The 132,810-nt window shown below is 34.3% G+C and overlaps 7 protein-coding genes across 7 annotated transcripts; 2 read left to right on the plus strand and 5 right to left on the minus strand.

Annotated features, from left to right (window-relative positions):
- Positions 1–12,077: 12,077 nt before the first annotated feature.
- LOC138323380 (TATA-binding protein-associated factor 172-like) lies at positions 12,078–16,593 on the minus strand. Its single transcript, XM_069268006.1, has 5 exons — positions 16,479–16,593; positions 15,849–15,891; positions 15,536–15,665; positions 15,152–15,243; positions 12,078–14,553 (listed from the first exon to the last, which is right to left on the minus strand). Exons 1-5 carry the CDS (start codon positions 16,591–16,593, stop codon positions 14,280–14,282), a joined length of 654 nt encoding a protein of 217 aa, XP_069124107.1. The 3' UTR covers positions 12,078–14,279.
- Positions 16,594–32,650: 16,057 nt separating this feature from the next.
- On the plus strand, positions 32,651–35,924 carry LOC138310360 (uncharacterized). Its single transcript, XM_069251555.1, has 2 exons — positions 32,651–33,185; positions 34,880–35,924. Exon 1 carries the CDS (start codon positions 32,717–32,719, stop codon positions 33,086–33,088), a length of 372 nt encoding a protein of 123 aa, XP_069107656.1. The 5' UTR covers positions 32,651–32,716; the 3' UTR covers positions 33,089–33,185; positions 34,880–35,924.
- Positions 35,925–41,455: 5,531 nt separating this feature from the next.
- On the minus strand, positions 41,456–46,997 carry LOC138325027 (uncharacterized). Its single transcript, XM_069270381.1, has 2 exons — positions 46,706–46,997; positions 41,456–42,838 (listed from the first exon to the last, which is right to left on the minus strand). The coding sequence occupies exon 2, from the start codon at positions 42,831–42,833 to the stop codon at positions 41,601–41,603; it is 1,233 nt and encodes a 410-aa protein (XP_069126482.1). The 5' UTR covers positions 42,834–42,838; positions 46,706–46,997; the 3' UTR covers positions 41,456–41,600.
- A 13,882-nt stretch (positions 46,998–60,879) lies between these two features.
- LOC138325031 (protein GDAP2 homolog) lies at positions 60,880–76,871 on the minus strand. The gene is made up of 12 exons (XM_069270390.1): positions 76,313–76,871; positions 74,798–74,946; positions 73,935–74,088; positions 73,412–73,500; positions 72,107–72,183; positions 71,536–71,698; positions 70,755–70,935; positions 70,174–70,327; positions 69,525–69,664; positions 69,020–69,074; positions 68,508–68,651; positions 60,880–65,493 (listed from the first exon to the last, which is right to left on the minus strand). Exons 1-12 carry the CDS (start codon positions 76,504–76,506, stop codon positions 65,440–65,442), a joined length of 1,554 nt encoding a protein of 517 aa, XP_069126491.1. The 5' UTR covers positions 76,507–76,871; the 3' UTR covers positions 60,880–65,439.
- A 2,983-nt stretch (positions 76,872–79,854) lies between these two features.
- Positions 79,855–96,222, minus strand: LOC138325040 (WD and tetratricopeptide repeats protein 1-like). The gene is made up of 14 exons (XM_069270399.1): positions 95,831–96,222; positions 94,990–95,073; positions 94,738–94,784; positions 94,271–94,382; positions 93,587–93,774; positions 91,874–92,104; positions 89,395–89,483; positions 88,673–88,873; positions 88,239–88,401; positions 84,272–84,454; positions 83,547–83,785; positions 83,087–83,264; positions 82,429–82,621; positions 79,855–81,981 (listed from the first exon to the last, which is right to left on the minus strand). Exons 1-14 carry the CDS (start codon positions 95,879–95,881, stop codon positions 81,790–81,792), a joined length of 2,151 nt encoding a protein of 716 aa, XP_069126500.1. The 5' UTR covers positions 95,882–96,222; the 3' UTR covers positions 79,855–81,789.
- Positions 96,223–96,622: 400 nt separating this feature from the next.
- On the plus strand, positions 96,623–105,051 carry LOC138325065 (TIP41-like protein). The gene is made up of 8 exons (XM_069270448.1): positions 96,623–96,674; positions 97,626–97,754; positions 99,323–99,502; positions 99,953–100,055; positions 100,266–100,397; positions 102,028–102,123; positions 102,604–102,666; positions 102,948–105,051. Exons 2-8 carry the CDS (start codon positions 97,633–97,635, stop codon positions 103,074–103,076), a joined length of 825 nt encoding a protein of 274 aa, XP_069126549.1. The 5' UTR covers positions 96,623–96,674; positions 97,626–97,632; the 3' UTR covers positions 103,077–105,051.
- Positions 105,052–108,262: 3,211 nt separating this feature from the next.
- On the minus strand, positions 108,263–121,597 carry LOC138325060 (uncharacterized). Its single transcript, XM_069270435.1, has 5 exons — positions 121,231–121,597; positions 120,174–120,319; positions 119,228–119,420; positions 115,938–116,057; positions 108,263–109,040 (listed from the first exon to the last, which is right to left on the minus strand). Exons 1-5 carry the CDS (start codon positions 121,454–121,456, stop codon positions 108,625–108,627), a joined length of 1,101 nt encoding a protein of 366 aa, XP_069126536.1. The 5' UTR covers positions 121,457–121,597; the 3' UTR covers positions 108,263–108,624.
- Between the last annotated feature and the right edge of the window lie 11,213 nt (positions 121,598–132,810).

Raw genomic sequence — 132,810 nt, forward strand, 5'->3', positions numbered from 1 at the left:
ATTTAAGTTTTATAACCGATCGAGACTGCTAAAATTGCATTACATTTTTTTATATATAAATAAATTCAGATACATGTAAACCATTGAAAAACATACAAAATGTAGTTGGTTTCCAATGACGTCTAAAATTTCGGAAGTATTTACAAAATGGAATCCTACACTTAATTAACAAATGGACAAGTAAATCAGAATATAGCATAGCGGAATTTGAGGTGATTAAATAATTATCAGGTAGCTCAATATGTAATTCATATGATTTATATTTTTCAAGAAAAGCAATGAGAAAACTCTACAATATGGAGACGATGAGAATACCTTTTGGGATTACTCTGTACAAGAAATGTATGACAATGTTGGACGTCTATAACTAGAGGCAAACAGTGGATACATTGGATTAATCACGGGTGTAACATTTACTAGTAAACATAACTTTAATTACAGGTGGACAATTACTAGTAAACATAACTTTAATTACAGGTGGACAATTACTAGTAAACATAACGTTAATTACAGGTGGACAATTACTAGTAAACATAACGTTAATTACAGGTGGACAATTACTAGTAAACATAACTTTAATTACAGGTGGACAATTACTAGTAAACATAACGTTAATTACAGGTGGACAATTACTAGTAAACATAACGTTAATTACAGGTGGACAATTACTAGTAAACATAACGTTAATTACAGGTGGACATTACTAGTAAACATAACGTTAATTACAGGATGGACATTACTAGTAAACATAACTTAATTACAGGTGGACAATTACTAGTAAACATAACTTTAATTACAGGTGGACAATTACTAGTAAACATAACGTTAATTACAGGTGGACAATTACTAGTAAAAATAACGTTAGAAACAGGTGGACAATTACTAGTAAACATAACTTTAATTACAGGTGGACAATTACCCCTAGTAAACATAACGTTAATTACAGGTAGGACAATTACTAGTAAACATAACGTTAATTACAGATGGACATTACTAGTAAACATAACGTTAATTACAGGTGGACAATTACTAGTAAAACATAACGTTAATTACAGGTGGACAATTACTAGTAAACATAACGTTAATTACAGGTGGAAATTACTAGTAAACATAACGTTTATTACAGGTGGACAACAGTTACTAGTAAACATAACGTTAATTACAGGTGGACAATTACATTGCTAAACCATCAGAGATATCATCTAAACATACGACTTAATTACAGGTGGACAAGACTTACTGTTTCGGGGCATATTCTCCCTGTCCTGTGATTAAATACGACATTAACCACTTGGACAATTTTGGGTAATCTGGACAAACCGATTGAAGTTGTTGATTCTACATAACGTTTTTGCACAATTTTCACTTTTTTTCGACAAAGCCATTTTCCATAGAGGTTCTGAGATTTGTTCGGAATACAGACAGGACAATGGACCGTCCGTAAACTGTTTGACAATTGAAGGTGGCCCATCTTACAGTATTGAGTAAGGCCTCGTGTGTGTACAGGTGGGACGAAGAAACATTGTGTTTCATTAGGTTTCGACTTTTCCATAACTGGTTACCTAAATACCTAAATTGAATAACGTATCGTAACTTTATATACATTCTATTTTTGCGCTAAATACTATCAAATCTTCCACAAAAAGCATTTTATGTAAGGTTAAAACAGTAAATACATAGTCTTGTGTAAAAATTACTGTATGGACAATTACACATGTCCTTTTCTTTGTCTTGGTTGGTCCATTAATTACAGGGATACCACGAAACTCCAATACTGAACGTTGAAATCCAGCTAACTTGAAATTAAGGCTACAATTTTGATAAAAAATAACTATTGTTTGTAGACATTAGCTTGTAATTTTGTTAAAAGTGCTTTTTGTTAATATTCCAACAAACGTTAATATAAAGGGTTTTCGGCATGATTATCCGAACAATCTGGGTACAAATCTTAATACGTTAGCGTAATGAAGAGCCTGGTTTTACAATTACTTTTTCTGATCAAAATGGCACAGTTAGTTGATTGACAGGCCATCTGTATACGAGGTGACACTAATTACTAAAAAACAAAAGTAATGCACACTGTTTTTTGGGACAATTTTATCACTGTAAACCTAAACGTTAAATTACAGGTTAAAGAGGATAAATATTGTCTAGACAATAATACGGATGCCTGTATTACAAGGTTAACAATTTCCATAGAATACCTATCATTTGTAAATATGCATAACGTACACAACTTTAGGAGGGCAGTATTACTATTTATATTTATTATAAACAATTACACGTTGTTTTGCAAAACAGCACAATAAGAAACAATTTCAATAATACGGTGATAAAATGACAAACAAACATACCGTGGAATTACAGTTGTGGATATATAATGATTCGTTTAACATAACTTTAAAACAGTTGGGGGTACATATTACATGAGTAAACATGCTTTGAATTTATATATAATGGATTAATTACTTGTAAAAGCTATAACGTTTTTCTCAGGTGACATTGTTGGCCCGTACCCTGGAGGCATCAGCCAGAAACAGTCCATAGATTTGGAACTCCGCTGTTCCTCATTTCAGTGACCTTTACTAGTTACCTGAGTTTATACGTGACCTTTGAATTCAGGGCTAGGACAATCCCAGCAAGGTCAGTAAACATAACGGTCCGTAATTATCCCAAGTGGACAAAAGTCTACTAGTAAACTATAAACATTTTAAAAAATATTAACAGGTAAACAAACACAACTTATGGACAAGTAAAATAACATTTTCAACTTTGGTATGCCTTCTGACATCAGAATCAATTACTCAGGTGCAGTCCAAATAACGTTAAATTAAAGCACGTCTCAATTTTCATACAATAAGTGACTAAAATACCTGGTGTTAATGACAGGTGGAAACGTCAATTACTAGAGAGTCAATAGTGCCGTTAATTACAGGTTTCAGATCTACTAGTAAACATTTCCTTTTCTCCACTTGCAGTAGGTTTGGATTGAAAATTTGCTTTGTCAAACATTTTAAATTAATACCAGGTGGGACTTAATAAAAAAATAGTGACAAAGAAATCACTGGTGGACAATTACAATAGTAAACATACTAAATTAAAGTACAGGTGGAGACAAAAAGTTTTTATTCTAAAATCATATTATCTTTAATTACAGGATCAAAACATATAAGTTTTTTAATTAATTTTACATATCTTTGTTTGACTATTCACAAACGTGTTAGTAAACATTGTACTTAATGTACATGGCAACATGGAGCAATATACTATATAAAACACAATGTATTAAATATTAATTACAGGTGATCTGTCTCCACAGTTACCATAGTAAAACATAACCCCCTAATTGTATGGACAATACTAGTAAACATAACTGTTACATCTTGTAACTCACATGTACACACGTATTACTAGTAAATCATAACATCAGAGATAGATCATAATAAACATACAGACTTACATTGACAGTAACGAAGGATTATTTGTGAGACTTACTGTATCGGGGCATTATTCTCCCTGTCCTGTGATTATTATTCGATTCATTGTGACAGTACACTTTTTCGCAGGCAATTACTTTGGGTCCTTTGGACCAACCGATGGTTGTGATTTTCGATCACATAACGTTTCGCACACTTTTCACATTTTTCGACAAAGCCGTTTCCATGATTCTGATATTTTGTCCTCGGGAAACTACCAGACAGACGATGGAGGCCGTCCGTCATATTGTGACTGATGACATACTGAAGGTGGCCCATCTCTATCAGTTTAGTAAGGCCTCGTGTGTGTAGGTGGGACTCGAAGAGACATTGTGTTTTCAAACCAAGTCCGGTAGCCGGTTTCTGAAACGTAGGTTTCGATTTTCCAGCTTTCAAAATAGGTTACCTATAAAATACTTTAGATTGAATAAATCATATCGTAAAGGATTTTACATTGTATTTTTGCGCTAAATATCAAATCTTCCATAAAAAGTATTTACATCAGTAGTGAATGTAAATTAAAAAGGCAGTAAAGAGGCCAGGTGTGCTAAATTAAGTTTTTAAGTAATGGAAATCCTTTTCTTTGTCTCGGTATTTCCATTTTCCATGGATACCAGTTTGAAAAGTGAATCGTTAATACCGGAGTGCTGACGTTAGCTGCAATATTGTAGCTCAAAAGACTTTTAACATTGAGGCTACAGATGATGATAATAGCATCATAATCATTACTTTGGAGCATAAGTAATGTTTTATAAAACGTTTGTTTGTTTTTTATCGTACTTTTTGATTTGATATTCCAACAAAAGTTTAACCACATAAAATATCAAATTCTCCTTGATTAAACCATTCTTTAAAACCTTTACGCTAATACGCATAATGTAAGCTATTGAAGAGCTGGTTTATAATCAGATTGTGATTTATCAAAATTTGAACCTACAAAAACAAGATGACAGTTAGTTGAGTGACAGGGCCTGTATAGAGACACCGCTAATTACAAAAAAAACAAAAATAAAATAAATGTACACTGTACTCTTTTATACGCTCTGACAATTTATCTCTGAGAACCTCTCAAAAAATAAAAAACTGTGTGCCCGAGTGAATTAAAGAGGATAAATAAGTTGATAGACAATAAATACGGATGCCTGTATTAAATCGAAAGGTATAGTAGGCCGGGTAATATTTGTAAAAAAATGTTCATGTCAACACAACTTTAGCGAGGGCAGGTATACATGTATATTTATTATATTAAAGTGACAAACAAGTGTCTTTTGTAAAGTGAACGTTGTTGCAACAGCATTTTAACAATAAGAAACATTCAATATATATCGGTGCACAATCAATGTTAATGATACCTGTGAAGATGTTGGGGGTATATATAATGATTATTTACAATGCATACCATGTGAAGATGTTGGGGTATATATAATAATTATTTACAATGATACCCTGTGAAGATGTTGGGGTTATATATAATGATTATTTACAATGAAAACCATCCGAAGAATTTTATTATACGATTATTTACCCTGTAAAAAGCTATAGGGTATTTTAAACTCCTAGCTCTCCTTTGATCATGTTGGCTATCCTGGAGGCATCAGCCAGAACACAGTCCATAGATTGGTGGAATTCCAAGTCTTATCTCTTCAGCCTCCAGGAACTAGTGACCTTTCCTTAGTTACAGAGTTCCGTGACCTTTGAACTGTGGGCTAGGTCACTCCAATGTCTCCCAGAATATTACAGGTCATGTGGAACACGCCCACTTTACGTCATTCATCCAAGTGGCCAGAAAGTCTGAGTCATGTATAAAAATTAATACATCATTTAAAACTTCAATATTATTTTCAAATATTTGACATTGTCATATTTCAAATTTGTATGCCTTCTGACATCAGAATAAAAACAACAACAGTGCAGTCCAAAAAATATTGCGAAAGACACGTTCTAGAATTGTTTTTTATACATATGTGACTAAAAGATACCTGGTGTTGCCTTGACAGTGTAAGCCCCTAACGTCGGCCCTTCCATCTTTAGAGTCAATAGTGCCCCCGAGTTTACAGGATTTTTGGGTCCGATCCACACTTATATGAGCCAGCATTTCCTTCTTCTCCACTTGCAGTAGCCATTCGTGATACTTCGAAAATTCTTGCGTTGTCAAAGCTTTACTTTTCAACCGAGCTTTTAAATATATACCAACCATGTGCAATTAATTCAAAAAAAACGTGTAAAGAAATCACTAAAGGTAAATAATTCACAATATGTTTACTAAATTTATGTATTTTGACAAGATTTTGAGCACAAAGTTTTATTCTAAATGCATCATTATCTTTCAAGCTTAAAGATCAAAAATATAAGTGAACTTAATTTTAGGTACATATTCTTTGTTTGACTTATTCAATACGTGTTTTGCTATATATTGTATTCTGTTTATGTAGCATGACTGGCAACATGTAGCTACAGTGTATATATATATATTCACACACACATGTAATTAAATGCCTACGTAACACAATGTGATCTGTCTACAGTACACCATTAGCTAGATATAACCCCCTTGCACCTATTCACGTATATGTACAGTATCATATTGTACACTAACTGTACATCTGTAACTACATGTAAAACGTACTACACTTGAAAATAAATTAATACATACATATGTACATGTATAATCAACATGCCCTAATTTCAAACATATCAAATTGCTGTCAATGTATAACGATCGATTTTTGGGCCTCAGTTATGAAGATCAGTAGGTATTGATATAAACAATATGTCATGTATATATATGTTATTATATATTTATTACCTGTACAGTTATAGTGTGTTTACTTCAAAAATAGATCAATTACTTACTGTATTAATTTCGGACAACCAGCTGAACGCAAGTTTTTCGAAAGTGAAGTCGGTGTAGAAAGGACAGTAGTATTTGTCTATTTGTAATCTCGTTAAGTTGTGTTCTGATTACGGGTATGTATCTACATCGTATGTCATAACTAAAAGTCAGGTGATGACGTCTTAGGTGACGGTTTCTGAATCATATTGTTGTTTTGCAACGCAAAGCGAAAACTAGATTGTAAAAACCAAGTCTGGGTCTGTTCAACGTTTGTATAGTAGATAGACTTGCTAAAGTCCCAGTTTGCTTCAATAAGCAATAAAATCGAAAGGCATGCAAGAACAAGATGTATATATACAAATGACTTTTTGGCTTTGAATATACAAAAACCAAAGGAGATTTTATACAGTGTATGATGTCTAAGGATAAAAAAAACAATTACGTACTAACACAATATAATGTACATCAGTAGTGATCACATGTAGAAAATGATGAAAAGCAAAGGCAAAAGAAGCTGCCAGGTGCACACAATCTTTACTAAATGACAGCCTGTTTTTAAGTAATTTGGAAATGACCGTTTTCTCATTGTGACCCATTCTATTAAAAAACAGAATGGATAAGTTTGGGGGATTTTAGTGAATACGTTAAGGAGTGCGTTGTTCGGTTAGCTGCAATATTGTAGCTCAAAAGACTTTTAGACAGAAAATTGTGTCGTCTTACACTTGAGCTACAATTGGTGCCTATTATTGCTACCGATGGAGCAAAGTAATGATTACACAAACCATTATAAAAGCAATGTTTGCATTTCAATATCGTAACTTGTTTGATATCGGCTGACCTACTAGGCAATAAAACTGAACCACATAAAATATCAAGGTATTCTCCTAGAGGGATTATTTTTTTTTACATAATACTATATGAAATGGTCTATTCTGAAGGGAATTTATGTGACGGCAAGTCCACAAATTGTGAATTTGACAATCTTTGAGCGGTACGGATTAATAAAGCACGTCTATGTTATTAAGAATGGTAGTTATGTTTGTTAGGACATATAGGTAGCAACATTAAGGAATCTGTAGAGATAATGACGCTCATCAGTATACTTAAAGTTCTATCACCGTTGTAACTCTAGAAATGGTCAAAGCGAATGGACATTAGAAATGGTAATGACAGACGAGTTATAGTTATATAACAGCAGTTAAATATGGAAACAACAAAACTCGAGAGCCGACCACTAAGACAAATTAATTGTCCACAGGTATACTGTATCATAACAATATGTAACTATAAGCGCACCGATTCCAATCTTTTATCTTTATAATTACACTTCAAATATCTTTGCATTATTTGCATTCAATAAAGGGTTAACGTTCTTACAAACGGGCCTGCAGATAGGGTGTTAGAATTGTACATGATTGTAAAAGGCGACTAAATTGGGAAATAATCTTTCCTCTTTTTTTTATAGATGCCAAAACACATTTGTCTATCATCACCAACATTTCTCTATTTTTCATTAGTGGTAACGGTAGAGTAGATGGTCAGGAAGGCAAAAGTATATCTGTTACAGGGAATGTGGGTACATACATGTATGTATTTATGAACAGTTGTTTTCTTGGACAATCTGAATTTCAATATTAAAGCACGTAGAATAGCACGTACAGTACGTGTAGTAACAAGAAGCTGGTTTTAATCAGATTGACTAGATTTTGAGAAATAGTCTTTCCTTTTCTTATTGAACAATGCATATGACATCGTCGGTCACCGATGGGAGTCAGAGCACATTTTCTATAATCACCAACATTTCCCTATTCTCCATAAGTGATAACGGTAGAGTTGGTCAGACAGGCAAAAGCATACCTGTTACAGAGAAAGGCAGTACATTATGAACAGTTGTTTGCTAGGACGGGCTGAATCTCTCCGTACGACGCACAATGTCTGAGGTACGTGTGAGTTTCTTTCAATGCTGATCTTATTGTAAGCATAATCTTACACGGACTTTGACTTCCAACTCTTTTGCTTTAATGCCCTGAAAGTTGACATTACCAAGATGAATTCGAGCTTTGATATTAATTCTGCAATGGTTGTGTCTATAGATATCAATGGTTGTTCCTATGGAGATCAATGGTTGTGTCTATAGAGATCAATGGTTGTGTCTATGGAGATTAATGGTTGTGTCTATAGAGATCAATGGCTGTGCTTATAGAGATCAATGGTTGTTCCAATAGAGATCAATGGTTGTTCCTATGGCGATCAATGGTTGTTCCTATAGAGATCAATGGTTGTGTCTATAGAGATCAATGGTTGTGCTTATAGAGATCAATGGTTGTTCCAATAGAGATCAATGGTTGTTCCTATGGCGATCAATGGTTGTTCCTATAGAGATCAATGGTTGTGTCTATAGAGATCAATGGTTGTGCTTATATAGATCAATGGTTGTTCCTATGGAGATCAATGGTTGTGTTTATAGAGATCAATGGTTGTTCCAATAGAGATCAATGGTTGTTCCTATAGAGATCAATGGTTGTGTCTATAGAGATCAATGGTTGTGCTTATAGAGATCAATGGTTGTGTCTATAGAGATCAATGGTTGTTCCAATAGAGATCAATGGTTGTTCCTATAGAGATCAATGGTTGTGTCTATAGAGATCAATGGTTGTGTCTATAGAGATCAATGCTCTATAGAGATCAATGGTTGTTCCAATAGAGATCAATGGTTGTTCCTATGGAGATCAATGGTTGTTCCTATAGAGATCAATGGTTGTTCCTATGAGAGATCAATGGTTGTGTCTATGGAGATTAATGGTTGTGTCTATAGAGATCAATGGTTGTTCCTATGGAGATCAATGGTTGTGTCTATGAACAAACACAAACTGGATGTTGTCCTTATTCTAATGAATCAAATTATTGTCTACATATGACATAGCAAGCCTGTGTGCACAATGTCCCAATGATAATCTGAACCTGATATCGGTAAACAAAACAAGTTTATTGACAACAAAAGATATTTGATCTGTTGTCTTGGCATGGTTAGGTAAACAGACTCTTTCATTGATGGTTGTTCCTATAGAGATCAGTGGTTGTGCCTATAGAGATCAATGGTTGTGCCTATTGAGATCAATGGTTGTTCCTATTGAGATCAATGGTTGTTCATATCGATGTCAATAGTTGTGTCTAAAGAGATCAATGGTTGTGTCTATGGAGATCAATGGTTGTGCCTATAGAGATCAATGGTTGTTCATATTGATGTCAATGGATGTGCCTATGGAGATCAATGGTTGTTCCTATAGAGATCAATGGTTGTGTCTATAGAGATCAATGGTTGTGTCTATGGAGATCAATGGTTGTGCCTATAGAGATCAATGGTTGTTCATGTTCAATGGATGTGCCTATAGAGATCAATGGCTGTGTCTATAGAGATCAATGGTTGTGTCTATGGAGATCAATGGTTGTTCCTATGGAGATCAATGGTTGTTCATATTGATGTCAATGGATGTGCCTATAGAGATCAATGGCTCTGTCCTATAGAGCTCAATGGTTGTGTCTATGGAGATCAATGGTTGTTCCTATGGAGATCAATGGTTGTTCCTATAGAGATCAATGGCTGTGTCTATAGAGATCAATGGATGTGCCTATAGAGATCAATGGTTTGTTCCTATGGAGATCAATGGATGTGCCTATAGAGATCAATGGTTGTGTCTATAGAGATCAATGGATGTGCCTATAGAGATCAATGGTTGTTCCTATAGAGATCAATGGCTGTGTCTATAGAGATCAATGGATGTGCCTATAGAGATCAATGGTTGTTCCTATGGAGATCAATGGATGTGCCTATAGAGATCAATGGTTGTGCCTATAGAGATCAATGGATGTGTCTATAGAGATCAATGGATGTGTCTATAGAGACCAATGGTTGTTCCTATGGAGATCAATGGATGTGCCTATAGAGATCAATGGATGTGCCTATAGAGATCAATGGTTGTGCCTATAGAGATCAATGGATGTGCCTATAGAGATCAATGGTTGTGCCTATAGAGATCAATGGATGTGCCTATAGAGATCAATGGTTGTGTCTATAGAGACCAATGGTTGTGTCTATGGAGATCAATGGTTGTTCCTATGGAGATCAATGGTTGTTCATATTGATGTCAATGGTTGTGCCTATAGAGATCAATGGTTGTGCCTATAGAGATCAATGGTTGTTCCTATGGAGATCAATGGTTGTTCCTATAGAGATCAATGGTTGTGCCTATAGAGATCAATGGTTGTGTCTATAGAGATCAATGGTTGTGCCTATAGAGATCAATGGTTGTTCCTATGGAGATCAATGGATGTGCCTATAGAGATCAATGGTTGTGTCTATAGAGACCAATGGATGTGCCTAGAGATCAATGGTTGTTCCTATAGAGATCAATGGCTGTGTCTATAGAGATCAATGGATGTGCCTATAGAGATCAATGGTTGTTCCTATGGAGATCAATGGATGTGCCTATAGAGATCAATGGATGTTGCCTATAGAGATCAATGGATGTGCCTATAGAGATCAATGGATGTGTCTATAGAGACCAATGGTTGTTCCTATGGAGATCAATGGATGTGCCTATAGAGATCAATGGATGTGCCTATAGAGATCAATGGATGTGCCTATAGAGATCAATGGATGTGTCTATAGAGACCAATGGTTGTTCCTATAGAGATCAATGGATGTGCCTATAGAGATCAATGGATGTGCCTATAGAGATCAATGGTTGTGCCTATAGAGATCAATGGATGTGCCTATAGAGATCAATGGTTGTGCCTATAGAGATCAATGGTTGTGTCTATAGAGATCAATGGTTGTTCCTATAGAGATCAATGGTTGTTCATATAGAGGTCAATGGTTGTTCATATTGATGTCAATGGATGTGTCTATAGAGACCAATGGTTATTCCTATGGAGATCAATGGTTGTTCCTATAGAGATCAATGGTTGTTCATATTGATGTCAATGTTGTGCCTATAGAGATCAATGGTTTGTGCCTATAGAGATCAATGGTTGTGCTATAGAGATCAATGGTTGTTCATATTGATGTCAATGGATGTGCCTATAGAGATCAGTGGTTGTGTCTATAGAGATCAATGGTTGTAAACACGGAGGTTGTGAATATCAGACTATGATCTGTAGGTTATGTTTAACCTGAAATTAATGAGCATTTGCACTGTATACTGGCTCGTGCCTCTGACTAATTAAAATGTCATTTAAAGAGCTAAGAATTAACACAAACTGGATGTTGTCCTTATTCTAATGAATCAAATTATTGTCTACATATGACATAGCAAGCCTGTGTGCACAATGTTCCAATGATAATCTGAACCTGATATCGGTAAACAAAACAAGTTTATTGACAACAAAAGATATTTGATCTGTTGTCTTGGCATGGTTAGGTAAACAGACTCTTTCATTGATTAATATAATGGAGTTATTATTCATACATTCATAATAAACAAACTATAAACAACAAATCAAGACTACATCCTTCATACACAGGTACATTCTAGAACACCAATCTTCCTCACATCATTAACATTTGCTCTATATCAAAGTTCACAGGATGTTCTGTGTCAAAGGTCATATGATCACCATTCTTGTACTATAAAAGGTCACATGATCAACATTCATTCAATATATCAAGGTCACATGATCTACACGATGCATATCCTAGTTCCTATGGTGATGTCCTCTCAATATCAATGGTCACATGATCATCATTCTCTCAATATCAATGGTCAATATCAATGGTCACATGATCATCTTTCTCTCAATATCAAGGATAACACGATCATCATTCTTGCAATATCAATGATCACATGATCATCATTCTCTCAATATCAAGGATAACACGATCACCATTCTCTCAATATCAAGGATAACACGATCACCATTCTCTCAATATCAAGGATAACACGATCATCATTCTCTCAATAGCAATGATCATATGATCATCATTCTATCAATATCAAGGAAAACAAGATCATCATTCTCATAATATCAATGATCACATGATCATAATTATCTAAATATCAATGATCACATGACCATCATTATCTAAATATCAAGGATCACATGATCATTATTCTCTCAATATCAATGATCACATGATCATCATTCTCTCAATAGCGATGATCACACTATCAATGATCTCTCAAGACCATTTGTTATACAAATACCATGTTTTTCTATATGTTACGTCTTAAACACACAACTACAAGTCTCACAATTGAGTACACACTCCTGATACATTGAGTAAATGCCATGTATTTGAGTACACACACAATACATTGAGTAAATGCCATACATTTGAGTACACGTCCTAAGATATACAAGTGACACTGTCTCTGTCTCGCCTTTCAGCCTTTTACTTTTACATGGATATACAATCTTCACATACACTCACTAATCTCACTGACATTTCCTAAATCTAAAATTCAAGCTTGTCTGGTTTGCCAAGATATTTAATGAATGATTTGACCTTTGAATTATATCATTACAAAGATTAAAAGTTGCACTTATATGAAGAAAACAATAACCACCTAGAACAGGTCATCGAATGTGTGAAGGGATGTAACTGATGAGAAAATTTTCATTCAAGATCTCAGGAAACAAATTCGAATAAGGACAAACAGTAATTACCATAAACCAACTTCCTTTTGTGTATGATTTATTTTCCTGAAATTTTATCTATGCGTAATCGATATCTTTCACAATTCTTGCATAATCAAATTGAAAAGTAGTTCCATTCAATTTTTAATCAGCAAAATTTAATCTCTGCAAAAATGTTTTGAAATGAAAATCGTGCAATTTCGTCCAGCCGCAGAAGAAGTTTGTTTTTAGTATATTATAGCACTAGATATAAAGAAGGAGTCTGGAGCTGGTTGGCTATCTAGTAAATGATTCAAGGAACTGATATACAAGTGAAACAACAAGAATTTGTCGTGATGCCCATGAGCCTACAGCTATATTACAATAACTTACCTAGCTACTACAATCTTCATCAAATCATAGTTTTAATTTAAATGATTAATGAGTAAGATTTATTTCCACCCATTTCATACTAATAATGAAACATTTGATGTTTGAATCATTAAAAGACTAGAAGCTTGAAGGAAGTCACTCTGAAGAACTAATGAAATATGACCACTTTGACAATAGAACTTACTAGTTATTGTGATACTTAGACAATAGAACTAACTAGTCATTGTGATACTTTGATAATAGAACTTTACATCTAATACTAAAGACACTTTGATATTTTGATAATAGAACTTACTACAGACATGATATTTTGATAATAAATCCTACTAGTCATTGTGATACTTTGATAATAGAACTTACTACGGTCATTGTAAATTGTTTACCTTCAATGTTTGAACAGTGAACAATAGAAGGAAAATTAACAATGGATTTCAAATTTGTTCGATGATTGTGAAGTTGATGAAAATTAATTAGAGTGAAGTATCAATTATACATTAAATTTGAAGATGAGTAATGATTTGTCAATAGCACTTAAATACTGTGAATAGCACTCAAAAATATTGTGAATATATGTAGCACTAGAAGAATGTTTTTATGCAATCACTTCGTTCAGTTATAATACCAAGGCCTCTACCAGAAATGGTCAACAGCCTGGCCCATAGTAATGTGAAATCCCTTGTTTTTGGCAATGAAGGTAAAAAGAACATGAAAGATAACTGATAAAACCATTCTTCAACACGTTAAAATATCTTCAGCTTGAATACTCTAATATTTGGCAATCGTTGCTTTCTTTAAACCAAAGTTTCTCTATAACACTCAAAACAAATTCTGAAATTAATCTCTATACTGGTCTCTTGGACAAACATACTACGACATACACCTGATCCAAAGATAGTCTCTTATCAGTGGCTAAACAATGGTTTGTGCGTTTGTGACAGAAAACAAAAACATATTAGCCATTCTCACGTGGCTAAGGAGTTGAGAAAGTTCTTCATGTCATACTCCGAGTCATACTGGTCCTCGTCCCAGAGGTCACCAAGGTTCTCTAACATGGAGGAAACAGTTTCCTTCTTGGAAGAACCAGATTCTGATTGGTTAGAACCTGCTGAACTTTGACCCTTCTTCTCATCATCCAATGAAAATAGGTCTAACAACTGGTCTGTGCCCATGGTCTGAAGACTGGAATTCTCTTGGCTGATCACAGTGTTGGCAATGGTCATTTTAAATTTCTGCAATCTGTGTCAATATAGAGGAAGTGACTAAGACATTGTTTAGATAGTCTATATACAACCAGAATGAAAATTGTATTGCTATGATTATCGATTTATTGCCTATACAGTCATTAACTCAGGATTAAAAAAATTGCTTATCAAGGGTAAAATGTAACTGTGTTACCATGCCACCACCTATCACAAGCAGTATTTAAAGTGCATGGTCACTTTGATAAAATCTTGACAGAATCCCTTCAGCTAAAAGAAACCCTAAGAAATCCCCTCGTAGCTTCAATCTAATGAAAATTAGACCTGCAATTCCACTCCACTACGATGCTCTATGTTATGCTCCAATACAAGCTCTATCAACTCCCTGTTTGGGGTCACCTCAACATGACCCCTATGGTTAGCCAATCAGCATGTCACATATGAAATCTTCTGTGAGGTTAAATGTCTGGAAATGTCTCAAAATGTTCAATTCTAGGCCAGGTGTCATGCTAAGTAGACCTCAAAACATGGGGTTGTTAGATCTTGTATTGGAGTGTATCACAGGAGCATCGTAGTAGATAAGATTGTCATAGCTTGACATTTCCTAGGTAGATGAAATATCTTATCATTCTTACCCCATGATCTTTTCCTCCAGTGTTCCTCTTGTCACCAGACGATAAACATTGACCACCTTCTTCTGTCCAATCCTGTGTGCCCTGTCCATCGCCTGTGGATTCAAATGATAGTAAATAGAATCATCTAAAATTACAAAATTAGTCAGAGCTACCTGCTTTGAAAGTATTCAACAGCACTTAAGCTAGTTAACATGTGGCTAATGTTCCTCTGGAAAGGGGTTCAAAAGTCTTCATATTTTGCCCCTAAACTTAATAATGTAGGCCAGAAAACAGACAAACACAAATATCCTCCACACGTTTAACAGAACATGACAGGGCACTGACTTTTTCTCAGTGAACTTTGGTTATTTTCATGTTCTTCAATATATATCTTGGCTTTCCTACCTGTAAGTCTTTCATTGGATTCCAGTCATGCTCCACAAATATCACAGTGTCTGCACCTGTCAGATTAAGGCCAAGACCACCAACATGTGTGGTCAACAGGAGAAGGTCTATAGATGGGTCATTGTTGAATCTACAACACACATAAAAGCCAAATAGTCAAATGATCAGGGGAGGTTGGTGTAATCCTTTCAAGACTTTCAATTATTTTCAGTTTAATTTTACATTTGGCGACTTAACAGAAGATAGCAAACAACAGGCCATGATAAAATTATTTCAAATAGTGTATGAATATGAATACTAGTATAGGCCTTACCTGTTGACAATATTATATGCCGTGATCCGTGAATGCTTCCATACTATTGCATAAGGGCGTCAATTTTCTTGCGAAACATTTAAATAAGGTCATGAGATTTTTAAGTAGTCTTCAAAACATGCTTCCATCGGTCATGTCGACTATATTCACGGACTCGCGCACGCGCTCCAAACAGACGCGTGCTCTCCGTGCGTTTTGTAATGTGGCATGTGTGTTCGATAATGAAAAAGTAAAAAAAAGTGGTGGCTGGGATCAGATGTTCATGCACACAGGTATGTGGTTTATTCTTTACATAGAGTCAAACCGTGAGGCATATTGATCCCTCATTTGATACCATAAATGTACAATGTTACACATTACTTCATTTTGGGTTATATGGATATATATAACAAATATGCTTATGACACGGAGTTACGATTATGGTGGCTAAATAAGCATATTCAATCTAAAATGAGCTGAAAATATGTATACACGGGATTACCAGAGTCTCAGGTGGCCTACATATGTTGGACGGATAACAAATTCATGGTGCTACATAAGTGGAGGGACGGAGTACCAAGTCTATGTGGCTTACATATGTGGATACGGGTAACCAATCAATGTGCAACAAATGTGGATGGACGTGAGTACCAAGTCTAGTGCTACTATTGAATGACGGCAGTACCAGATTCAATGTACTACTTTTTGATGACGGCAGTACCAGATCAAATGTACGACATATAGTGATGGACGAGTACCAAGTCATGGTGCTACATTTGGAGGACGGATTACCAGAGTTCTATGGTAGCTACATATGATACGGAGTACCAGAGTCTATGTGGCTTACACTGTATGACGGGAGTACCAGAGTCTATGTGCTACATTGGAGTCACGATGGCTGAGCTGAAAGACTGGGGTAAGGTTGTGGTAAAATTACGCTAAACACCAATTCTAGATGAATCTCATTATTGTGTAATTCCATTTGTTGACACTCTCTACGAAATCTACTATGTATATCATTCTTATGAACAATTGAAATTCTGTAGAGAATTGGTAAATTTGTTGGCGACGTAACTCGGTGGTTTATCCGACTGACGAGTTATTTTTAAAAACACTGTTGAAACGACATCACTCGTAACCTAACGTTCAGTGTTTGTGCAGGTATGTCACTCAACATATCACAGGAACAGGCGCATGTGTTTGTTAGTACGTTAGCTCAAACGGACAAATAAAAGTAAAGGAAAAAAAGGGGAGTAGCCCTGGAATCGCCTATTGATATTGAGTCGAAAAGGTCCTTCAGATTTTCCCCACCCCACCTCCAATATACATGCAGGGGCAGTCACCTTGTTGTCGGTCACCGTCCAGTAGCATCTTATGTCTGATCCAGCTTTTTTGCACATCAGCAGATGATGTTTACTCCAGACTTTTTATCTAAGTTCGCCGAAATGTTGGCACCGTCATTAGCAACCTTGGTCTCGAGTTTTTTTGCTTGACTCAATGAAACCCCATATCGAACAGGCAGTCAGCCATGCTATTTCAAATAACCATACGATCAACGAGGTGGTCGATTCTAAAGTCAACGAGATCATCGCTCCGATGAAACTGGAAGTCCAACGCCAAGCCGCAGAGATCGCAGATCTTCGCAAATCCGTATTTGCTCTCCAAGTTGATCTTGATGAACAACAGCAATATACCAGGAGAGGGGCTTTGAAGTTTCATAACGTGCGGATTGATAAGCCCGTGAATGAATTTGATACTTACCAGGCAGTGATTGATATCTGTAACAAACTAGGTGTGCCTCTCACTAAAGCCGATCTATCTAGAACCCACACAATTGGTAAGATACGAAACAATAAAGTTACTATTATCGCACGCTTTGTACGTTACACCGACAGACAGGCCGTGTTCAAGGTAAAATCTGATCTGAAATCCCTCTATAAAGATGAAAAAATCTTTATCATTTTGAATGCCTCACTCCATATCGACAAGGTATCGTAGCCGAACTTGGGAGAATGTGGAAAGACCAAAATCATTGAGTCCCACTGGACAATGGATGGTCGTATTTTCGCTAAAGTGTCGAAAACCTCCCCGAAGATCCTCATTTCGTCTTACGAGTCTGTGAACGCGATCAGGACAAATTCGCGGGTTTCTATGTCGCATCTATCCTCTGAAACCAGGTACCATGCTGATACTACTGGAACTCAGTCTGCTCCATCTGCCACTTTGTCCTCTGCGTCAGCCGGAGGACGTGTCGTATCGGATTAAGTGTCTTTCTAAGTGCACATTTATGGTACATTTTGATGCTGCATATTCGTTATTCTTGCCATAATGTGTCGTCTCGTGTATTAAACACACTTATAATATATTAGTGAATCATATGTGTATATACTGCTATGTTCATGATTATTCCGTCATCTTTTTTTTTATTTTATTTTTTTTTTTTATTTTTTTTTTATTTTTTTTTTTTTTTTTTGCAAATGTAATCTTTACAGCCCTATAACATGCGACTAAAACAAAAAGTTAAATTTGTATGTATTTTCATCTGTTCTTCGATTCTTTGGCCTTTTTCAAAATGAGCTTACAATATCCGTGGGTTAACCACCTACTCTGGTAGTTGAGCCTTACATTATTCATGTACTATTGGAGACTTTTCCTCACGTTGCATTCTTGTCGACACATGTCCGCTGCATGGCCACGGATCCTAACGAACTGTCTATTTTTGGTGGTCAGAAGGTGGATTTGTGAACGGAATGCAGCCTTTGGCACTGTCTCGTATCGTTTTAATTGTCAAATCTGTTGATATTCGGTTTTTTTTTTTCATATAATTGAACGAATAAGCTTGCATTGAACCTGTTTTAAACTACTTTGAATTAATAGATCAAGGTTATTTCCATTTTGTTTCCCTTGTCCCTTTACGTTCTACATTCTCTTAACATTAGCGAAATTGATTTTGTGAGACTCGCAAATGCACGTTTACAGGTATGAACGAGTACGTGGCATGCGCACGTGTGTAGTTGAAGTTGTTGATGTTATGATAGTCTATCCGACTATATATATTGCACAACAACGCTCGCACCTCGTCGAAGACACGATCACATTCATCTTGATTGTACGTGTGCGCACACGTACGCGTATTATTATGGGCTATTATGGCTTGTACGTTATACCGAAACAGTTTTTGGCCATACATTCACGTCATTTTTTCATTGGAATACGGGCGTATCATGTCCAATAAATACTCAGTTTCGTACTTGATAAGTCAATTAGTTCCATTTGGTTTTTGATAGCCCCAGTTTAATTGGTATTTTTTATTGATATAGTAAATCAAACTGTATGCGTTGTCTTCTAATAATCCTTCTCTCCCCCCCCTATTACAATTTGTTATTAATATAGTAAGTAAACTGGGTATATTTCACCACTGTCCAGTACGACCATATATATATATGTATGTATTTACGCTCAACTATATTACCCTTTACTCATTATGAATTGTTATAATACAATGTGAACTGGTTATATTGTACCGCTGTCCAGTACGACCAGATACACATGTATTTATGCTCAACTACATGACATGGATTCTAATAATCCTTTCTTTATTATAAATTGTTTCAATATAAAGTCAATTGGGTATATTGCACCACTGCTCAGTACGTCCATATATACTGTGTCTCAGATGCTGCATAGGTACTATGTCTGTGGAACTTTCCTATTCTTTGTGTCTCCCTTGATGTATGTTAACCACACTGTGTCCTTAGTACATTTCAGGGGTCATGTGGTTGCATTTAGTGCCTTGATATTTAATTATAAGTAAACTGAATATACCATACCACTGTACCGTATGTTCAATTACGGTGTACATGTATATATGTAGATGAATTACAATATAATATTCACTTGTATATATTTTATAATCATAAATAAATAAGTCAGCTGAATAAATCGTACCTGTACTCTGCATATATACATGAATCTATGTTCACTACACGAAGTTGGATTCCAACTCAACTTAGCTTTATATCTATATCATCCTTTTCTATTTTATTGATCTATAAGTAAACCAAATATATCGTACCACTGTACCGCACGACCTTATATACATGTATCTATGCTTAGTCCATGTATGTGAATTTCAACTCAATATAGTTATATATTTATTTATATTATATCATATATGCATGTATCTGTGTTTATAACATGAATGAAGGATTCAAATATATGTCCATATAATTTATATATTTACCCACCACACCTTGCTTCTATCCAATCAGAGATTATCCATGTTTCACCACTCAAGAGTTCCATTTCTTCTACTTCTTGTAACCTGTCCGTGCTATGTACTCTGCCTTGTTTTTCAAATGTTTCCCTTTCGTTTCACTTTACTTCCTTTTCTCTTCTGTCTTTACGATTCAACCCACCTTACAAGATGCGCAATCATATTACCGCTGGTAGACCTCCTATTCACATTAAACGTCTTTATTTTTCAACCCCATGACAGGTAACGATGTATGTGCATGGAGGGCTGCCATCGGATGTTTCTATTGTAAAATATCTTGCATATCAATCACCTTTGTTTTTAAGAAAAATCTTCCGAATATTTTCAAAAATGTTTCTTTCCAAACTCATTTGTGTCCATTTAATATATGTTTTTGCTTCTGCAGTTGTCCCACTTCATTCTTAATCCATATAATTCGTTAGCAATTATTTTACTAATAGCTGGGGATATTCATCCAAATCCAGGTCCTGACTCTGATAGCAGTTTATCTGTTAGTGCTCTGAGTATCCTAAATTTGAATATCCGCAGTCTGCGGAATAAAGTGAATTATTTTGAATTCATTGGTAGACGATATTGATATTTTATGTGTTACGGAAACACATCTTGATGACTCTATTCCAAATTCTGACATCCGAATAGATGGTTTCTCTGAACCTTTTCGAAAGGATAGAAATATGTTTGGTGGCGGTGTCGCTATGTATATCTCAGAATCCCTTTTCGCCAAGCGAAGACTCGACCTTGAATCTGATAACACTGAATTAATATGGTTACAGGTTAAAATGCAAAAATATTCTCTATCTAATTTGCAACTTATACAGACCCCCTAGTAATGATAGTACTGACCTGTGGCAGCATCTGCGATATTCGATTGATGCTGCATTTGAAGAAACTTCATATGTAATTATCACAGGCGATTTAAATGTTGATTTTTCTGTAAATGTCAGAGGTGATTTAGGTTATATTCTGACAAATTATAATTTATTAAATGTAATTACCGAGTCTACCAGGCAGTCTGCTACGTCTTCCACACTTCTTGACCCTGTTATAGTTAGTGATTTGGTTGATGTCATTTTTTCTGATGTTGTAAATATTGAGCGAGCAGTTAGTGACCATGATGCAGCATTTGTAATAATTAAAATTCCAGTAAAAGTTAACCACTTTTATAAAAGAAAGGGTGTGGCAGTACGAGCCATGCTAATGTTGAGGAACTAAAGACCATATTAAGCAGTATCCCGTGGTTTGATATTTTGAACAATATGGCCAAAATGTTAATCAAATGTGTAGTTTTTTTACTGAAACATTTCTTGATGCTATAAGTAAATGTATTCCTTGCAGAGAAATTCTGGTCAGAGATACAGACAAACCGTGGATGAATAGCCTCCTCAGACTCTATATGAGAAAAAGAGATAGACTTAAAAAAAATATTTTTTAACCATAGGACAGATCGAAATAGGAGTAATTATAAGCATATGAGAAATAAAGTGAATAACATGATAAAAAGGGCAAAAGAAATTTTCTACGATAATATCGGATACAGTGAATAGATAATAACAATAACAATCCCAAGATATATTGGAAACTTCTTAGAAAATATACTTAAAGGACAGAAGAACACAGAGATATCCCCGTTATTGGACTGTACCACTAACGAAATGATATATGATAACGACAGTAAATGTGAATCTTTTAAATAATTATTTTAGCTCTGTTTCCACAACTTACCGGCAAATGAATTAGATAAAGATTTACCATTATTTGATAGTCGTACTGGCTCTGTTTTATCCGAAATAAATATTGCTCCCAGTGAAATCTTAGACATCTTAGATATATTAAATGTTAAAAAAGCGTCAGGCCCTGACGGTATAAGTCATTAAAATGTTGAGTTGTGTTGGCCTCAAATGAAGTTGTGTGTGCCTCTGTCTATGATATTTAATTTTTCCCTTTCGTCTGGTGTATATCCTGACGCATGGAAAATTGCTCATGTTATGCCTATTTTTAAATCTAATGACCCCAGCATTGTGTCTAATTACAGACCAATATCTCTTCTAAGCTGTATAGGTAAATTATTTGAGCGTGTAGTATATAAATACATCTATAATTTCATGATTGATAATGACTTAATCTATAAATACCAGGCAGGATTTTTATCCATGCATTCTACCTCACATCAGCTTATTGAAATCTACCACTCAATAATTACCTCCTTAGAAAAGTATGAACATTCCATTTTAATATTTTGTGATTTTTCGAAGGCTTTCGACAGGGTATGGCATAAGGGTCTCATACATAAGCTGAACAATTACGGTATATCAGGTCAACTTCTTCGATGGATAAGTAACTACTTGAGTAACAGAAAACAAGCGGTTTTTGTAAAACAATCATTATCTTCTTTTAAAACAATACTTGCTGGTGTTCCTCAAGGTTCTGTACTTGGACCCTTGTTTTTCCTGATATACATAAATGATATCTGTTGTAATCTTGCTTCTCTAACTAGGCTTTTTGCAGACGATACATTCACTCTCTTACTCATCCTCGAACTTACTTCTAATCGAGAACGAAGCACAATCGGACTTAAGGAAACTAGAAATTTGGTCGAAAGATTGGTTGATGAAATTCAATCCCATTAAAAACAGAGGCTCTAGTCATATCTAATCGTCAGTTACCGTATAACCCGTCCCTTACTTTTGATGACACTCCCATTCATTTTACTAATAATCACAAACACCTCGGTGTTATTATAACTAACGACTGTAAGTGGAATATCCATATAGAATATATCACAAGTAAAGTAACTAAATACATAGCAACCCTACGCAAACTTAAACTAATTCTAAAAAGAAATAACTTGGAAAAACTGTATCTCACTTATATAAGACCTTTGCTTGAGTATGCGTGTGCAAGAAGTATGGGACAAACTGCGGAGTAAATAATTCTTTAAAACTTGAAAATATTCAGTTAGAAGCGGCAAGGATTGTTACAGGGCTTCCAGTTTTTACTAAAACTGAGTTTTTATACCGCGAAACCGGTTGGCTGCCACTTTCTAAGAGACGAGAAGCTCGTAAACTTTCGATGTTATATTCAATAGTCCATGGTATGGCACCAAGTTTCCTCATAGATATATTGCCTGATGATGTTGGTAATTTAACCCCTTATAACTTACGAAATGCATATCAAATAAGAGAACACTACTATCGGTTACAATTATCTCAAAGTTCATTTTTTCCCTCTACTATACATCTTTGGAATGTTTTAGACCATAACATTAGAAATTCTCCTTCCATAAATTCTTTTAAACTCAATATGATGAAATCCCTGAAAACAAATTCAAACTTTAATTTTCCTTTTGCAACATATGGACCAAGAAAACTTAATATCCTCCATTGTCGTCTAAGAAACCGAGCAAGTTCCCTAAAATATGACCTTTTTAGAGCAAATCTTACCGATTCTGCATATTGTCAGTGTGGACATCCCTGTGAGGACAGCTATCACTTCTTTATTGTTTGCCCTTTGTATGCCAATCATCGAGCACTTCTCAACACTGATTTATCGTGGTACGAAGGCGCCATTAACATTGATATTCTATGCAAAGGTGATCTTAACATTTCAATCATTAATTAACATGAAAATTGCAAAAGCCCTATAAAAGCTGTACAAGCAATTCCTGGTAAGAACGGGTAGATTTGATTGATCGACTCTCTCTCTCTCTCTTCATCTCTCTTTTTCTCTCTTTCTATCTCTCTCTCTTTCACACTCTCTCACTCCCCCCTCTCTCTTTCGCTCTCTCTTACTTATTTCCTATATCATTACAAGTTGTCAAGATTTTTTTTCCCCATTTTTCATCGCTTGTTTTATATATTATAATGGTATCACACGAATACTAATAGTAGGGACTAATCTCTATCTTTCTCCCTCTCTCTTACTAGTTTAATGTTCTTGGTGTTTTATGTGAATTCATACTATTTTGTTTCCATGTAATCACGTGACTATTCATTTATGTATGTTTATATTTTCTATATTTCAGGAGAAGTCGCATATAAGTTGGTAAAACTTAATGACTTATCCTTTTGTCATTTAAACTAAAAAATGTCAATAAAATATGTTTAAAACTAACTTTACACCATACCCCCATTGAAAAAGCTTGAAGCTATTCTAATTCTAGTTAAAAATATGAAATAAATAATTAATTGCATCCCGAACAATTCCGTTGGCACTATATCCTCTATGAAATTTTCGTCGAATCTTATACGTGGTGAATCATTTATTACTGGGATAAAAAGTTTCCTCAAATCACTAGATTCGATATGTTACATTTGCCTCGGTTTCGGGAAAATTATATGTTTGCTAGAATGGGCAACTAGCAAACTCCGTTTTGTATTAGGCCCTGGTTGTGATTTTTCTGAATGGCATTTTTCTAGTGGTTTTATTTTCATAATTACTTAAAATGATGCTACATTACATCCTTTGTTGTCAAAGTTCATTGTAGTATTTGTTTTCATGATGCACTCACAATGAGGCTCATAAATAATATGAGTGACCAATAATGTATTTTTCCATGTTGTATTTTAAAATCAAATGTTTTTGCAATCTAGTTTGACAAATCGAGAAATTACTGATTAGTAGCCAAAATATTCAATTTTATGGAATGATTTTTGCTGTACATTTTTTACAAATTTGTGGTTCGAAATGAAAGCCATCATTTATGGGGTTTCATAATGAGTTGTCTCATATGTTTATGGATGTTATATTTTAGTTATTTGTTTTCCATGATGGTTCTGAAAATAATCATACGAGTTTGGAATCATTCAGAGGAGCCTCAAAGCCAGGGATGCATGTATGTTTTGCCAAAATCGTACCACAAAATTTCTGCCAAATCTAAACTTTGAAAAAAAGCATTTTATTGGTATTAATGACTTGTTGTAGAAATTTTAGCCCATACAGCGCTGAGGGTGAATAACGTTAATAGTTCGATTCAGCTAACTGGGGTATTGGGTCCATGAGCTACGATAGAATGGGTTTTTGTTTATACCTCTTGTATTTAGTGATGAAAAGGTAGTGCTCAAATTTACATTAAATGTAAAAAATTTGAACGACAAAGCAGGTTTTTATTATTGGACGAAGTATATCTATTATTCGTTTTGATACATTTTTAACATTAATTATAGTTCCAGATTTACAGAAAGCGAATATTATCATTCGTTACCAGTAAAAATATTTTTTCAGATTGATTTATGTATTTGATACGCGGCATCATTAAAGATAGAGGATATGTGGTGAGAGAATATTATGCACTTGCTATAGAATCTTGGTCCATACCGAAATATTGCATAATAGGCGTGATAATAATTTTCTTGAAACATTTAAATATTCATGTAGATTTTTAAATGTCTTCCAATGACATTAACTTCAGTATATAACTGATTGATTGTCAACGTGGCCACTGTGGTCTCGGTCATGTATCTATATCATTATATCCGAATATACGCACGGAATGTTTTGCGCACGCGCTCCATGAACAGTTTCGCAGTAACGCAATTTTGTTGGAATCGTCGTTGGTATGATTGTGAATAATAGATTCTTCAGTATTAAAAGTGATCCAATTGGAAGGAACCATCAACAGGAACTACGCTGTATTATAACTATAATAGATTGTTACATGTTCTACTTCCATTTGGTTAAAAAGTGACCATTGGCCTGGGATCAGCGTGTTACGCACATTTATGAGGTTTTGGAGATATAATAATTCTTTACATATTTATGTACATTTAACTTTTTTTAGAGTCAAATGCCGTTAGGCATATTGATCAATCACATGTTTATTAGTCCATGAATATGTACAATGTTGAACATACTTCATTCTAAGGTCGATAAATGGACTTATAATATACAATTATGTGATATCTGTAAACGGAAGTTGTTATATCGATAATTGTAGGATATACGCTACATGACAAGGGACATCCAACTCAATAGGTTAAATGGATGATTTGTTACATTCTGGTGTGATTGGACCCGAAAATGGGGAAATTGGATGTGTATATTTGAAGTCTTGTTAATTTTGTTTCAAAACGTGCCAGTAGAGTTGAAAATGATTTAGCGCATAAATTAATGAAAACCGGGATTACATACTTTTTATAAAACAAATGGGGTGGAATATTTAAGAATTTTTTTTTTTCATAAAATCGAGATTTGGCAAATTTGTAAATTACCTAGGAGTTTTTTTCTAGATCAATAGTCACGCATCTAGAGTGAAAAAATAGCGATAATTCCCAAAGCCATCTTACTTTCAATATGTTTTCCACCATGCGTGAAAAGCTAAAAAAACGATGGTCTTTATAGTCAAACGCAATATTTTAATCCAAATTTACCGGTTTTGCTTTATTGTGCCCTTTAAAGGCCCTTTAACAAAACAAATTGTGAAATTTGAAATTTCGTAGCCAGTTACTGGGATCTCAGATTTTCTCTCCTGGGGATTTTCTCCTGGGGGGGGATCAAATTTAGTATGTTTTATATAGGATAAACTTTTTCGAAATGAGCATTATTTGCTCAATTTTCATAGGAAATGAGTCAAACTTGGTTAGAATTATTACCCTGAGATATAGCATTTTAAAACATATCCATATATGTCCTTGTTGACCCCCAGGGACCAGTGGGGCAGGGCCAAACGCGGTCAAAATGACTAAGAATTAAAAAAAACATCTTCTTTTGATTTCATAGATTTAATGGAACAAATACTCTTCATAGATTAAAAAGTCAAATTTATAAAACCACTGACTGACTTCAAGGTCCTGATTGGGCCAATATATATGTAGTGTTTTTTGTGTCTTTGTTTCATTTCTGAATCCGAACTCAGGTGACCGCCAAGGCCCATGGGCCCTCTTGTTTGATAAAAACCCACATACATGTAAGAGGAAATGAGTTAGTCTAGGGCTTATAGTACATAATTATGTAGTTGCATGAGTACCAAAACACTGTAATTACTATAATTAAAATTTATTTTTGAGTACATATTATTATAATCATTAATGCATGTGTATTTTTAAAATATCAATCTTCTATATGGTTCTTTACTGTAGTTAGGACCAAGTTTGAAATTATGGGACAATCAAAGCATGACAGTGGTCCTCAGTGATGGATGTGAAATTGATGACACAGTTGCATTATTTAGTAAATAATGAAAGCTTGAAAAAAACTTGCCGTCCTCAACAAATGGTGAGATATTTTGAGTTTCACTAAAGCAAACCATTATAAGTTGTCACAGAATAATCAATTTGAGCATGAACTAATACAAATAGACTATAACATAAAAATATTTAAAGATTGTATTTTGGGACCATTCAGTCAACAAGATCTATGATAGGCAGCCATCTTGGATTTTGATAGTCAAAGTTTTTTACCGCTATTTCTGAACAAATCTGTCTCAAATTTATAGACTGTATCAATTGGTCCCCAAGCTTTAAGGGCCTTAAGTGTGCAGATTGCGCAACTTAGTTTTTCAACTATCAAAATTCAAGATGGCCGACAGACAGCCATCTTGAAATTTTGATAGTTGAAATTCGTTACCGCTATTTTCATGAAAGTACTGAAGGGATCTGTGACAGGCCCCAGGCAGCCCATCATGGATTTTGATAACATTTGAAGTATGTTTACCGCTATTTCTCAGAAAGGATATAGCTGCAATTTTATATGCAGGCTCCCCATGGATCCTATTTGTACATATTGTATTTTGGGAATGATTGTGGATTAAAGACCTCTCTGGGATCTCTTGTTTGATGCATATCTAGTGATGATCAATATAACTTTTGGGGGAAAGCATGCACTGTTAGCATATGTGGTAGTTAAAAGAAATAATAAAACAATCATTCCATTTATTAACCTATTACAATAATTGAATTCAGGACTAAGTCTTTGGTTTAAAAATTATTTTCTTGGTCAATGATTATCAATTTGTTAAGGTCCAAATGATGTTATACCCTCTAGTAGAAAACCTCCTATGCCCTTAATGTCATTATTTTAGATCCATCAAGGCAATATAACACTATATGGACTGAATCAAAGTCCATATTCTTTATATTGGATATGTGATTTTGCCAAAAGGAGTATCTGATTAGCATGTTAATTTACAAGAAGAACAATGACCAAAGCAAGCCTGCATCCTGAAGAACTCAACATTTGGGCATTGATTGAGTTCACAAATGGAATATTGACTCTGTGTTATTATTATTCTATGAGAATAGTAGAAAATCAGCATATTTCTAATATTATCCAAAAGCTATCATTGCATAATACCTTTTATATAAATGTTCCTTATTTTTCAGCTACCTGTACCAGTCCATCTTCAAATGAAAATGCTATTGGATTTAGTTAAGAAGATTCGAAACAAAAGGACGAGCCTGAATACGCAGGTAGTTAGATGTCAGATAGTTTGAAAAAATCACAATAAATCTATTCTATTAAATTCAGTTATTAAAATGTGTTATTAGTTCTACTGCTTCTTCACGTGGATTATAATGATCAAAATGCTATTTTCACTTGCTTACTTTGACATAAAAACTGTCCAGTAATGTCTAATGTGGTAAAAAAATATTTATTTTAGTCAAAATCTGATCTATTTCTTTCAAATAATCATTATATACATGTATAATATTCAGAGTTTATATGACATTTTTTGATAACCCACGCCCTTTATCAGGTCAAGACCATGATCCGCAGGCCCAAGGGCTGATATCAGGTCAAGATCTGAGTGATAAAGGTGCAATAACATCAAATTGTCATTATCACAACCATTTTATTCACACAATTTATGTCATGGTGCGGCTTTCGTCGTCAGTCCGTCCGTCAACATTTCCTTTAAATCATTACTAGTCATACTTATTTATGATAGAGTTTTACAAGGCTTTTAACCAAATTTGGTCAGAAAACATCCTTGGGGGAAGGGAATCCGAGTTCCGGGTATAAATTTTGGCTCTGACCCCTGAGGGGCAGGAGGGGTGGGCCCAATAGGGAAAACAGAGATAAAACTCATTTTAAATCGCTAATAGTCATAAAGTTCTGCATGAATTGTAACCAAATTTGGCCTGAAAACATCCTTGGGGGAAGGGGAATAGAGTTTGTATAATGTTTGGCTGTGATCCCCCGGGAGCAGGTGGGGTGGGTCCCAATAGGGAAATAGAGGTAAATCCTTTAAATCGCTATTAGTCTTAAAGTTATGCATGGAATTATGAACCAAAAACCAGGTGAGCAATACAGGCCCTCTGGGCCTGACTTGTTGAGCATTATTTGCTCAATTTTCATAGGAATTGATTCAAACATGGTTATAATCATAACCCAGAGATAGCATTTTAATATACCATTAATATCCTTATTTGTCTTGTCTGACACCAAGGGGCCTAAGGGATGGGGCTAGACGGGGTCAAAATGACTGAAATTTTGAAAATCTTCTTTAAATTTGCATTATTGCATATATGTGAAAGAAAAAAAATACAATTTGTGGCCATTTTGGCACTATATAAAAAGATTTGCTCACATATAGTCCTAACCAACTTCAAGAGCCGGATGGGTGCAAGGGTCCAATATAGCGTTTACACTTTCTTAAATTCTGTAACCGAACTCAGGTGACTGTTAAGGCCTATGAGTCTCTTGTTTTATTTACAGAGTAGAACCACTATTTCACAAGCAAAAGAGAGAACGTGTAAGATAAACATTGGATGGATGGCATTTCATAACAATAGATTACACCCAAGTTCGGGCAATGTCAGGAGGTGGGACCAGACAGTAGATTTCCCCCTCACTGCTGATTACAACAGCATAATGGAAAAAGCTAAAGAATTGTGTTTTTTTTTTCCTTAATGGTAAGATCAAAATATCTAGGTAAATGGATTTTTTTTAGTTGAAAACGGTGACAAACTGAAAAAAGGATTGATTTGAATGAAATGTTATGTAACGTTAGTTATGAAATATTATGTACATATAATGTGAATTTGAGTTTTGGGAAGATAGGTAACTAAGCTTTTTCACTTGTTAAAAACAAACTTATTGATAAATGAATTGTTATTGGATTTGCGAGTAACCTGTCTTTGATATGCCTTCTTATTTAACCAATTATACAACGGAGTGAAGTAAATGTACTCCTATAGAAGGTGAAATTAGATTTCAATAAGATTTGCTAGCATAGATATCCACACATCAAAAATGTGTGGTTTGTTATATATGGAAGAGTAAAACTGTTGATGTTTCCTTTGTTTGGGCTGTAGTTCCTCTACCAAAATTTCCTGTTACAATCATACATGTAGATCTGTATGAAAATATCACATTTCGAGATATTAAAACTACTTTAAATTATTTAGGATTTATGCTTCTTTTTTACGGCAATACTTCTTGATTGATGTTCTCTTCACAAGCTTTCAGCACGAAGGATTTGGGGTTGTATTGCTGTGCAACTGATAAGTCAAGGTTAAGGTTTACTGTAAATCTGTAAAGCTTTTTTTGGGTTCAGCAAGGCATTGGGCCAGGTATTGTTTATGATGTGATTATTGAATAATCAACCACAAGAATTTCCATCTATATATAAGCTATAAATAAGATTCCCATCAATATATATTTATTGTTTGGCTATATAAAAATTTCTTCTGCTTTATAGGTACTTCCAAGAAAGGCACGTGGGGGAGTTTTTCTTTCGCCATTGCTTGGGTGATTTTAAACAAAACCTGATACCTTCAGCCATGTTTCTACTAAAGGGGACTACGTAAGGCTGAATTGTCTAACAACCAAAGCCAAGACTTCTTACCTTATGTCAAAGCCAAAGGTGAGTTTGTAACTGTTAATTATGAATCTTTTTTTGGTTCACAGTAGTAAATTCATGCATTTCAAATGTCTAAAACAAATTCACATGACTCAGTGAAAATCGTCATATGCGCCATCCGTCGTCTGTAAACTTATGAAGTAAGACCAGTGGGATTAAGCTGAAATTCACTTAAAATGAACCTGACATTATCCCAACCAAGTCATGTGTATTTGTTATTTTTAGGTTAGTAAGAAATCCAAGATGGCCACCACAGCTGCCATCTTAAAAACACATTTTGAACTTCTTCTCAAGTTTTGCAAATGCAATTTGGCTGAAAGTTGCCTGAAATGATTCTGACATGATCTTGACCAAGCGTTGTTATTTTTCGAGTTGCCCAGTAAGAAATTCAAGATGGCCACCACAGCTGCCCATCTTGAAAACACATTTTGAACATCTTCTAAAGTTACACATTTGCGATATAGCTGAAACTTGCCAGAAAATATCTGACATGGTCATGACCAAGTGTTGCTCCTTACCTGGTCAATCTGAAAACCAAAATGGCCACTATGACCGCCATATTGAAAACACATTTTGAACTTCATAAGTTATACCAGTGCAATTTACCTGAAACTTACCTGAAATTATCCTGACTTGGTCCTGAAGAAGTGCTATATTTTTGGTTGATCTGAAATCCAAGATGTGGGCAACCTTCAATCCTTTCTGATAAATAGATGTAACAAACTTTAAATATTAAAAGGCAAGATGGCTGCCATCTTGAAAATACATTTTGGACTACTTCTCAAATCCAAGATGGGAGCCAAAGTCCGCATCTTGAAAAACTGCATTTAATTCTTTTTCTATTCAACTGATGCCATTCCTTCTATTCGTAAACAATTATGTTGATGCCAATTCTCAGAAAATGCTAAAGGGAACTAACTTCATGTATACGTTCCCCTGGGTATTTCGTGGTGCATATTGTATTTTGGGACTGATTTGAGTGGGATATCCAACATACATTCATTCATTTAGGATTTTGATAGTTGAAGAGTACTGCTATTGCTCAGAAATTGTCAAAGGGATCTGTCTTAAGACAAGATTGCTGACATATGACCATCTTGGATTTTGACAGTGAAGGGAAAGAAGGAAATGAAGAGAAGTTCCCTCTTTGCTTTGACCAACATAGATAATTTGATGGTGGGTGCCAAGATCCCTCTGTGATATCTTGATTTTACTGCTCTTGCCCAAAAATTGCAAATAGATATTTCTCAAACATTCTCAAATATCATCTTGGTCATCAAAGGTTTGCAAAGTGCTTTTTATGAATGATCAGGAAACAATATGGCTGATAAACCAGCAGGGATTTCTCTGACGCAAGTTGTCTGCGTCTTTGATGTTTAAAATAACAAGCAACAATTAGCATTTTGATATAATTCAAAAGAAGTCTTTGGCATTTCTGATATATCAGTAAACCATAAGGTTCTTTCAAAAACTAAGTCATGAATAATCTACAAAAGGCAACTTATGCAACTTTGTTTCAAATCATAATTATGGATGTAAATAAGTTCTTAATATTGATGATATTTCGTATTACCTGGTGCAGGTGAGCAATACAACCCCTATGGGATTCTTGTTATATACATGTAATCACAACATAACATACTGGATAGATTCATTGAGATGATAATTTCTTTAGATTTGGACTCTTTTGTTTCTTTCAGGAGGAGGAGGAGGACTGGGGAGCTCCCAGACCTAGACCTTAATGTCCCAAGTCCCAATGTAAGCTTGATAAGTGTACCATCATCACCTGAACTACCAGATTTGTTACATGTAAACATGGATGATCTAGAGATTCCTGTGGATATATGGGATATTAATGTCAATGCTGGTATAGCTGTCACTAATGCTACAAATGCTACTGTTGGTACAAATGCTACAAACGCTACTGCTGGTACAGATGCTACAAATGCTACTACTGGTACAGATGCTACAAACGCTACTGCTGGTACAGATGCTACAAACGCTACTGCTGGTACAGATGCTACAAACGCTACTGCTGGTACAGATGCTACAAACGCTACTACTGGTACAGATGCTACAAACGCTACTGCTGGTACAGATGCTACAAACGCTACTGCTGGTACAGATGCTAACAAACGCTACTGCTGGTACAGATGCTACAAACGCTACTGCTGGTACAGATGCTAAAAACGCTACTGCTGGTACAGATGCTACTGCTGGCGAAATGGATGTCACTGTTTGTGATACAGATCATTCCTATGTTTCACCACATAGTTCACCAGTGGTAATTATAAGTTTTATATTATTAGTCTGTCACACTATGTCTGCTTTTGATAGCACATGTAATTACGAGTAATTTTCACCTTAAAACTATCTTATTATGGTGATAATACATAGTAACCAAATATGCAATTTTGGGTCACCTGAAACAAAGTCTCAAGTAACCTATTCTGATCGCCTTTTGTCCGTCGTCGTGCGATTTGTCTCGTGTGTCGGTAAACAATTTACATTTTTTACTTCTCAAAAACCTCTGAAGAAAATTCAATGAAATTTTGCACAAATCTTCTTAGGCATAAGGCCAATCAAAATTAAGAATTATGTGTGCCCTACGCCCCAGGGGGTTGCGGGAGGGGCAAAAAAGGATATAATTAACTGAAATTATTTGTTTATTCACAGATGTGCTAGAATCAAATACTCTTTATAGATAGAGGTGTTTTAAGGCCCTTTACCAAAATGGTGAATTTCATAGCCCTGGGGTATCAGATTTTTCACTGGGGAGGGGGGTCAAATTTACTCTTGTTCATATCGTATTGAGCATTTTTGAGCATTATTTATTCAATTTCCATACAAAATGATTCAAACTTAATTAAAATTATTTGCTAGAGATGGCATTTTAAAATCATAGTAAAATGTCCAGGCCGGACCCATGGGTCTGAGGGGCAGGGTCAAAAGGGGCCAAAATGACAAAATGTTCAAACAATCTTTGGAATCAAATACTCTATGCAGCTTAGCATTATTTGCTCAATTTCCATAGGAAATGAATCAAACTAGGTTATAATTATTATCATGAGATAACATTTTAATATACCTTTAGTATACAATTGGTCTCGGCTGACCCGATTAATTTTTGTTTTTTTAATATTTTTAGCACCCAATCTGATGATGGTGGGCTATTCAAATCGCCTTTCGTAAGTGGTCCGTGGTCCGTCCGTCTTTCCCGTCTGTCCGTTAACAATTCTTGTTATCGCTATTTCTCAAAAAGTACTGAAGGAATCTTTTTCAAATTTTATAGATAGGTTCCCCTAGAGCCCTAGTTGTGCATATTGCATTTTAAGACCGATTGGTCAACAAGTTGGCCGCCAGTCAGCCATCTTGGATTTTGATAGTTAAAGTTTGTTACCACTATTTCTCAGAAAGTACTGAATTAAGGTATCTGTCTCAAATTCCATTTGTAGGTTCCCCTAGGACATTTGTTGTGCATATTGCATTTTGGACCAATCGGTCAACAAGATGGCCGACCGGACGCCATCTTGGATTTTAATATTTAAAGTTTGTTACTGCTATATATTTCAGAAAGTACTGAAAAGATCTGTCCCAAATTGCATATGTAGTATGCAGTTAAAATTTGAAAAGCAGAGAAAATATCCCTCTTTCCATTTTCAACATAGATCATTCTTTGGTGGGCGCCAATGCAAGATCCCTCTGGGATCTCTTGTAATTCCATCACAAGGATATATACTATATTTATTTTTCTACATATATGTACAAAATATATATATATATATATATAGGTGACAGTGCCAACTATAATTTTGACTTTAATGTACTGTAAGGTCTTCTCCACGAATTTAAGTGCCAATGAAATTGTAAAAGTTTATAATCCACGAAAATTTTGCCCAAAGAAAATAAATGATTCATTATAGAGGTTTGCATAGTAATATGTACACAATAATCATGAATTTGTCATTCATTTTTCAGATTGTGAATATGCCAAAGATTCCAACCTGCCAAATTTGTGCCGACAGATACTGTGATTCATTCTTGAGCTGCGGTCACATCATATGCTATGTGTGTGCAATAGAACTTGATGAAAGAGATAAAAAATGCCATATTTGTAGAAATCCATTTACAACAATATCCAAATTATACTACTAAATGAAGGTCCCCCCCAAGATTGGATCATAATGGTATTGTTCTTCATTGTTAATCGACCAAGCATTCACCCATTGAGAAAACTGTTCCATCATCCATGAAAACAAGAAGAATATTGCCTACAAATTTGGATCTGAAACCTGCTTTTTATTGATTGTTCTCTGACAACGAATATTTTAATCTGTTTCTCTACAGGAAGTTTGAAGGATTAGATGTGCCATCATCATTATGTCTTTCAGATCTAAATTAGCTGATAGATATGCATGAGTATACATTGATGCAGCTTTGTTTATGCATGGATGCACAAAGTATTTCCAGTTCAACTTAAGTATTACGCAAGTGAAGTTTAAGTGTTTAACATGGATGTCATTAAGAATAGATTTAAGCCAAGTTCAATATACGTAGTAACACCTCAATTTATATCTTTTGTGAAAAACATATCACCACATTATATCCACTTCTTCAAAATTTGAAAAAAGAAAAATTACTTTTGAAATTATGCTCAGTGACCTTTAATGCTGCCATGGTCAAAAAAATAAAAAATCACCAGAGACTCAACTATGGATTTGAGGGGGAGGACTTTGCATTTTCCTTTTGGAGGGGAAGTTAATTGTATGTAGTTTAACTCATTCCTGCCTGAAATTTCTTAATGGATTAAGAAGAGCCTAAATGTGTCTTCAACAGTGAACGAGTTAAAGATGCTCCACCGCTGACAAATGGTATTTTTTCGCTATCAAAAACAGGAGCAGACGATTTAGTATTTTTCTTCAGTTACAAAAGTTACTTACTTTACACCATTACCAACATTGAAAAGTTTGAGCTTCTAATTTTACTTTAAGTTAAAAATATGAAAAATAATTAATTGCATCCCGAAAAAATTCCGTGGCACTATATCCTATGTGGAATGAAGTACTGATTGCGCATGCACCAAAAGCTAAATAAAGTATTTTTATATATTTTTTGTGTTAATTAGACATATATATACACGATTAAACACCTATTATTGTTCAAATGATGTATATCATTTATGCTCTGTCGGCGGTGGAGCATCTTTAAGTAATTAAGGAAATTAAACTTTGGAGAATATCATTTTCAGTTTCCAATTGGGAATCACCCAAAGTTGGCACAAATTAATGTGGATGGATGAACAGGGCCAAAAATTAAAGTGACAGATATTTCAAAACTTAATCAAAGTCAAAGTTATTTGGAATCTCATACTGCTCGTGATTTTAAGGGTATTTAGATAGTTGATCAAAATTATATATATATGTGTTACCATTTCCTCCTAAATAGGAGGTCAATATTGCTGCTTTATATTAGATATAGTTGGAAGACACAACTTTTTGGCTTTACAGTTTGTAAATATACATAATCACTAGTCATAAACAAGAAGGTTTACATTTTACTTTTGTGTTTTGCACTGTTGGACCTCTATTAGCTGATGACTGGGCTAAACCGAAATTGAAGATCAAATAGGTTTTTAAAAAATGTTCTTTTCCAATTAAAGTCTAATAAAACATAAAGAAAAAACTTCACTATCTCTCACAATTTCAAAAATCATTTCTAAATTTAGCTATATCCCAAGATATTGCTTTCAGAAACATTACACGATTCAGGTGACCATTTTAGTCCCTGGGTCTGTTAGGTATCGCTATATCCCCTTAATATAAGCATAAAACAAATACATTTTTCTGTAGCTGGAGAGATATGCAAATAATATTCATATGTTTTTCATATGGTTCTAAAAAGTGTGCATAAGACCTTACAGTTACAAGTGTAAGACTTTTGATGCAGTTGAATGTTGTAAATTGCTGCTCCACCTTCATTCTTTTAATTTTCTTTTTTTTTAAGAACAAAAAATGTACATTTTATCATGTATCTTGTTGTCTTCACTTTTTTGTGGGCTATAGATTCTGAAGTCTTTGAAATTTGATTCAATGAACATATTTCCTCTTGTTAAGCCTTTCTGATCAAAATTATAAGTACATTGTATCTATATGTACAGAGTTTACAATAAATTAATCAAACATGCAATTCTCAACTAGTCCAGTTCACTGCTAAATTAACTTCTTTGTGACACAATTAATACTCAGTTACTAGTTTATTGCCTAGCTAGAAGCTACAACTTTTTTCTACACAGCAAAGCAAAAAGTCAATTCCACATATAAATTGAAATGTTGTCTAGGTCAAAGCTGCTGACACAGAATGTTAGGGACATAGATAAAAAGGTAAAATCAAAAACTTCTTAAGTCATCACTCCATGAATTTTAGTAGAAACCATTGCAGTTTGATGATTAAGAAGACAAGCTAGCCTACTTATTTCACAAGTCGCATCTTTTCTCCTCTTCAGAATGGCTGTCGAGTATTTCCTTGTTTTAGAGTAACTAAATTTTTAAATTTTGATTTTGTATATTAGATATCTTTAATATGGACTCAAATGCAAAATTTAATTTGGAACACCACTGTGTATCATAATCATAGCCATTGTGTGTAAATTGCTGCCATAATTATTAAAGTGCCTTCACTCCAGACATATATGTTTTACTGGAACAGCCCTAATTAGTTTTTGAAATATGATAATATTTTTTATTTGCAAGTATAAAATATGCTAAGCAGCGTATGCAATATACAATGTACACATATAATACATTACTTGTATAACCATTCATCTCAATTTTTCTATTTCATTATTGTGCTATAAAACTAGTACCTTTCTTTTATGTTATTTTGTTGAGAAATACTCCTCTTTATTTCTTAATCAGTGCATGCTGCAGTGACTATACTTGTGTAGGTAACACAGTATTAAGCATTATCTAAGCAGTGTTTAATGATCAAAAAAGTATATAATTAGTCCCATGTTGGAAACGGAGGGTGGGGGTAAGATGATATAGTGTATAACAATACAAAAACTATGTTACTATTGTCTATCATTTGACCTGAATCCTTAATTTCAAAAAAGTTGGTATGATTCTATTGGACACACTTCAGGAGATTTAATTTCATCAATTTAGCTTGTTATGTTTCCATTACTTGAACATTTTACGAATACATGTTTAAGATGCTATGTACTAATACTGTATCAAGCCTATAGCTATACTACTCTAATCAGAAGGTGGGCTTTTCAAATCGTCTTTCCTCCATAGTCTGTCCTTCCATTTGTCCATCTATTCCTAAATAATTATTGTCTTTATTTCACAGAAAAGAATGAAGGGGTCTCAAGTTTCATAGGTATAGGCCCACTTTGGGCTTTAGTTGTGCAAACTGCATTTTTGGAAGAAGATTTTGATGGCTTACAGACAGCCATCTTGGATTTAGATACATGTAGTTAAAGTCTGTTACCACTGTCTCTCAGAAAGTACTGAAGGGATGACTTTTCATATTAATTTCCCTTTAAGCCCATGTTAAGCATATTGAGTATTTGGACCAATCCAACAACAAGATTGTTGACCGGCAGTCATATTGGATTTGGAAATTGAAGTTTGTTATTACTTTTTTGTTATGTCTTTTTTATAACACACAAAGGCATAATAATCATTACATTTTTGTTAAATAATTTGATTTTATGATATGTACTACATGTATCTTTATCTCATTTTGGATTTAATTAAATTTTGATATTGGCTATTATTCAGAGTTTAGCTTGTATTTTAAGTCAACTGACCTGGTTAACGTTTGCTTGTTAGTCCCTTGGCGATGAAACCTCGTAATTATATCCGGACTATAGTGTTTGTTGTTGTCTGTCCGTCTGTCTGGCTAGATGTTGGTTTCCATAATTCCAAATTTCACAGGAGTTTTAAAATTGAAATTAGTATCACTACCAGGGTACTTACCCTTTGTAAATAAGGTTTGCAGCTTTAAACATCACAGTTGTTACCATTTGCACTGAATAACTTTAAGTAAATGCCCATTATGTTCAATAAAACCTTTTCACATAGGAAAATGCTTGCTTTTTTTTTGCACTTTTTGGCTCCCCAAACAAGTCAAAATTTCAAATCAATTATATTTAAAACTTAAATTGTTGAATTCAAGTAATGATATAATTGGCATGTCAGTTTTGTATCATTGCAGCTGTAGCTAAAGTTTCTATGGTTACCGGTCATCCTAAAATACATTAATTATGAACAAGAGGCCCATTGGCCTTAACGGTCACCTGATATTTAATACAAATTAGTTACGTATTAATTTACTAGCCAACTGATGTCTTTTGTTTGCGAAATAGGAACATACATCTAATAGGTCTACATACAAAGTTTCATTAAGCTTGGTGCATATTTACTAACATTACCATGTTCACAAGGTTCAATAATTATTATTGCAAAGGGCAATAACTCTGTAAATAATTTGGAGTTGTGAATCAAGCTTAATTTTTAACTTGTCCGAAATCTTTCCAATGTTAGTCTACACACAGTTTCATTAAGCTTGGTACATTTTTACTCAAGTTATCATTTTCACAAGATTCAATAATTATAATTGCAAAGGGCAATAACTTGTAAGTTACAATCTAATCAATTTTCAAACTTATCCGAGATCTTCCAATTTTAGTGTAAATACAAAGTTTCGTGAAGCTGTGTGCATATTTATTCAAGTTACCGTATTCACAAGGTCCAATAATAATTATTAGTGCAAAGGGCAATAACTCCGTCAATTATTGTCGAATCAAGCTGATTTTCGGACTCGTCTGAGATATTTCTAATGTTAGTTCACATACATCATTCAGTTCGGTTCATATTTACTCAAGTTATCGTGTCAACAAGGTTCAATAATTATTATTGCAAAGGACAACAACTCCGTAAGTTTCGAACTTGTCCAAGATCTATCCAATGTTAATCTACATACAAAGTTTCATTAAGCTCAGTTTATATTTACTAAAGTTATCACGTTCACAAGGTCCAATTTTAATTATTAGTGCAAAGGGCAATAACACCGTAAATTACAGTTGAATCAAGCTGATTTTCGAACTCGTTCGAGATCTTTCCAATGTTAGTCTACACAAAAAGTTTCATTAAGCTCGGTTTACATTCACTCAAGTTATCGCATTCACAAGGAAACGTTCACGAACGACGCACAACGGACGACGACGGACAAAAGACTATTGCAATAAAAATGTGAAATTTTGTCAATATTGGCCATTTTAGTAAGTTTTTATGTCATGGTGCTTCGTCCGTCGTCCGTCCATTCGTTGTCTGTCAACATTTCCTTTAGATCGCTACTAGTCATACTGAGTTCTGCATGGAATGTAACCAAATTTGGCCAGAAACATCCTTGGGGGAAGGGGAACAGAGTTAGTATAAATTTTGGCTTTGAACCCCTGAAGCAGAAAGAGTGGGAGGGTAGATCGACCCAATAGGAGAATTAGAGGTAAACAATGAATATGTATTCAGAACATTAATTGGCATTACAAACCAGGTGAGCGATACAGGCCCTCTGGGCCTTTTGTTCTTCAACAAAATTGATATTTATATGTTCCACGTGGTCTCTGGTAATACCTGTTAGTTTTGGCTTGGATTTGAAGAACATTAAAGAACTTTAAATTGAGATGCCTGACCATGACCCATCTTTATTTGACAACAAAGGCATATTACCGTAGTATGCATGTACAATATCTTTTTGAGAAGTACTACAACTAGATAATGCTGTAATATACCTGCAGGCCTTTTCATCGGGTTCATAAAAGTTCTTAAAGGAATGAATACCATATCAGGCCATTGTAAATATAACTCGAAGTCATTCAAGTCATTTTTTCACCATTTCCCCCTTATTTCCAGCATATGCTACAGGCCAAATATAATGTTTCTAGCTTGCTGAGATGATGGGCTATACCAAGCTCGTTCAAATGAATGATCTTGACTTAATTTATACATAACGTAAGGTGAAATCTTTGAACAGCTTTTTGTCAATTGTCAATAACTATAAAAAGATGTCCCAATACAAAAGGTATTTTAAAGTCTTCTGGTTATTGACAAAAAGTTGTTTATAATGTTCTGTCTATTTGATCCCACGTGACTTTGAAGAAAGATCAAGGTCATTCATTTAAATAAACTTGGTAGCCTTTTATCCCAGCAAGCTGCAAACCTAATATCCGTCAGTACCCAGTGCCTTTCAGTATTTAGAAGTTGTTTTAATGAAATGTTTACAGACGTTGGACGGCACATAGGCAGACAACACACAGCCGACTGTACACAATGAAGGATGAAGCCTAATGAGTATATATAAAGGTCTTCCTGGCTCTTTGTGTCAGATGACCTATAAAGTACACAACAATTATCAAATGATCAAAACTAAATTTACTATCCTTTTTGTAAGATTATAAAAAATCATCTGTTAAATACAGCTTGATTAGTTTTCGACATTTTTTTTTAACAGCACTTGCTATTATTATACATTCATGCATAGGTCTCTAATGTGGCTTTCTCGTTTAAATCTTGTTTATGATAAATTTAAATACATTCTTTTTTTCTCTCTCTCTTAATTCTTAAAAATTATCATGGTCATTTAGAATGGATTCCTGTGAGAATTTGGACAATAAATGTATAATCTGGAAAGTGTTTCACTCAATTTCATCAACAAAAAGAATTATGTTGCAGAAAAGTTCTAGTGCTTCATTCCTTGACCTTGGAGGATAGTGCAATCCATGTCTTTGAATCCCCTGATTGGCCACAACCTGAAATTCATCACAGACACCATTTGCTGTTGGAGTGTGGCAATACTCTTGTACGATGCCATCAATATTTCCTGGTAGCGCCATTTTGTAATCTTTCGTAGCAAATACTTCTGGTTGGTAGTAGAGAACATCTGGCTTTCCAAATGGTCCATCTGCATTTCTACTTGGTCTGATTCTATGCTCATTCCAGTGACGCACTACATCTTCCAAATCCTTGCTAACAAGCTGTAAGAAACAATATCGAACACATTGAAGGTGAACTTCATCAGTTGTGTCCAAAATACCATACTCTGTCATAGATTTGAACAAATCCATCCATGATTGGCCACACATTGAACGAAGATTTCTCCAGAACCTTTCAATTCGTGTATTTCTGAGAGAAGAGCCATACATAAAACTGGAGAGACCTTGAAAGGGATCAGTGTGGTTCCAACGAAGGGCGTACTGCAGATCACGTACAATTGAGTTCTCTGTTCCTTTGTCGGCATAAACAATAAAGGGAACGCCATTTATCTTGCGGACATAATCCATGTAAAAATGTGCAATATATTCCGGTTTTTTGTTTGAACTGCATGCCTTTAGCCAGACCACTCGTCTTGAAAATCCATCAACAGCTGCATGAATGGAAATTCCATAAGGTTTCAGTTTATCCCAGCCATCAATGTGGATAGCAAAGTTTGGTCCTTTGTTGAGATAGTGACGGCGCCGAAAAACATGACGACTGCGGGAACGAACACCTTCAGCATCCAGTACTGATAGAGCAAGTCTTACTGTTTCTGATGAAGCGTTGATGTCATGATCAGTTAATAAGCGTCTCCTCATTGCCCTATAACCAATATTCTGTCCAGTATTGGACAACTCTTGTAGTATTACTCTAACTATGTCTTCTAATGATGATTCATTATTTCGTCTGTGTAAGTTCATCCTCCTAAGTATCTGATGGACCTGTCTTTCACTAACTGCTGTGGCATGACGAACAGCCATAAATCCAATAATTTCCTTTATTGTATAGCCAGAGTGATAGTATATTGCTATCAAGTCATCCCTATTCAAAATGGCACCATCATTAACCACCAGGTTATCAAAGGAATGAGCACCTACATACTGAGTTCCATTCATCTTTCCTGCAAAAAAAAAATGAAAGATTTATTCAAAGAGATATACTTTTTAACACATCAAAAAGAGTAGACAATGTTACATACCAGTGATGTATTTCTGATTATAATAGGCACCATCTACATTTTGTATACATAGAGTATAGGCTTAGACTTTTATTATATGTATAGTATCTATGTGCTATGATCATGGTAATGCTTACAGTATACTGATTAGCCAATCTAATTAAAATTGATATAATTACTTTAATCAAGGATTTATCAGTGACTTATAAACCCTTGCTCTAATAAAATTGAACTAGAACTGTAAGAGGATGGCTGACTAATACTAACGCTTCCTCTTCTTAAGTGTCTGCAGGCTTGTTCTTGAAAAAAAATCATGGTCACAGGAAAATTGCAAGTTGGCCGGACAAATTATGGCAACTAAAATTTTGACTAACGGAAACCTGCATGCCTATCCCAACATAATCCCAAACAATACTGTCAAGTTTCATTGAAATTGATCTAGTAGTTTAGGTGGAGTTGTTGAGACAAATTTTGAAACCTGTTTATAGTGACCTGGTTACCATGGCAACCAAAATTTCGACAAACAGAAACCTGCATGCACATCCTGACATGGTCCTCAATACTATTGCCAAGTTTCATTGAAAATGACCCAGAAGTGTAAGAGAAGTTGTTCAGACAAAATTAACCTGCATATAGTGACCAGGTTACCATGGCAACAATAAAGATCATTAAACGTGATTAGCATTTATCATCTTTATATGAACAAACTAAGTTATGCTTTAAAAATAAATGTTGACGACCATTTTATTGATATTTAAACCAGAGACTTGATCCCTGTTTAAATGTATATTTCTACACATGTATGACATCATGTTTGAAAAATATTTTGATTGATATTGGTATTTTAATTTTTATTTATTCGTTGTATAGTCAGTTTGTGCAACATAAATTATATAAACATTAGGTTTATATTGAAATAAAGCAAAAGTTGTGTGCAAATTTCAAAAGATACGCTTTAGTGATGACGCACATTGTCAAGAGACATTTTAATCATAGATTTTATTTTAGTGTAAAATACACTTTAACACACGCCAAATGTACTATTTTTATCTTAAACAGATTGATTAATTGTTAATTTTATTTTCAAAGAGTAAATTTAGATTATGGTATATGTACTTCATTCCATTATTACATGTATGTATATTATGTACATGTAGTTGGATACATACAAAATTGAACTGGTACAAAGGTCTGTCACATACTGATATACTGCATGGGAATACAGATATTCCTGCATAAATGGCTTATGTACGTATACATGTACTGTAAAATCTAGGCATACAGGTCTAGATCTTTTGTCATGGCCACCAGGCCTAGCCTAGGGCTCTTTTCTCCCTTCTCCCTCTTTCCCCACCCCACCAACTATATATATATATGGTGACACCTTATCTGAGATAATGATCAGTCAGGCATCACAGGTAAGGTATACTTATTTTCTTTAACCCAATGAGTCCATGCCAGTATAACATTCAATACAATTGATAGCATGCTGTGACAGCCTCTGTACCTGTATAATCTGATTAGTACAGTAAAGTCTACCAGTCTACTTGACCTCATGTCTCATATTTCAAATAATAATAGTAATAACAAACCTATTTGTTATCAAAGTGAGATTATTCTTTCAATTGAAAATGATTGTTATATTTTTTTTCTCAAAATGAAGATAATGTATACACAATGTTTTGTGTCTTGTTTAGGAGATGAAAAGGTGTTTATTAAATTATATGTATTATGGTTAAATTTATATCAAGTCCCTACATACATATTTTTTATATATTTATACCATCGGTATATAATATTGACAGGACGTCAAGCTCCTTGTTGTGTCCAACATTTTGCTAAATAAATATATATTAAGGATGTACTCCTTTGAGAAGTCAAAATTTTCTTGTATTAAACTTTTTTCTCATATAGATTTTTGGAAATAGGAGTTCATACCATGAAAGAAAATGAAAGAAAAAACATATGTCCGTGTGCTCGTTTTTGAGCTATTGTCACTCAAAGATACCAAAATGACAAAATAGTGGATTTTATAGGAATTTAGCCGTTTTGACTACATACACTAGAATTTAAAGCCATAATTCCCTAATGAGGTGTTTGATATGTATGGATGTTTGTAGAATTTATTTTCAAGTAGTCTTCAATGAAAATATACCAGTTATGATTAATAAGAGTCATATTTTTTCTCAAAATAACAACATTTGCTACCCCTACCCCTTAATTTTGAGCTCCAAAATGCACCATTTTCAGCCATTTTTGTCAAATTTAACCCTTTATGGAAAAAGTTATGGTATTAAACTTTTCTCAATAGTTTGCATATCAATAGGGAAAGGGTTGTTCTTTCTAAATCAGGCAGAAAAATGGGGGGTCCGTGTGCTTACTTTTTTGCCCCATTTAAATATTTGTTATTTTTCAATATTTTTGACTAAAAAATAAAAGTGCTCAAATTACCATTAAATGTAGAAATAAAGTGACAAAAGTGTATCATTTCACACATTAATGTTCAATATTTTAATTAAAATGAACCCAGTGAAGATTTACAGCAAAAATTAACTCGATACAGCTGAAAATGTTGACGCGGTGATGATTTAAGTAAAAACAATTTAAGCAAAAAATCGGAAAACGGTGGCTCTACTCAAAGCCAAAAAAGACACAATTTCAAAATGGCCGCCAAATGGGCCATTTCTTAAAATCGCTGTGTAAAAAAATCTACTAAAAATGGAAATGTAATTTTTTCACAAAATTTGCTACAGACCAAATGCTACAGATATTGATAAATCGTATTTGAAAATCTCATAACGTTTTTGATCTATGTGGAAACGAAACTTCAACGGGACTGAAACCACAGAAGAATACATCCTTAATCATTAATTAAAGTTAAATTAATTAAATCAGCCTGATAATAAAACTTTATGAACAAAGAGAAAAGTTTGAAAATATGGCTTATTTATTTAATTATTGATTAAATTTATTTTTGCTAACTTTCTCAAGGACATATATAATTTATACTTATAAAATAATCATTCACTTTCTTTAGATAATTACAGTATTCATTTCATTGATTTTAGAATCTGCAGTATCAAAAAGTAGGTAGCTTCTTAAGAGTAATTCTCAACACTCTAGTATGTGGTATCTTTTTGCAAGGTCAAATATAATCTAGATGAGGCTAAACTATATGTAGACTAGTGTAAAGGTTAAATAGCTTATATACTCAACTGTAAATATGTTTCTGTCAGGAATTCCTTGATTCTGATGCAGGACTTTGAGAATCGGTTACAGTTGATACTTATGGGAAGCCAACATGACATTTATTCAAAGAGCAATGTTGATCCTTAATTTCAATGCATATATATAAGATATCTGGATTGCGATATATAAGATATCTATGAGATATCTCATATAATATATAAGATATCTCATATAATATATGAGATTTCTTATACGATATATGAGATATCTTATATATATTTTTTAATTAATCCTATATAAGGTATCTTATATCGTATATAAGATATTTCATTTAAGTTATCTATATAAGATATGTTATATAATATATAAGATATCTTATATAATTGAGATCATGTTGCTATATAAGATATCTTATAGGCCTTGTGAACGAGATTTCAACAATTCTCGGATCCTTGTGCAAGGCTGTGGATTCTGAGTCTTGAGATAAATAAAAGCTTTCAAAGAAAACTCTTTGCTTCTTTGATTGTTTACACAATAAGTCGTCCCAATACATAGGGGAAAGCTTCGTGGTGCTACTTAAACTAAAATTTAAATCATAGACTATATGCGGTTTGTACTTACGTGTTTCTTTGACCTGCGTCGCCGCCCGCCGCCAGTATATTATGTAGGTTGCGCTTTGCACAGGCCTAAGACATGAGAAGTTCCGAAAAGCCCGTGTCTATTTATAACACAACTCGACCAAAGTAACTGGGTGGCAGACTTGGGCAAAAAGGGGAATTCAGGTCGAGATCCATGATATTTTGATTAGCTGGTCGTGATAAGCTAACACGACACGACGAGATAATTATGTCGACAAGTCGTGTTATAACTCGACTTGTCGACATAATTTATGTCGACAAGTCGCGTTACGTTAACTCGACCTAAAATAACACCATGGCAGAAATATGCCACCATATTAAAAAACTTTTCTGAATTAACAAAATCAACGTCGAACTCTGCTGTATGGCGCCTTGCTGCATATACACAGTGCCCTATGAAAGGATGGCCTTTGAATTCCACTTTCAAGACCAGATGTCGACATCTTTTAGTTTAGATGTCGACATCAATAACTGACAAGTCGGTGTCACACCGAGCATAAACACTATTAATCGCCGAGTTACCGACTTTCTACATAATTATCTTGGAATCATTATGTGGGCAGGTTCATGTGGTAAGTCGACATATTCTTCTGTTTATGTCGACATCTTCCGATATGATGTCGACTTAATGCCTTAATTATGTCGACATCATTAAGTCGTAAGTCGGCAACTCGATGGCAGAAATATGCCACCAATATGGTCTATGGTACAAGCACTGACTTCAGTTTTCTATATTCAAAGATAGTGGCTATTTCATATGATTTGCGCATGAGTAACAGGAAGGCGACAAGTAAATTATGGTGGCTGATTACGGCCATCTCGTGTTGTTGTGTTGTCGCCTTGTCGTGTTGTCGCCTTGTCGAGTTGTCGCGGTCTCAAACTGCGACAACCCGAGATTTAACAGTTAAAATGTCGACTTGTCGCGTTTTCGAACCGCGACAAGTCGACAACACGACAAGACGACAAGTCGACAACACGACAAGTCGACATTTCAAACACGCTAATTAGCGCGTACAGAATCTCGTGTTGTCGCGGTAAAATGTCGACTTGTCGTGTTGTCGAGTTGTCGACTTGTCGTGTTGTCGCCTTGTCGTGTTGTCGACTTGTCGTGTTGTCGAGTTGTCGACTTGTCGCCTTCCTGTTACACATGCGCAAATCATATGAAATAACCACTATCTTTGAATATAGAAAACTGAAGTCAGTGCTTGTGAATATTTGGTGTGTTTGTAAGATATTCGATGTTCAAAATTGTTAAAAAATTATATTTTTCCCCATTGTTAACTCTTTTGAAATGTATTATACTTAACGGAAATCATAATATTAAATTAATTGAATATTAACAAAACAAAGGATATTGTCAGAACACAGAACAAAAATGTTTGTACAATGAACAGTAACAAAAAGGACAAATGTACATGTATATTAACTTAATATTGTAAAATCTCCTTTACAAAATATTGTGTTATTACTCGGTTAAAACTTATTATTCAATTTGAAGAATTGAAGAGAACACGGATGATAAGACGAAATATTATCTATTATTACTAATTACTGTAATAGGTTATGTGTGCAGTACATCAAACAATAACCTTAATTTAAGATCTAATAAAGAATTTGATTTAAAACGATAAGAAAAAATCATTAAAACTTTCATTTAGTCCAAAGCGTTATAGAACAGATAAGGTGTTGTGCCCCATCTTTCTGGTAATTAGTTCATCTATTTTGATCATCTGCATGCATCACAACGTATATAATGTTAATATTCTTATTTATAAAATTTGTTTATTGTAATACAGCAAGATTTAACCCTCGAAAGTTTGATTGTGCATTTTGACTACAGTAATTCATACAATAGTAATCAAATGCTGTAGCATAGATACTTCCAGTAGACATTTAATATAATGGAACTCTTGCAAAAGAAAAGTACACAATTAGTATTTCTGGGTCTAGAAATTCCTAATACATAAAACATGTGTTCATTTTACGAAATGAATATCATAATTATATAATAATCTTTCTCAAAGCGATCAATTTGTGGTTAAGAGAGGCTTGGCTAATTATGATACATCCAAGTATAATTGACCTGTGTTAATATGGTCCGAGTGCAAAGTCAATAAAAGCAACTCAAGTTACATTACGCAAACATTGAGTTCTTCAGGGTGGTGTCCTATGGTCGATGTTTTTTCTTGTAAGTAACATGCACATTAGAGAATGCTTTGATACTTGCCAAAGAAAATAATATCTAGTATAAAAAATAAGGACCTCAGTTTCGGTTCATATGGTGTTATACCGCCCTGGTATAATTTAAAATAATGACCTCGGGCTACGGTCTGGGTTATTATTTATTCTACCAGGGCGGGACAACAACATATATGCATCCTTATGCATGTATATCTGCAGTGCTTTTATCTTTATATTCGGTAATTCCTGTGTTATATTTGATACATTTACCATTATGCTCCGTCGTTATATCGAGATATTCGATGCCTTTTCCTTTATATTATGTAGCTAAAATTAAACTTTATATTCGGTACAAATTTCTTTAAATTCTGTACACACTTCTTTATATGATGTGCAACCTTCTTTATATAATGTGCAAACATTTATATAATGAAGATCAAATAGGGCTTATAATATTTGCATAATTTTTCGGCTGATTTCGTCTTAGTGACAGCACTTTGAATAGTTGTGTAGGATTTTGAAAAGGAAATTATTGCTCTTACCAACGGTAGTAACCGTTTTTGTGAAGATTTACTATAAATATGATTTTAACCGCTAAAACTTCATATAGGTGGACTACGTTTTGTTTGTCTCGGGATCTATCCATCCTTCTCAATATATATATCACCATGTAGATTACGATTTTACCGATTTTTGTATTTAAACTCATAAAACGTCCAAAATAGTCTATGCATGACACTCTGGTGGGTCCAAATCATTGGGTCGCCATCTACATGTAGACAATTAATCCTGTGTCTATATTGGATCACCAATATAAGAAAAAAAAATGATTTTGTTTTTAATTTTAGATGTGCTACTATTTTGTTAATTCATATCACGAAAATAAAAACAATTAAGAAGCAAACGCTAATTGAATTCTTCGTTTCGGAAAGGTAGTTGGTCTTAAAAGCTGTATATATGTGCCGTAATTTTCATACTCACGAATCAAGAGCTTTTGGATATTTTATTCACCATCAACCTTTCGAAAATTACATTTACAAGTATGAATAAGAACTGAAAATGATTTTGACAGTACATATGCGGTCAGGCTATGAAGCCAAGATGTGGTCTATAATTTCATTTAACATTTTTATAAAGTAATAAGAAATTATAAAGTGATTACTGCAGGTATGCATTTATCTTAACATACATAAGACATAAATTCTGACTTGTAAATAATGTTTACAAGGCATCGTACATGGTTTTCTGACCATTTGAATGATTATCACACCTTAAAAGAACCTGATGGTTTTCAATAGTTTCTTGAAGAAAAAAATGCATGCCTAGTTACGACACATATAACTTAATTAATCAACACATAAAATCGGGTAATTAATAAAACAAAATGTTCCCAGCCGTCATACATCATCTATGATATAGGTACATGTATATATTATCCGAATAGCGTATATTGAACTTTGATTCCTAGGCGTGGCAACATTATAAGATTTTTCAAATATGTAGATCTGTTACCCTGTTGAGATCAGCCGCTTGATTTTTACACTTCAACTTATCCTAAACATGTTCCCTAACAGGCTTAGTTGAATTCGGACCAGTTGAGAAGGTGATCGAATTGTTATATTTAATGGTGATAGACGACAAATAAAAGTGATGTCGATAGGTCACCTGCCTGGGTGACCACCTTGTCCTTAATAGTCCGAAGGCCTGTTAATCTGAACGTCCGTTAGTCCGAACGACCGTTAGTCCTAAGGCCCATAAGTCGGAAAGTCTGATAGTCCGATAACCGATATAAATGTACAGACTTAATTACAAGACTCAGTAGTAAACTTACTAAGATATGTGTAACTCTAGATTGACATCATCTCTATATGACCCACGGATGATTGCAAGTGCACTACGCTACAATTATCACAAATGTAACGTAGGGTCACCGACAAAAAACGAAATGAAATTGTGAAAAAAACATAATCTTGCAATAAATGTACGTAAACGTATCCGATATGAAAGAGTGTATATTTACACTGCAATCCTGGTTATTAGTTTCCCTGAAATTACCATTATGCGAACCATTTTCATCATTGAAAAAGGAGAGAGAATAAACAAGTAAAAGGAAGCAGGAAACACAAAAATAAGTCGTGAAATACATATTTCAAACATGTAGGCAGGTTAGAATTGGTGATATATATCATCCATTCATGCAGCCATGTTATCCCTAATGCAATCAAATTGCAGTACACATAAGCTTTACATTAGGCGTATGTTTGTAAGATAATTCATAAAATGTATATTTATGTGACATCTTATAAAATGTAAGATATTTTCTATCTCTTTATGATTTTTTTTTTATTTATAATTTTGATTTATTTTTTATCATGCAATGCTCATTGAAGAAATCACAACTTGCCCGTCCATAGAAATTTGCAGTTAAAAAATTGATTTTGAATTCCCGAAAAAAATGTATTTATCACAATTTATTGAAAACATGTCAAACTATAAATTTACATGAAGTAAAACAACTACATAATTGCAATATTTTCTAATTTTCGGATTAACGGGCCTTCGAACTATTAGGCCTTAGCGGTTCAAGTGACCTTAAAATTAACAGATGACGATTACTGCTTACTAATCAGACCATTATTATACGATTATCATATAATAAACAAATTATTGAAATTCATAGTTCAGAGAAAAAATACTTTGACAACTCTTGGTAAAGAAATTGCTAACAAATATCTTCATCTAGCTACAGCCACATGCACACAATTATTTTCATAAGCAATCTATGGTGGCATATTTCTGCCATCGAGTTAGTTTAGGTCGACTTAGGGTAACTCAACTTTGACCAGATAGTTATGTCGGCAAGTCCAGCTATAACATGACTTTTTGATAAAGTTATGTTGACCAGTCGAGTTATAACATGACTTGATGAGATATTTATGTCGGTAAGATGAGTTTTAACACGACAAATCCACATAATCATATTGGAAAGTCGAGTTACACTATCGCGACTGACTATACTGGATCTCGTCGTAATAAGGTAAGTCAATTTTCCAAGATATAAGTTGACTTTCCGTGATGTAAGTCTGCTTGCCGACATAAATATCACAACAAGTCATGATATAACTCGACAGGTCGACATAACTATCTCGGCAAAGTTACGTTACATAACTCGACCTAATATAACACGATGGCAGAAATATGCCACCATAATATCTGCATCTATTTTTTGTAGTAAAAACGTAGTAAAAAATGTCACGTGCTTATACCTCATTCATGCCATTGGCCGGAATATACAATTGTATTATGGGTAACTAGTGATCACGTGATTGTGTGTTTACTTCCAAATATGGTGATAGTTTGCTTGCCATTTCTTCGGAGAAATTGATTTATTTGAAAATATTTAGACTCCAAAATGTTATTAATATTGCATGCATATCATTTTGACTTGCACATATGTATAATTTTACTATAAATAATGATGTGAAATGAGTTATAAAACTGTCATTTTCACGTTTTGTAAATAAATGATATAATGCGAATTGACCAATTCAATAGATCTAACCGTCTAATCTAGGATCAGCGAAGATCGGCTACTCCCGGCTAAATTCGTAGAATTCTAAATTTATATTTATATATATTATTACCTGCTTTAGGTTTCAGAACATATACATGTACATATAACACAGAGAAAATAAGATCTTCTTCAAAAGGCCTAATTATGTATAAATACCAGGTCAGAGAAATCACTCTATTTGGAAGTAAACACACACTCATGTGACCACTAGTTACCCACTAATACAATTCCATATTTATTTCGGCCAATGGCATGAATGAGGTATAATCACGTGACTTGTTTTACTACGTTTGACTACAAAGAACGCGTGTTTTGTGCCATTATTGGGGAAAATCCCCCGCGGATCGTGGTTTCATTTCCACCATTTGAAACAGAAGGCTTAGAGTAGACTTTGATTGTGAAACATTGATAAATTGAAGATTACATGTTGTGCCATGGCAGATGTCAAAGTTCATGTATATATACTCGACAATTACTTGAAACATCATCTAATAAATTTGTGTTGAAATTATAATTGATGTTGACCAGGAAATGTACCAGTCTAAATTTTGGTTGAATAATGCATGGAAAGTGAATTATTCAAACACTCTGGATATCGAATTTTTAATCATTAATTTCTTTTGAACTCGGGACTTTTTGGGTGTGTAATTAGGAGAAAGTTGATAACTTTTTATAATATATGTACCCTAATTTTCTTTTGTTGATTTACGGACCCTGAAAGATACGGATTATGCGGCTTTAACTTTTCCACTTTGTGGAAAATCCTTCAAATCGGATTTATCTCCCTTGATTAAAATGACAAACCATGTACCTTTGCTATGTTATAATTTTTTTTTTTTTTTCTTTTTAAATTCAATAATGAATGCAGATCAAATATATTAATCAAATATGTGTATTAATTTAATTTGAAACATGTTTGTTTTGCTGAAAATTTGCAAAAAAAAAATAATATCAATACAAATTTTTTTACAAATGGATGAGAGTTGAGAATGTCTAACAGTCACCTGAATTCCGATATGCACAGTTATGAATAATGTTTTGCTTTTAAACAAACAAATAAATATGTCTCCTATATAAACTATGGTAAAGACCCTATCCCCTGGGGAAAATTCCGAGACCCCAGGGCCATGAAATTCACAATATTGGTAGAGGGCCTTGAGACCTGCCATGTAAGCACATAAGCCCATGTTTCTTACTATATGTGTACATATGTATTAGATTCCCAAAAAGCTAAGTGGGCTATGTGGAAGCTTATAACTATTTGGAAATAATATGGAAAATAAACTATGATATGATAGTATTGCTAACAATTTCAAATGGTGGAAATGAAACCACGATCCGCGGAGGATTTTCCCCATAATTGTACAAAACACGCTTTCTTTGTAGTAAAACGTAGTAAAACAAGTCACGTGATTATACCTCATTCATGCCATTGGCCGAAATAAATATGGAATTGTATTAGTGGGTAACTAGTGATCACATGAGTGTGTGTTTACTTCCAAATAGAGTGATTTCTCTGACCTGGTATTTATACATACTTTGGCCTTATTTTCTCTGTGTTATATGTATATGTTCTGAGCCCTAAAGCAGGTAATAATATATATATAAATATAAATTTAGAATTCTACGAATTTAGCCGGGAGTAGCCGATCTTCGCTGATTTTAGATTAGACGGTTAGACCTATTGAATTGGTCAATTCGTATTATATCATTTATTTACAAAACGTGAAAATGGCAGCTTTACAACTCATTTCAGTTCATTATTTGTAGTAAAACAGTGCATATGTGCAAGTCAAATGATAAGCATGCAATATTAATAATATTTTGGAGTCTAAATATTTTCAAATAAATCAATTTCTCCGAAGAAATGGCAAGCAAACTATCACCATATTTGGAAGTAAACACAAAATCACGTGATCACTAGTTACCCATAATACAATTTTATATTACGGCCAATGGCATGAATGAGGTATAAGCACGTGACTTTTTTTTACTACGTTTGACTACAAAGAACGCATGTTTTTACTACGAAAAATAGATGCAGATGTATCGCGAGTTGGGAGTTTAAAACCGCGTCCCTGGAGGATTTTTAGCCCAAAGTTTGAATCTGACCATTAAGACCGTAACAAAAATCCGTTGTGCCTTTATATAAGTGTATCGAGGCAGAGATTTACATTTAAAGCTGGTTTCCCAACGTGTATTGTGTACCTGTACTGTGACCTTTATGGCTTTTAAATTACGTAACTGGGTTTTTTCGGGATTCACAAGAAAATACAACATAAAAAAATCTTTTTTTATTTTATTTTTTTATTTTTATTTTCATTCATTCTTTTAATATAGTATAGTACGGTATGTACTACATGGACTTGGTACGAATGCCAATCAACAAAACACACACACAGCTTTGAAACGAATTTTCAACCCACGGTTATATATATTAATAATTCGTTGTACACTTCCTTAGCTCGGGCTAACAACTACGTACACGCAGGCTACAGTTTCATGGCCGGGATGTGCAGGATCACATTTTTTTTTTAAATCAAATGAATAAAAACTTGAATTAACAAAATCAACGTCGATCTCTGCTGTATGGCTTTTGCTGCATATACACAGTGCTCTATGAAAGGGTGGCCTTTGATTCCCACTTTCAAGACCAGATGTCGACATCTTTTAGTTTAGATGTCGACATCAATAACTGACAAGTCGGTGTCACACCCGAGCATAAACACATTAATCGCCGAGTTACCGACTGTCTACATAAATATCTTGGATTCATTGTGTGGGCATGTACATGTGGTAAGTCGACATATTCTTCTGTTTATGTCGACATATTCCGATATGATTTCGACTTAATGCCTTAACGATGTCGACATTATTAAGTCGTAAGTCGGCAAATCGATGGCAGAAATATGCCACCATAGCAATCCAATATGGCAAGTGTTATCCATTGTTTGCGCATGTGTAACAGGAAGGCGACAAGTCGACAACTCGACAACACGACAAGTCGACAACACGACAAGGCGACAACACGACAAGTCGACAACTCGACAACACGACAAGTCGACATTTTACCGCGACAACACGAGATTCTGTACGCGCTAATTAGCGTGTTTGAAATGTCGACTTGTCGTGTTGTCGACTTGTCGTCTTGTCGTCTTGTCGACTTGTCGCGGTTCGAAAACGCGACAAGTCGACATTTTAACTGTTAAATCTCGGGTTGTCGCAGTTTGAGACCGCGACAACTCGACAAGGCGACAACACGACAAGGCGACAACACAACAACACGAGATGGCCGTAATCAGCCACCATAGTAAATGGATGGTGTGGTTCTTGAAAAAGATATCCTACCTAAAAAACCCTTTGGTATTTTTTGTAGGTCTAGCTCGTTTCAACATTTTCGTTGGTAATTTTGTTACACATTCATCATATAGCTGGGCTCATTGATGAAAATTGACTTTTGAAGCAAAGTAGGGGACTAAAGTTGGGACAGTTATTCGTTCCATTTTTTAATTCCGCTTCAGAATTCCCCGCACACTGCTTTTCACGTACTGTTTTAACACTTAGTGTCACTCGATTAAAAACCACTTCATCATCTTTATTCCACTTCTGAATCATCTATCACACGTCGCCATGAACGTAAAGAGTTTGTTGGATTGTTCTCTCAAATTGTAGTCGTCTGATGTATCCATCATTCGCCGATGTTTGCCGATTTTTAGCATTTGAAAAGTCCTCGCCGAGAACTTGCGAGCCAACCATGCTAGAAACCGGTGCCAAGGGCAGATAACTCTATCCACCTTAGGAACAGCTAGTTAAGGTTGCGTTCGACCAAATCACACTTTAATTTATAAATTTCACTTTGCTTGGACAGAAAATTGAAGGTTTTGGTCAATAAAGATGAACTCCCATTCTCGATACTCCAGTGGTTCCTATCACTTACGATCTCTACACCCCTACAGGGGCGGGTCCAGAAAAAAATGAAAGGGAGGGCCGAATGCCCCCCATGGTGGCGGCACTCGGGCCAGCTCTTCGAGGCGGTATGGGGGTCTCCCCCAGAAAATTTTGATATTCTAGATGCTTTTAGGTCCATCTTGACACTTTTTTTTATGGTTAAAATCAACTATTTCTTAGTTAATAAAATGGGTAATTAGCCATTAAAAAATGCTTATACAGTACCATCCAACAATGGTTCAAAGACAATTAACGTTATGTTTAAAACCATTTTGCATCCGAAGTACATATATTGTGGACAAATTGAAGTCCAAGAACTCTTTTATGGGAGGTCTCCTTCAGAAAATTTTGAAAATTTAGATGCTTCTAGGTGAACATTACTGAAATCAATTATTTCTCATCTAAAAATGGATAGAATATTTTTTATAGATTAGATTGAAGGCTAGACCTGTATTTAAGTCTTTCAAATCGCATATGAAATCGAATGTCAGTTAAAATTTGTCTTCAGCATTTTAACCAATTAATTGAAATCTGGGCTTGCCAACCAGCAGATATATGTAAATTTACGAAATATGTCTAGTAAACTGCATGGAGGTAACACAAGACATAACACTGTCTGTTAAGTATTCTATATAACCAAGATGTATTCTCTTGATGACCCATTGTGCAATGAAAAATACGTCGAAGCAATTCATCTTCTATTGACATTACGTCTGTACATACAGAATATACTGTACAATATACCAAGTGGCGTAGAAAGATAAAACGTAATGGAGCGGAAAAATATTACGATTTAGAATGGCTGAGATAAGTTTCCCGATGCATTTTGATGAATTTGAGAGCACCGAAGGCACGAGATTTTGGTGATTGGGGTGTCCGGGGTCTCACTCGGGGAAAATATTACGATTTAGAATGGCTGAGATGAGTTTTACGGTATAATTTGAACCTGGTAATTTTATTTAAGTTATCTGCATTTAGAAATGATAATTGTGAATGTTGTCATCATCAGTATGCAACCCTGCTCGATCTGAACATACGGGCTTCACACCATCGGCACATTGAGCTTGACGTTCAGTCATTAATATATAGCATGAATAAAAGTAATCTGCATGTATAATCGAGCCTATAATAGGCAACTGCCCCCATTTTCGTCTTATAGTAAAACTGGAGGTAGCTCAGATGAAAACATTTGACCAATCACAGGCCAACAAAGATTTCCTTTGAAGACTATACTGTAGGGAGAGCGATGCTCAACTTTAAAGACCAATCACAGGCCAACAAAGATTTCCTTTGAAGACTATACTGTAGGGAGAGCGATGCTCAACTTAAAAGCCACACAGTCAACCACAGTGTACCGTTATACATTTATTTTGATGTACATCAAAGGATTAAAATACCTGTTATTTTCTGTTGCCTCCAGTTTTATTATGAGATAGTCCGTGGATGTAGAGATTGTAAGTGATCGGAACCCCTGGAGTATCCAGGATGATGTACTCCCTGGTACTTTGCTGATGTAACTTTTTGTGTCTGTGAAACCTATCCTTCTGCTGGATTTGGTTATTTGTATTTTCCTTGAGGATTTCTACCTTCGGATAGTCAGTTGCATCAGGCAGGTTTTAACCGATTCACCCATTTACCATTTTACTAATATTGTAAGATTTTGAGGTTTTGTCTGCCATGCAGCTTCTGAATGAAGTTTCAGACAGTTTGATATTGTAGTTTACCTAATCAAATGTAGCAGTTAATACCATTGGATATACAGTCGGTACCAATTTTGTATATAGTCGGTATACTAGCTCGGAATAATACATGTAATACCAGAATGCTCGAGCGAAGTCTCGTTTGAGAAATGCATTGTGACGTCAGATAACATCTAATTTGTGACGTCATATACACTTAGTATCTATTCGCAGTTTGCCACAACACTACCGTGTTGAGCTGATTGAAATTCATTCTTTGCAGGAAAATGGGATGTAATTATTCTAAAAATGAAGAACATGTACAAGAAAGTTTACGATTGTTCTTCTGGAGAAAAAGGAACAAGGACACGATTTAAATTTTCCCCTGAAAGTTAAAATATAATGTTATATGTAGTTGTCAATATGACTAAGGTGGTATATACTATACAATAATCGACCTATTTTCAGGTGGATACGGTGAGTTATCAACCCGAGTAAGTGATATATCCCAAGGCCGTAGGCCGAGGGTTATATTATTTTCGAGGGTTGATAACTCACCGTATCCACCTGAAAATAGTTCGATAACTGTTTTATTATATGACATTTACAGGATATTAACCTGGTTCTTCTTAACTACAAAAACAGGTGATATTTGCAAATGTTCCTTTTACAAAACTTGCTGCCTTCCGCCAAATATGTTGCCGACTATTTATAATGACGTCACAATAGATTAATCCGACGTCTTTGAATAAGGAAACTCCCGTAACGCTATATTTGGGTACGACTCGACGTCAAAAGTGATTATGACGTCACATCTAAAGGGAGTTTCCCTCGATCTATTTTTGACACAGGTTACTGGACTCGCGAGAGGTATCTGGACTGAGTCCAGTAACCTCGCGTGCTTTTTGCCGCCGATTTCGGGGTTGATATCGCAGTTGATGAATACTTCTGAGAAACGTATCGGCCAATCAAAATGCAGCAAAAACACCAGTCATATAGGATATTTTGTTTTAACGTTTCTTTAATATTCATCTTGTTTTCTCTTCAGTTCATCCCTATAAAAGCCGAACACAGCCTTGGATCTAATACCGAAAACACCGTTCAAAGAACACAACAAACAGTCCTCATGCAACTGAAAGCTGAGGGTATCGTCCCCAAGAAAGGAAGCGGTGGGGTAGCTTTTATTGTCAACATGTCCTAGCCCTCGCCCTCATCTTTGCCTGGCGTTCCAGAAAGTGGTAGGCAGTATGCTACATACTCTCAAACATCTCTGCCATCCAGAAATCTTCCTCCTAGACGTCTTCCCCCACTCAGCAAAGCCGCTATGGAAGCAAAGTAGGAGCGAACACGGATAAACAGGGAAAGGAAGAGAGCAGAAAAGAAAGCCAAATGTACCAAACAATCATACAGAAAATAATTTTCTTTTTTTTTCATCTGTTTATTTATTTATCTTGTTTTAATAAAAGTTTGATAAAGTTATTACTAGTGTGTCTTTTTGCATCAACATTATTATCGATTTTGATTATTGGTCCATTATTTGGCATTTCTGCAACAAGTGCATCGTCGGAAACCCACGAGTCACTGCTCTACGTTTGTCACTCGTCGGAAACCCACGAGTCACCGCTCTACGTTTGTCACTCGTCGGAAACCCACGAGTCACCGCTCTACGTTTGTCACTCGTCGGAAACCCACGAGTCACCACTCTACGTTTGTCACTCGTCGGAAACCCACGAGTCACCGCTCTACGTTTGTCACTCGTCGGAAACCCACGAGTCACCGCTCTACGTTTGTCACTCGTCGGAAACCCACGAGTCACCGCTCTACGTTTGTCACTCGTCGGAAACCCACAAGTCACCGCTCTACGTTTGTCACTCGTCGGAAACCCACGAGTCACTGCTCTACGTTTGTCACTCGTCGGAAACCCACGAGTCACGCTCTACGTTTGTCACTCGTCGGAAACCCACGAGTCACCGCTCTACGTAGAGAGATGACTCGTGGGTTTCCGACGATGAAACTGAACCTTGCTTAACACATTATTTCGGGGTTTTTTTGGTTTTTTTTTTAAATTTTAATATATATATATATACATATATAAAAGCATGAGATATGTTGTGTTCTGCAAAGCGATATTTTAAATTCACGTTTGTTCATCATGCGTTATTAGTATCCTTTGGTAATAATATGTTCATGTCGGCATTGGTAACTGTACTAGCGAAAGTAAATAGTTTTAAAGGCCCACTACCTTTCTGGATCAAAATTTAGAGGTTTCTAAAAGAACATTAATAACATAAGAATATATATCGATGGCATAAGATGAGGTTACAACATGAAGTTTATGCAAGATTTCCTGCGTAATATACCTGATAACAGTTGGGTTTCATTTCGCTGTTTTGCCATCTGGCGCAGTGATAATTAACTACCGCGCGGTATTTAGGACGACGGCGGGAAACAAAAGACGACCCGCTTTATGAAAATTAACATTTTATTTATCTAAATTAAAATGTTCAGAAGGTGATGATAAGTGTAGCATTACCGGTAAGTTGATAACTTTTGCGACTTTATAAAATTATCAATCTCGTTTTACATTTCCATTTTAAAAATCAAAAGCCGTTTCGGAAAGGTAGTGGGCCTTTAATAGATCAAGTTTACCTGTAACCATTGACAGATTTTCCAAAAAATTGTGTAATGCCGCGTCATTTCAAATTCTAAACTGAAAACTGATGTATGGGATGCTTTCATGCAAGATATGTTCAAATGAGAAGAAAAAAAAAATCATATTTTAAAATTCCATATTTTTATTTCGATTTTTATTTGATTATTCAATATTGGAATATTTACAATTACCATTATATAAAATGTTTACATAAACAGTATGTCTAGAAATGAGTCCCCTACCAATTTTTGCAAACGAAAATGTGTAGATACATGTAAGGCTGTACAATGGAGTAACACTCTATCCACATGGGCGCCTTCTAAGACACACAATTATCATAATCAGTTATGCTATGTATTCACACTTAATGGATAATAAGATGCATTATATTTGTCTTACAAATAATAAGTACTATTTCAAGGCATCATTTGTACATTTAATAAATATCAAATTTCAAAGACTCAAATTTTTTTTGAGAATTTCTTGATTTTTTTTTTATACCAAACAAAGTACATGTGACAGTGAATTTAGTGAATTATGCTTCAAATTCACTGTGAAAAACACAAGCAACTACAGTGTAAAGAATTACAGAATATCGCCTGTAATTACAATAACTTCAAATATAATGCAGATAAAAATCTTTTAAGAAAGCAAACAGCTTAAATTTGGGGAAATGGTAAACAAGGGAAAGAATGTTGAGACAATTCTTCACTGGACTCGAATTGCACTGAAAGGCAACATCTCCATTCAGTATTCATTATCATATATAAAGAGTATACATTCAATCACAGGGGCCTGGCACGAATTTCTAACCAACAGTATTCATATATATATATATATATTATAGTATAACACTACTAGTATACCAGTATTATAATATATATCTAAAATTATTGTGGGTTAGAAATTTGTGCCAGGTCCCTGTGGCTTCCATAATGTAAAATCAACCAACAGTATTAATACCGTATAGATGATTATTTTCGAGGGTCAAAATTTTTGTAATTTGGACTAAAAGTGAACAAATTAAATTTTAAAATTTTGTGATTTGGCTAGAATGGGGTATATAATTAGTTCATTTTTAATTTTTAGTGATTCATATTTTCGCGACAATATAAATATCCCGCGAAATCACGAAAATCTCAAACCCAGGAAAATAGAGCAAACTATATAGAATTTCTACGTTAGGTCAAATTATGCAACAAAGATTAATATCACAGAAATTATACACAACCAAGTTATCACCTTCTTGGATAGCTATAGTTTGTATGGCACTGAAAGTGAACCTAAAGTATAAACATTATCACATCGGTTTTTTTTTTTTTTTTAAATTATCATAATTCATTTAGAAATAGTACAGACCTGATGCTGCTGCCAATAACATAGAAATAAAATTGAAGAGTACAAATGCACTGCACATGTATATATATGTATATTATAAGAATGAAGACATCCCTTTTTGTCGAGCAATTTCATCGTCTGGGACTCACATTGATCGCACTACACTACGCATATCTCCCGTAAGTGTAGTGTAGTGTAGTGTAGTGCGATCACCCGTGGGTCTCCGATGATGAGCAATTTACAAGATATGGAAATTGAAATTAAGAAATAACATAATATACATGTACTTTGTTTTTGTGTTTACTATATTTTGCATCTTCGTTCATTAAAATATACCGGTACATATATTTGCGAATATACTAATTTGCAATTCAGGACTGTTAATCATTTGATACAATGAATTATTGAGCTCTCAAAAAAAATGACATTAATGAATTGATACATCTGAACTGAAAGTAGTGTAAGCACAATAAAATACAAGTATGACAAGAACTAATTGTTCAATTTTGACTAATTGCATGCCCTGGCGGCCATCTTAGGCATCTTGGTTAAAAATGCAACAAAAATGAACTTGGACCTAAAATGGATCCCTGCTGAACAATGAATAAAGGAAGATAATTCTTACTGGTTTAAGAAATTCAAAACAGTCACAAAATTTGTTGTTTTGTTTTACTCATAATTATGTTAATTTTTACTTTAAAAATTTAGAATTTGATTTAATATTGAAACAGATTCCAAGCAAATCGGAAAAGTAGTTAAATATATTTAAACAGTTCAATTTTTAACAATGAAAGTCTTTGGTGGCCATCTTGGATGCTGGTTGGAAAAAATGAAACTGGTCAACATATCCAGAAATGATCTCACAAAATTTCATGGCGATCAGACTTATAGTTTTCAAGAAAATGGTTGGACAAAGTCGGGTTGGAAAAAAAGAACCAGAAGAAGAAGTGGAAGAAACGAAGCAAATACAATCAGTTGGGGGAACTTAAATATTGGTTGAAAAAATAAAATGATCAACTGCTAAAATAAAATTAAAATTAGCAGGTACATAGCAGACAGGTTATCAAAATTTCCGAACAAGAAAAGTAATCGGGAGGCAGTAGTTTCCAAATTATTTCATAACTTTATCATTATGCATTCAAGACTTGAAATGAACATGCATGTTGAAACAAGTTGCCTTTTACTTCTTTGGTATTAAATTTTTAAAGACATGATACAAAGTATTAAAAAATTAAGTTAATCAAACAAAAATAAGAACCTGGTACATGTATGTTTATATGAGTATCTACGAATATCTACAGTGCCATAATAAAGTCTACTTTAACAATATTTTAGGTTGATGTTACAGTTATGTGAACATTTGATATTGTTGGATTTGGTCTGAATGACAAAAATCATACATAAATTGTGTGTGATTTTTGTCATATAGACCAAACATTTACTTTGAATTAAACAGTTTTTCGAGTTTTTCGAATTTAAGAAAGATAAAGAGGAAATTTGTACTTTGTATTAAGCCAGGTTGTCGTATTATCCGAGTTCGTATCAACCAAGTTCGACTGTGCTTTTCTATCACATATACTAGCATACGAATCCAATGGATGTACATTGTAATGTGTATCTAAAAACATCAAAAATAAATACATGTATTGTTCAACAATACATATTTCACAAAAAGACTAAAATGATACAAATAAACAAGTAGGTAACATGTATGGTGTCTATGTACAAAGCTATAAATAATTAGTGCATTAAGTAATACATGTATTTGCATAAATCTAAAGAGTTAATTTAAATTAGTTCCTGCCTTGGCCATTAAAACATAATGAATCAACGTTTATATTATAAGGATTTCCCTTGAGTGGTCACTTCAGACAGATTCGACTGTCCTGTAAAACAACTCATTTCCATGACGATTTAATTTCCCGCTTTAACGCTATCTGGTCCTACTTTAAATATGATCAGAACAATTTTACGGCGATAATTTTTTTGCAATATCTGATCACTAGCCAAATACAAGAAATTTATTCACACTCAAAACTAATTTGATTGACTGTACATTTATATGATCAATTAATGGATTAAGTAAAATGTCATTAAAGCACATTATGGTTAAAGCAACACAGACATTTACAACTCTGTAATGAAACTTGAATAACACCAAGTTTAAGAATTTTTCATATGTTGTGAATTTCCAGTGATCCCATTGACTATTACTTGATACTTAGCATTTGGAAACAATGTTGCTTTTTTTTTCTAAACTACATATTGTAGAGTAGATATTACTTAAACGTGGAGTTCCACAGGGTGGTGTCCTTAGACCTTCACTCTTCTTTTAATAAGCATACATATCCCATTCTAATATCATTATTAAAGACATGCATGGACATATAACCTAATTAATTCATTTGTTTAATATAAACACTGAAGTTCTAGAACCAACCTGTTAAAGTCATTATATTAAAAATGGGTCACTGTGACTCGATGAATGCGCACAGCATACCAGCTTTAGGTGATGGTAAGTAAACCAGTACACAGTTTTGTCAAGAAAGATTCAATTATTTAGAAATTATGCAACCATGACCATTATAAGAAAAGAAGGAAATCCATATCTAAAGTGTAGATATAAGAGATATCTTTGCAGTATTTCTTAGAAATACACACATAGCAAACTTAAGATTTGCTAAATACAAGAAAATAATTTTGCACAGCCAAATATCTTAAAATGATATGTATAAAAAGTGTAACCTGTCAAAACTGGCTGCTGTCTTATCTGGATCCCTGTCTATACCGTCACAATTACCGGTATATGGCATTTTTCTTCTTAATTCATTATACATGTAATTACATAAAATCACTATAATCTGAAATCTTTCTACACTGACCAAATATGTGACATCAAATTATTCTGTAGTATAGACATACACTTTATGTCAACCTTCACATCATTTGAAATCAGCAACACTTTTACACAAAATATCTTATACAAATTAAAGATTTTGCCAATTTCACATACATGTTTGGGCAATATTAAAACTAGAGAATATAAGATTGGAATAAAGATTTTTTTAACCTTTCAAAAGGGCAAGAATCGACAAAAGAAACTGGTTGATCTCTTAGTAAGAACACTACAGTCAAACAAAAATAAAACTACAGAATTAACACTGACATTTAAATACTTGAGTATGTGTCAAAGTTAAAAATATGTCAGTTCTTATAGCAAATATTTCATATCTATTTCATATTCTCTAAAAACAGAGTCATGTCATGTATATATGTTTGTGAGAGTAACTATACTTTTAATCTCGACGTCGTGGCAATTTTTCTGACCTATGATATATACTTCATCACAATCCTTCCTGGCTATCATTGGGTGGTTCATAGTACCGTGGACCGTTAACCTACAACAAAATCAAAACCGGGTTACATACATAAAATTTACACGGGCTCCATTATCATTATACCCTCATAACCTCAACAAAATAAACATCTATTCCTTATATTTACAGTTTTTCAAGTAAATGAATATTATCTTTTCCCGCGGCAGTTGCATATTTTTTTTATTAAAATACCCATCTCTCTCCCCTCATCGTCAACAAATTCGATTGAACAGCTGATTGGAATCGAGTCATTCATATGTTCCCGCCAAAAGTGGGGTCATGACCTCACGTTGCTACGCCATCAACTATTCACGTAACAATAGAATCGCCGCACGTGTTGTGCTAACATTATACACTGATAATGATAATACTAGAAAGCATTGTTATTGAGTCCATGTCAGTGCAAACTGTAAATATCGCGTATATATGTCTAATTAACACAAAAAATAATATAATTTATTTCGCCTTTGGTGCATGCACAATCAGTTCTGCATTCCATATAGGATATAGTGCCACAGAATTTTTTCGGGATGCAATTAATTATTTTTCATATTTTAAACTTTAAAGGCCCACTACCGTTCCGAAATGGCTTTAAATTTTTAAAATGGGAATGTAAAACAAGATCGATAATTTTGTAGAGCCGCAAAAATTATTAACTTACCGTTAATACTATATTTATCATCACCTTCTGAACGATTTGATTAAAATAAATAAAATGTTTATTTTCATAACGCGGGTCGTATTATGTTTCCCGCCGTCGTCCTAAATACCGGGCGGTAGTTGACTATCACTGCGCCAGACGGCAAAACAGCGAAATGACTCTCCACTGTTTTCATATATTACGCAGGAAATCTTGCATATGTTTGGTGTCGTAACCTTATTTTAGGTCATCAGTACGCATTTTCTGATGTTATTAATGGTTTTTTAAGAAACCTTTATATTTTGCTCCGGAAAGGTAATGGGCCTTTAAGTAAAATTAGAAGCTCTAACTTTTCAATGGTTTTAATAGTATTAAGTAAGTAACTTTTGTAACTGAAGAAAAATACTAAATCGTCTGCTCCTGTTTTTGATAGTGAAAAATGGTTGCCAGCGGTGGAGCATCTTTGAGTGACATGAACTGCATTAAACAATGTCAATAAAGCCAGTACCTGCTCCTTTTACAAAATCATTTTATTTTACTAATGTGCCTAGAAATTTATATGAATTTCAAAACAAGTCTCTTTGTGTGAAAGAGCTGGTACTACTTTATCTAAATATTGAAATTTATTTTCACAGTCAATACATACATGTATGACCTACCGGTAACTGTTTATTATTCTTATATATGTAGAGATTGAACAGTGTTTTGATTGCGTTAAAGGTGGTATGAACGCAATGGGATACAGACATATTCAATGTAGCGTGTTAGCGCTACATTGAATATGTCTGTATCCCATTGCGTTCATACCACCTTTAACGCAATCAAAACACTGTTCAATCTATATATTTACATAAATTAGTCTATTTTTACGTGTTCGTGGTCAAATTTAAAATGATGATGGTTGCTAAGCTAGGTAATTACGGTAGTCAGGATGACCGAAGATATAGTTCCGATTGTTGAATGTTATAGCTGCAGTTTGATTTGAAATATAACAATGACACCTTTCAATTATTTTTAAAATATGTTGGTTTTTTTTCAATTTGATCATATATCAATAATGTCAATTTCGAATAAAAATTGAGATAACTGGGGCGGAACGACTACCGGTATGTATCGTTGTCAGGGTAGTGTTGGGTCCAAAGTGGAGCGAGCTGCCATATTTGATTTTCAACCGAGGAAAGTACTGTGACATAGCCTATTAAAGGTATGACCGTTGAGCTGCTGAGTGTTTGTCATGTATGTATCGGTTTACGAACGCGATATAGTCTAAATTCTTCATAGTTATGACTTTTATTTTATTGTACGGATGATAGACATTTGTTTGCATGGTGTGTGACTGACGTAATTTTGGAATTCCCCGAACATTCCTGAGGAAAGCCCCCGGTTGTAGCCCCGACCAGCGATTCATTTTGTTGTTTATTACCGTTACAATTCCTGAACACATATTCTGTTTTGATATCAAATACATATTTAATTGGATTTAATAACAACTCTTTATTGTTATTTTGAAACCCGACAACGAAGAAACTTTGTTTACACTAACCTACTACTGTCAACCGAGTACTGACGAGCATAATATTGTCTGTGCCGCCTAAGGATCAGTCTTGAGACAAATAGAAGAACGAAATAGGTTTTTTTGGTTTATTATTAATTCAAAGCAAATCTGTCATCTGTGAAAAGGAAAAATGTATATCAAATAATTAAAGCTTATTTAGATTATCATATGACGCAAATTTACCGAAGCGTGAGCTAGAAGTAGTCCGATCCTACTCTGGGTTTGTATTCATACGTCGTTGCGTTTACGCTAATTTGAACGCAACTCCCCTCCCGTTGACTATATAGGGGCATATGTAAATATATATATATATATATAAGCCAGCTAGGTTCAAATTTGAATGAGTATATTTATGGAAATGGGCAATCTAATTGAAATTTATATATAGACTGGTAATGTCACTACAATATGATGCTTAACGATATGATATGGACTAACCTTTTGTATTTTTTCACTATCAAAAACAGAAGCAGACGATTTAGTATTTTTCTTCAGTTACAAAAGTTACTTACTTTACACCATTACCACCATTGAAAAGTTTGAGCTTCTAATTTTACTTCAAGTTAAAAATATAAAAAAATAATTAATTGCATCCCGAAAAAATTCCGTGGCACTATATTCTATATGAAATGAAGTACTGATTGCGCATGCACCAAAGGCGAAATAAATTATTTCATATTATTTTTTGTGTTAATTAGGCATAAATATACACGATTAAACACAAATTATTGTTCGAATGATGCATATCATTTATGCTCTGTCGGCGGTGGAGCATGCTTAACGATATGATATGGTGGATCAAGACTAACCTTTTAAGTTATAAAAAAAATTCATACTGACCTTTATATCGTAATTTGTTACAAACGACGGTACATCTATCTGGTCTGGAGCAATGGAGCGATATAAATACTGAACACCTCGTAAACTGAACACTTTGTTTTTTATGTCTGATGCAGTGAAAGTTGTGAAAAACCAAGTGGCAAGCTGAAATCACAGAAATACAATGATTCGGTCAGTTCGATACTCAAACAATTTTTAAATCTTAAGCTTTCAGAAAAATGTTTTCTATGATAACTGTTATCTTGAACAGTTGCTAAACTCCAACAGTTCTAATATAAACTAAACTTGGTTATCTGTTGGGCCTATTCACTCGAAATTACAGGTTCTCTGTTGGACTGTAAAACTGAATATAAAATAAGATTGCCTGACATCCTTCCATATCAAACTTATACAGGTTTTTCATAACAAAAAGAATTACATTATTTATGTGCAGGCATTAAAATTAGACAATTTCTTTTTAAAATTTTAACTTGATCTGTATAAAATCAGCCTATAAAACTTGTTAAATTTACCTTGGACCACCAAGTTGGGTGGATGATGTAGAAGGCTTTCAAGTTCTTCCTGTACCTGTAACAAAACATACTCATACATGATGACTTATGGTTGTCGAAAACCAGGCTGCCTGTAGTAAAGGCCTTTGACAAGGTCATGACACCATGGAGAAATAGAGGGCTAGTAATGGCATGTGAGACAACTTCACCAGGTAACTGCTATCTCTTTACTGTAAACCAACTTTCTTTCACAGCTATTAAACTTAATAATTTCAAAACAAGTTCTCAATTATTAATATTTGCCAATTTTTACAATTGAGTGATAATTCCTATCAATATAGATTATGTAAATATTCACGAAAATTGGTTTACAAATATTTGTTTATGGCATGATAAAACACAACATGAAAAGGTCAATGGTCAACCGTCATTATATACCGTATATATCATAATAAAATGTCAAAAGTCATCTATGAAGTTGCTCTGTATTAATTCCTACATATAATGTAAATGTTTTAGTACTTACTTGTTATCTAGTAGACTATACACTTGTCTGAGATAATTCATGGGCGGGTGGTTAGACGCTGTTGTCTCAGTATGGAGATACACCACGACATAATCACTCTCTACCACTGGCTCCATCACTCTCAACATGTACAGAAGGGCCTTCAACAGAAAGTCAAACTTATAATGTCATAAACATACACAGGAGTTTAGAGAAGAACAAAGTCAGGGTACCACAGAGAACTTCTAAGAACTGTAATCCAGGAAGGAAACCCCCATTTAGCCCATTGCCCTCCTCCCCCCCCCCCCCCCACTCACTGTATAATATATAAAGATTGTTGTCACCAAATTTCAAATCTTACAGGATTTGACGGTCAATTAAAATGTCTAAAGATGAAAAGAAACACAACTTGAACCCAGTATACCTCTCCCCTCACTTTGAAAGCTTTGATAGAGAGAAGGGGGAAGGTATAACAACTATAGACCTAAAATATGTTCAATGCACCTAACAAAGCCAACAGTGCATGGTTTCTAACTCGCTAACAAGAGCTGAAGGACTTGTAGTAAATGTTGGTATGTCTTAACCACTCTACCATCCTTTTCAGTCATTTCTGTACATTGTGGAAGATGAACAGACTAAAGCTACTACTTTAGGTTGACATGGTGTCTACCTTTTCTAGGTTAACACTCTGTCCAGGGAAATGTTTCCCTACATAGATGACCACTGGTCGGCCATACTTGTCCACCTCTGTCCGGTAAAGACACTTAAGGGCCGCTATATCCGTCAGGTCCTCCGTCCTCGCACGCTTCATTAACCTCTCATACCTGTCAAAATAAAACAGACATCGTATTATACACCTGCTACTTTGCTTCAACATCAATTATATAGTAAACTGATTAAACCTTTGTAATTAAGCTAGGATTATATGTGCTGCTGTGAGACTTGTCTCATGCGTATGAAATAACAATATGAAATAAGACGAATGTGATCTGCATTTAAATAATGGCAAATGATAAGATCTATTGTTTTTTTTTCATTATTCATTAATGTGGAGTTTGCTGAGAAAAACCTCTGACATACCTGTAGTTCATTTCCTGGTAACTGTCGCACCTAGTCCTACACCTTATGACCATGAGGTGGTGTGCAGTGTGCAAGCAGTTGAACTTTTAGTGCCAGAGTTACGGCAGTCCAAAGAAATGTCAACAAACTCGCTAACCTGTAAAGCTCTTAACAAATGTTTCACTCCCCTACCTTCTCCTATTTTCCATCTGTCTTTGTTCGTCTGTAGTTTTCCCCATGATGGCTGACTTCTTCATCTCGTCAGGATTATCTTCCATCTGAGCGAATGGATGTTTACCGACCTCCAATACAGTGGATGTGGCGAACTCTTTATTAAGGTCGACAGTTTCCTCAAACTCCTCATGGTGGCCACCTGGGGAGAGGTGATGTATACTGGTCAAGGCTATATCCTTATACTAATAGGGCAAGGTAAATCACAACATGGGAGCAATATCATAAATGTATGGAAACACTTTTCCTAACTAATAATTGCAATCAATACTCAAAGGAGCAGAAACTGTCAGGATGACCAAAAAATCTTTATCTTATTACTAGAAGACATTATACAGCAATTTTGTTATTATAAATGTGTGTTTTTAGTCTTTACAGTTTCTTCTAGAGTAACCTAATATCATGATAATCCCACCCTGTATATATCTAGGTAATTATATAACAGTGAAATGTGCCTTAGTGACCACCTCTGTATAAAGACCACTTGTTTATTAAGACCATCTGCTTAGTGAATGATCAATTTCAACACAATTTGACCTGTGTATATAAACCACTTGGCTGTAGAGACCACTTTTCCCTTGCCCACTGAGTGGTCTTTATAGACAGGGTTGACCGTACATACAGTATATTACCACATATAAACCCTATCCCACAAATAAGCCCTCCATCACCACCAATACCAAATTTTTTTTCAATTTTATAAATTCTTTTAATTTCCAACAATATGTTGTGGAATACATACGCATGGAGGCAAATGTAGGTTTATCCATGATCCTGATTTGTCTTTCCGCTATAATTGGTTCTCCGTCCTCATTACCGATATTTTCTGGTAACATACATGAGGCCATTGCTTCTTCCTTACTACTGCGGGGAAAATACAGTGGAAGGATCTTCTGGTAAGCCTCCTACATTAATGGTAAATGTAACAGGTGGACATTTAATTTTAGGATATCCATAGAGATATTTGGAAAAAGCTCTCAAGGTCAAGAATGCGACAAAGATAATTATATTACATTGTACATACATTTTCTAAGCCTGGCAATTTATGAGATTCCTGAACTTAAAAAAAATGCCTTAAAATTCTCCATATGAATGCATTACATCAGTAAATGAAGTTCCTAAGCTAAGATTTTTTCCTTACCTGATAACTTCCATAATGCTTTCGTATGGGAAATTTAAGGTAAGTATTGCTTGTGAAACTAGGTCTTGGAATTTTACTCCCTCTGACAGAATGTACTACATGTGAATAATGATATAAATCAGAGTTTGTGAATACAAGGTCAGATAACAAAACAGAATGCTGAAGTACCCACCATTTCCTCTTCAGTACACTGAAACACTATGGTTTCCACCTCATCTCCAAATTTTTCTAGAAACCTCCGTACAGTTCCTGTGGAAATCAAAATGATTTATCAGATACTGATTGCAATTGTAAATTATAACTATATTTATATTGCATCAACTGTGAAATAAGTTACATAACTTTAATCAAAGTACTGCAAATAAAACGCAGCAGATACAGAAAAATTAGAATGAAATGAAATGAATTTGATGAATTCAGTACTGCCATATTTTAGTTTCAAGTCCTGTTGATTATATGACATTTGATACACCACTCTGGTTTTGTGAAAAAAAATTAAATTCTTAATGATGAATATTTGACCAATCCATATAATAACATCAAGCTGTTAGGCAGATGTCCCATTCCCCAGAAAACAGATACTGTATGTCCTGGAAAATTAAGCTTAATTGAAGGCTTTGCATATATATCTATCGATCAGCAGTCTACTGTCTGGTGGTCGGGTGACCGACTTTGATAACAATTATATCAAGATTATTAAAACCATGCACACATGAGGGTAGCCTTATCAATAATAATTTTAAAGCATTATTATAATGTACACAGAAAGTAGCTCTGAACTGTTTACTTTTTAACTCTGAGGTCTATAAGTCTTTCCAATAAATATAGTAATTCCAATTTGTATTATCATGAACAGTTTATGTAACTTAGAGAGAGGAGTTACCACCAGATGTAGCTTGTATGTACATGTATACATGTAGACACAGTCAGGGAGTATGTGTGTGTATTTTACAGAGGCTGTGTGAATTCTACCAATCATAAGGCAAGCTTCCCATGACTGCATACTGCAGCAAAGGGAATGCAACATTTTGATTGGTCAAAAGGAATATTATTCTATAAATAGGGATTTTATGAATGGAAGTTTATGAATGAAATGGTTTAAGAGGTCACCACTAGATTTCATTGTAGGGCAAGTCCTACAAAGTCCTACACTTCATGGTAAACTGGATAGCAGTAATACAAACGCTAGTAGCATTGTATTAACAAATCACTTTTGATGGCCTGGATGTAAGCGAACATTGGGTCTTAAAATGGGGGGAAACAGGAGAGTCCGGAGAAATTCACATGATCGAGCAGGTGACAAATGATCTTTTCACATCTGTGGCAGGATCAAACCCAAGCCATCTAGGTGAAAGGCGAATATTGGCTTAAACACTTCATCACCCTCTGATCACATTTGTTTATATGTTCTAGACATATGTTTTCCATAGTTTTAGGATGATTAAAATACAAACATATATTAACAAGATTTACTTACTGATAGCTATATGAGCTCCATCTTCAATAGGATAGCCCCTTAATTCAGAATGAGCTGGAGTCAGTGCTACAGTCTTGATATTTGTCTCTCTAAAAATAAAAAATAATTTTACAAAATATTTTGAAAAAAATCAGGACAAAAAATATACCCTTACCGAATCTAAATCCAATTACAGATGAACCATACACAACAGTCCACTAGGGGAGATAATCAACTTGAGTGTTACGATCAAAGATATTTCTGTGCATACTTTGAGGAATATTTTCTCACTTATCTTTATACATAATTAATACATCTTTATTAATTGTCATATTAATATCCAAATTTTAAGAAATTTGCAAAAATTGTTGCAAAAAGAACTGCCATTTTTTGTGTGTTCATCCCTTAAGAAAGTCAACAAATTACTGGTATTTCCATCAGTAACGTGTTTCCTTTGTATATCATTAAACTGGTGAAAGAAAGAGACCAAATCCTGAAGATTATGATCCCATTTGGTTTGTACTTTACTGAATTGTGTACGTACCGGACCAGCTGTAACACCTGTCGATAACAGCTATACAGAGCACTCTCAGCTGCTGTGACGTACTTAAAGTTGTAGCGGGGTCCCACAGTATGTATAATATACCTGGCCAGGAGCTTATAACCTTTTGTCAGTTTGGCATCACCCGTCTTACAAACTGGAAAATTGAAAATGAAATACATACATGTACTTAACCCAATGATTGCTCAGTGTGCTAGTAAATAGATACAATATACCTTATTCCATCCAAAAAGTGCCCAGGCCGTTTAAAAAATTGAAGAAATGAAAAGGTGCTTAATATGACGAAATTTTTGCAAACCAATAGAGTTTTGATAGTTTTGGTCTTATACCCGGGCAATACGGAGATTTCCAGATCCCAAAATGATGTTGGTAAATTACAATTTATCATCAATTAGTCCCACCTTCCAGTGATTATGACATCACGAAACTCACGTCAAACGAAGACGTCATAATCACCGGAAGGTGGGACTAATCGACGGTAAATAGTACTTTACTCATGCCGTTTTGGGATCTCGAAACCCCCGTATTGAAATGAGGCCTCAAAAAGGGGAGGGCGCTTTTTGGGACAATGAAACATGGGCACTTATTGGGTAGAATACAGTAAAGGTTTAGGCTCAACTGAAGTCCTGCTTTCAATCTCAAAAAACAAACTTAAAAAGTCAGAAACAAATTTAAGTCAAATTTTTTGCCTTATGATGTTAGGGGATCACCTGATCTTTTCCTTTCTTTAAGTTGACGCTTTACATTTGGAGAAATCAGACCCTATATTTCAAACAGAATCTATCAATATATGATTATGTTGATGAAGATAAACTTTATGTATTCAATATAACCATCAATACTACCTTTTATATTATTCTTCAGTTCAGCTAGCAATTCAGGCCCTGCTTTCTCAAATATTACGTCTGATGATGGTGTTTTTACAGAGGAATTAAACTTTTCATTGGTTGAGTGAACAATGGCCTCCACATTAAGTAGTGTGATATCTCCACACCTGAAAACATAACAATAGCTCAATTTGGATTAAATTGTAATTGTTGGATTAAATTGTAAATGACTCAATATTGAACAATGGCCTCCACAGTAGTGTGATTATATATCCACACCTAAAAACATAACAAACATATTTACATTGTCATTGACTCAATATGGATGATATTGTCATTGACTCAATATGCAGGGCAAGAAATATGTCAGGTCCGCTGCTCCCGGGCAAGTGAAAATTGGTGTAAACTTGCCCGGTTTTAATGATAATTACCCTGTTTTGGGTAAAATTAGACTGAAATCTTAAATTTGGGCAAGTGATTTTCAAAATAAGTTTCTAGCCCTGAATATGGATGACAATGTCATTGATTCAATATGGATTAAATTATCATTGGCTCAACATTAATGACACTGTACTTGATTCGGTATGTGTGGCATTGCCATTTACTCAATATAGACATCACTGCCTCAATATGAATGGCATTGTCATATAAACCTGTAACAAAGGGTATGACTTGATATGGATAATATTGTATGTCAATATCTTAAGAATTGTAAATTCATTTTCAAGTGACACAACAACCCTTTTATTATATGGCTATGTATTGTGCGTGCTCCTGATTGGTTGAAACTTTCCCGTAATGATACAACACAGGTGATACCAGTATCATATCACATAATTCCTTGTGTTGATAAATCATAGCATCCGCCTGAACATTGGTGGATTTGTGTAACACAGGTATACCTTTACAGACAATTTAACAATATCAAAGAAATCATTAATGACAGCTTATTTGTAATATGGATATTAATGACATGCCAGTCAAAATAAACATATAATTAATCATACATGCAGATGACAGAAATGTCTTGTAATACTAAAGAGAAAATCTAATTTAAAATTCCATGACTTTGATACATCTAAAATATGCAATAATGTAACTAAATATATTGACTGTAAAGTAATACATTTTAAATTGGCAGGCAAAGCCCAAAGGCATATCAACATTCCTTATTATAAATGGCCTTTAATATTTCCTCATGCCTCCCTGTAAATATTTATCTTTTTATTTCAGTTACAAATGAGAATTTTTCAGTAAATGTTGCAATCTATATCAGTTACTTCCTTGTTAAAGATAATGCATACCATGAGTTGTCTTCATGCAAATATTTAGATAATGCTTGTCATTTTGAATAAAAAAATGTTTATGGTATCAATTGGTTTGTCATTTATTTACAAATTGATTGTTATGTATTGCATCTTGAAAAATCCTTATTATTACTAAAACCATTAACTAATGTGTCATTGGTCAGGTGCATAATGATAATTTGTACATGTAATTATAGGCCTATAAATTGTAATATTTCCTACTAACCACAGTATTATTTTAGTATTGAGGTCACTTCTCCAAGGGAATGGTGTTTTGATTTCCACTTCTTCACCAGAATTACTGTCTATTGACTCGACAAGTTCAGGAAGCTGTGTTAGATTCCATTTAGTCAGCTTCTCAATGTCCACAACTTTGGAGCGGGCACCAAGAGGTTCGAATTCGGGCCCTGTCTCTTCCATGACTGATGCTCGTCACGTAATCAAAGACCCCAGTATATCCAGTATGCAAGTTATTGTTGATATTAAAACAGTTTCATTGAAAGCAAGAACAGCTCATTAGACCTGATTGCAAGGAAATCACAGAATGTCCTATTTAGCTTTGTCCATCATCACATGACCACTGTACGTTGTGGACGAACAAATGGTCGCATCGGAATAGAATAAAAATTCTTACATTATGATATGATGTTGAAAATATAAAGAATTAACTACTTGGTTGCTGAAAACAAGAGTTAGTGTGTTCGACAATTATTCCAGGTGTTAATTTATATCCCGAACGGGCTAACTCCTACTTTCACTTCTCGTTTGTGTATCCGCCATTTTCTTGATCATGTGACTTTGAGACACCGTCCAAATACACTTCCGGTTCAGTTTATTCATAGTTAAAGGGTTGGACAGGGTAGGGTGAGTGGTTCGAAACTCGCCAACTCCAAAGTTATTTTTTTTATTTTAAATTATGTATTTCAACCTTCTTGTTTACCTTTTTATTTTTCTTTAGAATAATAACAAGTTGAAGTTTGCAAAGTAGATTCATCAACAAATATTCACAGGTGTCAACTGTCCATGAATGATTCTTTACATTGATCTTATTTAGCCAACTTGCTAAGACCCATGCGAGTCAGTTATTTAACACAAACTGATCATAGGTTAGTGATTTTTCTCTTGGCAATCTGAATTTCCTCAAAAGGACACCGAAAAAATCCCGAAGCCTCATGGCAAAAGTAAAATTTCATCTATCTATAAACATGTAAAATTAATGATATTTTCTTTTTCTAAGAATACATATCTTTTGAATGTGACGATGAAGTTGTTGCAAGATGGCATCCTGTATATGTTATCATTAAGATTAGTCAATCTAGTCAGTCGTGCACCATCATCGGAACCCCATGAGTCATCTTGTACATGTTACATGATGTATGATGATTAGTCCATCGCCTGAGACCTCTATATTTTGTAGGAACTATCTGTAGTATAAGTTGTATGTAAATACTCAAACCCCATATAAATAATGTTAATTAAAAGAAAAAACTGACACAACAGCAAGTACTCAAAAGTATTTTTTATTACAGAGGAAGCTATAGCTATGGTATGCTTCTGTTAATTCAGAAACATTTTGCCAGTTATGTAAAGCCTCCCGTTATTATAGAGAAACATATCTCTTATAACATGTATATCTCGGTAACACAAACACGTATTGTACAGCAGAGTGTACTCCACGGTACACCTGGGTATACCTAGTACTGATGATGGTTAACAATGGTGACAGTCAGTGCTAGTCCTAGGAAACTTTACTAGAATCCAGGAACTGATAGTTTCATTTCAGAACCAGGTTCATGTAGTGAAAATGTCAAATTTTGAAAATTCAATCTTGGTTTTGTAGCTGAATATCGAGGCTAGCACTGAGTCAAACATCGTTAACTTAGAAGTCTATGAACAAAACAGAAAATGAAATCACAGAACAGTATGATAACAAAAACAATCTTAAGTATGTCTGACAGGTGCACATTTGTCATACTTAATGTATATCCTGTATAAGTCCAGTTGTTAAACATTTATGAGGACCTACAGTCAAAGATGTGATGGATAGGAAGATACTCAAGAGATTTGTCAAATCTAATTAACCCCAAAAAACGGTTCTCCTTCAGTATTTCTGGTGTTTTAAGCACACACGACCAGTTTTAGAACGAGATTGACAAAGTATCATCTTGATGAAAACCTCTTACAGAGGAAAACGCTATATGTCATATCACTCCCATGGGTTGTATTTACAAAACATAGGGATTTTAGTTGGTTAAACAAACTGATCACTGTACAGAACATTTGAATAAATGACATATGTGTAGTTGTAACATCAAACCCGAATCATATGAAACTTAATTGAACATTTAATACATCATTAATTAAGGTTCCTCTGAATAAAGTAAACTTGAGGCATGAATATTATAAGCTAACATTTTTCTGCATCATGATTTCCATTTGGAAAACAAGGTTGCGAAAAAATTTTCTCAGAGATTAACTTTCACAAAATTTATTTTGATTGCACATTCGCGAAAGTAAATTGCAGTTACAGTAATCAAACTACAGGTTTTAACGAAGCTTTTATGCTCAAGGAAAGTGCTAATATGAGGATAAATTTGTACTTCAAAACTGTAATTGCACACAGAGTACATTTTTCAGCATTGATAACAATAAAGATATTAACAAATTCAACAAGTTATCATCAACACTGTTATAGCAACGTTTACATAACACAGTAAAAACATCTTTTCAACATTTTTAGCAACATTAAATACTTGCAAAAATTGTGTCTATTGGTATATTCATGTATTTCAATGCATAAATTATACATTTGCAAATTTTCAAGAAAAATACTTTAAAGTTGATAACTGGAAGCTCAGTAATACAAGATTATTTAAAAGAAGTCTCATTTCCCCCATCCAGAAATAATCTCCGACAGAAATATTCTTTATAAATTTCCCATATCATGATATGACTGAAATTTCCCATATCATGATTTGACTGTAATATCCCACATCATGATTTGACTGAAATTTCCCACATTATGATCAATCTGAAATTTCCTATGTCATGATTTGACTGAAATTTCCCACATCATGATCTATTGACTAAAAATTTCCCATATCATGATTTGACTGAAATTTCCCATATCATGATCTAACTGAAATTTCCCACATCATAATTTGATTGAAATTTCTCATATCATGATTTGACTGAAATTTCTCATATCATGATTTGACTGAAATTTCCCATATCATGATTTGACTGAAATTTCCCACATCATGATCTAACTGAAATTTCCCACATCATGATTTGACTGAAATTTCCCACATTATGATCAATCTGAAATTTCCTATGTCATGATTTGACTCAAATTTCCCATATCATGATTTGACTGAAATTTCCCCCATCATGATTTAACTAAAATTTCTCATATCATGATTTAACTTAAATTTCCCATATCATGATTGACTGAAATTTCTCATATCATGATTTGACTGAAATTTCCCACATCATGATTTGATTGAAATTTCTCATATCATGATTTGACTGAAATTTCTCATATCATGATTTGACTGAAATTTCCCATATCATGATTTGACTGAAATTTCCCACATCATGATCTATTGACTGAAATTTCCCATATCATGACTTGACTCAAATTTCCCATATCATGATTTGACTGAAATTTCCCATATCATGATCTACTAAAATTTCTCATGACTTGACTCAAATTTCCCATATCATGATTTGACTGAAATTTCCACATCATCATGATCTAACAAAATTTCTCATATCATGATTTAACTAAAAGTTTCCATATCATGATTTGACTGAAATTTCCCATATCATGATTTGACTGAAATTTCCCACATCATGATCTAACTGAAATTTCTCATATCATGATTTGACTGAAATTTCCCATATCATGATTTGTCTGAAATTTCCCATATCTGGGTCTAACTAAAATTTCCCATATCATGATTTGAAAATATACAGTAATTTGTACTGACAATAATATTTTAGCACAAAATTTCTGATTGCTAAGACTGCTGAAAAATGATAATATGATAACAGTTTTTATATCGACATTTAAAGTAAAGGGCATACATACTTTGTAGTGTATGGTTAGCTTGAGTTATCATTAAACTCCAATCAGAAACATTATTTGGCAATTACATTGTGAAGGTTATACAACAATATATCAAATATAATGAAAGACATATAAAAATGATATAGAATGAGAGGTGGTCATTATCCTTATAATATTACTGTAGATCAAATACGTCATAGTAAAAGCCTTGTAGGGTTTCTGATAATTGACAACATCATAAGCGACAAATTCTTAATACTAAGAGATGAGAAGAAAACTGGAAATATCTGTTAAATACATGTTCCCCTGCCTCTATAAGAAAATCAGGACAGGACGGAACAAGAGAATGTGATAAACATATCGTGATGTGGACATAGAAAGAAGTTTTCAAATATCCTACGTAAGAGTTAAAGGATGTGTTTGTGTTAGTGTTATTTTGACTGACGAAGGCCCTATAGTGATTGAATATATATTCCATAGAAATGATTTTGATTTTACTTTGAATTTATTTTGGCCTTTTATTTCGGATTTAATTTATTAATATACTAACTTTATACCGTTTTTATCTCATTAAGAGTTAAAGGGAAATGACAAAAGATTATCATGATTGTACAGTTGAAAATTGTCAACAAACTTGTGTCAGTGCCATATCTATTATAATTAACAATTGTTTGATACCATGAATTATGACATTTTATGAAATATCATAACTTTTTCAGTACTGATAAGTCAATATTATTTTTTCAGAAAAATGAGACATGATGTGTTAATACAAATGTAGAAGCCAAAATTGCGTAATTAATGCTGATATGGAATTCATCCAAAACATGTAATCATTCAATCTTGCTTACATTTTAAGACTTGCAATACATCATATAGAAGTTACCATGTTTCAGAAGTTCCATGTAATCATGAATACATTTACGTCATTTGATATTGGAAAAAACATTCAGAAAATTACAACATTTTTACCTTACATATATGTGCAAGAATTTTGCAAACACAATTCAGGCATCCTAGCTCAATTCAAGAACGCAAAACAATTGATCTGAACTATCAGATTAACAATAATAAAGCCACTCTCACACATTGTACACTATCACAATTGGTTCATAACTCAGGGAAAATGTGTGTACACAGGCAAGTGCAAATACAAAAATAACTTTTTGTTATGGCTTTCACAGAAAATTCTCCACACATTTCTGTGTACTGAGTCTATGATATATCTGTATTGCATCTATATAATCGTAGTTTTATCATTTCAAAGAGCTTGCTGAAATGTTACTTTGGTATTAATGAAATCCAACATTTGTTGCTATTTGTAATGGCAAACAGTTTTTTAAAATCATAATACATTATTATGTTGCCATAGGAACAATACTTTGTGTCTCACTATCAACATAACATCTGCGGCATCATGATTAATCAAAACATTGATCCAACTTTATGAACATTAGGTCAGAGCGTGTGTTCTCTGGTTATACAGATATGTTATCCTCAGCTTCACTTTAACAAGTCTAGCCATACAAGTTGGTGTACCTGGTGTCTATTTAATGACAGTATAAGCACAGTTTATGCCTCAACAGTGACATATCTTTAATAGTAGTTCATTAGTTAATATTTCCACTGTTTCAGCTAGGTCGACATTGCACAGCCTGATCGTTCCGAGGTCCGCCTTCCTCCTCGTCGACATCGAAAACACCTGTTATACGGTACCCCATGTTCATCAACATCACCTCCAGAGGGTCGGCGTTCATCCTCTTTTGATTGGCTAATGCTGCGTCGTCTGAGTTATCGACCTCTCTGTCATTCTTCGTTCCATCCTGTGAATATACCAATTAACATTTATTGAACCATCACCAATGATCAATGACTGCCCAACTCCAAAACTACACTCATTGCTCACGCCCAACACAATACAAGCAAGCCTATATCAAGGCAGAAACTAATGCCAGCTGTAGCAGAATATAGCATTTCGCAACTTTTGAGAGGCGAGCTAAAATTTACAAATCAAAAAATGTACAATATCATTTAGATAAATAGATATCCTTTTTCTCACTCTGTTTCATCTAGTGTTGATCTTTAAAATCCCTGTACCTCAAAAATATCCATCCGACCATCTTTTGCAATAGATTTTATTTTATTACAGCATGAATGCATAATAGACACAAAAATTATTTTGGTCACTATAACTGAATGTTATTGGATCCTTTATAAAAAAAAGTAAGAATAGGGATAAGCATTTTCATCAGACTGAAAATTATACAAACCTCAGCCATGGGACTCCACAATCTAACCACAGGGTCTATACCACTTGTGGCTAATAGGCAACACGTCGGGTGTGGCTGTAAACAATTTACTATAGAGTCGTCTCCCCTTAACACTCGTACAATGTTGGTGGTACGCTTCTCCCAGATAAAGAATGAGCCATCGTCAGATCCAGCCACTATATACTGACCATTACTGTAAAAAAAGAAATCACAATAGCAGTTTAGTATTTCGCCACATTACTATTTTTTACTAAGACCTGGCAATGTAAATGGTCTTGGAGACTGACTTACATTCAAACAATACTGTAACATAATAAATGTGATTGTATGATTTCAACTAAGACTGCGAATGCAATGTGAAAATGCAATAGCTTTTGAACAATACTGTAAACAAACTTATTTTAGCAGATGTTTTATTTTAGCAGTTTTCGTGTTGTTGTTGATGTGCTTATTCATGTACATGTACAACAATAATTTTTGTAAAAAGGTATTTCTGGTATTGAATGACTGAATAGTGATAATTTATATCCACGCTAATAAATCATAATTCACAGTTTTTCGTATTTGCTCTAAAATTTGACTGGGCTAAAAAAAAGTACCTTAACAATATATAAGTAGATACATATTTGTGTTTTATGCAGCAGAGAAATGCCTATACCTGCCAAAGAAGTTGGCTTCCTTTATGTCTGTTGTAGTGTTACAGTGACCACAGAAACGTGAGTGATAATCATAGGCCTCGTCTCTCCAGCTCTTCTCCTGATCAGACATAGGTGTCGTCGCTTTCTTCTTTATTGGCGATTCAGACGAGTCTGATGAGGCACTACCCTCTTTTTCATCTATGATACAAACAATGTATATAATTATTCTTAAACATAAATGTTAGTCTTGTGTAAATTAAAATAAAATGACCTTATAAACTTGGCTGGTTTGATTAGTTTCATGTCTGATTAACAGCCAATGTCATTTATGGACATATTTTTTATATAGTCCTTAATACTCCAAAGTAATCAATACAACACCCCGACTAAACGCGTGTCCAAGATGACATAATTAAGAATCCCAGATGATACTTTTAGCATACTGACGTTTGAACTCAGAATGATGTTTGGACCATTTACCTGGCGAACAAGTCCCTGAGTATAAAGCTGCCTTGATGTCACGGTCGAGAGCCTCACATGCATGGCTCTTTGCATAGTCTGGAAACTTATGTTTGAATTGTTGGAGACAGTCGTAAGCCTCTTGTGGCCAGGAGAGTTCGTACAGACATCGAGCCAGACGAAAGTGAGCCTTGAGGTGGTTCGGATCGAGGTTCAATGCACTGTGGCAGTCCCTTAATGCTGCGTACAAGTCTCCATCCCTGGTAATGAGAACAGTTACATCACACAACTGATCAAATTGGCATTTGTAATGGCTTAGAAATTAAATAAGATTTAGACTATTTAATTCTGTTGAAATAGTCAATCTGTCTGGGTGATTCTGAACACACATTTGAAATCTTCTACTTCTAAGACTAGAAAAGTTAATTTCAAAATTCTTGAGGTCAAAAATCCCACTTGTTTTTTCGACTAACTTCTCAAAAAAAAAATTTTGAACTGGGAATAACATCAGCACTCTCAGTAAGTTATATGCTAAATGAAACTGGATCAAACATGTCAGACTAAAGATAGAGTAAATTTTCAAATTATATTAGAAGATCCACACGATCTATACATTTCAAAAGGTCATTTTACTATCTTGTTTTGTTTTGTTTTTTTTTTCCAGAAAAAAACGGCGATGAAATATGGCATAATATTAAAAAATTGTTTTCTTAACAAAGAAGATTAAGTGTGTTTCAATGACTTACCATTTTCTCTTCATGAATGCCGCTGCCCTATTGCCATATAACACAGAAGCATGAGAAACACGAGAAATGGCTTCATTGTAGGCAATGATGGCCTGAGAATACTGTTCCTTCTCGAAAAACTGATTCGCCTGTTTCTTCAAAGCCTCCACAACTGCAGGGAGAGGTTTTCCCTCCATCTTGTGTCTGGAGAACAGAAAATATTGATAATGTACTTGTGAAGAAATTCTACATAGTATAGCATATTTAGCAGCCATCTATAAATTACTGATGTCTCTCTATTTCTCTACTAATTATAAACAACTTCATCTCAATACTGACATCTCTATTCCCCTACTAATTACCCACCTCTTTTTTATCCTAATATTCCCCTACTAATTACCCACCTCTTTTTTATCCTAATATTCCCCTACTAATTACCCACCTCTTTTTTATCCTAATATTCCCCTACTAATTACCAACCTCTTTTTTATCCTAATATTCCCCTACTAATTGCCACCTCTTTTTTATCCTAATATTCCCCTACTAATTACCCACCTCTTTTTTATCCTAATATTCCCCTACTAATTACCCACCTTTTCCCTGTCCTAATATTCCCCTACTAATTACCCACCTCTTTCCTGTACTGATATTCCCCTACTAATTACCCACCTCTTTCCTGTCCTAATATTCCCCTACTAATTACCCACCTCTTTCTTGTCCTAATATTCCCCTAATAATTACCCACCTCTTTCCTGTAATAATATTCCCCAACTAATTACTCATCTCTTTTTTATCCTAATATTCCCCAACTAATTACCCACCTCTTTTTTATCCTACTATTCCCCTACTAATTACCCACTCTCTTCTTGTCCTAATATTCCCCTAATAATTACCCACCTCTTTCCTGTAATAATATTCCCCAACTAATTACTCATCTCTTTTTTATCCTACTATTCCCCTACTAATTACCCACCTCTTTCCTGTCCTAATATTCCCCTACTAATTACCCACCTCTTTCCTGTCCTAATATTCCCCTACTAATTACCCACCTCTATTCTGTACTGATATTCCCCTACTAATTACCAACCTCTTTTTTATCCTAATATTCCCCTACTAATTGCCACCTCTTTTTTTATCCTAATATTCCCCTACTAATTACCCACCTCTTTTTTATCCTAATATTCCCCTACTAATTGCCACCTCTTTTTTATCCTAATATTCCCCTACTAATTACCCACCTCTTTTTTATCCTAATATTCCCCTACTAATTACCCACCTCTTTTTTATCCTAATATTCCCCTACTAATTACCCACCTCTTTCCTGTACTAATATTCCCCTACTAATTACCCACCTCTTTCCTGTCCTAATATTCCCCTACTAATTACCCACCTCTTTCCTGTCCTAATATTCCCCTAATAATTACCCACTTCTTTCCTGTAATAATATTCCCCAACTAATTACTCATCTCTTTTTTATCCTAATATTCCCCAACTAATTACCCACCTCTTTTTTATCCTACTATTCCCCTACTAATTACCCACCTCTTTCTTGTCCTAATATTCCCCTAATAATTACCCACCTCTTTCCTGTAATAATATTCCCCAACTAATTACTCATCTCTTTTTTATCCTAATATTCCCCTACTAATTACCCACCTCTTTCTTGTCCTAATATTCCCCTAATAATTACCCACCTCTTTCCTGTAATAATATTCCCCAACTAATTACCCACCTCTTTCCTGTCCTAATATTCCCCTAATAATTACCCACCTCTTTCCAGTCCAAATATTCCCCTAACTAATTACCCACCTCTTTCCTGTCCTAATATTCCCCTACTAATTACCCACCTCTTTCCTGTCCTAATATTCCCCTACTAATTACCCACCTCTTTCCTGTCCTAATATTCCCCTACTAATTACCCACCTCTTTCCTGTCCTAATATTCCCCTACTAATTACCAACCTCTTTCCTGTACTGATATTCCCCTAATAATTACCCACCTCTTTCCTGTCCTAATATTCCCCTACTAATTACCCACCTTTTTCCAGTCCAAATATTCCCCTACTATTTACCCATCTCTTTCCTGTCCTAATATTCCCCTACTAATTACCCACCTTTTTCCAGTCCAAATATTCCCCTACTAATTACCCACCTCTTTCCTGTCCTAATATTCCCCTACTAATTACCCAACTTTTTCCAGTCCAAATATTCCCCTACTAATTACCCACCTCTTTCCTGTCCTAATATTCCCCTACTAATTACCCACCTTTTTCCAGTCCAAATATTCCCCTACTATTTACCCATCTCTTTCCTGTCCTAATATTCCCCTACTAATTACCCACCTTTTTCCAGTCCAAATATTCCCCTACTAATTACCCACCTCTTTCCTGTCCTAATATTCCCCTACTAATTACCCACCTTTTTCCTGTCCTAATATTCCCCTACTAATTACCCACCTCTTTCCTGTCCTAATATTCCCCTACTAATTACCCACCTCTTTCCAGTCCAAATATTCCCCTACTAATTACTCATCTCTTTCCTGTCCTACTATTCCCCTACTAATTACCCACCTCTTTCCTGTCCTAATATTCCCCTACTAATTACCCACCTCTTTCCTGTCCTTCCAAATATTCCCCTACTAATTACCCACCTCTTTCTTGTCCTAATATTCCCCTACTAATTACCCACCTCTTTCCTGTACTCAATATTCCCCTACTAATTACCCACCTTTTTCCTGTCCTAATATTCCCCTACTAATTACCCACCTCTTTCCTGTCCTAATATTCCCCTACTAATTACCCATCTTTTTCCTGTCCTAATATTCCCCTACTAATTACCCACCTCTTTCCTGTCCTAATATTCCCCTACTAATTACCCACCTCTTTCCTGTCCTAATATTCCCCTAATAATTACCCACCTCTTTCCTGTAATAATATTCCCCAACTAATTACTCATCTCTTTTTTATCCTAATATTCCCCAACTAATTACCCACCTCTTTCCTGTAATAATATTCCCCAACTAATTACTCATCTCTTTTTTATCCTAATATTCCCCAACTAATTACCCACCTCTTTCTTGTCCTAATATTCCCCTAATAATTACCCACCTCTTTCCTGTAATAATATTCCCCTACTAATTACCCACCTTTTTCCTGTCCTAATATTCCGCTACTAATTACCCACCTTTTTCCTGTCCTAATATTCCCCTACTAATTACCCACCTCTTTCCTGTCCTAATATTCCCCTACTAATTACCCACCTCTTTCCTGTCCTAATATTCCCCTACTAATTACCCACCTCTTTCCTGTCCTAATATTCCCCTACTAATTACCCACCTTTTTCCTGTCCTAATATTCCCCTACTAATTACCCACCTTTTTCCTGTCCTAATATTCCCCTACTAATTACCCACCTCTTTCCTGTCCTAATATTCCCCTACTAATTACCCACCTCTTTCCTGTCCTAATATTCTCCCTACTAATATTCCCCTTTACCCATCTCTTTCCTGTACTAATATTCCCCTACTAATTACCCCCTTTTCCTGTCCTAATATTCCCCTACTAATTACCCACCTCTTTCCTGTCCTAATATTCCCCTACTATTTACCCATCTCTTTCCTGTACTAATATTCCCCTACTATTTACCCATCTCTTTCCTGTACTAATATTCCCCTACTATTTACCCATCTCTTTCCTGTACTAATATTCCCCTACTATTTACCCATCTCTTTCCTGTCCTAATATTCCCCTACTAATTACCCACCTTTTTCCTGTACTAGTATTCCCCTACTAATAACCCATCTCTTTCCTGTACTAATATTCTCCTACTAATTACCCACCTCTTTTCTGTCCTAATATTCCCCTACTAATTACCCACCTTTTTCCTGTCCTGCTATTCCCCTACTATTTACCCACTTCTTTCCTATCCTTCTATTCCCCTACTAATTACCCACCTCTTTCCTGTCCTACTATTCCCCTACTAATTACCCACCTCTTTCCTGTACTGATTTCCCTCTGTTTCTCCTCCACTTCCATCTCGGCCTTCATCATGGCGGCTGCAGCAGCTCCTGTGGCTGTGTGTAGTCCATTACTCACTCCGTTAGTTGTCCCATTTTTGTGTAAACTAAATCCGTTGTTATGGGAACATGCAGCTTCTGTAAGAAATTGAAATAACCAATCATTACATTTTCTACTTCATTACAAACATTTTTGTTATTTGGAGTATATTTTCTTCTTCTTTCCCCTTTATGTATAACTATATGACCCTGCATAATGTTAAGTATTTGCTAGCCTCCGCTTAACTTTCCTAATACATCCAAGCAAACTAAACTATTACTGCTCAGATTTTTATAAGTTTACGTATGATCTCGCTAAATTGGGTTTATAATGGTTAAAAGCATTAAGTGTAATATTATCAACACTAACCTTTAACAAAGCCATTTGCAGCTAAAACCATTGATATGTCAAACTTCTCTGGTACCCTGTTGTTGTTGATATCAAATAAGTAGATCTGTTCTCCACCAAGGTTAACAAGGAGCTCACGTCCATCGGGACTAAAAGTCACATAGGTTGCCGCCAAAGTTCTGTAGCGTTTTTTATAGTCTAACTGCTTCTGGGGCAAGTGTCCTGTACAAAATAAACACAGGCTAAATTTCAAAATTGTGAAATATTTTTTATATCTAAGTTTATAATATTATTTAAATGCTGATTCATTTAGAATACATGATATACTGACTCATTATGACACCCATAATTTTATCTAAGGAGTCCACAGTAATTTGCAACGGGAAAACAATGCATTTAAACTGCAAGTTGATGTCACTAAATATGTACTAAAAAATAAACTACTACGGGTAGTCATAATATTATCTAAAATATAAGTTGAAAGCAATTTTACTAGCTAGAGATTGACTGAAAATATTCTTCACCATACTTTCATTTGACATAGTGCTTAGTAAAAACTATTTGATATTTTTTTCCTCTTTTGATTAAAAATTCTGCCAAGGAGTAGAGCAGGAGGCTGGAATGTCAATATAGATACAGCTAACTATTTATTATTTAAATCAGGATTACCAAAGCTAGTCACTGATAAAAAATGACAGTCAATTAATGAACAGAGATGACCAATTAGTAGGGAAGTTCTGTACCTGCTATATAATACTTGACACAGCCCTGTGGTAAGGTAAAGTCTTCTGGTGGGTTGTTGGTTGTAACGTCAGACATTTCCCAGGGTAATCTGTAACAAAACATTTCATTGGTGATTTGATTCTGGTAGGCATTGCATGATTGGTTGTTTTGTTATTCTATTTGATGGCTACATTAGAGCAATTCTCACTGTTTGTATTGTTCTCAGTGTACTTTCAGTTTAAGAACAATAATCTAAACATGCCATCTTCAATTATCACATGGAAATTATTTAGACTTTGATCTTCACATCTGAAATTCAATTCTCAAAAAGCACTTTGCCATTTAATAAAATTTGAAAGATTTAAGAAATCTTCACAAAAACTGAACAAGAGATCCCAGAGGGATCTTGGCGCCCACCTAAGAACGATCTTTGTCTGACAAAGGCAAGAGGGATCTTTTCTCTGCTTTTCAAGCTTTTACTACATATTACTACACATGAAATTTCAGAAAGATCCTTTGACTGCTTTCTGAGATATATAACGGTAACAAACTTTAATCATCAAAATCCTTGATGGCTACCTGTCGGCCATCTTGTTCACCGATCGGTCCTAAAATGCAATATGCAAAACTAGACCCCTAGAAGAATCTGCACATACAATTTGAGACAGATCCCTTCAGAACATTCTTAGACATAGCGGAAAAAAAACTTCAATTGTCAAAATCCAAGATGGCGTTCTGTCGGCCATCTTGTTCACTGATCTGTACCAAAATGCAATATGCATAACCAGAGACCTAGGGGAACATGTACATGAAATTTCAGACAGATCACTTCAGTACTTTCTAAGAAATAGTGGTAACAAGCTTCAATTATCAAAATCCAAGATGGCGTCCTGTCGGCCATCTTGTTCACCGATGGGTCTGAAAAAGCAATATGCACAACTAGACCCCTAGGGGAACTTGCACATGCAATTTGATACAGATCCCTTGAGTACTTTCTGACAAATAGTGGTAACAAGCTTTAACTATCAAAATCCAAGATGGCGGCCTGTCGGCCATCTTGTTAATCAATCGGTCCCAAAATGCAATATGCACAACTAGACCCCTAGGGGAATCTGCACATGCAATTTGAGACAGATCCCTTTATGACTTTCTGAGAAATAGCTGTAACAAAGTTCAATTGTCAAAATCCAAGATGGCGGCCTGTCGGCCATCTTGTTCATCGATCGGTCCCAAAATGCAATATGCACAACTAGGCCCCTAGGGGAACCTGCACATGCAATTTGAGACAGATCCCTTCAGTATTTTCCGAGAAATAGCGGTAACAAACTTCAATTGTCAAAATCCAAGATGGCTGCCTGTCGGCCATCTTGTTAACCGATTGGTCCCAAAATGCAATATGCACAACTAGGCCCCTAGGGGAACTTACATGTGAAATTTGAGAAGGATCCCTTCAGTACATTCTGAGAAATAGCGGTAACAAACTTTAACTATCAAAATCCAAGATGGCTGCCTGGCGGCCATTTTGTTGACCGATTGGTCCCAAAATACAATATGCACAACTAGGGCCCTAGGGGAACCTACATATGAAATTTGAGAAACACCCCTTTAGTACATTCTGAGAAATAGCGGTAACAAGAATTGTTAACGGACGGAAGGTGGACGGACGGACGGACGACGGACGACGGACCATGGACAAAAAGCGATTGGAATAGCCCACCATCTGTTGATGGTGGGCTAAAAAATAAACAAGAGATCCCAGAGGGACCCACCAAAGAATGATCTACACCTGACAACAGAAAGAGAGATCTTTTCTCTGCTTTTCAAACTTTTACTACATACTAAGAAATTTGAGAAAGATCCTTTTAGTACTTTGTGAAATATATAGCTGTACCAAACTTCAACTATCAAAATTAAAGATGATGGCCTGTCGGATGTCTTGTTCACTGATCAGTTCCAAAATGCAATATGCACAACTCGGACCTAGGGGAACCTGCGCATGAAATTTGAAACAAATCCCTTCATTGCTTTCTGAGAAATAACGGTAACAAACTTAATTGTCAAAATCCAAGATGGCGGCCTGTCGGCCATCTTGTTCATTGATCAGAACCAAATGCAATATGCATAACTAGGAACCTAGGGGAACCTGCACATGAAATTTGAGAAGGATTTCTTCATTGCTTTCTGAGAAATAGCAGTTACAGACTTTAACTATCAAAATCCAAGATGGCAGCCTTTAGGCCATCTTGCTGACCGATCAGTCCCAAAATGCAATATGCACAACTAGGGCCCTAGGGAAACCTGCATGTGAAATTTGAGCCTGATCCCTTCAGTACTTTCTGAGTGATAGCGGTAATGAGAATTGTTATTGGACGGAAAGACAGAGGGACGGACGGACAGACGACGAACCACGGATGAAAGGCATTTGAATAGCCCACCATCTGATGATGGTGGGTTAAAAATATAAAATATGTCTTGTACTCCAATCAAACATAACAATACCTGCTGCTGGGTTCGGCTGGCAGCTTCATGCTCTTACAGCTCAGCATCCGGCGATCATATAGACGGACGTAGGGGTCATTGGCACCGACGGCCAGCAGGTCAGGCCGAAGGGGGTTTACCGTGAGACACTTGGCCTCGGCACTCCCTCCCATGTGAGCATTAAGGTTAATCAGGACGTTCTGAGGATTACCATTACCGCGGCTTTTCTCTGGTGTCCTCAAATCATGTTGCCTGCAATATATACTTTTAAATAGAATTTAGTTTTCTTTTTTCAAAAATGGCTATTACCATACATGTAACTATCATTCTGGTCAAAACCATGATGAAATGATGTTTTGCATGATTTTTAAATGCATTGAAATACTAATATGTTGTCTAAAATTAGGTGATCAAATTCTAAAACGAATGATAAATTATCTGAAGAAATAAGGATACCTCATGATCAGCATATACAAGAATTCCACAGAAGTGGATGTGTCGTCTGCAGCGCATCATAAAAAATAGTTATTTACAATTGAAAATATTGTTAATAATTAGGTGAAGTTATCAAGTCCTGTAACTCTTGCAAATATTGATGGATTTTGACCAGTAGCAAACCCATCTAAGATCTCATTGATTAGCTGCAATAATGTAGCTCAAAAGACTTTTAGACAGAAAATGGTGTCGTCTTTAGAGCTACAATTGGTGCCTATTACTGCTAATGGAGCAAAGTAATGATTATGCAAACCATTATAAAACGTTTATTTGCATTTTATCTTATTTGTTCGATATCGCTTACTTACTAGGCATTAAATTTGAACCACATAGATTATGAAATTCCCACCGAGGCATTATTTTTTTACATGATACATATGAAGGTCTTTCTGAAGGGGATTTTTACGGCAAGTCCATAAATTGTGAATATGACGTCGTGTGAGCGGTACGGTAGATATTAAGAATGGTAGTTATGTTTGATTTGGAGAAAAATAATATGTAAATTCATGAATACGTATAAAATAATTGGAAACCTACTTAAAAGTATAGAAAACTGTGCCCGAGTGATTTTCGGAGGCAGTGCTCCACTACGACACATAGGGACCAATTCGTACCCGGCTGAAAGGTATAGTCGGCCAGGTACGTATATTCGTTCTACTCATTAATATAAAGCAATACAACAAATTTGGTTGAAATCGGACAATAAATACTTAAGTTATTGAGCTGAAATCATGTTTTGACGATTTTTAAAGTCCAGTAACTTTTGCAAATATTGACAGATTTTGACCGGTATCGAACCCATAAAAGATCTCATTGATTTAAAGCAATACACCAAATTTGGTTGAAAGTTATCAAGCAGAAACCATGGATTTATCTGTTTTGATGATTTTAAAGTCCTATAACTCTTGCAAATATTGACGGATTTTGACCATTATCAAACTCGTCTGAGATCTCATTGATATAAAGCAATATACAAAATTTGGTTGAAATCGGACAATAAATAATTAAGTTATTGCATGGAAACCATTTCCCGGACGCCGACGCAGACACCGACGCCAACATAGTGATACCTAAGTGTCGCTCTTGTGTTGCAGGTGACACAAAAGGCTAAACCAACTTTGATAATCACTGAATACATAGCATGTATATCTTTGAACTAATTTTTTTTTTTTATGAAAGCATTCGATCCAACATTTATTTAAAGAAACCTTGGAGTCAATGGGTATTCAGCAGACTTACATTATGGTACCATCTTCAGCAGCACTCCAGAACATAAATGGGACAGTGGGTGCCACAGCTAGGCGTTTTACCCGCCCAGCGTGGGAGGAGAAAACCTGGGTTGTCTCTTGTGAGTTGATGTCATGTACACGGATCTTACAGTCTGCTGCACCAGTAACTATCACAGAATCATTGGAGCTTGGCAGGAACTGGAATCATACATTCAGATAGAATAATGTAGAAAAAATAATACTAACCAAACATGTCAATTGAGTTATAAATTTAAGAAATCTAAGGATTGTAAAATTTGTTATAACAATATCTTTTACAGGAACAGAATCAAAATGCAATGTGTACTACAAGTGATAAAATAAAGTAACACAAAAAACAATATAAAGTAATTCATTTTGCTTTTCGTACATGCGCAATCGCTACTACATTTCATATAAGGCACTGTACCACACATTTTTTTCAGGATGCAATCAATAATTTTTAATATTTTAATCTTGAAGTAAAATTATAAGCTCAAACTTTTCAATGGTGGTAATATATTGTGTAAAGTAAATAACTTTTGTAACTGAAGAAAAATACTAATTCGTCTGCTCCAGTTTTTAAACAGAACAAATATCATTTGTCAGCGGTGGAGCATTCTTTAACAATAGCAAGGTTCACTGTCTACTGTATTTAATACATCAAAATAATTACCTTAACAGAGAAGATGTTTCCCTGGTGTCCGGTTCGAATGATAGATAACGGTCTATGGAGGAATGGATCCCAGACTATCACTTGTACATCATCAGAGCCACTGGCTAGTAATCTAAAATAAATAAACATATAACTCACTTCATAAAATGTTTAAACACTAATGATGTAATTTGCTGTTATATTGTACGCATGGACATATATAGGTCCCTACTGGTTTAAATGCTTCAATCTAGTATGTCTTACAGGTGTGAACTGATCGTCAATTTTTTTAAAATTTACTTGTTGTACATTGAATTGAATTGAATAGAATTGAAGAGTTTAACGTACCGTCACATATGCGAAAAGATAGGAAATGGAGTAGGAAGAGCAAAGTATGTAGAGAAAGCATAGAGTGGGAGGAGTTGTCTGCTATACCTATAATTTGGAAGACAACATTTTGATGATATTGAGATATCACATATACTCACGATCCTTTGTCATTCCATTCAAGACAGTTCACACATCCTTGATGACCCTAAAATACATGAAATACTCAATGTTTACATTTTCAAGATACATGTAATTCAATTACATTAAGATGATTTTTAATTTATCAAAATGTGTTAAATGACAATACACAAGTATCTTTATGTAAAATATGCTTTTATCATGATCAGCATCAATGATACCGTAACGTATACCTGGTACTGTACTATACAGATAACTTAAAAAATAATTACCTGTAGTTCATGATCCAACCCAAGTCTGCTAATAAAATCACCTGTCACTTGTAACTCTCTTTGGAATGTCAATCTGCATTTTTCCTACAATTAAGAAAGTAAATATTAAAAAGATGTTTATCCTTTCACATATAATGTACCACAGTACAGAGAATCTAAAGGGTTAAATGCAATATATACGTATATCAAAAGATGTTTATCCATATATATATATGCAATATATGCATAACAGAGTTTTCCTAATGTGATACATCATGTAAAATTTTTAGCTATAAACACTAGATTCACAAATACCTCTAGATCTTTATCCCACTCCAATTAATTGATCAGTATAAACTAATTATCATGAATTGATTATCCTTTATAATTTGTGCCTTCAACCTCCATTTATGTAAAATCATGCATATATGCATGTCCATCAAATCCAATACTGACACCAGAAATATATACAAATGTACATGTTCATGTTTACATCTAATTTATGCTTCTGCTGATAAAATATATAGATATAACACCTTTAAAGTTTTTCAACACCAGCTGACATTGATAACTTGACAGTGATCAAGACATTTCCTCCATTATGTATGCAGTTATTTCTATAATAGCTAGCAAATTCAATGTTTGATAACTGTAGTACAGAACTTACTCAACCAACCCGATTAAAAAGACTTGTATGTACAGCTTATGATGTTTTCATATCACACATTTTTCTGAACAGAGTATATGCATAATATAAACTTATTTTAACTGCTCACATAAAATGTAAATACATATGACTATGACTCGATATAATATGAGCATACGGTAATATATATATAACATCAATTTCTTTGAAACTTACATCCGTTTCTCTTCTGAACTTGCTGTTTAATTTCTGAGAAGCAAACGCCATGTTTTCTAACCCGTGAGGAACTTTCTAACAATATGTTACAATTTTACTAAAATGCCTGGTTTTGTGAGGACGTAAGAGGGGGTTCCTAAGTTTGCTTTTCTTTTGGAAAGTCCAAAATATATCACCGCTAGCTGATGTTTTTTTCACGTTGTTTCACAAAAGTCCAACTTAAAATGCTGAAAATAAAATTGTGCCGTGTCCTTAATGTCTCCATTCCAAAAACTACCGTTGGCACTTGGAGAAACAACTACATGATACTATCCATTCGACAATAAAAGAAACATCGACGTCTAATCAGAACTTCATGATATTGTTGATATTCCTCTGTGTGTTATGACAGATGTTGCATATTACAAAATAGTAAAGGAGCGAAACGTAACACTGAGATTGACTAATATCATGAAAACTTATGTGATATGTAATATCTTCTTTTTTATTCAACTGGGATAATACAATAACAAATTAAGAAGAAATAACGAAGAAAAATTAACTTATAGAAAATCATTCCAATAAATGAAAGAAACAGTTTATAGCAATAAATGCGTTTCGAATCATTTTGATGGTGAAATTTGAAATATTAATTATTAGTATGTCGTAAAATGTCATATTTTATTTCAGAAATGTGCGTTTTATTTTTGTTTTTTTCATAATTTATGAATAAAAAAGCATTAGCATATTCTATCTTATACAGGGCATATTAATATATATCAAAATAAGAAATTATTGGTTTTCCGCAACTGACCGGAAGAAATTGGTTTTTGATACAACAACATTGCGGGAGATTCACAGAAAAGTAAGAAATATGTGTTGAATTACAATGACTGTAAATACGTTGGCATTGTATTTATTTATGGAATTCACGTCGTTTTCATAATTTCTGTCTTTCGTGTACATGCAGTTGTATGTATTTGATTTGCTTAGCTACAATCAGAACACGTGCCAGATGGTTTTCTTTTTGGAAACTCGACCCACTGAATTCAATTCGCTTCGGATCCTTTCTTTATCACACTTTTGATAAAATATAAAATAAGTCGTTTATGTTGTTTATTTGATTTTGACTTTTGAACGCTCTCAACACTTCGATTTTTTAGACAATCAACAGGAAATACTTCAATTAATTTAGATAATAATTTTAAAGTTGCTTACCAGTGCGGAATAATCACGACGTTTCGGCCCTTAGGATAGGTGTTCTTTTCACTAAATGACTAACTTAGCCTGTGTTTCCTAGAAATTGTTACCTGACTCTCTCTTTAAGTGTAAATGAAGTAATTCCGCCTATTGACCAGTCAATAGTTTGACTGTTGACCGGGGCGGAACGTTTGCATGCGTTTATTGTTGACATCATAATTGATTGTTGACGTCATAAACACCAGCGCCGGACCGACCCAAATACCGGTATTCTTTTGGCGAAAGTCTCTCTCACCAGAAGCTCAGTGATAAGTATAAGATCACAGTTCAGGTAACTAAACAGTTGTTTCATATGCCTTTTCAGTCAACAGTCAAAACTCTTTCCCTCAGTGTTGGGACCAACCCAATATGTTTCCCTCAGCCTCTGGCCTCAGGAAACAGATCATCGGGTTGGTCCCAACACCTCGGGAAAGAGTTTTGACTGTTGACTGAAAAGATATGAAACAACAGTATACTATAGTGAGTTTTAAGTATTTTTCCCATATGACTTAATTATTTTCAGAAATATAGTTTTATATGTAAAATCTATGTTTTAAGTGTTCTTGTTTTTTCACAGCTGAATCATGATGACGGGAGGGAATAAGACTAGCGGGAAGACAAAAACAGAAAAGTTTCAATTTGGTCCATGGACTTTGACAGCAACTGAAAGTCATATCCTAAAATCTGAAGGACCAGAGAGAGAAAAGTAAATATATAAGCATATACACTGAAACGATAAGTAATTTTTGTAATCGATTAATTGGTCACATATAATCAATTACTAATTGATTAATCACATGAATTGAAGGAAACTATATTGTCTCCACTACTAATCATGACAGAGCACATACCTTACATAATATAAGCCTACCAATAAACAAGAACAAATTTATTAGCAAAACAAACATATTTGATCCCAAATAAGCTCTGAATTCTGTCCCTTCATCATTTGGTATAACACCGTTTAAATCCATTCTGCTAAACCGCTGTTTTGATGTGACCTTCTCACATACAACTAAACAACCAAATCTGGATCGCCACAGAAGGACATGACCAAACTTTCGTCAATGAACATTTCCGTGATCGAAAAACTTAAAATTTTTACAACTCTTTATCTTCAATTAGAATATGAACAAAACCATTCTTTTGATACGATAAACACATGCAATTAGTAATATTTAAATATTTAATTATAAGACTACTGCTCCTCCCGCTCCCGAGTGTCCCGGCGATGATGAGACCTCCCTTATGTAACAACATGGAGCCAATCGTTAGTGAAAATTGGCGAACAACGTGTTGCAAGCTTTGTCATGACATTCACTTTTTCATTGATTAATGACTTTAACTTCCACTCACATTAGAGACATAATGCTTTGTTAAGTTCAAACGTGTACGCAAAGAGATGAAACTACAGTCAGAATGGCTTCCTCAGAATCCATGATTTGTAAACATGTTTAGCCATCTTACAATGCACTTGCTTTTCATGTTACAATTAACGATTAATAAAATCTTTAATCGATTATCAGCGATTAGTTTCATTTAAAGGCCTAGCAAAAACCCTGCATTTACATCTCATCATTAGGAATGAGGCGCCCTGTGCTCTGATCATGATGAAGAGGAGTGATGTACATGTATTTTAGAATTGTTGAAAAATAATCTGAAATTTTCTTTTGTCAGTTAATAAAGGAAAAAATGTGTATCCAATTTGCATTGTAATTTATTTGATTTTGAATCTTGGCTTCTATATGATCAAGTTTTATCATTACATCAGTACATGCATATGTATGTCATGATATAAGTTTATGGTAGTTTGGTTAAATGTTTTATTCATGTATGTTACATGTTCTACCTTGGTAACTTGGGTGTATTTATGATCATTCTGGTGGTATATTGGATGGACATGTTACAGTGATAGCATATTCCTTAGTTGGCCACCACACATAAATCTTGCTGTAAATCACATCTTTACATGGACAGTGTCATAAATACATATTATGTCAATGTAAAATGAAAGCAGCAACAAAATTACAAAGCCTGTCATGGGCTAAACAGTTTTATTTAAACAGATAATATGTAATGTCAAAACATCTTAACCAATCATCCACCGTAGTCCCTTAGCTAAGATCTGTTCAATACAATATTTTGAAATGAACTTATCCAAGTGTATAATAACATCTTTATGAAAAGTACAATAGTCAGATTAACTATCCTCACTTTGAAATTAATATGGTAATATGCCAGTTACCTTTGACTGTGTGATTGACTTGTTTACAGATTTGAGAGCCAATTAGAACTACCACAGTTTCCTGAGATGGTATTTGCAAACAACATCCTGCGTCTGGAACACGCAGGAGAATTCGGAATAGAGTTCAACACATTAGATGCCCTAAAGATGGTCGACGCCCACCATGATCATCTTAAGGTGGCTGTTTCTGAAGCTTGGCAGGAAGCAAGGTTGGTGGTACCTCAGGTTGACAAACAGAAATTACCATTAACCGAAGCATTCCATGTGCTTTATGAGTAATGGTTAAGCGTTCTTTGCTAGAGCAGTCAGCTACTTGAAGAAAAGAGAAATTGTTGTTCTTCAATATCTTATTTTATTCTGGTAAATAAATTGAAATTTGGATGATTTATGTAAAAAATATTAGGAATATCAAATTTTTTAAAATTCATTGGAACTAAACAATCAACTGCAAATGTCTTCAAATTTTCAGGTGTTACTGTATACTTACAAAATTCACCGTCTAATTGGCTTTCGATTGATCTAATTATGCATGAAAGTGATATTCTATATCTATTGACTTTGTCAGAAAGATCAGGCTATATAGTCTGACAGAGTTATGTGCCCTGAGACTTTTCTGACCTTTTTCCTCCATTGTATTGAGATATCATGCCTGTTTACAGAGCTGACAGTGAACATATAAAGGAGGTGATAAAGCCATTTGATTGGACGTACACAACTGAATATAAAGGCACAGTGTTTGGTAACGATGGTTCACAACTGAAGGTATGTATACTCTAAATCTGCACCAATTGAATTTAATTTTTAAGTTATTGATTTGCCTTTGTAAATGTGTATGAAATACTCTAAATGTGTTAAACAGTTTATTAATCTTTTGAATTTAAAAGGTGGTCGGACACTATTGGGAAAATCATTTGAGAATTCATAATCACTAAATTGTTATAATACATACAACAATATGTCTTTCTTTTTAAGGTATCAGATACAACAGAAAGAATAGACATGGAGAAGTTGATGGTTAGAGAGAAAATAATGTTTTATGCTGATATACTGTTGTTTGAGGATGAACTGGCAGATAACGGAACATCAATTTTAAATGTTAAAATTGTAAGTTCTTCTGGTTAAGATTTCTGATTTTATATATTTTATAAAACTCATTCAGTACCATTGACATGTAGATAAAAAGTTGTCAGTTAGCTGTGTTCAATGGTGAAATGTTTAGAAAATAACTTAATAATTATGTTTCTTATATTGTCTTTAAAAATGTTCAAATGTTGATCTCTAATATATGTAAATACATAAAATGATAACTTGGCTTCCTAGGCCTTCTAAGGAAATCATTCCAGCTTCCTTATAAGCTGCATCATCATTATATTAATTATTGATCAATATGTCTTGTTTTGGAAATACATGTACTTGTAATTAAAAACTTGCCTTTAATAGTTGTTGTTGTATAATGAGATTTGCAATCAACCTTTGTTAGTTTTAATGGTGACATGTCATTTCAGCTATTTCTAAGTTCTAAATAACTGAAGGTATAGTTCACCTAGAGTAAAATGGATGTGCCGACTGATCATTTTCAAGTTAGAATGTTTGGTGCGATTCATCCATGACATTATTATACTTCATTATAATAACGATGATTGTATTTCTCATTCATTTGGACACACATATTTTGTATTATTGATATATTTAAGTTGTAATCTAATTTGATACCTAGCTAATCTCTTCAATTTACACCTGTATAAAATATTTAAGTTGTAATCTACTTTAATACCTAATCTCTTCAATTTACATCAGTCTAAATTCAGTCAATCACTTTGATTTGAGTACAGCCTAAAAACTAAAACGTACACCATGCTTTTAACTATGTTGACACAGTACAGAGTTATCTGCCCTTGCAGGTAGTATTGATGGTGACATTATTATCCCTGAATAATGTACGTTGTACTCACAAGGAAATCAAACTTTTCCAATACCTACTCCTAAAGGAAAACAACTCTGTAGTATGCAGATTATCTGTTATATATACCGTATTTGACCTAATTATAAAGAGGACGCAGGGCTCGGGTAATTGGCGATGGGGGCGTCCTTATAAAGTTCATTATTTCTAATGTTATTTGAAACAGACAATAGCCCAAAAGCTTGAAGCTAGACAGTCGCCACTTCAAAGGGAACTGCCGCAAGCTTTGAAACAGACTATAGGGATTTTCCCTGCGAAAATCCTTTGATGTTTTCTAGCACCTGGACCCTGTTGTCTAGACAGAATACTGCAGTGAAAGGGAACGTGAAGCTTTCAATCAGAGCCATGTTGATGTAGCTCCAGCAGTTTATGAATGCGTACAATGTTAATATCGAGTGATCAGAAAGCAGTAACTCTAACAGTCATTATGGATGATATGGCCGACAACTACTACGAATGTGCCAGTCCAGGTCATTGACATTCAAACTATCTAATATCGGATATATATGTGGCTGTCATTTTATTCTGTTAATTGGATAGGAAATAAGATTCTAAAGAAAGGTAAGTATGTTGTTTATTGAAAAGATGATACAAGATAGCTGGACGGTGCAGCATTTTTTTTTTTTAAGGAAAAAAGGCAAGGGTGCCCTTATTAACGCAGGCGCCCTCTTTAGGTCAAATACGATATATTTCTGATTTGTAATATGATGTTTTATATTGACATGCCGACAAGTTTCTTTATCCTGTTGTAATGTTACATATTTACATTGACAGCGTGTCATGCCGACAAGCTTCTTTATCCTGATGAGGTTGTTTATGAGAGTGGACAATGTAATGGTCAGGATCAACGATACACGACTTTATCACGAGGTAAACAATAAACTCCTTATACCACCATGATTTTCATTACATGTACATTTTGTATAAGTAATTTTATGCATCTTTGTAAGTGAAATCAAATTTCATGTCTGTATCTATTGAATGATTTTCTCTTCAAATGAAAGAAGACATTGTATTTAATGATGTCCAAATACTGGTTCTAAATTTGTTCCTTTGGTCCTTCTTTATCGTTAGTCTGGGTCATATGACAGAGCTTTAAGGCTTAATAAAACTTATATAAGGCAAATTTTTTTAAGAAGTTTTAATTTGAAATCAACTTCTGAATAATTAAGGAAATATGTGGTAGTACTATAGCTTGATATAAATTCTAATGCCTAATATCTATCTGGCCTTTACCCAGAAGTAGAGAAGAATGTCATTTTCTAACATTCAAAAGCGTATGTCAAGTTGAGGTCATTGATCCTAGCTCCTCTTAATCTGATTCTTACATTAATGTTTTTGTATTTTTAGGCAGAGAACAACTACATTTTGAGAGAATTCACAAGTAGAGATGATCATATTAAAGATATCAAGGTACAAGGGAAAATCTTTGTTTCATACTTGTTTTGCATATGTGACATGTTCTCAAATGTACTTCGTAGAATGTTAAACTATTTTAAACAAAAAATACTTCTGCACTTTTTTTTGGCATCATTATGTTGTAATTGAGGTGTTTCCCATTTAATAGATGAAAATAATTTCTGTGATATGTAAGTTGATTTTCAGTGCATATACCATAATGTCATGTTTCTACTTTCAGTTTAGTTGATCTACTTTCACATTGCATATACTTTATTCTACTTTCACTTTGCCAGGCTCCCCCACATGTGTTGACACAACCAAATGAAGTTCAGAAGTATCTCACCGTACGGAAAGAGGTATTCCAGAAATTAGAATTTCCAGCTGTGCCCAAAAACTCGAACTCTGTACCTCAGGAGACGTAGCCAGTAAAAAGAATGTATGTGTTTTTGTTCTATAACTTGAGCTCCAGTCAAAGCAGTATATCTTACACACAAACACGTTTCAATTTTGGAGTAAAAAGTACATAATTTAGTAATGGCTTTCACTTTTGGATAATGAATTGTGATAGAAAGCAATAATTTGTGCATAAAGTGAGTTGAGCAATACTTGTAATTATGATGTTTCTAGAGTATTAACCTTGGAGAGTGACTTATCTTAACTGGCCAAATTATTTTCAGAGACTGAAAATATTTTAAGTGTCTGTAGTTTTTGTGTGATTATGTCTATATGAATTTGAGTAAATTTATTAAATGTATGAAGATTACGAGTAATTGCATGTGTCCAAATGGTTTTGAGTCACTAGATGTATGAAGATTGTGAGTGGTTAAATGATTTTGAGTGATTGGATGAATGAAGATTTGATTGGTTGTATCTAAATCGTTTTGAGTGATTGGATACATGAAGATTTCGAGTGGTTGTATCCAAATCGTTTTGAGTGATTGGATACATGAAGATTTTGAGTGTCTGAATGATTTTGAACATCATTTTGAATGATCTTTTTTTATCATGATAACAAGTCATCCACCTGACTTTTGAGTCGCTGAAAGTGTTAAGCTAAAATGTAACAAACTTCTCTGTGATATCGTCTTTGGTGGCAGCTGAATTTGGGTAGAAAACTCCAGGCTATAAAGATATATAGGACGTTGATAATTATTCCAGAGTATAAATAATCAGAGAATGTATCAAGTGATCCTTCTGTCATTGGGGCTCTAGATCTGACCCTGTATTGGTACAACGTTTGTGTATGTAAAGCTAGGGTAATCCATACTTTATACTGCCAATGCAGTCATACCGCACCACCTGCTTGCACTGTCGACATAACAACACCCATATTGTGACTAAGTTATCGAGAGTGTAGCGAGAGCGTTCCAGGGTTCACAATGTTATTGCGTCGGCATTAAAGGTTTTGTGCTGTGATTTCTGTCCCTCCAAATTACACTGTGTGTATGTAGATAATCAGGGTTAAAAATCTAGAGATCACACTACGTTTTTAACATATCTGCTGATAAATATGAAATTTTACATGAGTTCAGATTATGATTATGGAAAAGACTACCATATCTAGGTAATATAATACAGGTACCTAGATTTGTGGTAAAATCATTAGGGATTAAACACAGCAGTAATTTACATGCACTGTAAATCCAGTGTGAACTTAATTAACACAAACTGGGTGCAGGCATCTGGTTTGAATATGTAATGCTTGATACTATGAATTAACGAGCTGTGAAATGATAAAGTTGATATTTTTGTTAAGATATTATTAAAGAAATTGATTGATGAAAGATCAGACTTTACCTGTGGTACAACGTATTTAAAACTTCAATCATGTAATTCAATTCTACTAGAAAATATGTACAATTTTTTACTGAGCTCAATTTGATTAAAACCTGCTCTTCAATATGCTTACGTTATGAAGTGTATTGAGGAGCTATTATCAGATCGTACTCAAGCTATATATGAAATCATTTTGGTTTATGAAAATAAGTTATTGGTAGAGTAAACGTCTGGATTCATTTCTTTCTTAAAAAGTGATCAAATGTATGGATATGATTGAAAGATAGAACAAAATATGTATATTACTGTATAGTTGTAAAATTTTGCGAGTGTAAAATTTTGCGATTTACTGTTTGGAACGTATTCACTTGGGTTTATTTTCGCAAATTATTTTTGTAGCTTTTGAAATGAAAGAGTCATTCATATGACAGGCCAAATATGTAAAACCAATTATTTGATAAATTTCACACGGTATTAAATTTTGCAATTTTCGATGGATCCGCGAATTAAGCGAAATTTAAACCCCCGCAACTATTACCGACTATACAGTATACTGACAAGTGCTAGCTACTAATTTAATTTATTTTTAATAAATTTCAAATTATATCACCATATTCTAAATACCAGTATTTGTTGTTTTTGAAACGCAAAAAAATACACGGTATATAACTTTTACTACATAGACATTTCAATGTAAACTAGATGTAGAAGCAAAACCTGTCTTTGGTTATTTTTTCATCCATTATGATTCAGGCAAGAATTCTGGGATTTTAATTATTCTTGTCAGATGGTTGATCATGAGAATAATTCAGTTGCATTATGATTTTAAAATGTGCTACTGATTTTTGACAGCTTGATTGTAATATCACTTCATATTTGCATATTTGATGAATAAAACATAAAAGACAACACAAAACTTATTGAAATTTTATTGCAAAAAGAATAAAAAGCATGAAAAAGAAACAGATGTAAGAAAAAAAGAATCATATTTTACATAAAATTTAATAGCCGAGGCAGAGACAATAGAAATTGAAGGCAGTTACAATAACATATAATCACATGCTTATAAACAATTACACTTATATATAGTCAAACCTCGTTAACTCAAACTCTGATGGACCATGGCAGAATTTTGAATAATAGTTAATGTATACAAATTAAATATACTTGAATATATAGTGAAAAAAATGCTCAGGACCAACAAAACTTTTCTTATATAACAAGGTCTTCAAGCTATACATATTCAAGTTAATGAGGTTCAACGGTAGTTCTACTATTGCAAAAGGCACTGAATACTGATACCAAATGGCAAACATCTCTTCATTCCCGCTATATTTACACCACTATTGTATAACAATACATATCTTAATACTTAATCTGTAGGATGAGATTCCATAACCAGTTAGCTCAATTATGTTCAAATTAAATATCATTTTTTATGAAGAGATATAATATGTTTAGAAGTAAAATATGATGATTCACAAATCATGATAGAATTAAATTGTTGCACAATAAGACCCAACTGTCCGATATACATTGTAACAATAAATCAAAAACAATATGGTTTTCACATAGATATACAGTTTGTATACTGAAATTGCTGATTTTTACAAATACAAATGTACATAGGTATGTAAGGAAGTATAATAAAAATACAGAAAATATCAATTATTTAGTACAAAACTGTATTTCAATCAATGAGGTTGCTTAAGACGGGTCTTATTATACATTTTGTAAAAGATTATAAGTCTCAACTTTAACAAACATGATTTAATTTATACATTTAAAAAACTTTCTGTATAAATATATGCCACACAGTTGGATAGAAATGTTTCTATAGTTATTGTTAAATATGAGAAAAAAGAACAAAGAACATTCACATACAAAAAGAAATAAATGTATATCACAATTATCTGGATTAACAAAACATAATTTTCTAGATTTCCTAAAACATCATAGTAACAATTGCAACAACAATATATATCATCAAATCTTTATAAAAAACACTTTTGTTTGAAGAATTATAAACAAAGACTATTAAAATGCTGTTTAGCTAAACTGTTTAACTCTATCTATATCACAAAATTATCTCCCTTTATCAAAACTTTGGAAGGATTATATAGCACACTATATCAATAGTTTGGCTGTCTTGTTTAGAAAATATAGGTACATGTACTTGGTACCCATAATACATAAAATAATGATATTCAGTAGAAATATAACTATTCTTGTATATTGAAGATAGTTTGTAGCTTGTGGTTATAAAAATATATATAAAAAGCATGAATATTATCTCCCTTTATCAGCTTTGGGAAGGCTGTTAAGAATAATTTATAATACCCTGAAACGCAAGAGTCAAGTCCTTTTAAAATAATTGGTCATATTTATGCATTCCAGATGTATATTTGTACTAATATTTGGCCTTGTTTGCCTTTTGGCTATTTTATACAAACTAAACATACAATTAATTTATCACAAAATTAATGAGACAGAATTGGTTTTAGTGAGGAAATTAACGAGGCCAATTCCTCAACGTCTTAAATATGTGTATATTTACAATATTAGTAAAATTTATAAACCATCAATGTATGCATGATGTAAAAATATTCCCATAATTCTACATTAACAAGCACAAGTTTTATAATAATTCTAACTGTATCATAAAACTGTTGTTGAAATTCTGCAACATAATGTATTACAAAAAATAATTAGACTTACTGCCAGTGACAAGCAATACCTTGTGAGTAGTTAATACTGCTTTGCGGTACATCTCATTTTATATCAAATGTGTATGTGATATATGATCATCTGTGTTCTATATATAATATGATTAATGTATCTGTCTAAAAAATACAAACTGCTACAATCTGATCTGTCTGAGTTACTTCCCTTTATTTCACTTGGTCAGCTTTGCTATAGTACAACCTACCTAACGTATAAAACATTATGAAGTTTCTGCTTTATCTTGAAAATTGAAAACTGAATTGATAAGGAAGTATTTTGTTTACTTAGTTTCAATCATATATGCTTCGCAAGTTTTTATGTACTGGAAAACAGAAAACCTAATTGATACTGTCAGTATCACAGAATCAGTTCTATGTAGTATATTGCATTACCTGTATATTTTAAACATGTTTCAACGACAAAAGCAAGTCTTGGAGCCTGGTCTTGTAGATCCATTCTGATATATCTTTATTATTTTTTTTTTTTTTTTTATAATTTAAGAAATATTAATTTTCAGACTTTTTATTGTTATAACCTTTTGTTTCTTCATGAGGTTTAATGCAAAACATTGAGACTGATTATTGCTTAGAGGGGCTGAAGGGAAGGGAGATGGTAGGAAGGAGAAGTTTCAAGTCACGGAGGGGTCTGGAGAGGGCAGGATTAATGCTATGGAGATGAAAAATTGGAAGAAAATGTCTGAGGTATAAGTGTATTTTAAGAAACATTACATGAAGGTTTTAACTTAATTAGGTCATTCTACCACCGACTTAATAACAATTGTATCTTTGATGTGAGTTGAACCAATTCTCAAAATCTATCGGGTATTTGATTTTTGAAACTTTGTTAACTGTGCAAGTTTTAACATTTCATGAGAGAATTTATAATCCTTTTAAATTAATCTCTATAATTTAAAAATGCCTGTACAACTAACAAGTCACATCAAACTTATAACAAAAGTGAAATCCTTTAACATGTATGTTAGGATCATTCAACTGCAAGTTGAACTTTTGGCTTTTCTGCTCCATAAATGCTTACATTACCTATATAACCTATATTAGGATATTTTCAGCAGTATTTGGTATTTTTATACATGTAATACAAACTTGCAGACATTTATAAAACAACTTTATTTAACATGAAGATATGTAAATGATTCTCACCATGTGTGTACAGGTACAAGTCTGGTTAAATATCACAGATATGCAATAATGAAATAAAAAGAGAATGTATTGATAAGATAAGCTGTTTCTATACATCAATATACCTATCAAACATAAGAATAGAAAATATTAAATAATACCATGTTTAACCTAAAAAAACATCCCAGTATTCTGTTACATCTTTAGTCTCATCCAGAGCTTTTCTTGTCCTATTTGTCTGGATTTAATTTTTGTTTCAATATTTTTTTTACGATGTCCATCTTATTATTGAAAAAAAATGTCTTGCTTTAGTTCCGAAAGTTCACGTTTTTCACTTTCTCAACCATGGCCTCTTTACAATTTTTTCGCTATCTGGCCAATCATATCGCACTTGGTATTCTGTGTTGCTAGGGTCATAGGTCGCACGTCCGAGTGGTCGCTCGTGCAGGGTGAAGTCAGGGCTGGGATTGATATTGAAGGCGCTGGTTTTTATATTCATTGGAGGACAGTCATACTTGGTCATGTATTCTGTCTTGCCTGGGAAGGTTGTGTTGATGCCAGCCTGTTCCTGTACTGAAAGGGCTTGCATGCTGTGCGGGGATGCCATTTTTGGACGCTGTAGACCTGTAGAGCTTGCGTTGTATGCGTTCTGTGTCTTTAGTTCCTGGAGTTTCTGGCTGTATGGAGTTTGCTGGTCGAGATTGGAACTAGTATTAAATGGGTAAAGTGTGTCAATGGTCCTGTATCCTGTGAAGTAGAAAAAAATCTTGGTCAGTACAATGCTTGTTCATTATATAAATAGAAGGTCCACTAGACCTTTAATGAATTTTTCAGCATCATGATCATCAAGATGCCTTTAAAAACAGAAGACATTTTACATTGAATAACTTTGTGTATCCGATACTACTCTTTACTAACCCTTTTCCTTTGCATATTTTCTCATCCAGTTTATACATATTTCAAATACACTGTCAGCTATATATATCACTTCTGAAAGCCAAACTTATTCTTTAAATCTTTTCCAAAAGCATGTCATTATCAAACATATCTTTTCTAACTTGCTGACAAGTCTAATGTCATTACCACATTATAACTTGAAAATTATCTCCAATATATACGTGTACAAATTTACATGTAAATCCATATTGCTTTTTATCTGAAGCAACATGCATCATATATATAGCTGCAAGCTATTATACATGTATCTTGATACATTATAATATACATTAAAATATACAAGAGTTTTTTGAATCAATACCTGGGTATACAAATAGACTGTGTGAACTGTTAGACACTTTGAAATATCGGTTGTACTCAAGTAAGCTTATTAAAGGCACAATAACCCTCATACATAAGTAGGTTGGGTGAGAGTGTGTAATGTTTTACAATCGATTACAAACATTGAAACCCATACAGAAAATATACCAATATTTCATGTATGAATAAAGCATATGAAAATATCAATATTTGGTATTACACGATAAAAATGTGAGCAAAAAGTGACAACCAAATCTTTAGAAAAATATGCAATAGCAAAATCAACTACAAATATATCATGGTTATAAGAAATAAATTGAATTGAAATTATGCAATCTGTTAAAGTAAAATTTTTGATTTTGATAAGGCATATCAACTAAAAAGCTAGCATTGTTTTCTCAAAACATGTATGATGGTATATATACATGGAATAAAGAGGTAATTTAATTTGTCACACAGCCCTGTGTCCTTACACAGGTAAAATGAAATAAGAATATTGCTTCTCAGGAAAAGCTGGAAGAAGATTCCGACCAAAACTCCATACAGTTTCCAAGTATAATCACCAAATACAAAATTTCTTTATATCATACACCTGTCAGCGCTAAGTAATCATATTTCAATCAAATTATGATAACTAAACACTTGCCACATAATGTGTCGTCAATCCCAGGTAACGTGGTCTGTTGTATGTAAATGAACGTTACGTCTGATCGTTGCCAACAAGAGAACCAATATATAAATGTGTATCAATGGTGGATTTACTTCATTGGGTTTCTATTGTTGCACCTATATATACCTGCATACAACACAATACATCACACCTGAGTAATTTAACACACAGGTAGATCAGTCTTGTTAAATGCTATACAAGTATTAAATATTTTAGTAGTTTGCCTTACCTGTTTGTTATACTAGATCCAATGTTGGCTGAGCACAGGTGAGCTAAAATACAACCTGTTTAAACATTGGCTCAACTGCCTAGTTGATTAAAAATGTGGAGAGTATTTAAAGGTATGGAAAAACGATTTGTTATGACGGTGGAACCATAAACTGCATTAATCAATAGATAATATTCAAAGACGTGTAAAAGCAGGCGGAGAACCTGGAGGTCTTATCCAGGTATACACTTTCCCTCAAAGCCTCTATTTACAAACCTGATTTATCAGCTTTCAATTTTGACCCTTTGAATAGTCAGTATTCTAAAGTTCTTTGAAATTAAATATTTGCTGTTATTAAAGATGTTTTCATTAAGAAAAAATATTGAATGTTTTAAGTTCAAGGTACAAGAAGTTTAGTTTACAGGTTTTCAATTTCACAAAACCAAATGTGTTAGGTGCGTGGCCATTAATAAATTGACTCTATAGATAAAAGTACATCTTTTACATTTATAATTTTATTTTAAATATATGAAATATTCTTGGAATTAAAGAATATTCCATATATAAAAGTACATGTGTATGATTCTGATATATTTAAAATTCTACATATACGGATAAAAGTATTCAATGGATAAATTAAAGTATTCCTAGGATAAAATTTTCCTATGGATAAAAGAATTCTTTAAATTAAAGCATTCTATAGACAAAAGTGTTTCTTTGATAAACATATTTCATGAATTTAACAAGAGATCTCAGAGGGATCTTGGCGCCCACCAAAGAATGATCTACATCTGACAATGGAAAGATGGATCTATTCTCTGCTTTTCAAACTTTTACTTCATACTACATGTGAAATTTGAGAAAGATCCCTTCAGTACTTTCTGAGAAATAGCGGTAACAAACTTCAATTATCAAAATCCAAGATGGCGGCATGTCTACCATCTTGTCGACCGATCTGTCCCAAAATGCAATATGCACATCTAAGGTCCTAGGGGAACCAAAATATGAAATTTGAGACAGATCTCTTCAGTACTTTCTGAGAAATAGCGGTAACAAACTTCAATTATCAATATCCAAGATGGTGGCCTGTCGGCCATCTTGTTGACCTATCGGTCACAAAATACAATATGTACAACTAGACCCCTAGGGGAACCTGCACATGAAAATTGAGACATATCTCTTCAGTACTTTCTGCAAAATAGCGGTAATAAACTTCAATTATCAATATCCAAGATGGCGCCTTGTCGGCCATCTTGTTGACCGATCAGTCCCAAAATGCAATATGCACAACTAGACCCCTAGGGAAACCTACATATGAAATTTGAGAAAGATCCCTTCAGTGCTTTTTGAGAAATAGCTGTAACAAACTTTAACTATCAAAATCCGAGATGGCTGCCTGGCGGCCATCTTGTTGACTGATCAGTCCCAAAATGCATTTTGCACAACAAGGGTCCTAGGGGAACCTACATATGAAATTTGAAAAAGATCCCTTCAGTGCTTTCTGAGAAATAGCTGTAACAAGAATTTTTAACAGAAGGATGGACAAAAGGACGTCCGGACGTACAGACAGATCACGGACCATGGACGAAAGGCGATTTGAATAGCCCACCATATGATGATGGTGGGCTTAAAAAAAGTCATGGGTGAAATCGATGAAATATGATCATCATTTACCTAAAAAATGATTAAACAGTTAACAAAATACAGATTTTTATTAAGTTTCCAAAAGAGCACGAACAGAAGACCAGGAACTTCAAAAGAGGAGGCTTTCTCCACTGACATTTATATGTCAGATCCAAATGATGTCATAACCTTGAATTAAACCGACAACAATGAAATCATGATCAAGGCTTATTAAAATGAACAAAAGAAATATGATACTAAAATTTAAAAGAAAAAAAACCTAATTTCATGACACTGGTGTCTTTTGTTCCCTTAATTATCTTCAAATAAAATCATGAAAGAATGTGATGCAATATGATGAAACATCTGTTAGGCACGGAAACGTAAAATGAAGTCGCCGTTAAGATAAGTTGTTTTGCAGTAGGTTAGATATAGTGCAAGCTATCAGAACATATCTTGATAGTTTTATCAGTTTCTGCATCCATATGGCCTCGGTTTTCAAAATTAATTCACTAGTATGTAATGGCTTTTGGTCTGATTAGTATATTCATTTTTCAAAGATGATTTCATGGTGTCAAATGATTTTGTTTAATTTCTGGTGACAGCAAGATATGTTGAATTCAATGCAATATGTATCCAAAGTTTTAATCTTCTTTTAGAATAGGACTGTATATACTTAACTATGTAAACCTAATCAATATCTTGCATATATGCAGACTTTGAACTTTTCACATATGCATTTTAATCCCCTAGAAGAAATTAAGTGATTTATACTTACTCAATATACCTACACCAAATAGAGGTCAGCTATACAGTTGATGTAATTTCTAAACTATAGTGATTAAATGGTATTGTATGTTTTCTACAGTGCTAATACTGTGGTACTCAATTACAATATCATTTTTGATACCCATGGAACTTTATGCTTTAAAGATGGGAAAAGAAGAAAGACTTATTGTCATCAAAAGTATGTAATGTGTCGTAAAGGTATTACAATCATCTTTTGGTGATTATTTTCAAACAATACATATGGACATCAAGAAAATTTTAACAGCATTTCTTAAATGGAAACACATGGACTTCATGACAACTTCTTCAGCGGTTTATTCAAAGAATTGCATATTGGACTTCATGACAATTTCTCAAACCTGATTTCTTCAATGGAAACACATGGACTTCATGAAAACTTCTTCATCCTTTCCTGGATTGACAAATTAACATGGACTTTATTGAGTTCTTCAGTTACTAATTCAAATCAAAGATGATTGGTCAGCTGGGTTTGATTGATTCAAGTATAATGTTCATTTGATTTATCAAAGCCTAAAATCCAAGGCTTCAAAGCTGCCATTGTCCCAATGACATTCATCATGTATCTTGGAATAAAGTGTCATGGCTGGGATGAACTGAATAGAAGATGATTCCAAGTATTATGACTACCGTATAAGGGAAGGGACATAACTCCTACAAAAAGTTTCTACCAGGTATGTGTAAGGGTGCAGTATCCAACATTTTACAATTAAAATGACATAATTAACAATAAAACATCTATATAGGGTTTACCAGAGATACAGGGCTATCTATAACCAAATAGTCACAATACCTGTAAATCTAATTGAATTGATAATTCATAAACATGATGATTACAATATTTAACTGTGTGATACATGTAGCTAATACCGTATTCGACCCAATAAGTGCCCATGTCCCTATAAGCGCCCCTCCCCCTTTTTGAGGCCTCAATTTCAATTGCTCAGGCATAAATAAGGACCAAAACTACATAAAACGGTATAAATTTGCAATAATTTAGACTTATTGGCACCTTTTCATTTTTATCAATTTTTTAAGCGCCCTGGGCGCTTATTGGGTCGAATACGGTAATAGCAACTGTATAAATATGATTGCATGGGTGACAACACCTTGAACAATTAATATTAATATTGCAAATCATGCCGCCCTAAAAATTCACTTTACAAGTTTTCACCTCAAAGTTATGATCTTATTCTTGTGATTTAATACAATTTGATACGTCATATAATGGATGCAGGCTTTTAGCCTCTATTTCCATATCAATATTACATGAATTCAATGATACAATGATGCAATGATGATCAAAACACATATCATAATGTTTCAAACTTTCAAAACCATTAAATAAACGGTAGAACTACTATATATATGTTACATGTGACTCCTGTTCTGCTTTGTCAATGAATATCTGAAATATAATCATGTAGTACAACATGAACCTGGTATGTTTAATTACAAAAGCATCAATGGTTCAATGTTCTGAATAGATCCAGATTCAGAGCCTGTATCACTAACTTGGTTATTTCAGTCAACATTTTCACCAAAACTCACAATTTTTATAATTTTGAAACCCCACTCCATAGGGATGCCATGAGTCAAATGTGATCAATATCTCTTACTTAGTTTCAGAGAAGTTTTTATATGTCCAATTGACCCCTTTTGATCCCACCCCAGCTCAACCCTTTGTACAATTGTGACGATATATGGATATATATATATATATCCATGGGCATTCCGACTGCATGTATAGTCCAAATCAATTTAGCAACCGTAGTTTTTGTGGCTGTACGAATGATTAGCAGTATCTGTGTATCGAAGTTAAACATCAAGCGTGGCCAGGGTGCATGACTCCATATTGGCTTGGGCCACAGGCTCATGCAGCATGTTACATTTGGTGGCAGATAATGGACCTGATATCCATTATAGTGCTCTCCAACAGCTGAGGAAGCAAATTGTTCCTGGGACTGGTTGATTACAAGAGGGGTTCTGCTCATGAGACAGTACCGCAATAGCAGGTAAAGTTGTGTGCTAAGGATGCCAGTATTGTTTGTCAACGAGAGGGTTAATGTGACGATAGATAGATATAGGCATCATAATCACGTAGCCCATTAGCTAGCTGTTTGTGGCTGTACATAGATAAGCAACTATGACTGCAGCCTACTTTTGAATGGGTGTCAGCTCTGTTGGTTTGGGGTCCAGCCTCAACACATCATACAATTTTGAACCCTCATCCAATGGAGCAGTTGCCAAGTACTGACCACTGGTTGATGGTTTTTCTTTGGGTACTCCAACTTTCCTTTACCAACAAACTTCATCCTGGCCATTAAGGATGCTACCAGACATTTGGTTAAATTCCGACCAAGAAGAAGTTGTTGTCTGGCAGACAAATGACAGACGCCATGTGTGTCAGTATCACAGTACATAACCTTGGTCCTTTGGACCAGGTAAGCTAAAACTAAAGTAAGTCAAGTGCTTGTTTTTTGGGGTTTTCTTTCAAAGGTATTTTCTCAAGTAGGATTAAGTTTATGAAACTGATATGTCCAGTGGTATTCCCTGCCTCTTGTTTAAGTGGAGAAAGGAGAATCTAGATCTGTGTTGTCTTTTATTTACTGTAAATGTAAGACAGTACACATGGCATGAAATGTTTAATGTGTTCATTAAATCTACTGATTTCTTTATTGCCAAAGAGTATTGGGCACCCTGGGACTCATCTTAGACACTTATAATTTTAGGTAGTAGATATGGGATGTAAAATGAATTCAGTAACCTTTATCATCGAGTTTCCCTTTGGTATTTAACATTAGTTATTGTAGATAAAGTAAGTGCGTCTGGCTGTAATTTTGTATAATATTTTTCATCGTTTAAATAATTAAACAAACATGTTTTACTGTATATGGTACCTTTTAAGTTTATTGAAAGGTTAGAGAAAGTCATTTACTATTTCACAGTATGCTCCAATGTTTGGTCAGATGACCAGTCACACATGCTTTTCTTGCCGAATGTTTTTGAAAAGAAATACATACTGACCTGAAAGCTGTCATTCTGCCTCTGAAGTTACTGCATTTTTTGTGAATCTTACCTCTGGTTGTGATCTTTGGTGCCGCTGTTCCTTGTGCGAAGTGGACACGAGAACCTAACGCTGCTGATTTAACACGGGGAGGCACCATACTTGTAATTTGTCGTGGAGGGAAATAACCAGCTGAAAAAAAATGAATTTAAAACTTCAGTAAATTATCAATAAGAGATCCCAGAGGTATCTTGGCACCCACCTTAGAATGATCTATGTCTGACATTGGAAAAAGGGATCTTTTCCCTGCTTTTCAAACTTTTTCAAACATGCTACATATAAAATTTGTGACAGATCACTTCAGTGCTTTCTGAGAAACAGCGGTAACAAACATCAACAATGAAATCCAAGATTGCTGCCGATTGGCCATCTAGTTGACCGATCAGTCCCAAAAGGCTCTATGCAAAACTAGAGCCCAAGGGGAACTTACATTTGGAATTTGAGAAGGATCCCTTCAGTAATTTCTGAGAAATAGTGGTAACAAACTTCAATCATCAAAATCCAAGATGGCTGCCAGGCGGCCATCTTGTTGACTGATCAGTCACACAATGTAATATGCACAACTCCAACCTTAGGGAAACCTACATATGAAATTTGAGAAGGATCCCTTTGGTACTTTCTGAGAAATAGCAGTAACAAACTTCAACAAGTACTCATTGTAATGGACACCATTACATAGTCCCCCAAACACACCCCCAATTGCAACAAATCAAGAATGCAGTTGCACAGTGTATATGAACATCTTGGGAGAATTTTGATGTACTTTTATATAGGAATTCAGGTTCTCCTAAAATGTACATAACTACATAACTCGATGATCATGACCCAGGACCTGACCATGCCTTGTACCTGGGTATAGTGCGCACCCCAACTTTTCACTTAATAATTTATGAAAAAAAGTGTGCACTATACGCGCAAAAATACGGTAATACAAGGCTATTTTCAGAGGAATTGATTTGGCAGTAATCATGACTGTATGTCATCCCTTAAAATTTTAAGTTAAAACCCCCATTTACCAATTTTCAATGAATTGCTGACAAAAAATTGAAAACAGGAAGTTGGCCCAGCAACAATCTTTTAAAATTGTTATCATAATGATCAGCATTCCTTAATACCCCTATGTACTAATTTTTATTGAAATCAGAGACCAAAATATAAAAACAGGAAGTTAGCCCAGCGGCCATCTAGGAATACCAAAAATCTTTACGAATTTTTTTTTTATGTTTTCGCCATCCCTTAAAACCCCTGTAGACCAATTTTCATTGAGATCGGAGATCGAAACATGAAGAACAGGAAATGAGCCAGCGGCCATCTTGGAATAGCAAAATCTTTGCGAAAACGTTTGCATGTTGTTCGCCATCCCTAAATAATCCTATAGACCAATTTTCTTTGAGATCGGAGATCAAAACCTGAAAACAGGAAGTGGGCCAGAGGCCATCTTGGAATACCAAAACCTTTACAAAAAGTTTGCATGTTGTTCGCCATCCCTTAAAACCCCTATAGACCAATTTTTATTGAGATAGAAGACCGAAACCTGGAAACAGGAAGTGGGCCAGCGGCCATCTTGGAATACTAAAAACTTTGCGAAAATGTTTGCATGTTGTTCACCATCCCTTAAAACCTCTACAGACAAATTTTCTTTGAGATCGGAGACCGAAACCTGAAAACAGGAAGTGGGCCAGCAGCCATCTTGGAATACCAAAAATCTTCACGGAAATGTTTTCATGATGTTCGCCATCCCTTAAAACCCCAATAGACCAATTTTCATTGAGATCGGAGACCGAAACCTGAAAACAGGAAATGGGCCCTGGCTTCCGGTTCCGGAAAAAAAGCCTTTATGCACCACGTACCCCACACCCTATAGAGTCTGTCTACCAAGTTTCGTGATAATCGGCCCAGTAGTTTCTGAGAAAAGCTGCGGAAACCCGCACGGCAGAAGAAAGTGGAAGAAATAAGAATAAAAATAATAATAATAAGAAACGGAGCAAAAACAATATGGACATAACTAACAAAATCAGAGATGGCAGCCTGTCTGCCATCTTGTTCACCGATCATTCCCAAAATGCATTATGCACAACTAGGGCCTAAGGGGAACTTACGTATGGAATTTAAGAGAGATCCCTTCAGTACTTTTTGATAAATAGCAGTAACAAACTTCAACAAGCAAAATTCAAGATGGCGGCCTGTCAGCCATCTTGTTCACTGATTGGTCCCAAATTGCAATATGCACAACTTGGAATCTAGGGGAACATGCACATGCAATTTGAGACAGATTCCTTCAGTACTTATTGAGAAATAGCGGTAACATACTTCAATTATCCGTTACATACTTGTATGTCTGAGAGTGAAATAAAATCTTAATCTGAATTATTAAAATTCAAGATGGCGGCCTGTCGGCCATCTTGTTGACCGATCGGTCCCAAAATGCATTATGCAAAACTAAGGACCTAGTGAAACCTGCACATGCAATTTGAGACAGATCCCTTCAGTACTTTCTGAGAAATAGCCGTAACATACTTCAATTATCAAAATCCAAGATAGCAGCCTGTCGGCCATTCTGTTGACCTGATAGGTCCCAAAATGCAATATGCACAACTAGGGCCCTAGGGGAACCTACATATGCAATTTGAGACAGATCCCTTCTATTCAGTACTTTCTGAGAAATAGTGGTAACAAGAATTGTTAACAGACGGAAGGACGGATGGACGAACGGACGGACGGACGGACCACGGACGAAAAGCGATTTGAATAATGGGCTATTAATATCATGTGAAAACAATCTTAAGTTCTATCTTGAATTTAGGGCAATAGAATTGTAATTTGTTACCTACATGGAATGATCATCAACTGACACTGAAGGATCTAAACTTTTCTATTTTTCCTGAATGACTTTCTTTTTCCTTTTATCTCCATTGATATTCACTATACAACACATGGCATACAGGGGAGGCCATCCTAAATTACTTTCACTGTTAATAGGAAGTGCATTACGCTGCTCAACAAACCATCAAAACCATTACACATTCATATCAGTACATATGGTATTTGATTGTTTAATCCAGGTGGTTAATAATTCCACATGTATCTTTGGATTTTGATACAAAATGGCAAAATGATGATTTGACCTTGTTGAAGATGTTAATGCAATCTTTACATCTCTTGCTCATTCACTCGGTACATTAAAAGGATGGATCTGAGTATTTCATACATATTTTCAGTTTTGGACACCACTTCAGGCCGTATGTGGTTAGTTGTTATTTATCCCAGAATGGGAGTTTGCGTATTGGATCATAGATATGTACCTGTTCTGGGACGCAGAGAATCCATGTATCCCTGAGGTGCGCTTTGGTCCATCCAACTAGTGGACATTCGGAAAGGCTCTCTCGAGCCACGGGTTAGATTATGTCTGTAGCCAGTGAAACGGTCGGTCACACCAACCTGATCACCAAACTGCTTAACACGGTCAGCTGCACTAGCTGTATATGGACCAAGTTCCTAAAAGAAATCACAAATTGCATAATGCATCAGAATGTACTGACATTAGACAAGTACAGAAAATGTCATACTACAATATTTCCTTATCCTTACCTAAACCATGATATGTATGTTATTTTCTTGATGACATTTACCTTAGAAAATGACATACACATTAGGGTAACAAAACTAAAATCCACAGTGATGATTGAGCCACAGAATTTCAACACATGGAATAATTTGATTGGACACCATGAATGAAATTTCTGATATATGTTTCATGTGTTATATAGTTGTAACAGGGTGCAGGATTTACAATAAATTTAATACCTGCCTCTGCCAGGGATCGAACTCGGGACCTCTGGATTACTAGTCTGACGCTCAACCGATCGAGCTAAAGAGAAGTTCTCTCTAGCCGAGCGATATATTGCGGCTAGTATTGACCAGGGTTACATACTCCCCCTCCAGGAATCAACTCGTCCTCGAGTTTCCAGGGGTCACAACGATTCCTTCGCAGGTATCGTGAAGTATCATTCCCGAGTCCCTACATGGGCGCCAATGTAACAGGGTGCAGGATTTACAATAAATTTAATACCTGCCTCTGCCAGGGATCGAACTCGGGACCTCTGGATTACTAGTCTGACGCTCAACCGATCGAGCTAAAGAGAAGTTCTCTCTAGCCGAGCGATATATTGCGGCTAGTATTGACCAGGGTTACATATAGTTGTGTCTATGCTAGTAAATCTGATCATCTGATCATTACACATCTATTACCTGCTGTAGTCCAAGAAGGTTTTCCATCGCCCAATGGTGATTTTGTCGAATGTTATTTTCTTGGGCCATCTCTATTGACCGGTTTCCCATTACCGTTTTGTATTCATTTAAAAACCCGGCTATCTTAGTGAGTATGGCTCCAGCACCTGAAAAATACATAGCAGCAATTGATATCATTTGCAGAAATGGAAAAGTACTTCAAAAGATATTTTAAATGACATGTTCTTTTTTCTTTAGCGGAATTTAGTTTGTTGTTGTTGTTGATATTTTTTCACATTTTTTTTAATCTAACTTACATTTGTTGCTTGTTTTCTGTACTTTGCAGGATTAATATAATCTAATTATGATTCATTGATTACATATTTGACAACAGCTATTGACTCCATAGATTCTGTCTCTCTCCCATGAGTCTCTCCCTCTAGTTATTTTCTAGAGAGATAGAGTGGAACATAGAAACTTTTTCCATTAGACCTACTGTATATGCATGATTATAAAAGTAAATTTTATCAGTCTATGTGAAAGATTCTATTCATATCCATTTATTGTCGAGTGTAACTTTGATAAGAATGTCAATATTTTACATAAATAGAATGCTAAAAAAAATAAGATAAGAAAATTGATTCAATTCATTCTCAGATTCAACTATTTAATTTCTTAATCTAATTGAAAGATAATAAATTTATAAAATGGTATCTGTTGTACTTTTCACTATTTTCTATGCCCCCTATTAATTTTGGATAACATCCAATTAAAGAAATCAAAATGAAAAGAATATAATGTAATCCTGATTTTATAGTTATCAGACTAAAATATTTGCCTTCAAAAGGAGCCAGACAGACAGAAAATTAGTTGCTTAATAAACCTATGCTTTCATGGCATTGGTAGCAGCTCATTTATCAATAATGAAAATAGATAGATGAGAATAGATAAAACAGAATAACAGTCTGTATTAGTTCTATATCATAAGTGTGTAAAAGTACATTGGTAGTAATCAGTACACGTGTTAATTATAATTATCGTTACCGTATTTAATGAATTATTTAATATAATCAATTACCGCGAGCTTCATCATGATCAAGTTTATTTCCCCAGTCTGGGGATGTTGTTAAGAAGTTACTGTCCAACTTGATATGATCTACGGCATTGCTGATATTATAAAGTTCCGTTGCGATTTCTGCTGTGTAATAATATTGTCCACTTTCTACAATGTCCTTAATTTCTTTTTCCAAACTAAACGCCCCTGATTGTAGCGCCGGGTGGGTTCGCATTCTCGTCGTATACATCTTGAATTTCCCTCTTAACTTCGGTTCCGCCTCTTAATTATAAATCGGCTTTCAATTTTTATCTGATGCGATTAAATTCACTGTGCCTGTATCAGAGTACCGTCGTTGGCAACGACCTGAATATCGATTCCAATGTAAACAATTTTACGATCGGACGCAATAAGCTGCTTTTTCAATGTAATGTGAATGACCGCCTGACTAAAACGCTCGACTGATTGCGAGTAACAGGTGCGCGCATTCGGAACTGGTCTTTGTACTTCGAGTATGAAACGGTCCGATGATTATCGAACGCATACCGACAGGATGGCGGGAGTGTTTGGACATCTCAAGACCTTTCGGGATTGTTTTTCGTAATTATATTTTGTCATTCTATAGCTTCTCCCTTTACACCCACCACTCTACATTTAAAATAGTTAAATAAAAAACACGAACAATTTGCTTCAAATACAACAGTTACATGATATGTACATGTACACTGTCAATATGAATTAATTTCCTATATTTCCTAGTGAAGGTCTATTTTACAATTTTTTTTATTTTCTTTTTGTTAGTGCTTATGTATATCCACAGTGGGACTTCAACAAACTTTCAGTGATGTTATTTGTTGTTTCGTAAAAAGTCACAGAAGTTGATAAATTGGCATTGTATTAACTTGGTAGCTTACTGACTTATGGGTGGTTGGTTTTTCTCTAGGTTCTGCGGCTTTCCTCCACCAACGCAGCTGGCACATCCCCTGGCTGTTAATAGGACGTTAAACTAATAAAACCAAACCAATTATTCATTCCCATTGCGGCCACAAATAAATAAGTAAAAGCTCCATATTTTTTTCAAAATTATTAGCTTATTGCATCAATGATTTATGGCATTTAATCATCCTTATTTTCTATAACAATGGTCGCTTGTGTACCTGATCAGAAAGTAATAGAAATAGAGTATTAGATCATGAATTATTTATTTTTACAATCAACTGGAGACTAGCTAAGAAAGATAACTCTTGCATCCTTGCTGACAATTTTATATTGAATTCAGACTGTTAAGTTATGATATAAGAGGATGCATTGTAGACTGTTAAGTTATGATATAAGAGGATGCATTGTACTTTTTATTAAAAAACCCATTGTGCTGTACATGTTAGAGTTTAAAGATTTTCAATGGAAGTATGATGAATAATTAAGGCAATAAACTTCTATAATTATTATTTCCACGGTAGAAAAACCTAGCAAGTCATATGGAGCCTTAATAATATTGTGAACATTCTGCTGCTTTCTTTATTCAAATAAGATAATCCTTTGATGATTTCTAAAAGTGAAAAAGTCTTAGATTTTCAATTTGGGTATATCAATGTGATGTAAAGATGACATTTTGATGAGATTCTGTACAGTTTTTCATTTCACACAAGTTTTTATGTTTTGCATTAATTGTAATTTAACATAAAAAGATTTGACCTGTTGCGTTAGACTGACAAAATATTTTTCTGCAACAGATAGTATATAGATCTGTATCCATAACATTTGATTGATATGTTTAGATGATGCCATATCATATCAGATTTGAAGCCTTTTCAACAGCACATGTTAATAATGATGTCCAGCCGAAAAAAATCCATATTACAGCCCTTGACTCAAGTAAATCTTAATTACATTTGTGTGTATCATGATATGATGGTAGAATAATGATTCCATTGTGTACTACAGCTTGGAGTGGTGGAGCTATCTCCATCTTCTGTAAACTCCACACTGAAGTGACCCCTATTCTGTCCCATTGACACAGCCCATCCCACTTCACAACACTTAACAATGTTGATGTACTACTTTAGAAAAGGAATGTTATGAAATAAAATAATTGTTACAATGATAACAACAAGGTTGGTTCAATATTCTTTATGTAAATGATGGCTATTTTTGTTGGCTGAAGCCCAAATAAGACCAAACAAGACCAGAACAAAATTCAGACATGGTGGATAAGAACCAATATCTAGTTCATGTAGTGAATCTGAATGACAAGTTCATACAGACCTTTCTGATTATTGTTTTTTTCTCTCAGGATATCGTCACCATAATATTTTATCTGCCACAAAGGCAAGTAGACTGTTAGCTTATTTTCACATTCAAAACTTGTCATTGTGATTTGTATCGCCCCACATAGCACTAATTGTGCCTGTCTGTCAGTTGTCCGTCTGCCCGCCCGTCTGTCTGTCTAACCACCAATCAGATACCAGGCATGAATAAACAAAGTCATATAGATCAATTGTACTGAAATGTAGAAGAAAGATTTGATACTTACCAGGTACCCATATCATGCTAGTCAGGGATAAAGAATTATACAGAATTGCTCGAATGAATGACCTTGACTCTCATTCTTGGTTAAGAGTGAAAATATAAATTAATGGATTATATAAATTCAATTTAGATTGCACACTGGGAATGTTTTAATTAGACTTGCTCTTGATTAAATGAGGTCATACATACATTAGTTGTATAGATGATCTCAAAATAGAAAACCCAAGATTTTAAAATTTAAAGAGGCCCAATGGGTCAATTAAACCATACTTGGTAAAGCTCTTTTTGGTATTAAGACTGCCAGAAGCAAATTTTCTTTTCTCAAACAGTTCTTGTTTTATATAATTGTAGATGGATTTGTTATCAAGATTAAGATGACAGTAGTTGAAAGTGGAAGCATAACTTGACACATAGTGGCACAGAATTGTACAGTCATGTGAAGAGGAGAACAAGGTAAGAACAACAGATATCATATCCTTCATTCAAATTTTATGGTGCTTACAGGCCAATTTGTTTACATCAATTAATTCATTGAGAAAGTGGAACGAACTGAATTGAGCAAAAGGCACACAACACAATAAAATGAACCATTAAAAGAAATTCTAAGCCAATATATTACGATCGAATGTGCCTGTCTTTAAAGGACACCAAAGGGACTTTGGTCTTCTTTACACAGAGGTCTATTACATGTAGATAATTGGGTTGATGTGCCAGTCCTTTATAGACAGGTGTCCTTTAGAGCAGGTTTGGTTATACTTAGATTTTGAATATCCTTGAAGCGAATATAATCTGTATCAAACTTATTTATGTAGGAAGATGTTAAAGAAAGAAATTATCTCCTTTTCGAAACATTCCATATAGCCTATAGGTAAATAACTTTTAATTTGTTTAGATTTTGGTACATTCTGATTGAATTATACACATTAATTATATATAAAAGTTGTTTGTTTTTCTAATAGACTTATTGAACAGCTATGTGATTGGCTGTGTGTGGGGTGTAAACAAAAGTGTTTGTTCACTCTATTACTTTATCTGGAGATTATAGAGTTATAAACAAAGTTCAGCTGGACTATTATCAGACCGGTACAGGTGTACCTGTTACCACTCTTGTTTGTTTGTTTACTGTTTCTCATTGACTTCCAGTCTGGCATGATAGCTCAATCTACCATGGTAATTTGGGTATGGTAGTTCAATTAGTCAGAGCATTTGCCATTGAACCTGCTATCAAAGGTGCCTTCTTCCTGCTGCCTTATAATTGGAAGCAAAAAACATACCAGGCTGTCCTTTAGTGGTTAGCAAGATACTCTCATACTTATTTGTGTATTACCAGGTATCATTTTATCCATTAAAGTGTATCAGGTATCATTTTATCCATTAAAGTGTATCAAATGTCATCCATGACGGTCTCAGGTTATATTATGTGACTACCAATGCAATGATCTTAACTCATTCTCCCCGTAAGACCCATTTAGGATCTTCTAATTCAAAGACGAGAGCAGTCTGTTATGAAAATTCAGGGGTGAATTAGTTAATTAATGCACTTGCAGAATTGCCAACTCACCCAATTTCCCCGGGTTGGTCCGTTTTTTAGACATTTTAGAATGCATAACCGGATTGACCCGGCGGGTCATCAAACAACTCGATTTTCAGCGCTTGAATCAAAGTGTCAAAAAGCTCACAAAAATTACGTCAGATCAAGCCATTAGAGCAATTTTATTTACATCTCAGGGCTTAAGACTCATATCAGGCCCTTGTATAATGCAGTTAGCTATGACTTTAATAAAGGTGTGAAATTGTATAAATTAATCTACATGTATTAAGTTATGCATCACGATGTCTATGATCGTTTTTAGCCAGAGTCAGCTAGCAAAATTAGACATGGCCAATTAATTCTGTTCTAAATCAGAAATAATCTCTTAAAATTTTTCCAAAAGCACAAACACTTGTGATTTCAGACAAATATTTACTCACATGAATAAAACATAGTCAACATGAACGGTATCCTGTTGCAGTAGGCAGGCAAGCCAATCATAATGGCCGCCATTTTGTTTAGTCAAAAATAATAGTGAAACTGGACACGTGTAGAAAAAAATCAGGATTTTGTTAAATATTATTTTAAATTCTTTTAATATGATGTTTTTATTAATTATCAGATATTAATTATATTATTACAAAAAACATAAATATTATTGAATAACAACATGAAAATAATAAATATATGCATATATGCATATTTAGGCTTTTTAAAAAGTGTTAAAAATTACACTAAAATGTTGTTTCGCATATGACCCTTGTTTTGACCCTTTCACCCGTTTTTTCAAGGGTGATCACCCGATTTGACCTCATCAGAGGTTGGCAATACTGCACTTGATGAAACAATAGGGTGTCTTTTGAAATTTATGTATATCCCTTGGTTGCTATTAATTTTGTGTTAGTTTGTTTGTTTGTGTTTATATATTGGAGTTTCAACACTATTGTGCAAATTGTGACAAAACCTCCACCTCTTGGTTTCGAATATGAATCCCATATATATGTTCCAGCCAGTGGCTGGGAACTGAGGCCTTCCTTGTAATTGCTCTCTGGGATGTCCTTGGCTTCAAAAAAACCTGAATTTTGAGCGAGGATGTTGAATAAAATAAAAACCAAACCAGCCTTCACCGACCCTTTTGGGAATAAGAATTTTAAACTCTACTTTTAACATAATGGAAAGAGATCTCAGAAAGTTTTGCTATGTAATAATGTATCTACAATGGATTTTGCACTGCTGTAAGTATGGGAATATGATTTACAATTTCGTCTTTTTGTATAGATATTTCACTCAACAAACAGCTAGCTTAAGATTGAAGGCGTATTTTTAGAAGTTATGTCAAGTTCTAAGCTACATGGATAATCATGTTTTACAATTACACATAAACCAGAAATCCATTCGGATTTCATTTTAATTGACATCTTTGCTAATTTAATAATGTTATTTTAAAGCTTGTTATTTATAACAAAACACCTCCATTGTTTTTTCGAATTATGTCCCTTTGTTACAAAACTATCAAACAACTACTCCTAAATAACAAATTTAAACTAAATAATATTGTTTGTTTGCTTGTTTTTAGATCCTGATAACTGCTACAATATTTTATTAAATTTGTTGGAATGTGGAAGGTTTCGATGGTGGAGGATTGATGGAGTACCACAAAAAGTTTCCAGCTTGTGGCCTTAAGTCCTAACAACTGCAGCCCAACAACCTAGACCTTACATGGACATCTAAGAGGTAAAGAACTTTTGGTAGAATTTTAGACTCATAGATGAAGGGTTATTGGTCACCCTGACCGACAAATGAAGGGCTATTGGTAGAATATCAGCCACCTTAATTATAACCACTTGTCCACCAAGAGTCAAAGGCGAAGAGCTTAAAATTGGCAAATAATCAGACACCTTAACCTCTTGGCCACTGTGAACATGAAATATACAGTTCTAAATATTAGTGATAGAATGTCAGATGCCTTAACCACTTAGACAAGAGGACCAAAGCACTGTTCATACCTAATTTTACCGGTAAATAATCGTTCATTAGATATATTATTAATATATTGAGACGAAATAAGATTAGTAATTTAATGTGAATGTTGCTGGTCAGTCTAGCGTCAGTATCCTTTATTTGTATTTCAGTTTTCAAATTTAAACACGTGAGTTTTAAATAGGTCACTTATGGATTGATCCCATTAATGTTTGTAATACCATTATGCTGATACGAAGATTTTGTTGTTTTTTGTTGTGATAAAGTATTCTCTTGCACAGTAAATCATATTTACATGTATGATAATTATATAATAATACTGGACCACTGGATGGTAATCAAATAATTATGATTTTATGTTTGACTGATTTGGACCGACATTTAGTAGTTCACCGTACCAATTTTAATACATTTATAAGCTATATTGTGTTGGTATATAGGCACCATTTAATCAAGAGTGATATTTTGATTTTTTTTAAATGAAAACATAAATGAACTCACTCACTTTCCTTGAATGCATGCTAATAAATTAAATAACTACTTTTAGTTTGATCAAAAGAAACAAATTCTGTCTGCTTTTAGATTATTGGATTGCATATACTTATTTACATAACAATTTTGTTATTTCTTTTTTCTTCTTCTTTTTTTTTAATTTCAAAACTTGAAAACAGAACATAGCATATTAACAACAGAACCAACCTTTATTTACCAAATAGAAATAAAAATGATGCATTTTCCTTAAATAGTTTGATTTTTAACAGATTTTACTCTAAAGCTTAGATTTTTCAGCTACCCTGTAATTTAAATAATTATAGGCGAAAGTTATTTTCATCAAGTTTGTAAAGCATTTTAAATGTTTTGAGGGTTGTAAGGATAATGGTTCCACTTTTAGGACATAAATTAAGTAGGGTTCTGGTCATCCACACCTGAGCTGACCACAGCCCTGAAGTTTTGGACACTGGTGAGACTTCTCTGACCACCTTAATATCCAATCAGCTTTGTGTAATTTGTTGACTGATACCAAATCTTTGTAAGTCAGCCGATATTGACGAAAATCACTCCATTTTAAACGCTATACAAACATGACTTAATCTTAAGCCTGTCAACATGTTTTCGGTTGTCTGTAATAATAGATCAAGGGGACTTAAAGCCAAACTGCTGCTTAAATCAAGATTATGTTAATCTCTGAGCTATGTTATACCCTCTTGTTCTCACTGTATAGTTTCTAATAATAAACTAGTGATAAGATTATCAAGTGTTGTGACGCACTTGGGCGAAGGTCAAAGTGCCCTGGTATTTGTGTTTAGTACATGTTGTCAACATATTTATGATTCATTTGTTGACTATTGTGATGGTTATTTTGTAGGTCAAATTAAAGTCTTCATGGGTGTATATATGTACTGAATCTGCAAGTGCTTGGTTGTAAGAATAGGAGATTTCAGAAAAGATGGCGATGATGACACTATCAATCTCCTCTTCATTTGTCTGTCATATCTCATAAAACACCATTTTCTTTATACATGAAATTATATCATATTGATAATTGCCGTTTAACCCCCCCCCCCCCCCCCCTCCCACCCCTCCCACACACACACACACACACACTTTCTGACCTGTGGTCATTCTTTCATTCTGCTTCTTTCAAGTCTCATCAAAATCATGTGGCTCTTTTTTTTTAAATACATGTATAACAATTCCTACGAATTTGTGTTCTGTAAATTATAAAAACTGTGGATCTGATTTAACTGAGTTCACTGTGAATTGATTCTTTGCATTAATCTTTTTTTATGAAAATTTATCACTAATTGTAAAAAAACGATAAAAATTGCATTTCATTTGTCACAAAGATAATGAAATTTTGTTGGAATAGGAGCAGAGGGTAATTGATAGGTTGAAAAGGCTCATAGATAAATTGAAATGGGATAGGGGGAGCTTATAAATGAGCTGGTGATGTTATACATTGGGTTAAGATGGGAGGGGGCACAAATAGGGGGGAGGGAGGCAATTAATGGGTTTAGGGGGCTACAATGGGTTTACAGGGAGGGGGTTGTGTATAGGTGCAGTTGATCAATGGTTTGGCTAAGTAATAAGATGAAGTCAGCTTTTATGTTGATTTAATATAGGATTAATGGAGGACGTGTTAGAATGTTGTTTTGAATAGAGGTACACATACCCCCTCCCTAGGGGAGGCTGAGTTATAACACTAATGGTTTCTCCTAATACTGTCTGAGTTCATCTTGTATATGACTGAAGTATTACACTTATCAGTAGTGCTTAGGCCATCCATCCATTTCAAAGCTATTTCACACACCAATTAGTATATATTGTTGTTATGTTTATATTGACGTCCAGTGGGAGATGTTAATATCTGAAGTTCATCAAATATTTACTGGCGTTTTTGTAAAATCTCTGTGTCTGTTAATTGACAATTACTACTCCTCATGTTCATAGAATAGCCGATGAATAAGTAATTTTGTTCATACGAGAAAAAGAAAATCCAAAGTCATGTCTTTGGAGAACTGTGCGAGCTTTGAAAATAGCATAATTGATTACTTAATGCATACTTGGTCATCCAAGCAACATATTCCATAGTTTTCAAAAAATCTCTTCAATTTGTATACAGTTGGCACTGTGAAAATAGTTGTTATTATTCATAAATACAAAAATAGCGTGCAGTTATAATTATCTGTGTGATGTTGGTATGTTATAATCTTTCAGCTTTGGTGACTAGTTAGGGCCTGATACACCTTCAGATGTTTTTTTCAGGGCACAATATTTATTGTATTTTATAAGGGAACTGTAATCACATGGGCAAATGGACCTCTGCTGTACAGTAAACAGCATGACACAAAAATCTCTAGTAAATTGAATATGTACCGAGAATTTATACAGTATACAGCATGACACAAAAATCTCTAGTAAAGTAAATGTGTCATGATATTTTATACAAAACATAATGACACAAAAATCTCTCCAAATGAAAATGTGTCCCGCTGTTTTATATTACAGCATGACACAAAAATCTCTCGTGTAAAAGGACTTTAGGCCACACTGCTTTTGTAAAAGTAGAGCAATTTCCCTATACGATAAGTTCTGTTTATCATACTCTTAAAGGTTCACTGGAAACAAACATAGACTTTAATACTAAGTATTGTAGCTTCAGTCAGCTTACGTATCCTATTATTTGTCTGTCATTCTGGAAAAGCAGACATATTTCCGCGAAAAGACACTTCGCCACAAAATGACATGTTTGATTACCTTTACACATTCCAGTCTCCTTTTACACAAGAGATTTTTAAGTCACCTGAGATGAAGTCTCAAGTGACCTTTTCTAATCGCCTTTTGTCCATTGTCGTCGGTCGTATGTCCGTAAACATTCATTTACATTTTCGACTTCTTCTCAAAAACCGCTGAAGCAAATTCAATGAAATTTTGCAAAAACATTCTGAGGCATAAGGCCAATCAAAATTGTGAATTATATGGTCCCCATTCCCCTGGGGGCTGTGAGAGGGGCCAAAAGGGGTAAAATTGACTATAATTCCAAAAATCTTCTTCTCCACTCACAGATGTGATGGAATCAAATACTCTTCACAGATAGAAAGGTCTAAAGGTCCTTTACAAAAATTGTGAATTATATGACCCTGGGGTCTCAGGTTTCCCCTTCGGGAGGGGGTTAAGTTTACTATAGTTTATATAGGGAAAACACATTTTTGAGCATTATTTGGTCATTTGTAAAAGGAAATGAGTCAAATGTTGTCAGAATTATCCCTATGAAATGGCCATTGAATCCTATTAACAAATTCTCCATGACTGACTCCCAGGGGCCTTAGGGGTGGGGCCAAAAGGGGTCAAATAAGCAAAAAACTTTAAAATCTTCTTCTGAAATTCTGGAACTGGTAGAATCAAATACTCTTCATAGATTGGAAGGTCTTAAGGCCCTTTACAAAAATTGTGAATTTCATGGCCCTGGGATCTCAGATTTTCCCCTGGGGAGGAGGTCAAATTTACTATAGTTTATATAGGAAAAACACATTTATGAACATTATTTGCTTATTTTTCATAGGAAATTAGTCAAACTGGGTTAGAATTATTAGTCTGAGATAGCATTTTATCGTCATATCCATATTGGTCCTGGCTGACCCCCAGTGGCCTTAGGGGCGGGGCCAAAAAGGATCAAATAGGCTATAACTTAAAAATCTTCTTCTGAATTCATAGATTTGATGGAACCAAATACTCTTTATAGATTGGAAGGTCTTAAGGCCCTTTACAAAAATTGTGAATTTCATGGCCCTGGGATCTCAGATTTTCCCTTGAGGAGGGGGTCAAATTTACTACAGTTTATATAGGAAAAACACATTTATGAACATTATTTGCTTAGTTTTAATAGGAAATGAGTCAAACTGGGTTAGAATTATTAGCCTGACATAGCATTTTAACACCATATCCATATTGGTCCTGGCTGACCCCCAGGGACCAGAGGGGCGGGGTCAAAATGGCTAAAATTTCAAAAATCTTCTTCTGAATTCACAGGTTTGATGGAACCAAATAATCTCCATAGATTAAAAAGTGAAATTTATAAAATCACTGACACTGAATGGCTTCTAGTTTGGTTTTGCTGTTTAACGTTAGCAAAGCAAATTGGAATTTTAAGCATAAGGTTTGGTAACATAATACACTAACTATCAAAATGAAAAACAAAAATAAAAATTCTAATACGAAAGTTCAACTTTATAGTTTATTTTAATTCGTAAATAATTTTTATAGATTTCAACCAACTTTGCAATGCTCTTTCTGTAGCAGCACTCAGGTGACCGTCAAGGCCTCTTGGGCCTCTTGTTGTGTCATGCTGTAACGTAAAACAGCGTGACACATTTTCATTTTAAGAGATTTTTGTGTCATTATGTTATGTACAAAATATCGTGACACATTTACTTTACTAGAGATTTTTGTGTCATGCTGTTTGCTGTACAAATTATCGGTACACATTTACTTTACTAGATATTTTTGTGTCATGCTGTTTACTGTACAAATTATCGGTACACATTTACTTTACTAGAGATTTTTGTGTCATACATTTTACTGTACAAATTATCGGTACACATTTACTTTACTAGAGATTTTTGTGTCATGCTGTTTACTGTACAAATTATCGGTACACATTTACTTTACTAGAGATTTTTGTGTCATACATTTTACTGTACAATTTATCGGTACACATTTACTTTACTAGAGAGTTTTGTGTCATACATTTTACTGTACAATTTATCGGTACACATTTACTTTACTAGAGAGTTTTTGTGTCATGCTGTTTACTGTACAAATTATCGGTACACATTTACTTTACTAGATATTTTTGTGTCATGCTGTTTACTGTACAAATTATCGGTACACATTTACTTTACTAGAGATTTTTGTGTCATGCTGTTTACTGTACAAATTATCGGTACACATTTACTTTACTAGAGATTTTTGTGTCATGCTGTTTACTGTACAAATTATCGGTACACATTTACTTTACTAGAGATTTTTGTGTCATAGTATTGCTGTTTAACAGCGCGACACAT

Source organism: Argopecten irradians, chromosome 1 (assembly GCF_041381155.1).
Source record: "Argopecten irradians isolate NY chromosome 1, Ai_NY, whole genome shotgun sequence".
Taxonomy (NCBI): domain Eukaryota; kingdom Metazoa; phylum Mollusca; class Bivalvia; order Pectinida; family Pectinidae; genus Argopecten; species Argopecten irradians.

Bases quoted from the DNA above. Each gene is read 5' to 3' on its own strand.
- LOC138325027 (XM_069270381.1), bottom strand. From the start codon at position 42,833: ATGAATGGAACTCAGTATGTAGGTGCTCATTCCTTTGATAACCTGGTG.
- LOC138325065 (XM_069270448.1), top strand. From the start codon at position 97,633: ATGATGACGGGAGGGAATAAGACTAGCGGGAAGACAAAAACAGAAAAG. The intron at 99,503-99,952 runs GTTGGTGGTACC...GCCTGTTTACAG, and splicing joins GAAGCTTGGCAGGAAGCAAG to AGCTGACAGTGAACATATAA. The intron at 102,667-102,947 runs GTACAAGGGAAA...TCACTTTGCCAG, and splicing joins ATCATATTAAAGATATCAAG to GCTCCCCCACATGTGTTGAC.
- LOC138310360 (XM_069251555.1), top strand. From the start codon at position 32,717: ATGGATGATCTAGAGATTCCTGTGGATATATGGGATATTAATGTCAAT.
- LOC138325060 (XM_069270435.1), bottom strand. From the start codon at position 121,456: ATGTATACGACGAGAATGCGAACCCACCCGGCGCTACAATCAGGGGCG. The intron at 120,320-121,230 runs GTAATTGATTAT...TGTATTTTTCAG, and splicing joins TGATCATGATGAAGCTCGCG to GTGCTGGAGCCATACTCACT. The intron at 119,421-120,173 runs GTAATAGATGTG...GATTTCTTTTAG, and splicing joins ACCTTCTTGGACTACAGCAG to GAACTTGGTCCATATACAGC.
- LOC138325040 (XM_069270399.1), bottom strand. From the start codon at position 95,881: ATGGCGTTTGCTTCTCAGAAATTAAACAGCAAGTTCAGAAGAGAAACG. The intron at 95,074-95,830 runs GTAAGTTTCAAA...TCTTAATTGTAG, and splicing joins AGTTCAGAAGAGAAACGGAT to GAAAAATGCAGATTGACATT. The intron at 83,786-84,271 runs GTAAGTCATTGA...TCTCATTACCAG, and splicing joins GCATTCATGAAGAGAAAATG to GGATGGAGACTTGTACGCAG.
- LOC138325031 (XM_069270390.1), bottom strand. From the start codon at position 76,506: ATGGAAGAGACAGGGCCCGAATTCGAACCTCTTGGTGCCCGCTCCAAA. The intron at 69,665-70,173 runs GTAGACACCATG...TTTCTGTTGAAG, and splicing joins AGAGTGTTAACCTAGAAAAG to GCCCTTCTGTACATGTTGAG. The intron at 65,494-68,507 runs GTCAGTATGAAT...ATTTTGTTGTAG, and splicing joins TAACAAATTACGATATAAAG to GTTAACGGTCCACGGTACTA.
- LOC138323380 (XM_069268006.1), bottom strand. From the start codon at position 16,593: ATGACTTGGTACTCGTCCATCACTATATGTCGTACATTTGATCTGGTA. The intron at 15,892-16,478 runs GTACTCACGTCC...CTTATGCAATAG, and splicing joins CAATAGTAGCACTAGACTTG to TATGGAAGCATTCACGGATC. The intron at 15,244-15,535 runs GTAGGAAAGCCA...TTGAATCCACAG, and splicing joins ATCCAATGAAAGACTTACAG to GCGATGGACAGGGCACACAG.